The sequence below is a fragment of the Zootoca vivipara genome, chromosome 4, assembly GCF_963506605.1.
Source record: "Zootoca vivipara chromosome 4, rZooViv1.1, whole genome shotgun sequence".
NCBI lineage: Eukaryota > Metazoa > Chordata > Lepidosauria > Squamata > Lacertidae > Zootoca > Zootoca vivipara.
The window spans coordinates 67,870,236-67,995,209 of NC_083279.1; the positions used below are offsets into that span (position 1 = coordinate 67,870,236).

At 41.6% G+C, this 124,974-nt stretch overlaps 1 protein-coding gene across 2 annotated transcripts; it reads left to right on the top strand.

Moving 5' to 3' along the window:
- Positions 1 to 48,276: 48,276 nt before the first annotated feature.
- CBLB (Cbl proto-oncogene B) lies at positions 48,277 to 113,398 on the top strand. 2 transcript variants are annotated; one of them, XM_035114303.2, is made up of 19 exons: positions 48,277 to 49,097; positions 49,710 to 49,884; positions 65,593 to 65,843; positions 77,134 to 77,280; positions 78,977 to 79,133; positions 81,073 to 81,194; positions 81,804 to 81,941; positions 83,379 to 83,466; positions 84,945 to 85,076; positions 87,931 to 88,134; positions 91,291 to 91,476; positions 94,312 to 94,680; positions 95,886 to 95,980; positions 99,987 to 100,127; positions 101,303 to 101,379; positions 101,472 to 101,600; positions 102,629 to 102,769; positions 103,822 to 103,941; positions 108,907 to 113,398. In XM_035114303.2, the coding sequence occupies exons 2-19, from the start codon at positions 49,717 to 49,719 to the stop codon at positions 109,167 to 109,169; spliced, it is 2,928 nt and encodes a 975-aa protein (XP_034970194.1). In that variant the 5' UTR covers positions 48,277 to 49,097; positions 49,710 to 49,716; the 3' UTR covers positions 109,170 to 113,398. The 2 variants fall into 2 exon arrangements, with proteins under 2 accessions (XP_034970194.1, XP_034970195.1); XM_035114304.2 differs by having other exon boundaries at positions 48,277 to 48,965.
- The last annotated feature ends 11,576 nt before the right edge of the window (positions 113,399 to 124,974 follow it).

Sequence of the window (124,974 nt, forward strand, 5' to 3'; positions counted from 1 at the left end):
CACTCTTTTAAAGGTTTGTTTTCCCTTTGCCAGGCTTTGTCCAAAAGTAGCCCTGCTCCAGTGTAAGCAGATTTGGTGTACTTATGCCACCCAAACCTACACTATGCTTGCTTTACACCAGCTTCCTCTGTATGGGTTGCTCTCCAAATTTGTCTTCCAGGCACCACAGTTCACTTTCAGCTTCCTCCTAAATATATTTTTCTCAGAAATAAATCCCATTGATTTACATCTCAAATTGAACTTCAGTGCATGCAAGGGTTCAGGGAAGGGACTCCAATCCAGCAGAAACTCCTTTGGCAGAAGGGGAGGGGCAAAAATTTTACCGATTCCCCATTCCTCCACAGTCCCCTCTCAACCTATTTTAGAAGTTTCCCCCAAACCCCCTGGAGCAGATTTTTATGGGGCACAGGAGAGTGCAAAAGAAAGGAGGAATCTGTTTGTCTTAAAAAGAATATTTTTGCCCACGGTAGCAAAGAAATATATGTGGTGTGCAAACAATGTATTATACCAAGTTTGGAACATTAAATAGGAAGGTGGATGCGGTGATGTGATAAAGAAACGTTGCTTTTCTATTCACATCAATCCCAAGACAATTAAGGCAGGCAGGCAGAAAAAATAAAAATGACTTCGTCTTGTCATCTGAGGATCTTAATTGCCTTGGAAATTAGGCACACAAGCTTTTCAAAGAGGCCTTAAGCACTATTATTCTATTGAGGCTCAGAGAAACAGGATAAACTTTTCTAAGCAATTTAGCATCAGAGCAAAAATTGCTTTATATATTTCTTTAAAAAACATGTATTTGGTAGCATGAAGAGTGGCAGCAGCCTCTGTCACTTGAGCTACTTTTCTATAACATAATACAGTAACTATAGCAATGTTATCAACGGAGACATTGCGTTCTTTAAAAGGAAGAGAAAAGCATCTCTGGTTTTTTTTAGCATGCACTCCTTGGTTCATAAGCCTATTTAGTTATTTAAAACAATAGTCATTCAGTGCATAAAACAAAAGAGTTATCTAGATATATAAGGAATAACAACAGCCAGTGGAGATACGAATGGTCACTGGCCTGATCCAGCAAGCTCTTCTTATGTTTCTGTCAGTTTTGGTTTCTCTCAGTTTCTCACTTTTACAGTCTTAAGTTCAGATCACCACATCAGCTTGTGTTTATAAAAAAGCTCAAGGACATTTGTCAGCATTTTAGTGTGCATTTCTCATAATATGGACATTTTTGCATTCAATTTTGCCTAATATGATTTCTTTTGCAAGCCGTCTCCCCTAAAAAAATCAGAGAGAAGGGTAGATTTATTTCCAACTGTCTCATCAGCCAATGAGTAGGGGGTTAAATCCCGCTGCTGATGTAGAATTGAACCCTGCCCCGATCCATAACATCAGTTGATTGACAGGTGGCATAGTTTTGGTAAAATAGCCTTGCAGGCAAGTTAGAGCTCCTGGCATATCAAGGGTCCCTACCCCTGACATAGTATAAAAAAACCCCAAAGCACTGGAGGGGTACATTACATAGTGAAAAATATATTTATTTACGCACTGCTTTGTGTGTGAATTTGCTTTGCACAGATTATCAGATAAATTCTGATGGCTAAGAAGAAACTTTAAAAAAATGGAAGCACAGGTGTGCTGGCAGGTGTTTTTTTTGGGGGGGGATTAAAACTTACCCCCTAGCTAAACCTTTGTTTTAACTTATATACAGTAAGTTGAGATTCTGGTCTATTAAACATTGACAGTGCATAGACAACAACAAGACCCAGATAGATGATAGATGATGATAGGTGATAGATGATAGATAGATAGTGCACTATATTGTACTCAAAATATATTAAAAAAGGTAAAGGACCCCTGACAGTTAAGTCCAGTCATGAACGACTCTGGGGTTGCGGTGCTCATCTCACTTTACTGGCCGAGGGAGCTGACGTTTGTCCGCTGGCAGTTTTTCTGGTTCATGTGGCCAGCAAAACTGAGCCACTTCTGGCGAAACCAGAGCAGCGCACGGAAACGCGGTTTGATGGGATTTCACCATTGGGAGGTCCACCCGGCAGCTCCCTCTTCGTCTCAGTCCCGGTGATTCCCATGGTGCACGAACACGACTCAGGGTCTCAGCAACCTGAGCACGCAATCAGCAGAGATGCCCACGCAGTTTCAGCAGAGATGATAAGGCAGCAGCAGAGAGGCATTTTAAAGTGGTTTATTTACAGCTATATTACAGCATGAAGAGAGAGCGAACGATGCTTTCTCTCTTCCATCAGATCAAACAGTTCAGAACAGAACTCAGAACAGAACCAGTACAGAACTGAAAGTAGAAGTCCATAAAAGGATATACCTAGACATGTGACATATATCAGCAGCAACATGCCTAAGTCTTAAGGTGGAACTGAATCTCCTGACATCACTCCCCCATTCTGTGAAACCTTAAGCTCAGCAGTTCCAAACTGTAGCTTTTGCATATAACTGTGCAACTGTTCTTTATTTACAACCTTGGACAACATATCAGCCGGAATTTCATTACCTGGCATGTATGATATTTGGACCAGTCCTTTCTTTATGCATTCCCTTGCACGATGTAATTTTATCTGCAAATATTTGGTCCTCTGCTTGCAACTCTCGGATGCTAGCAAAGCTAAACAGGGCTGATTGTCTTGATATACCTGAATAGGACAAGACACATTAACTCCAATATCCTTGAACAGTTGCAACAACCATTCACAATCCATTAAGGAGAGTGAGAGAGCGTTGAGCTCTGCTTCACAGGAACTCTGACAAACGGTTGTCTGTTTCCTGCACATCCAATCAAAAAGACAATGGTTGTATACATAACAAACACCTGAAGTGCTTTTGCTATCTGTGACATCACTACCAAAACTTGCATCTGCGAAGATTTCCAGACCTCCAGTCTTTTGACTTGTGAAACGCAATCTGTAGTGCATGGTTCCTTTTAAGTACCTACAAATGCGTTTCAAAGCACGCCAATCCTGAACAGTAGGATTGTTGGCACGTCTGCTCAGCAAATTACAGCTAACAGCAATGTCAGGTCTTGAAACTCTTGCGATGAAGTTTAACTTACCTAACACACATCTATACAGTGTAGTGTCGGTAAATGGTTCTGCATCATCATCAACTTTATAACCTTGTACCATAGGTGTGTCAACAGGATTTGCGTCAATTAAATTCAATTTGTTCAGCACATCAGTAATCTTTTGAGTTTGGTGTACCAGAAAAGTACCTTCTTTGTTTCTCTCAACCTGTAGAGAAAGATAATTGGAAACCTCACCTAGGTCTTTCATATTGAAGTGTTCCTTCAACTGAGCAAGTGTACTCTGGTACAACTCTTTGTTCTTCCAGAAGAACAGCAAATCATCAACAAAACAAATACAGTACAGTTTTTGCTCCCCCTCTTGTTTGACAAATACACACGGATCAGCGATACCTTGCTTAAATCCTAAGGAAAGCAATGTTTCTGTAAGTTTGGTGTTCCAACACCTGGCACTCTGTTTGAGCCCATACAGTGATTTCTTTAGTTTGCATACCATTCCCTTTGGTACATCCACACCAGCAGGGGGCAGTAAAAATATATCTTCCTGCAAAACCCCGTATAAAAAAGCTGTATCGATATCATGATGGGCGACCTGAAACTTTTGTTCAGACGCAAATTTAAGCATGAGTCTCACCGTCTCGTATTTCACGGTAGGAGCAAAGACTTGGTGAAAGTCCTCCCCCGGTACCTGCGAAAATCCTCTGGCGACCAACCTTGCTTTGTGTCTCATAATCTTTCCATTCTGGTTAGTCTTGGCTTTAAACACCCACTTGCTGTCAACAAGTCTCATTCCCGGGACAACTGGAACTAGCTCCCAGGTTTGATTTCTATCTAAGGAGTCAATTTCAGCCTTCATGGCTTCCAGACATGGCTGAGCCTGCTTTGGGTTCAATTCCTGAACCTCTTGGAAACTAGCAGGTTCAAAGATTTTTTCAGAGGTACCAAGAACAGCAACAGCTGTCTTTGCATATTCATCAGCATATCTCTTGGGCGGTTTCCCCTTTGTGGCCCTCTCGGACCTTCGAACAGTCCGTTCTTCATCTTTACTTAACTCCTCCTTTTTAGGAGAAAAGCGTCCAATGGTGAACAGAGGTTCTTCTAGTTCAGTGTCAGACGCATCTGATGGTCTGATTGAGGCTTTTGCACTTAAATAATCTGCAGTGTCACTATCAGATGCTGATAGTGCACCTGCGCCTCTTACTGAATCAGAATCAGAACCAGAATCCTGCTCATCATCATCCTCAGCTTGTGCTTCTTCTTCTTCTTCATCAACAGGATGAATCTGAAAAATCCCCACATTTTCCCCCCATTTGGGATTGCACTGGACACTCTTGGTGATTCTTACAGTTTGAGTGTTTTTCATTAACACTCTGTACGCTCCATTTTCGTATCCCAAGAATATACCAGGTTCACCTCGTGTCCCCAGCTTACCACTTTGTGGGGTGTTTACCCACATGTCAGATCCAAAGATCCTCATGTGTTTGATGTAAGGCTGTTTGCCAAACATCTTCTCATAAGGGGTACACTCAATCGCTGAATGCCACCTGCGATTAAGAGTGTATACAAAATTAGATAGTGCTTCGGCCCAATACTGCTCAGGTAAATTGGCATCATGCAGCAAGGTTTTAAGTCCCTGCTGTAAGGTTTGTCCTGCCCTTTCACACAGACAATTTTCCCAAGGACTTCTGGGGCATGCCAGATTGTGTTGAATTCCCTTCTCAGACAGAAAAGCTTTAAATTCATGAGAAGTGAACTCCCCTCCATTGTCACTGAATAGGCACTTTATCTTTTGGCCCCTGGCATTTTCAAGCCATGCACAGAAACCCTTGAACTTTAAAAAGGCATCTGATTTCTGTTTTAGCACCAACACGTGAACATATCTGGTGTAGGAGTCTATTAGGATCATAAAATACCTAGATCCACTCACAGATTGTGAAAGTGGACCTACCAGGTCTGCATGGACCACCTGATAAGGCTGGGTTGTCTTCCTCCCAGACACTTTCCCTGTGGGTGCAACTTTCACCTTATGTTGTGCACAGGAAACACACTTCATATGATACTTGCAGGGTTTAAGCTTCAAGCCCTGCACAACCTTGGGCATCTTGGACACTGCTTGCCAGCCTAAGTGTCCAAAAATGCGATGGCATTCGTGAATACAACCTGCATGAAGAGGCCTATTAGTTGTGTTAGCAACATAAGCAACATTTTCATCAGGTTCACCCTCAGACACTTTTACATCATCAAAAGTCATCAAAAACAGTTCATCAACCTTTTCAGCACGTACGTATTCTTCATTGTTCTTAGTGATAATGGCAATGCCATTCCTGAAAGAGATGTGAAAACCCTTTCTGTCCAGCTGTGGAACTGAAAGTAAATTATCCTTTGCTTTTGGCACATAAAGCACATCAGCAATCTCTAGGTTTAGAGATTCTAACACAATTGTCCCAGTTCCTTGAATGTCCAAAGATGATCCACCTGCCTGTAAAATCTTCCCCTTAAAGGCTTGAAATGAAACAAAAAGATGTCGGTCTCGGCAGATGTGGTTCGTGGCACCAGAATCGACAACAAAGAAGTTATTAGCCTTTGAAGTTGCTGTTATCTTAGCCAGCATAGCTCTATGCTGTCCACTTGGCTGCTTTCCACCGCTGCCACCCCCCTTTCCTTGCTTGCCTTTGAAATTTGCAGCAGCTATCGGTCTTTGCTTATCTTGCTTCTTTCTGCAGTTTCGCTTTACGTGACCCTGACCTCCGCAACCATAGCATCTGATCGTGAAGGCTCTAGCGTTATCAGCTTGAGATTGGCACGTAGCAGCTGGCTCCTGTGATTTGCAACTGGCGCCCTCAGCTCTCCTCCGATCCCACTCATTTTGCAATACAGCAATTACTCTAGCTGCTGTTAAATCTCTTGTGGGGAGGGCTGCTAACTGGCTAGCAATGGCATCAAAGCTGTGGTCTAAAGAGTCCAGAATCAACACTGCAAACACAGCTTCTGGCAAAACAAATTCACGATTCACCAGTTCCTCCCTCAGCCGCTGCATTTCAAGAATGTGGGCACGTAAATCACCTCCCGGCTGGAGTTTCATGTTGTGCAGAGTCCGAAAAAACAATAGAACTGACCCTGCCTGTTTGCGTTCATGGGCTTCACGTAGTCCCTCCCACATTTGTCTCGCAGACGCTCTGTTAGCAAGGGTAATTAATTCTGTAGCTGAGACACATCCAATAATCAAACCGCGAGCTTGTGAGTCACATTGAGTCCAAGCATTCGTTACAGGCGCGGGGGGGGGGGGGGGTTCTCTTCAATCACATGCCAGAGCTTTGCAAATCTTAACTTGCCTTCTACATATATTTTCCATGTATGATAATTAGTCCCATCCAGAAGAATTATCTGGTTAGAGCTTCCAAGCATATTCTCCATTTTTCCAGCCACCCGTTACAGGCAATCACTTTGGAAAAATGCCTCCGCTCCAGCTCTATCTCACAGTCAATTAATCACTGGGACAGGTTTACGACTGTCTGTTTCAAAGCTTTCTCCGGCAGCAGCCAGCAGCTTGCTGAATAAACATTTTGCTGCCTATCGCTCTCCACACATACCTCTCAATTGCTCCGATGTTTTCAGCACTGATCAAAGCCGCATTCGGAACACACTGCCTGCTCCTGGATCCATAACTGGCTGGTCCAGAGACCACCAACCATCTCCTCTGGGCTTGACGACCCTTGTACTTCTGGGCCCATAACCCTTTTGATGGGATTTCACCATTGGGAGGTCCACCCGGCAGCTCCCTCTTCGTCTCAGTCCCGGTGATTCCCATGGTGCACGAACACGACTCAGGGTCTCAGCAACCTGAGCACGCAATCAGCAGAGATGCCCACGCAGTTTCAGCAGAGATGATAAGGCAGCAGCAGAGAGGCATTTTAAAGTGGTTTATTTACAGCTATATTACAGCATGAAGAGAGAGCGAACGATGCTTTCTCTCTTCCATCAGATCAAACAGTTCAGAACAGAACTCAGAACAGAACCAGTACAGAACTGAAAGTAGAAGTCCATAAAAGGATATACCTAGACATGTGACATATATCAGCAGCAACATGCCTAAGTCTTAAGGTGGAACTGAATCTCCTGACACGGTTTACCTTACCGCTGGAGCGGTACCTATCCAACCTTCCAATCAGCAAGCCCTAGGCTCAGTGGTTTATACCACAGCGCCACCCACATCAAAATATACACGAGGGTATAATCAATACAAAAAGGAAAACAAGTACAACTTATTGACTTTAAACCATCTTGACTTAAGACAACTGCTTAGAGGGTTTCCTCTGGAGAAACAGAAGGGGCAGACAATAGTTTCTTTCACAGCTGTTCCAGATTAAGCACCAAGCAAAACCTAGTCTAAACCATTACTGCAAATAGAGCAAACAGTATTTTTTTACCTTGGTCTTACATTCACCAACAATGTGCCTTTTCACCACTAGTGACCAGACTATAGCTGTCAAGTTTTCCCTTTTCTCGCGAGGAAGCCTATTCAGCATAAGGGAATTTCCCTTTAAAAAAGGGAGAACTTGACAGCTATGGACCAGACTTCCCATTATATTTATATAAAATGAAACAATCAATGTATTTGTTTTCTGGTGATATGCGCACCCTGAGAACTAGGAAACACATATTCAAATGACGAAGGCACAGGAAAAGTTTGCTGTGCCAGCTAGCCTCTTTTAGCACAGCTTTCCATTTAGGCAGAGAAATGGAGGCTCTGCGAGGTCATGCTGTGTGGACATTATAAAAGTGTTCGCCTCCACTGAGGAAAAATATACTGGATCCCTTTAATATTGATGGTGTCAGTGCATGCAAATGAACCTTCAGAGTCATGTCAGTCCTAGTACATTTCCAACTTACACATAGCCCTACTTCTCACTCTAATAGCATTTGAAGTGGTAAATATGTTTAGTGGCTGTACCACTTCAGACCACAGCTGAGGGCTCACATGGCTCCATGCAAAATCATCAACACATGTGGAAAACGGCAGAGTCTGGAAGACATCTGGACTTCTCCCTGACATGCTTGTGTTTTCTATACAGAATTTCTCTGTGTGGAGCAACATTTAATCATACAAGCCCCACCTGTAGACTGAAATGGCACAGTCCATTTATCAGCTCATCTTCAGCTTGTGGGGGGAAAGCCTTTTGCCTTTTGTACCAGAAGCCCATGAAATAATAATTATTTTAGATTTATTAGTTGCCTGGTAACAAAGTTTCCAAACAACTTACGTTTAAAAACAGGAACATATGCCCCAAAGCATTCTTTCAGAACACTTACATTCTCATACAGACACCTGCCTATGAAAAGGTGGGAAGGATTAAATATGAATAGGTCATATTTGCTGCCTCTGGAAGATAGGCTTTAGGTTTTAACGCTCTTAGGCACTGAGGTTATATGCAGATTCAATATTTCCATTCTGGTACTTGAATAATCTCGTTGCCCAGCTTCGTGTACCTTTAAGGTGGAGAGGCAATTATAATTAGATGATTTGGCAACTGGGCAGTTAGTTGACACTTTTCACCTGTGTTGCTTCCCTAGAACTCTTAGGCTTGCAGGCAAAGTTTGTGACTATAGGTCCAGTAACATTTTCTGAAATGATTCTGTATGCGGAGTGCAAGAAGAATCAAGCTATTCCAGCTTGAGGAAGTCTAGCTGCAGCTGACACAGGAACCCTAGAGGTTGGGTGATGACTCTGGGTGGTAAAGAGACCAAGGGCAGAGCAGGACTGCCCCATTAAGGCATGCTTCTACCCCCCCCCCCCCAGCATCCCAAAAAGGAACACTGCACAATCCTGCTCATGTGCCCATTTTTGCCACATGGAAGGGCCAAAACCCCCCACTGTGTAGCTCTGTCGGAGCACCCTTCTCCCAATCAGAGCTTCTTCTGTCAGAGCTCAGCAGAGGGAAAAGTAAGCAAGTTCAGGGGACAGATTGCATAGAGGTACCCCATTTTCTCATAAAATGGAACCCCCAGCCCCTGTTTTAAAAATCTTTAGGGCAAGTACCCCTTTAAAGAGACTGGTCCAGCACTGTCAAGCTTTGCTTGGCGATTCAATTCCCAGTTTACTCAGCAGTGTTTCTTTAACTTCCCTCTTCGGTTTAATAGCAGATGTTTTCCTCCAATAAATTTGGCACGAAAAGGAGCTGCGAGTGCCTCAGCTTCCGCTGCTAAGGTATTTACAGCCTTCAAAAGTGGTAGCACTTGGGACAGCATGGAGAAGAACAGAATGTTCCTCTCACTGCCTTCGCCCTATATTCTGATGGGAAAGAACCAGCCCATTTGTGCTATGTGGTGGCGACAGCAGGCAGTGTGGGCTAAATCTTCATAGAAACAAAAAAAAGTCTGGTTTTCCTGAAAATACTGGGGAGTTTCTTGTCATGGTCGCCATTAAAACAATCACTTACACTGATTGTAATTAGTGTGCATTCTGATGAAATGAACCCAAAATGTTCCCTTGTGGATGTTCTGCACGTAGCACAGTGAGCTAATGCAAAATAAAAAGGTGCTAGTGGAAATTGGTAGATGTTTTCCCAAGGCTTAAAATAATAATGATGATATAGATTCTATGAGAATGTTTCCTATTTAATCCAATTTGTCCTTCTCTCCAGGACCAACCCAATAAATGCTGCTACCTGACACAAACGAAAAGATGGTGCCTCCTCCCCCACCCAGTCTGTGTACAAAAGCTGACAAGACTGGCTGTTTAATCTTACTGCCCTTACTGAGGGCAGAAGGCTAGCTTAGGAGGCACAGGGAAGGCCAGGAGGCACACACAGCTCTGTCCAGTTCCCACCATTTGCCACTTGAGGTAACTGCCTCACTCTGCCTTATGGTAGCACAGGCCAGAGCCGGCTTTGCCATTAGGCAAACTGAGGTGGCTGCCTCAGGTGGCAGAAGCCGACAAGGCAACAGCCCCACAGGTGTCTTGCTGTTGGCACAGAAGTGATGCCAGTACCAGCACCAATATTGGCACCGAATTCAGGTGAAATTGCTCACACGAGATCTTTACGACACATAAAATCCTGTGTGATTTTGGTGAGATCTCACCTGAAATTGGCACCAATTCCAGCACTGCTTCTCTGCCAGAAGCCAAGACAGCAGGGAAGGTGGAAAAGCAATGCTGGCAGCAACAGGAATGGTGGCGGCAACAGAAGTGACAGGTCAGGTCAAGGGAGCACTTAGGGTTGCCAGACTCAATAGAGGACAGGACTTCTGTGCCTTTAATTGCCCTACTCTCTTTTGAGTCTGGAAACCTTAAAGAGAAACCAGCAGACCCTTTGTTTAATTTCCAAGCAGAGAAACAGGACATGCCACCCCTTGTTACTCCTGTGTTGCGCTTCACCCGTATTAGAGAACATGAAGTCACAAAGCTCTTTCAGACACACTAACCTTTAGCCAAATTCTGACTCTAGCTCTAGCTTACATTCCAGCAGCATGATACATTGTTTTGTTGTGTGCTTTTTTATATATAAAAAAGAAAGAAAAATCTCCAAGGCTGGAAGAGAAGGAAAGAAAATCTGACACCAGAAAATTCTACTCTCCAGAAAAAGATATTTTAGTAAGGAGCCCAGAAGAACACAGGATTAACACATTTGTGGCAAGTCAGGCCTGGTTAGAGGGTCTTTACCAGAGATCACCAGGTCAGTAGCTTTTCTAATACATACAGTGGGACCTTGGGTTAAGAACTTAATTCGTTCCAGAGGTCTGTTCTTAACCTGGAACTGTTCTTAACCTGAGGTACCACTTTAGCTCATGGGGCCTCCCGCTGCCGCCACGTGCAATTTCTGTTCTCATCCTGAAGCAAAATTCTTAACCCGAGGTACTATTTCTGGGTTTGCGGAGTTTGTAACCTGAAGCGTCTGTAACCTGATGCGTCTGTAACCCGAGGTACCACTGTAAACACAATGTGCATTTTGTGGGTGTACAGACCCTTTCAAATCTAACTGTTGCAAGGAGTGTTGTTCCTTGACTGTCTTATGCTACACACGCGTTTAGAAACCGATGTGAAACCCAGGTAGTTTTCTACTCCTGCAAACAGGTATGAGAAGGAGGAACTGCTCATTTTGCAGCACTTACTTAGGAAGCCTTGCTAAGGTTTTCTCCACTGTTAGATTTCCAGGAGGCCTTCCTTACAAGTATCCTGACATTACCTCTCATCTCTTTCAGGCTGCAAGAGACCCTGATCTATGCCACAGGAGGCAGTTAGGATTTAGCAGTCATCCACATCGACAGGCCTCTGCCAACAGGGAGATTTCACCACCACAGAAGCTCCTGTTGCAGAAAGCATGATGAGGGATGGCATTATCAACAGTGAAGGGCCACAAAATGCATAGCTGCCAAGTTTTCCCTTTTCTCGCGAGGAAGCCTATTCAGCATAAGGGAAAATCCCTTTAAAAAAAGGGATAACTTGGCAGCTATGAAAATGGGGTGGGGGCAAAGCTAGGAGGGCCATGGATCTGCTGGATTCTAAGCCAGTCTGAGCCCTTCCACAGCAAGGAAGGGGGGGAAAGGACCCTACCCAGGAGACAGAAAGTTCTGGAAGGAATGGAGCATCTGCTGCCTTCTGGTCCCTAGTTAGGATTCCTCTGTCCTCCTTCTTTCCCAAGTGGGTAAACTTTACATACTGAAGCTTGGATACTTAAAAGAAAAATGTTTGCTTAAGGTACAGTAATTTAGAATTCTGAGGCAGAATCAAGAAGCAGCAAATGCCAGTGGCACGAGGATGAAATCAAACTGCCTAGTCAAGCAAGATACATCAAAATAATTTCTGGATGTTTTTGAAGAGGCGCTCTTTGCCGTCGTATATATGTACTGCCTGAGGCAGTTGACTGGGACCTAAAATTGGAATCAAAAGCCCCTCTCGACTGTCGAAAGTAAACATACACAATCCTCACCACCCAGCCCCATCCTTTGTAAAATATGTGTAGATAAAAATGATAGAATGAGCACACGTTGTAAATTTCTTTTAATATATCCAGTCTTAGTGGGATTTGCTAAAAGCAGCTCGGCTTTGTCTTTAAAATCTATACCATTTCTTTCCTTTTTTTAAAAAATATGCACACACTTGAACTTTTATCTTTTTTAAAATAACATTAGAAGCATAAGGGAGAAAACAGCTGTGCTCAAGGGTGTTGTAAGGATGTGGCACACACGGCTGAGTCCTAATCTTCTGTAGTTGAGCTGGATTCTCTTTGAATCATAGAAACGTAGAGTTGGAAGGGATCATAGGGGTTATCTAGTCCAAGCCCCTGCAATTCGGAAATCTTTTGTCCAATTTGAAGCTATGACCTTGAGATTAAGAGTCTCATGTTCTACCAATTAAACAGTCTCTCCCCCCCCTTAAAAAACTTTGCAAAAACTTTGCTTAAGAGGACAGTTGAGTCACCCAGTATCTTAATTTCACAGAGGCATGTGTGCCCATAAATTAGCATGTGTGCATGCAAATTTGTACCATGGGGCTGCGCCCTGAGTCCTTTAAGTAGCTAGCAACACTTCGGACTACCATTGAAAACAGCAGGTCTATTGATATTGATATGGGTTCCACCAGGGAGAAATGTGAAGTGTCAGGGATTAGACCTCATACCCCAGACCAGGCATAGGCAAACTCCGGCCCTCCAGATGTTTGGGACTACAATTCCCATCATCCCTAGCTAACAGGACCAGTGGTCAGGGATTATGGGAATTTTAGTCTCAAATATTGTAGTCCCAAATATCTGGAGGGCCGGAGTTTGCCTATGCCTGCCCCAGACACTTAGGTGGGAAAGTGAGGAACCTTTAGCAGCCTGACATTTTCAGGCCTGCTCATATTTCTGTTGTGTCATATAATAGGGACAGAAAAAAGTAACCCACATGAGTCTACCACATGCAAGAATCATCTGCATACTTCTTTTCCTATGTGTACATGTGATGTACATTATTGGGAAGCTGGTACCAAGTGAAATATATTTTTGTGCAATCATCATGCATGATCTCATCATCTGGGTTGCATGCACATAAATGTTTTCTTATTTATTCATTTTTAAACAAATGCTTTCTGTAGAACCCATTTCAACTTATTTGAAATGGCTCTCGGTGACTAAGCAGTCACCAAATCAATGAATGAACAAATGCCAGCTATCACTATGATTAGCAAGTTTCAAAAATGCTATCAAATAAGCATATTTTGGTAGCAGTTCTGCCTTCATTTGTCCATGATAAAAATAGGGACTTGTGCAGAAATCCCCAAAACCAAATTATTCCCTTATACCCAGCTCTACTTACATTTTAAATCAGAACTAGTGAAGGTGGTGAATGACCTGTGTGAGTGTCTAGAGGTGGTTGGAGGATGGATGGCAGCTAATTGATTGAAGATGAATCCTGGCAAGACAGAAGTACTGTTTTGGGGGGATGGGGAATGGGCAGGTGTGTGGGTCTCCATGGTCCTTAATGGGGTAACTGTGCCCCTGAAGGACCAGATATGCAGCCTGGGAGTCATTTTGGATATAGCTGTCCATGGAGGTGCAGGTCAATTATGTATCCAGGAGAGCTGTCTATCAGCTCCATCTGGTACGCAGACTGAGACCCTACTGTACCTGCCCGCCGACTGTCTCGCCAGAGTGGTGCATGCTCTAGTTATCTCCCACTTGAACTACTGCAATGTGCTCTACATGGGGCTACCTTTGAAGGTGACCCAGAATGCGGCAGCTAGACTGGTGACTGGGAGTGGCCACTGAGACCATATAACACTGGTCCTGAAAGACCTACATTGGCTCCCAGTATGTTTCCGAGCATTCCAATTCAAAATGTTGGGGCTGACCTTTAAAGCTCTAAACAGCCTTGGCCCAGTGTACCTGAAGGAGTGTCTCCACTCCCATTGTTCAGCTCGGACACAGGTCCAGCTCCGAGGGCCTTCTGGCAGTTCCCTCCCTACGAGAAGTAAGGTTACAGGGAACTAGGCAGGGGGCCTTCTCAGTAGTGGTGGCCGTCCTGTGGAACACCCTCCTATCAGATGTCAAGGAAATAAAGAACTATCCAACTTTTAGAAGACTTTCCCTGTTCAGGGAAATTTTTAATGTTTGATATTTTATCGTGTTTTTAGTATTCTAATGTTTTACCACTTTTATGTGCTGTAAGCTGCCCATTATGTACTGTAAGCTGGCTGGGGAAACACAGCCAGATGGGCAGGGAAAAAATAATAAAATTATTATTAATGCATTATTATTATTATTATTATTATTATTATTATTATTATGTCACTTTCTATAAAAAAATCAGGAGAAAGCCATATGGCAAAAAAAACATCACATCTGGGTGCATTTCTTCCAGGCTGGATACTAAGCATGCTAATCACTACAGCTGTCACCTCATATGCAGCCTAATTTACATGCTTGTAGAACAGGCATGTCAAACCTGCAGCCCTCCAGATGTTTTGGACTACAATTCCCATCTTCCCCAACCACTGGTCCTGCTAGCTAGGGATCATGGGAGTTGTAGGCCAAAACATCTGGAGGGCCGCAGGTTTGACATGCCTGTTGTAGAACATGCAACCCCACAATGCAAGGAACGCGTTTATTTATTTAAATGCATTTCTATCCCACTCTTCTTCCTAAAGCAGATCAGAGTGGCATACAATAAAAACATCATAAAACGTTTTAAAAATTACAGAAAACAATGCAACTCACAGCAGCCCAAATATCTAGGCAGGCATAAAACCCTGATTAAACAAGAAATGCCTCCAAAACAGAAGTGTTGAAGTAGCCATACACATCTCCATGGGGAGTTTCAGGGGGTCACCACAGAAAAGGCCATCTCACAAGGGACAGTAAAAGGGCCCCTGTGGATGATCTCCATTCTTGGGCAGGATTATAGTATATGGAAGAAAGTGATTCTTCAAGTAGCCTGTTCCCAAGTCATTTAAGACTTAATAGGTAGGTAAAAATCAGGAATTTGAATTACACTTGTCAGAGGTTCTTGCGACTACTCTAGAGTAACGACGCTCCGCATGCTTGTCTTTAAACAGTTTTTATTAGTGCAATCTATTTACAGTGAGACAGGTGTGTAAAACATGTCTGCTCAGTCCGATGCAGAATCCGGCATTGACCCGCCCCGTGACTTCCTCCAACATAAGAGTCTCGGGACAGCAAACCTCCTTCCCCTCCTTCTCCTGCGTAATTCTGGAACCAGAGGAAAGAGTCTACGCTCCATGCTTCCTTTCTCCCCCCTTTCCCCCTCTCTCTCTTCCTCTCTCTCTTCCTCCCTCCTGTGTAGCCGGGGGCTCTCCCATGCTGCCAGAGCCCTGGCCCTCTCTCTCCACTTCCTGACTGGTTTCCTCAGAGCTCTCGCTACCGTCACTGCTTGGGGAGGAGCTGCTTCTGATGCAAGGGGGAGGTTCTCTATACTATCTCTCCCTTACAACACTCAAAAATGAATAGGCGGCCAACAACAGGCAGTACATTATATTTTTATTTATTTCATAAAACTTATACGCCATTGTTTAAATAAAGCCTGAAAGCTGTTTACAAAAATAATAAAACAATGCAATTCTCAGTAAATGCAAAACACTGTGCCAGTGATGTGCCGGGACAGTCCCTCGGGCATCAAGGCAGCCATGAAGTCCTGAGCAGTCCCAGGGTTAATGGCTTTGGTACAGGCATCCCCAAACTTGGCCCTCCAGATGTTTTGGGACTACAATTCCCATCATCCCTGACCACTGGTCCTGTTAGCTAGGGGTGATGGGAGTTGTAGTCCCAGAACATCTGGAGGGCTGAGTTTGGGGGTGCCTGCTTTAGTGTGAATGTTCAAATCCCTCAGAACCAGCACTCTGGGTGTCTGGGTATATTAACCCTGTTGACTGGCAACAGGAATCCTGCTTTAGCATGAAACTGGCAATGCAATTCCAGGGTGAAGATTCACACCAGGGTCTTCACAGTCTCCAAGAGTTTCCCACTTGAAGAGTCCATGGGCAAAATCCCCTTTTTCATTATATACCTCAGCTACTCCCCTCCCACCTGGTCTGAACAGCAGCTGAGGATATGGCAGTGCCTTGCCTTTATGCATTTCGGCTGTTGCTTCCTGTATGTGGGCCAAAATAAAGCAAATAGGAGGGAGATCGGGTCCTCCCTTAAAGAGGGCACGTTTTGCGATGAGACCTGGAAACCAAACCCTGTGTTGTGGGTGGGTATGATTGGATAGCCACAACACCCAATTGGTAGGTCCCTTGATGCAGGGTTTAATCAGGCCAATGTGACGCAGGCTAAACAGATCAAGGGACCTATATATACCTATGCACGTGACCAATGAAATTCCTCTTTCAGTGCGTGCATTGGAACACCCACCCACCTCTCCCTACTATTAGGGCTTGTGTGCTTGACCTTGCTATGCCGTCGTCTGACGTTCCCCACTTGGCTGATTGGCTAGTGCCTTTTGGGTTTCACCTGCCACGTAGCAAATCGTCAAAACTTGTAAGCTTGCGGATAGGCTCTGGTTCAGGTGATAGGGATGGGGGAACACTCTCGCCATCCCTATGTGAAGGGTATTCCGTTAAAGGAATCCAGGGACTCAATGGTTTGCTCAACCCTGTAGGGGGTTGTGCCCGTGCCTGAGTCCAGGGGGGGGCATCTGGGTGGTGGACATAGCCTGTTCCATAGCTGCCAAGTTTTCCCTTTTCTCGCGAGGAAGCCTATTCAGCATAAGGGAAAATCCCTGAAAAAAAGGGATAACTTGGCAGCTATGGCCTGTTCCTGGCTTTCCACCTATCCGGGTGTTCACCCTATGCTGGTGCCCTGGGTCAGCGCTCCCTGCAACGGTGCAGGGAGCTAGTCGATCCAGAGCCTATGCAACCACTCACTTGCTGCAATCAATAAAGCTGTGGCCTAATTTCTGCCAAAAACCATACCGAAATTTGAGTCTTGTCTGAATTTATTTAAGGGGGAGGTTTAAAGGTCTAAACACGCAACAGCTGAGCTTCATAAGATAAAAAAAAAAAGAATTTCCACTGCTATTTTCTCATCTGGTGAAAATACACTTGATGTAGACATAGCTGGGACTTTCAAACTTAACTCGTGCATTCTCACAGCAGCCTTTCGAGGTAGGCCACTAATTTTCATATTTTTCAGAATGGGAGCAAAGGCTGAGAAGTAAAAACTTGTCCTGGTGGAGTTCAAGGATTGGAGCCCAAGATGTATTTTCCCAGTTTAAAGTCCATCTGGGGAAGTGTAGAGAAAAGAGAACTACCATATTAAGACTTCAAAGGACAAGCAAAAACACTACACACTGCACTTCACTAGATTTAATATAAAGAGCATGCAGGGCCCTACACAATGTACTATTTGCATAGCTGCCAAGTTTTCGCTTTTCTCGCGAGGAAGCCTATTCAGCATAAGGGAAAATCCCTGTAAAAAAGGGATAACTTGGCAGCTATGTATTTGAGTAAGATAAAGTGGTTGCATAAGAGGTATTTAATTGTGTTTCATTTCCTAAGAAATCTGTTCTCTTCTTACAATCCATGAAATTCACCAGGAGAAAAATACTAACCTAAAATATTCATCCATGCTCCTAACCACCAACTTCTCCAAGCTTGCCAAGATAAAATAAAACAGGAACAAAAAATTTATGTGCTGACCTTCTAAAACAATCCCTTGTTTTATATAAGTTAAAAGTCCCTCTCTTCACATTCGGATGGGTACTTAAGTTTGCCCTTGATTTTTACACAAAGCTCAACCATCTGTATGAAGGTCTAGACACATTTTCCAGGTTTAAAGTCCATCTGGGGACATGAAGAGGAAAGAGAAAGACCACATTAATGCTTTGAAAAAATCTCTTCTGAATAGCTGAGAGCTCCTGGAAAGAGGTAATTTTTAAAATTTAAAGCCTACCTGAGAATTGGCCTAGGGAAAAGAATCACCAGATGAGGGTTTGTTTTTTTTTTAAAAAAAATCCCTTCTGATTAGCTGATGGTTCCTGGAGACAGTTAAATTAACCACTTCCTCTACTGGGGAAGGGTTATAGCAACAATTGCCAGCTGTCAGACAGATAAGTTGGAAAGTCAGTTTGTCAGTCTCAGAAGTGACATGCTGTGCAATCTTTTGCATGTTCACTCAGATGCCCTGTTGTATTCAATAGGATTTCTCCAAGGTAAGTGTGCCTAGGGCTGCAAGCTGAGATTCCCATCACAGTGTCTTTAGTCTTAAGTTCCAGGGGTCCCCAAACTAAGGCCCGGGGGCCGGATTTGGTCCAATCGCCTTCTAAATCCAGCCCGCGGACGGTCTGGGAATAAGCATGTTTTTACATGAGTAGAATGTGTCCTTTTATTTAAAATGCATCTCTGGGTTATTTGTGGGGTATAGGAATTCGCTCATATATTTTTTTTCAAAATATAGTCCGGCCCCCCACAGGGTCTGAGGGACAGTGGACCGGCCCCCTGCTGAAAAAGTTTGCTGACCCCTAGGCCTCAAAACTAATTAGTGAGAACTAATTTTGCCTCTCCATCTTGTGTATTTGTGTATTTGGAAATGCATATATTATTTTAGCCTCATCATTCTTTATATTTATATTTAGAGTTCTTAGAAGGGTTGCTCTCATGTCCTGTTTTGGACAGTTTTGATATGAAAAATAGAAAGATGCTATCCATTAATTATAAAATGTAGTAGTCACTCCCATGCTTTTGGTATTAGTGTTTGCAGTGCTCTTGCCATTTGCAAATAAATTCAGGAATCACAATGTTATACTATAAAGAAGCTATGGCTTAGTGGTCGATCACATGTTTTATATGCAAAACATCCCAGGTTTAATACTTGGCATTTCCAGGTAGGGCTAGGGAAAAAATCTTGTCCGAAAACCTAGAGAGCTGATGCCAATGAGTGTAGGCTAGCCTTTGTCAACCTGATGCCCATAAATGTGTACTCAGAATTAGTACACATAAAGATGTCATTACGTTCTTGTAGCAATCCTGGGTCTGCATGTGGATAAATTGGCTGAGAAGCTGTGCTTACATTTGTAGGAAATATCCACTGTCCATATATGATCCCTATGAAAAGAATACCATTAGTCATGGTATCTGCCTAACCAGATTTTTTTTCGGTGAATCCGGGGACACTTCATTGAAATGAGTTGGGATGATAGGATTTTGTCAGGGGACTGATTTGTAAATCTGGGGACTGTCCCTGGGAAATGGGGATGTCTGGTAACCTTAGCCTATCCTGTACTAAGTATAGTTGAACCCTCTACCATGAAGAAATATCCACATTTACTCATAAGTAGTCCCATTGCGAGCCTTATGTGAGATGTATGAGAGAGTTTATGTTGGCTAATTTGCAGATATCCGACACAGTGGTATCTCCAGTTATGAATATAATTCGTTCCGGAGATCCGTTCTTAACCCGAAGCCGTTCTTAACATGAGGTGCGCTATTGCTAATGGGGCCTCCTGCTGCCGCCGCGCCGCCGCGCCGCCGCCGTGCAACTTCTGCTCACATCCTGGGGCAAAGTTTGCAACCAGGAGCATCTACTTCCGGGTTAGCGAATCTCGTTACCCGAAGCATTCGTAAGGAGGACGGTACGTAATGCAAGGTTCCACTGTATGCAATTGGGAGCTGGAAGTGAAATATTTTAGTCTTACTTGTTGCTAAGCTCTTTACCCAATTTATAAGAACAAGAAGAAGAAAACCCAGCTGGGATGATTTCACCCTTGTGTGTTTAAAACATCTCTCCAGAATTGATGGAGTTTTAGTGGTAATTTCACTGGAATAAACCCTGGTCCACTGACATTCAACAATAGCTTAAGTTAATGGAAATTGAGATAGGGAAAAGAAGTGCAGCTGAGCTGTGCCTTCCATTGCTTGTTTGGCATTTTGCTCACACATCTCCTCCCGAGAAGAGGTCCATACCTTTGGGATACAGAGAAAGCACAAACACTTGTGAATGAACAGATCTTTCAAACCAACACCACAAGACCCAGAACTCTTTTGTTGACAGACTAAAATGACCCCCACCAGCAGGTGAGGTATTTTGAATTAATTACTACAGAAACTCAGAGGCAACAAGGAGGATGAAATGCTACATCTTTGCCAGCAGCAGGCATTGCACACTTGCACAGCAGGCAGGACAGAATGAGCTCAACCCCATGCAGTAACAGGACTGCTAACTGGCCATCAGCACCTTGCATGGGCTGCTGACATAAGCCATCTTCAGCCAACATAAAACTCTTCAGGCTGATGCCACCTCTTGCCACCCTTGACCATCTGTATTCAAGCAAACATACCTGCAAGTCTCTTTGTGATTGGGAATCTTGACTGCAGGAAGGCTTGCCAGCAGGTTCAAGTGAAGACACTCACAAACCCCTATGAGACCTTGCCACTAATTGTGGCAAAGTTGTGGGTGGCGGATAAACGGCCTGCATGTGCTGCCCCCACACATCCAACATGGGTTCAGTATCACAAAGCCTGAAAAGGGCATAATGGCTGTGTGCAGGGCTATGCACCTGTACTGTGTTGACCTTACCACTCTGGGGCTCGATGCTAGTTCTCAAAATCTTTCAGTAAGGCAGAAATGGCTAACTCGTTTTATGGGGAGTCATAGGTTAGCCACTCCTGCAGTCAGGGCACAGATCCCTTTCCATTTCAGTCATGGCAGACTGACAATTGTCATTTACTCACTAAGGACTAATCTGAAATTGACTCCAGAAAAGTATTGATTAACTTTCCCCTCTTCAAACATAGGAAGAGACAGAGAGAATGGAAAAAAGCCCATAATGGTGTAAGCCAACATTCATGTTTATGATAAATGTCTCATCATGTGTATGAAGCACACATCAATAAAAGTGGGTTTATCAGTGCATAAACCTATGATTTGATTACTATTGTTTGTATGAATTGGCCCATAGGCTGCTGAGACTATTATATTGACTACAGAATATGCCAACAACTCAAAGGATGGAAGCAGAATTTGCCTTAAATGTTCACGTATTAAATCCCCTATTTGAAACAAGCGTTCATTCATACTCAGCATGAAAAAAGCAATACACGCATCCCCAAATTGGTCTCTATATTTTCATATCCCAGTGTATTCCTAATGCCTCGGCTTCCTGTTGCTTTGTTTTGAAAGCCTTTTCCTTCTATTGCTTTCTGCTCCTCTAATGAAGGCAAACGAATAAACAAATGACATCTCAACCCCACTTCCTAACCTCCCACTGACAATCCCACTTCATTCTGATGTGGGATATAGCATTTAGCAGAGCTAGCCATCTGTGATGTGGCAGGATATGTGGTGTGCGCTCCAGGGTAGCACAAAGGCTGTCTCACTGGAATATGGGTAAGAGAGACTGAATAAGCAGAATTTAAATAGTTCGAGATCTGGAAAGAAAACCTATGCAAAATCCTTTATTAAAAAGTTGTTTTGTCCAGGAGCAATGGGGAGCATTATCCATTGAGACCTTGGGGTGTAGCAGGGTGGCTAGTTCAATGAAAAGGCTGACCAAGTGTGCAGTAGCTGTGAAAAAGCTAGGTATCATTGGGGAATGGAGTAAAAATTAAACTACCAGGATCATAATGCCTTTATGCTAGTTTAGGGTGCTGTTGTGCACATTTCTGGTCATTGCATCTCAAAAAGGATCCTGTGAAAATGGAAAAGGTGTGGCCAAAGGCAACCAAAACAATCAAGGGGCTGCCAGAATGACTTCCCCATGAGAAAATGTTTCAGTGTTTTGTGCCTTTTTCCATGGGGAGACACAATGTTACATGCATTTTTATGCACACTCTCCCCTAATATATGTACAGACAACTGGATTACAAAATTCAGAGAAGTATGGATTTTGCAGGATAGCTAAGTTTCAGTTTGCAAATTGTTTCGGAGAACTGAGCAGGTTTGTGGGGGGGGGAATGCAAGTCCTCTCCACCCTCAGTTCACATGAAGGACAATTATGCCATGATTCACAGGGAGCCTAGAGAATCAAATGAGATACAGGATGTGTTCATTTGTTTGCATTGATGTGCATCAATTAATGCTTTGTCGCAGTTTATTCCTTGCTTGTGGCCTGAGAAGCCTGCTTCAGTGCAAGGCACTGGAAAAGATAGCCTTAGGACTTCCAGCAATACAAATCTGTGCTTCCATGATTCTGAAAATCCATTTCACCCTCCCAGTTTTCCCTATTTAATGTGAATGTGGTGTTTGCCTTTCTTAAAAGCGTTCCACGGATAGCACAGAGTCCTATTGGGGAGAGTCTACCAATCTTAAATTGCATTGAGAATATTGACTAGGATTCAGTACTGTTGGTTGCCATGGCTGTTGCTTTCCTATTTACTAACATCTCACTGAAAGACAATGGTGGATATTACGGAGGCATGGAATAAACACTGCATTTATGTGTATAATGACAGAATCTCCCTTGAAAATAATTTCTTTGTTTTGCTTTCTCCCTAAAATGGCTGATATTGCCAAGGCTTGAATGGAAGTAAACATTACCATGGTTCCTATTTGCTTCAACATCTTTATAGTTAATAGTTCAACATCTTAATAGTTAATTCCATTTCCTTCAGGCTACATGTCAAATCTGATAGTATTGTGTTTGTAATTGATCAGCAAACTAAATTTCTTACATGTTTTTCCAAAATATTTCACTGTTGTCTGTGAATACCTATCTATCCGTTATTTCCATTCAACCTTTCTTTCAAGGTGGCATGCATGCTCCCCCCCCTTCTCATTTTATCCTCACAACAGGTCTGCAAGGTAGGTTAGGATGAGAGACAGTGACAGGCCCAGGATCACCCAGTGAGCTTCAGGGCCGAGTGCAGATTTGAATTGTGGTCTCCTAGGTCCTAGTGCAACATTCTAACCCAGAGATCACCAAACATGGCACAGTGGGTATCAGTTTGCCCAATAGCACCTAGTGTGGCACCTACAAAAAGTCTTGGTAAATATCCCCTTAAAAATTCACAGTGCATGAGAGATAGCTTGCTCTTCCAGTTCACTTCCTCTTTGAATTGTGTCTGCCTCTTCTGCACTGAACTTAACTCCTTAAACATACATTTCACTGGATTCCAGGATTCGGTTCAGAATAGAGGAGCGGTACAAGGAACTTCAGTTTGTGAAAAAGCATGGAGTGACATGGGAAGCTTTTTTCTTAGCGACAGGGAGTAGATGGAGGCACCATTTTGTGGTATGACCTCTTTTTCAGCTCTTTTACATTTATTTATTTATTTATTTATTTATTTGCTGTATTTTATTGAATTTATATACCACCCTATACCCAGAGGTCTCAGGGCAATTCACAGTAAAGATCACAATATATAAAATCAAAATAAGAACAAGAACCCAATAACACACACACCCCCAAAAGAGCCACATTTTGAAAAGGTATAGGATGTCAATCAGGTCAACCAAAGGCCTGGTTAAAAAAGGAATGCTTTTGCCTGGCACCTAAAGGTGTATAATGAAGACATCAGGTGAACTTCCCTGGGGAGAGCATTCTACAGATAGGGAGCCACTGCAGAGAAGGCCTATTCTCATTCTGCCACCCTCCGGACCTCTTGAGGAGGAGGCACAAGAAGAAGGGCCTCAGAAGATGATCTCAGGGTCCGGGAAGGTTCATATGGAAAAAGGCGGTCCTTGAGGTATAGTGGTCCCTCCTGAGCCGTTTAAGGCTTTATAGGTCAAAACCAGCACTTTGAATTTATATGTGATAGCCATTTTGTGACTGGCACCCACAGACCTTTATCAAAACTCCAAATATGCCCACTGGACTCTGCTGCAACCACTACACCACACTATTCACTCTCTGTCTGAAAATAGGCAGTGGAGATGTTTCTCTGCCTTTGTGACGGTTGGGCATTTGGGTGTCCAGTTGGTCTGCAGGCACAGACATATGCCTCCCACACAGTTCGGGCCTGAAGAGAGATGACCAAGGGAGCTGGAGCACCAACCATCAGGCAGCAAATAGGCAAAGACAGCACCTCCAGGAGTGACTTGAGAAAGTGCTTCTCCTCGCTTAGCTTTTCCAGTGGAGGAGGAAGTGCACGTCATTTGTATTCATACCATCTGTAGTATTAAACAGACAGGGTGGCAGACAGATCAGTTTATTTATGATCTGTGTCACTGTTCCCTTAAAAGTCCTGTCTTGCTTCCATATTAATCTGCATTGGGGGGGGGAATCATTTAAATGCTTGCTTAAAGTGCAATGTTTTTCTCTCTCAAAGTGCTCATTTGTACATGTAAAAAGGTAAAGGGACCCCTGACCATTAGGTCCAGTTGTGACCGACTCTGGGGTTGCAGCGCTCATCTCGCATTATTGGCCGAGGGAGCCGGCGTACAGCTTCCAGGTCATGTGGCCAGCATGACAAAGCCACTTCTGGCGAACCAGAGCAGCACACGGAAATTCCGTTTACCTTCCCGCTGTAGCGGTCCCTATTTATCTACTTGCACTTTGACGTGCTTTCAAACTGCTAGGTTGGCAGGAGCTGGGACCGAGCAACAGGAGCTCACCCCGTCGCAGGGATTCAAACCGCTGACCTTCTGATCGGCAAGCTCTAGACTCTGCAGTTTAACCCACAGTGTTGTCATTTTTTGCAAAATATTGTGTGGTATGCAACTAAACAGTTCCCCTAGCATTAGAAGTCTCAGTTGCACAATGGGACTTCCCTGCCCTCACCACAGCACCCCATAAATCTGCTGTAGGGGGTTGGTGAGACCCCTAGAATTGATGGTTTATTTATTTATCATCTGTCTTCCACACAGCTCATGGGGATATACAATGAAAACAGGTACAGCACTGCTAAGAACAAATCAGAAAATATCACACACCCACAACAATCCAAAATAGACACCCATGGAAGAGACCCATTCATCCTGCTAGGAAGGCTCTTCACAGCAAGGTTGCCTTCAGTTGTTTCCCGTACATGAAGATAGTCGTTACGAGCTGAATCTCAACATGAATGCTACTCCTCAGAATGGGGCAGCCAACTAAAAGCTCTGCTCTGAGTTATGGTATCCTTGGAGCTTGCAGGAGAACCTCTCATGTAGACCGCAGTGACCTATAAGGGATAAGGTGGTCTCCCCAGAACCCTGGTCCTAGCCTTGTAAGTTAGGGCAAATCCCACAAGCAGTGTGTTATCTTCTGGTGGTAGTTTGCCCCCAGTGTTCTGCACCAGCAGCAGGTCACATGGGGACAGGAGAGGGTGAGCAAGTTCCATTGTGCAGCTAAAACACTTATGGTAACTGTTTTAGCTGGATACCCCCACTTATTTTAAAGAGCCTTCTGATGCATTTTTGACTTGAGAACTACATCACAACTGTTAAAAGGAACGCTATCCAGCCATGTCAGACAGGTGTGGTTGTTTTATCTCCTAGAAGTGTGCCCAGGAACGAGGCATCCTTCAATTTAAAACCAAGTTTGCCAGACTTGTTAAGTGATCCATCTTTCCCAGCAGTTGCTGCTCCCTTCCCTTCTCATTTACCGACCAAAATGTGTGGCAGTTTACCACCCACATATGCAGGATCATATGGTCTGGCCGTTAGTCACAGACTTTAACAGAGTTCAGTGAACCAGAACTGTAGAGTCACTGCTCTGCACTATGTGATTAAGTGAAAGACTCCTCTTTGAACTTACAGCACACAAATAATTAAAGGAGGGAGAGAAAGGAAGTGAGAAAATGAGAACCACCCTAAACTTTAAGGCTGCAGCTCTGATGTTGCTGATTCCGAATGTCTGCTTTAGCCGAAAACAAATGCTGTGTTTAAAATTATCCTCAGCCCTATTTTCCAAATATGACATTTCTAGGGCAATCTAGTCTTTTCCCCCTCAAGAAATGAGCAGATATTTTTTTTGCTAAAGGAATGTTGCAAGACAACAGCAGGATAACAAACAAGAAAGAACATTTGCGCCTCAATTTGTGGCATGGTTAATCTCTACGATTTAATCCTATCAGCTTCAGAATAATGGTCCTATCAGCTTCAGAATAATGGGCCGTCCAATTTATTCCAAAGCCTGCTTTAATGAAAATACAAAGTTCTATTGGCTGAAGTCCAAAACAATCACATTCTGGTCCTGTTGAAATCAATAGGATATATTGAGATCTTTTTCTGGGTATCCCCACTGAGTGAAGTGTTGTGGGTGGTGACAGGAAAGAGAGAGCCTTTTCTGTGATGACTCCTCACCTTTGGAATGCCCTACCTGAGAAGGCTCACCTAGAGATCTCATTCCTATCATTAGGTGCCAGGTAAAAACATTAGTTTACCTAGGCTTTTAGGAACTGCTAATGCAAGTAAGCATTTTCCACTTAAATCACTTTGATTTCCCTGTCTACTTGAATGGCCTGTTCCTTTTTTTAAGTTTGTTTTTATTTGCTGTATTACATTGTAATATTATCATCCTTTTTGTTTCTTGCTACTCTGTTAGCTGCCCTTGGAACATGAATTTATGTTGAAGGTGTGGGATCTACATGGTGTAAATAAATAAATAACTGAAAGCACAATAAAGCTGAACCAAGCTTTTGCAAATACTCAAAATCTGACAATTTCCATTTTTCTTTACTTTATTAACAAGCAAAATCTGAATTCACATTTTGAACGTCAGTTTTTAAAACTCTAAAAGGTTTTATACCTGTTGGCATCTCGTGGTTATATCTCAAAGATGACAGGCCTGGCCACTACCATTATGCCTTCCTGGTTATACTATTCTAATAAGCTCTGCCTATGAAGACTGTTATACCGGTTTAGATTGCAGCCAAGAGACTGTCAAGTAGAGGAAAGCAGATAGTGTGGGTTACTTCAGTAATGTGTTTTTTTCATTGGGGTTTTTTTCTGGACCCAATTGGCTTTTATCTTTAAGGTTCTAAATCAGGGATGAGGAACCTGTGGTACTCCAGATGTTGTGGGGCTCCAACTCCCATCATTCACAGCATTGCCGGCGTGGGCAACAATCAGGGATAATGGAAGTGGTGGTCCAACAATATCTAGAGACCCACTTGCTTTTCTATCCTTGCCCTAAGTAGCGTAACAGCACAATCCACACCCAGTATTGACCAGGATGAGAGGGTTTGGAGTTGGTGGATCTTGGGCTTTTGCCAGAGCAAGTCCCTCACCCTGGCACAGCTGGGAATCAACTGGCGTACCTTAAAATGCTGTAATTTATGCTGGCGTAAGTCCCCGCAAAGGAGCATTTGGGTAGCAGAGGCAGGACAGGACAAGATGAGGTTTACAAATATTCTAAACCAGGGGTCCCCAGACTTACCGCGCGGCGGGCCGGTGCCCGCCGTGCCGACCGCGCGGTGGGCCGGAGGGCGGGGGAGTGCGCGCCCGTGCGCATGCGCACACGCACACGCACACGGGCGGGGAAAAAATCGCAGAAAATCGCTTGTGTGCATGCGTATGGGCCTCCCCCGACCCGGAAGTGCACCAGGAAGTGCACCGGGTCGGGAGAGGCCCATACGCATGCGCACAAAGGATTTTCGGCGATTTTTTGCCGATTTCTTAGATCGTCGCTGCGCCGCGCGCCGTGAGAGCGGGCGGCGGCAGCGGGCGGCGGGGGTCGTCGCGGGCCGGATTGGAAGGCCGATTGGGCCGCATCCGGCCCGGGGGCCGTAGTTTGGGGACCCCTGTTCTAAACCTTGTTCGTCTTAGTCATGTCACCTTGGATATTCATGATCTCAGAACAATGTGTCCTTTGGATTTACAGTGATGCTGCAGCCAAAGACTGCCCCAGGTGAGCTGAGTTTGCATTCTACAACAGTCTTCACCAACTTGGTGCCTTCCAGCTGTGCTGGTTGGAACTGATGGGAACTGCAGTCCACAACACCAGGAGGGCTTGCAAAACAGGCCATGCAAATCTCAGAGGCAATGTGGCCGTCACACAGAGCGCCTTGGGTAGCTGGTGTTACAGAAAGGGCTTGTAGGAACTTCAGTTCTGGTGACCTAGCAGCTGGTTCAAGTTTCAGCAGAATTTAGGTCTGTTTGCTTTCTTCTGGATTTTGCTCATTCCCTTCAGATAACCATTCTGGAATAGGCGGAATCATGTCGCTTCTATTCACTTTTTGCAGTTTTCCAGAGCTCAGTGTTAAGTGTAATTTAAACCGATGGGATTGTCTTGGTTAATCTGTTGGACAAAACACGGTCACTAACCCCCGTTGCTTTTTTTAAAAAAGTGTCATCTTTTAAATACGTAATATAGTACTGGTGAATTCCTGTCCTCAAATTACTGTGCTTAGCATAGATTATTTATTAAGCTTAAAGGTTTACCAGGTTCCTGCTTTATCTGAAGTCTGTTTTCAGAGCAGAGGGAGTCTATATAACTTAAGCCTCTAAATTACTCTGAAAAGCTGCTAGTCGTTTGGCTAGAATGTGCCAGTATTTTTACATTAGACAGAAATAACATTCCACATAAGAAAGTTGTTGCTCAACAGAAAGTACTCATGCCCTTATAAGGCTACTGGAAGTATTGTGTGAAGGTAAAGCTCCCCCCCCCCCCCCAAGTTTCAAATTCCCAACCAGTGGAAAGACGATCGTGTTTCCAAGTAAGTGACGTAGTTATATTCGTAGTTGGGAGTCCTGTCTAATGGGGAGGGGAGAGTCAAGGCCCAGATTAGTAACATCAGCAATGCTTCCTTTTCCTGTAAATGTTTGGGAGGGGAAATGTGCACTTATTCACAGAAAGCAATAGAAATATGTACCACATGGGAATGAAACATAAATGGAGCATTCTCAGATACTTGGGAAGTTATTTCCTGATGCAATTCCTTACGTCAGCTAAGTTTTTGTTCACTCAAACTTCTTTTCTTTAGAACCCTTAGAATCACGAAGGACGGGAAAGGAAGATGTTCTTCAAACTTTGGAGAATAATCAGAATAACGATTTCTCACCCATGCCAAATCTATTCATAAATAAAGGACTTCTTGTGAGGGGGAAACAGGAGAGCTGGTTCGTAGGGTTTTAAATGCATTGTGGATTCCTTTCTACAGTGTGCAAACTAACTGATGCTTTATAAGTGTACTTCCACTGATAAGCTAACAATTTCGAGCTGTTACGTTGCGTTGGGATTCCCTGCAGATACCCTAAATATTCTGAAAACATAATCTTGCATAAAGATTTTATCTCCAATGAAGCCCTGTTTTAAATATTTATTTATAAAAGTATTACCATACCACAATATCATAAAATACCAAGGCAGCGCACAACGAATGTTAAGACCATAAGAAGAGCCTTCTGGATCAGGCGAGTGCCTGTGGGAAATCACTAAGCAGGACCTGAGCATAAGCGCACTCTCCCCTCTGGTGGCTTCCAGCAACTGGGATTTTTTTTAAAAAAAAACACACTTTTTTTAAAAAAATATGCAAATAATCATTAAGGTGAATGGCTAACTGAAAACAAAAATCAAACAGCTGCAAAGGCCTGTAAATATAAAAAGTTCTTTAAGAGACACTTAAAAGTCAAAAGCGAGTATGTCTGCCAAATCTCTGCTGGAAGGCTGCTCCATACCATAGGACCAGTGACACTAAAGGTTGACCTTCTACAATGTACTGCGGTGCAGAAACCAAGGAATATTAGTACCAAGCAGTGTCTTACTAAATTGATTATTTGTTTGTGAAACAAATTTCATCATTAGCATTTCTAAGTGGTATACATAAAAGCGAACCCTAAAGAGAATGAAATAATGGAAAGTTATCATAAAACCAAACGCTACTTTAAAATGCCTGATGGAACAAGAAAGTCTCTGTGATACCCCTGAAGTTCAGCAAAGTGGGTGGCTGTCTAATCTCAGTCAAGAAGGAGTTCCACAAGTTTAGGCCCAGGACACTGAATGCATAGTACTGCAAAAGAATGTGAGAAGAATCAGAGAGCATAGCACATGGAGAAGGTAAGTCTGAAATGGCCTTTGGTCTTAGCACATAGTAGGATCCCTAGTCTGAATGGTTAGAGGAGCCTTTCCCAAACTAGTGCCCTCCAGGTGTTGCTAGTGAAGTACATCTCCTATAAATTCTGACTACTGGTCATACTGGCTGGGGCGGATGGGAGTTGGAGTCGAATGACGTTTGGAGGGCACCAGCTTGGGGAAGGCTGAGGTAGAGGTTTGTGCTGGAAAACCTGCCACACAGGTCCAAATATATGATCAAGCTTCATGGTTATATTAATGAAGTGTGGACAATTTTTTTGCTGTAGCTTTTCATCTCGTGATAAGCTTTGGTGCAAAAGCATTTCCCCATCCCACTGATTTGAAGAAGCTTATGCTGTCATTCACTGTTTGTAACCTGTCATTTGGAGAGGACAGTCATTTCCCCCACTGTGACGCTGCCACCAGCACTGAAATGATGATGGACAGTGAAAGCTCTCATTAATGTTTCAATCCCAAACGTTACATTTCTGCCTCTCCCTCCGTGGACCTTGGAAGTGAATGCTTGTCACACACAAAGCGCTGCTTGTAGCTTTTTGCGAAGTTTCAGCACACTGAAACATATTGTGGCAATGCGCTTAATAAAGCATTTACTGCATATTACGTGGAGAATTGGAATGCACTTGAGGAGCAGCTTCAGCTCAGACACAGAACATCTACTTCCCAAGTTCAGTCCCTGGCTCATTAAAACAAGGATGAGGAGGAATTCTGTAGCTGTCCAGAATTTGCAGGCCTCCAACTCCTACAAGTATCTCAAGTGTCCCAAGTTCATCATTCCTAAACTAGAAATTTAGGCCAGGGCTAGGAAGGGCCTCCACACAAGACTTTGGGGAGTTGCTGATACTTAAGTCACATGGTACTAAGATACATTGGATTATTGCAGAGTGCTCTACATGGGACTACCCTTGAAGAAGGTTCAGAAATGTCAACTGGTCCAAAACACAGCTGGCCAAGTTTTCATTTATAATGCACATTGCCCCTGTTTAGAAACAGCTGCACCGGTTGCCAGTGAGGGTCCAGCCCCAATTCAAACTGCTTACATTGGTGTTAAAAGCTCTAAATGACACAGGCTTCAGATACCTGAAGGACTTTCCTACAGAACTTTTTGGGTGCTAAGATCAGCAGGGGGTGGTCCTGTTAGTAGTTTCATGGCCCTTGGAAGCATGGGGGATGGCAGTCCAGGAGAGGGCAGCTCCCAGTGTGTGGAACTCCTTCCCCACCGAGATGCATCAGGCATCCTTATTCAGTTTCTGTTATTTCTCTGACACTTCAGATTTATGGGACCACCTCTGTTGTTTGCTGGCTTGTTTTAAATTCTTTTATTGGATTTTAAGGTTGTATTGTTGTAACCCACCGGGGGATTATATAGTGAAGAATGGGGTAAGAAATACCTCTATATAACGTATTAATACATAAATTTCACCTTTATTCTGTGAAACTAATTATAGCATCTTTGGGATTCCCAGTGGTTTCCCATCCAGCCAAACAGAAGCCCAGTTTAGTTTTAGCCAAGTTGCTGCACCATGAGTCTTCCAGCCCTGTTCTGGAGTGCCACTTGTTTGGCACAGGGTCAGAGACAGTAATTGTGCTCTACAGCACACCAGCAAATGATTTCCCTCCTCCTGCAGGATTGTTGCCTTCAGGAGAAAGGCACCACTTGCTGAACTTTACGATGCCTGAAACAAAAACATGATGTCATCCCCTGAAGTTTTAAAACATTGTAATAAACTAATTGTCAGTGTGCAATTTCATACCCCAGATCTGCCGCCTGACACAGACTGCCTCACCCTGCCTAATGATAGGGCTGGGTTTCGGCTCTATTTTCATAGGGCGTATTACATTCCCTAGCCTCCCTATTAGAGTGGCCATGTGGCCTGCTTTACAGTGGGCAATCCTCAATCTGAAAGACTGTCCCGTCCCAAGTCCAGTAAAAAGTACCATAAGATGGAAGAGCAGGAGCCTTGAAATAATCTGATCACAGTCTTCCCCACTATGATGTAATGTAATGTATTGTATTTATTTTTTAAAATTGCGATAATTATTTTTATACGCTCTCCAGGCCTCTGTATCTAGTCCTTTCTTCCTAGGCCCCACTTTTCTTTGGCCCTGCTTTGCATCGTCCCAGGAGCGCTTTTGCCTAGCTGAAACATGCCCTTGAACTGGAAAGTGTCCTTACTTGCCTGGGTGGAAGAGAAAGAGGGGTTTGTGACGGTATATAGAAACTAGCTTACTGTACAAAACTAAAATTAACATTCATTGCTCTGCTCATTTTTGCCTCTGGCGCTGCCCACCTCGGGCATGTGGCTACCCAGAAATCTACCCAAAAGGGGGGGGAAAGATTCTGATATAAGCAAATTGTATGCGGATCTGTGCCCTCTTTTGCAATGATGTGTTTCCTCTTTTTTTGGCGATGCAGAAGTGGGTAGCCTACTGACCACATTGTGTCAACCAGGGCTCTGTTATTCTGTATAACCATATTCTCAATTTTTTTGCACAGCTCCATATCCTCTTAAGAAAGCCCAAAGTTTGTTCAAATTCATAAGTATCTACACCTATAATTCTCAAATGATGGGATTTCAGTAATCTATGGGAATTTTGTGAGTCCTTTTCTTTTCGGCAATAGGTCTGGGGGCAATATATGATACAAGGAAGAAAAGTGAGCATAATTTTTTGTTGTTGTATGAGCTATAGGTAATCTCAAAGGAAGGTAACAGTTCACATACTGTACATACTGGTAGCAATTTGTCTGTTGGATTTCAGCAGAAAGAACAGCAACCTGTCAGCACTCATCTCTCAGCTATGGACAGGACTAATCACTTGTTCCCAAACAAAAATTAATTCCAGTAAGTGCATGCTCTCAGAGGCATACCCCATAGTTCAAAGTTCTTGTATTAATTCACAAGACCCTTAGCAATTTGGCTCCAGGATGCTTCCAAGAGCTGCCTAATCCCTTATACTCCTGCCCCATCATTGAGGTCTTGGGGAAAGTGACTGTTAGTGGTCCCCCATGACTTGGATGCATGGCTAGGACCCACCAGGAGCTGTGTGTTTAGCCTTTTGGACCCAATTTTATGAAATTCCCTTCCAGTTAAGGTCAAACAGGCCCCCTCCCTACTGAACTTCTGGTGCCTATTAAATACTTTGTTATTCCAGCAGCTATTTTAATTGTAGTTTGATTTTACATTTTTAGCTATTTTTTTTGTTTTTTTACTGAAACTTTGTAAATTGCTTAGAGACTGTTTAGCACAGCAGTATATAAATAGTTTAAATAAATAAACATACAGTTTGTAAAATAAACTGGTACATTTGACCATGTTTAAAAAGTGATTGTGTACGTTTTATTTTATAGTCTCTGTTCCAAAATGTCCAGGGTCCCTGGAATATCTTTCTTTTTCATTCCTGATCCACTTTGAAACTGATCAAGCCATCTTTTCAAGCACAATTTAGCAAGCAAATAATAATAATAATAATAATAATAATAATAATAATAATAATAATAATTTATTTGTACCCGGCCCATCTGGCTGAGTCTCCCCAGCCACTCTGGGCGGCTCCCAATCGAATATTAAAACAATACAGCATTAAATATTAAAAACTTACCCAAACAGGGCTGCCTTCAGATGTCTTTTAAAAATAGGATAGCTGCTTATTTCCTTGACATCTGTTGGAAGGGCGTTACCAATGTCTCCCTCTATGTCTGAAGCAGTCTGGATGAGACTTCCCATCACTACAGTATTTTCTCCTTGCTCGCCTCTGTTACGTTCTTACAAGACAGGATTGCTCACTTTAACAAGAGGCTGCTTATTGATGAACAGGTTAACACTCAACCGGATAGGAAACGAAAAGTAACCACAAAAACAAAAGGTGGCGGTCTTACCTGCAACCCTTAATAACTGAAATTCTATCTTACCTATTTCTACAGCCTCAGTGCTCTAGATGCAACTATCCAGAAAGGACATTAAGCTCAAGGTACAACTTCTTCTATTAAGACAAACATTTGGTCAGGGAATGTGAGCTTTTAGTTTTCAAGATTTTTGCTTCATAAGGAGACAGGATTTTCTTTTTTCTGTGAGGTATTCTGTCAAGTTGAACACTGTATATAAAATTGTAACTATTCGTGCAAGAGATGGACTAGAGAGGAAAATGTAACTATTAAAAAAGGTAGTTGATAGATCTGTTTGAGGGGTCAATGTCAGGGTCTTCTCCTGGCACTCACCCCGCCAATTGCCCTTTGGTCATGAGGTTGTGAGAATGGTTGCCATTTTCTCCTTTGTGTATAGATGTTAAGGTGGACCTGTGCTATAGGTCTCCATGTGACTGTACTATCCCAGAATGCAAATCAGAAAAGTGTATCCACATAAAAGCACCTTTGTACGAGAAGAGTTACAACTCCAACAGAATGCTCGGCTAGAAACTTTTATTCTGGCCTGTAAGCTTTCCTTGTGCAAGCAAATTTGTGGGTGGTGCTGGTAAACCACTTTGTTGAGAAACCAAAGTGATATAGCTGTGTGGAGGACTATACAATGCATCTTTCAACTTGTGAATAAAATGGAAAATTGGTCAATGCTACTAACATTAAAAATAAATAAATAGCTGGCTTCATTAGCATAACTCTCTTCTTATGGAGATCTTTGAGAACCAGTGATGCAACTGGAAAATATTTTGAGTCTTTTGTTTTCCTCTAGTTAATCATTTATGGCTCCGTCATAAGCAGACTTATGACTGGGGACTTTGTTCCGAGTAAACGTGCCTCAATCTCAGTGGTGTAGGAACTAAGAGTGGTATACCTCCAGGAATTAAGAGAAGTTGAATAGCGCATTTAGGTAACCCGTGGTCCTCCAAGATGTTGCAGAACTACATCTCCCACCATCACTATTAGACATACTGGCAGGTGCTTTTGGGTGTTGGGACTTCAGCAGCATTATGGAGGGCCAAACAAGATGCCCATCCTTCACTTACAATGGAGTAAGCCCCAAAGCAATGCCACACTGCTCCTAAAGTGAAAAGATACATTTCCTATGGAGATAATCTCCTCAGTGTCTTTTCAGTTGGCATACACTTAAACACAACGCCGACAAGTCTTGAGAAAAATAAGAGCAAAAATGCCACTGCCTCCCACAGTTGCTTTGAAGGTTTCCCGTTTGACATCTGAGGGTTTGCTGCAGTGGTGCACCTGGCGATCAAGAGGTGTGACTCAGAGCTTGTGTCTAAAAACAAGAAGTGGAAATCCTTACATCTGGTGAAACGGCAGGGCCACAGGCACATTCCTCATGAGCCCCACACAGACAGTGCAACATGTGGTGGAAAGGAGCGACATTCTGTTTGGACTTATAAACAATAGGACCCCATCTGGTGGGTGGGTAGTACTAGGGTTGCCATACGTCCAGAATTTCCCAAACATATCCGGAATACAAGCAGTGCCTGGGCAGAAATCAGCTACCGTAAATGTCTGGGAAAACTGGACGTACGGCAGCCCATGTTGGCTGTGCAGTTTTCTTCAGAAATAGCTCAGAAACATCCGATTTCTTTGCAATTTTGAGGAAAAATGCTGAACAGGTTTGGGCAAAACGAATTAAAGCTCAACAGCTTTGCTGATGAGGTTTTGGGTAGGCATCACGGGTGCAGTCCATGGAGAATAACTGGCATCGAATTCCCACTCAGTTTCATTTGCATGAGGTTCATCTGCAGGCTTCACTGAAACAAACAGAAGTTGTGCAGAAGCAGCCCTTGGTTTGCTTGAAGGCTATAAATAAAGCAGGTAGAATTTTGAGGAACTGGAGAGAACCTAATACTGTACAACAAGGCAAGCTGCTGCGGCAACCTTTGGGTTTTCCTTTCTCTGATCCTCCCACCAACAGAGTAAGATTTATTGCACTGCTGTAAGTTAATTGCTTTGTTTTGAGCATTTGCTAAACCTACTCTGATTAAGACTGATAAATAAAGATGACACTCGTCTCTCCTGAGGATTCGTGGCATATAAAATATGTGTGTGTGCGTGTGCATGTGTGTTAGCAATACTGGAGCAGAAAGGTCTCTGAAAAGATTGCAGGTTTCATATTTGCAGAATTCAGAAACATGAAATTTAACAACTGCGCAGACAGATTGCCTGCGGTTCGAGTTATCACATCCTCTGACATTAGCAAGGCTAATTCAACTGAAAAAGGGGAAGCCCCTGAAGGCAAAAACATCATGGACACTTACTGTTAATCATTTAATTATATCTGTTTACAGTGTAATCCTCCAATTGCTCTACGTAAAACACAGGCACAGCTCCACACAAAAAATGTCTGAAACAACTGAAGCTTCAGAACTTCAATTCAAAATATGTTGGGAGAAAACAACACAGGATTCTACTTATTCTCCCTCCCCTTTTTGAACTGAAGATAAGCTAACGTGGAGGTTTTAAATCTGATGTGCTGTGCTTCAGATACTGTCACATGCACAAGATCCAGCAGTTTCTTAAATGAATAATGATATCTGCATCCCACCAGAAGCATCTCAAAGGCGTGATATTTCAGATGCAAGCAGTGTGTCATTTCTGAGAACTAGTCCTCTTCTTTACATATTTCCTGGCCCTCCCTTGCTTTCCTCAAATGTCATATTTGCTTTTGGGTGCAAACCTGTGGGTAGAGCTCATGTCTACTTCTGTGCACAGATCTGCCAGATGCCCTTGATAAATATTATGCTGAAGAACCAAGGTCACATTCCATGGTCTGAAAAATGTTATTTACTGCATTTGTTTGTTGCTTTAAACAAAAATAAAAATTATAAACAAAATCAATTAAAAACCAACTCAAAATAAAAGAACGATGTAAAGATTCCCCACCCCTAAAAAGTGTTCATCCAGCAACACACTAAATTATTTATTTATACACACACACACACACACACACACACACACACACACACACACACACACAAATAGATACATACCCCGCCCATCTGGTTGGGTTTCCCCAGCCACTCTGGGAGGCTCCCGACAGAATATAAAAAACACGATAAAACATCAAACACTAAAAACTTCCCTAAACAGGGCTGTCTTAAGATGTCTTCTAAAAGTTAGATAGTTGTTTATTTCCTTGACATCTGATGGGAAGGCATTCTGCAGGGCAGGCACCACTACCAAGAAGGCCCTCTGCCTGGTTCCCTGGTTCTCACAGCAGGGAAATGCCAGAAGGTCCTTGGAGCTGGACCTCAGTGATGAACGTTGGGGGTGGAGACACTCCTTCAGAACAAAACCTGCCCCACTTAGAGATGAGCAGCACAGAAAAAACTAAAATAATGCTATGATGAAGAGATGGTGTCAGGCATGTTTTCCTGGGAAGAGCATTCCACAAATAGGGAGACACCACTGAAAAAAAGCATATTCTCATGTTGCCACTCTCCACATCAGTCTGAGATGAGGTACAGGGAGTATTGCCTCTGATGAAGTGACCAAGGGTCCATGCTGGTTCATGCGCAGAGGGGCTGCTCTTGAGGTATTGTGGCCTTGAGCTGCATAAGACATTATGGGTTGAAACTGGAACTTTGAAATGGTGACTTTAGTTGTGTCAATAGATCTGAATAATGACGTTTTTAAAGTAAACAAAAAAGGGAGGAAATTACCGCTTGTACAAGGGTTTTTTAAAATTAAAAGTACAGAACATCAGTAAATCCATGACAGTTCTACTCTAACTATTGTGAAGTAAGTATTCCGCTCTGGTCAGACCTCACCTGGAATACTGTGTCCAGTTCTGGGCACCACAGTTCAAGAAGGATACTGACAAGCTGGAACGTGTCCAGATGAGGGCAACCAAAATGGTCAAAGGCCTGGAAACAATGCCTTATGAGGAACGGCTTAGGGAGCTGGGTATGTTTAGCCTGGAGAAGAGAAGGTTAAGGGGTGATATGAGAGCCATGTTCAAATATATAAAAGGATGTCATATAGAAGAGGGTGAAAGGTTGTTTTCTGCTGCTCCAGAGAAGCGGACACGGAGCAATGGCTTCAAGCTACAAGAAAGAAGATTCCACCTAAACATTAGGAAGAACTTCCTGACAGTAAGAGCTGTTCAACAGTGGAATTTGCTACCAAGGAAGGAGTGTGGTGGAGTCTCCCTCTTTGGAGGTCTTTAAGCAGAGGCTTGAAAGCCATCTGTCAGAAATGCTTTGATGGTGTTTCCTGCTTGGCAGGGGGTTGGACTGGATGGCCCTTGTGGTCTCTTCCAACTCTATGATTCTATGATTCTAAGTAGCAATGACCACCAACCTCCATACACAAATGCATCAATCAATGAGACATAGTCATGAGACATTTTCAGGGTGGAACACCAGCTACTTGGTCAAGATTGTAGTTGTATACCCACTTACCCAAGTCCATGGGACTTTTGTGTTCATACTGTATGTATAGAGTTGCACTGGAGGTCTTTCTGCAAAATCTTTTTTAAAAAAAATTCTGCAAACATTTCTCAGAATGAATTATGTATTAAAATCTATGTTACTGATAAAATATGAATGGTGCTCTACTGTTTTTAATTAGGCTTAATCACATACATAGTGCTGTTAAAAGTAGAGATTGGGAACAGTAAAAATAACTCAAAGAATTGGAGGGATACAAATGAATCGCCAGCAGCCATAGTCGGAACTAATACCCTTCCAGCCTGCTGAAAATTCAAAATATTAGTCATCCAAATCAAACAAGTGTGACCCATTACCAACACCCTTTTCTGTATTATCGAGCTGTCTGCAAAAATCACTTGTCTTTTTACAATGTAAAAGCAATTTTCACTTGGTCTTCAGTTTAAGACTTGTATCTTCAGTCCAGTTCAGTACTAGGGTAATATATGCTGCCTTTTAATTTAAATCATGACACAGCAAAAATAAACAGATAAGAACAAACGATATGTGTTAATCAATGTTTATGAAAGGAGCGGTTGGCTGGTACAACTCAGTGGTCATGTTTTTTTTTATAAAATGAATATAGTGCTTAAAGGGAAGAATATATCCCCAACAGTAGCATGAATATCAGTTTAAACAGACTATGGCTTCAGATCGCGATTTGCTGGCAGTACACAAAGAATAGTTAAGCCACTGGACAAACTTGACATATAACACTACCGTGGTTTAATAAATCATAGTGCTATGTTTAAACCAGGCCTAACAGGTTTTGCAAAGTCCTGCTTCTTCATAACTCTCAACCACAGAAGCTAATGATCAAATTTTCATACTGTATCAAGCTTGTCAGGCAGAAACATTATCACAAATGTTTGGGCTACTGGAGCAATAAAAATGAGTATATTCTGGTAAGCAGGCAATGAACTTCATTTTATTTCCCTCAATTCCCTCGACACCGCAGGTGAGGAACTAGAAAAGAGGAAACACATTTTAATAGAGGAAGTAAAACAGTACTGCCCAGCGTTCTTGTCTGTCCAGTTCCTCTTTAATGAGTCAAATTTTAACCTCTGATTTACTGTTGAAGAACCAGAAGCTGACAGTCTCTCTACAAAATTCCTTTATTGTACCAAAGCACCACAAAAAAAAATCACAATAATCAGAAGGTGCCATGCTGATCAATGTATATACCGAAACGTGGCTTCTTCCCTAGGTGTAATACTAGCAGGACTGACCTTACTGTGTGACATGGTCACTTTGGGGTGCTATTAAAGAATGGCAAATTGTCCATTACTGGCAGGAGACATCAAGCTGCAAGTGGGATAAATGGATTGGGGTAAGCTAATGGTATATGACACAAAATTCAGGGGAGAGTCAAGGTTGATGTAGGACCTTACCTTCAGAGCCTCTTCTTCATGTTACAGAAGATGCTGTAAGGGAGGGCAAGAAAGCTTGGAACGTGGCACTATGGGTCAGTGTGTCTGGCTGTTAACCAGAAAGCTGGCAGTTTGAGCCCACCCAGGGTTCCTGCACTGCAGGGGGTTGGATAAGATGGCCCTTGGGGTTCCTTCCAACTCTATGATTCTATTATGTGACCTCAGATTACCATAGTTTGCAGTCATTAGCAGAGCAAAATTTCCAAGAAATTTATTTCTGACCACCATTCCAGTTCTTTGCAGGGAAAGAAGCCATTTGGATTCTCCACCACAGACGACCAAATCTTTGGAGCGCAGACAGTAGTGTACCACATGCTTGGCCTAGAAGAAAGCTTGGTTGCCTGGACTGATTCTAGTGTAGTAATCTCCCTGCAACAAATGGAGCAACTTCTGCTGGACAGCCACTTTTATTCTCCGATCTAGCTCAACATGAGTTAGCTGAGAGAAGTGGAACTGCATATAAACCAAGGTCGCAGGGAACAATGGATCAGATTGCCTTTTCTCAGCCACCTTAGGAACACTGGAAGCTGAGTCAGACCATTGGTCCATCCTGCTCAATATTGTCTACACTGACTGGTAGAGCCTTTCCAGGATAGTAGACAGGGATTTCTCTCAGCCCTACCAGGAGATGCCGGGGATCCTTCTGCATGCAAAACAGATATACTATCACTGACATACAACCCTTCCCAATTCAGCCTTGTACTTTAATTGAATGGAAATGTAGGCAAAGGTCTTCTAAATAAACCTTAATTACCAAGGTCCATGTCCAGGAGCTTAGTCATGGTGTCAATATGGCTGACATGGTGCAATTTTCTTTTTGCAACTTAGCTTATTGTCACCAAGTACTAAGATTTGTTGTTTTGCTCCATTTCCTTCTAGTGCCCAAGGACGTTGCTGTTCTTTGTATATGGGCCATTGCTGGCACACTCTTTTTTTTCTGCAGTTTGTCCTTTCATTCATCCTGAAAAAGCTATGTCACTGCTGTTCAGGGACATTAGTATACGGATATCAAAAGCAGTTCTTTCCATCATAACAGCTGTGTGAGGGACGGATGGAAGGCACTGAGTCATTTGGCTGGCTAATTAAGGGCTTAACCTTAAAAGAGTTTTCTTAAGGATCTGACTCAGCTTTATATTTAGGACGGCCAAAAATCCACATGATTTTAAAGTTCCAGGGAATTATTTTGGCCAACATTACCAAACTTTTAAGTGGGACTCAATAAATAAACTTCAACAAGTCTTAGCAGATGAAAAAGTTTCTCATTTTTATATGGATGGAGATTCATTCAGTTCCTAGAGCTGAAAATGAACTGTAAAAAATAAAAATAAAGTGTGTCCCCAAATTGTCACGTCATATTACCATGAAAACACTCTGATATTCAGGTTGTAAAATGTGCTATTTGAATTTTTGTGGTGGGTTTGAGTTTTTATCCCCTAGTGGATGGTCAAAATTTGATGAAAACTCTAAGCTGAAAAATATATAGAATGAATTACTCTAACTTCTGAGAAACTGACAGTCCACATCTACTCAGAAATAAGTTCATTGAGCTTGATTGGGCTTGCTCCCATGTATAGGATTGTGCTTGTAAGCAGCAACAGGGAACTATTCTTCCTCTGAAACAAATCAGACTTACTCAAGTGATGCACTTTGCCTAGATTGTGCCCAACTGTCAGACAGCTGCAAGTACTGTATCCCCACAGGATGTGAACAGCTAAGCCAAGCTTGTTCTAAGGAAGTGCCGTACCTGCAGAATGCATTTTTACAGTCTGTACTGACAAACCTCCCAGTGTAATCTGTTAGCTGTGATAACGAAGAACTAATTTCATGGAAGACTTCGTTTCTACACCAGAACTAAAGAAAATGTTGGCCTTTGCTTGGCATGTTACTTGATGCTGTTAAGACACAGTGTAAGTAATAATGTTGACTCTGGACTCTTTGTGACATGATTGGGTGAAGAGAGATTTGGGGGCAAATGCTACAATCAGTGAAATTCTGGCATGTGTAAAAAGCTGAGGAACAAATTTACAACATCGTTCTGTGGCTTATAGAGTTGTAAAATCATTATGCTGGGTGCCAGCTGCATAAATATAAACTGCTTAACCCTAAAAGGGAAGATTAATCCTTATTCAATATTAATATACTGGCTGCAGGCCTCAAATGCACCACACTTTCTGCTAGATGTATCCTTCAAATCCACTCCCAAACACAGGAACTCATTCAGAGAATTTCACATCCCAATAATGTGAAATCCCAACAATATCCCTATTTGCTCCAATCACTCTCCCTGTAACCAGAAACCCTGCATTATCATGGTTATTGACTGTAGGCAGGTTTGTAAGTGTGCTCAACTGAACATGCTTAGAAATACTTTTCTGACTTTCCTGCTCAATGCAGGAAAGTTGGAATTGGAATTGGCTGGTATGTGCAGTGGAACTGGGTCAGGCCAGAATATTCACTTCATACACATTGACTAACAGCAAACTGACTGAATGTAATGGCTTTGGATCACAGTAATGAAATTCTGTATTTATAAATGCTATTCATCCCTTTTCATGTGGTCATTCAATTTGCAAATGTTTTGAATCACTCTTGATTGTGAAAGGTGCTTTGTGATCTACATCTTATTAATCTGCATGGGTTGAATATGAGGCAGTGATTTACCCAAGACCACCCAGCAGTGGTCCTAGTAATTTGGCAGTGCAATAAATTTATCCAAATATCCTAGGGTAAATAATATTCAGTGGCTTTGGTTTTCACACTTTCTACAAATTAAAGCTTCAACGTTGACTTGGCTTCCTGGCAATTCCTGAACCTCAGCCACTGAACCTTTGCAGAAGATTCATGAGTTTGTGTAGGATACTGGCCAATCACAAGTTGCCTCTCTACTGTCCTACATGAACTAAGAATGTGCTCTGGAACATTCCCAATGGCCACATATTTCAAGTGGATAGAAACAGCAGTGGACGAGCTCCTTTTTCAAGGAAGGTTGTCTACTGTTACTGATTTCTAACTCATACACCTAAGAGCTTCATGGAAAACCACTAAAAACCACTAGGGCGGGTAGACCCATGGCTTTAAAACAGCTTTCCAGATATGCAAGATGTTCAGCCATTTGCTTCAAATATAAAATCACTTTACTTAAACAGTGCTATGGAAGCTGGATAGAAGGATGATATTCAGCCCGCTGCATATAAGTATACATTTCCCCTCGCCCCAGACTATTTCCCCCCACAAGACCAGTAGGACTATTACACATTTTTAATAGGTTATGGTACATTAACCTTCAATTTTATGTTTTGGAAACACATCCATTTATTTTATATTCCTTAGAGCGGCACAAATTTCAACAATGTCCTTTACATTGCATGTTACTATCCTCTTAAGCAATGTAATTCTGCTTTCTGCAGAAGCACTAGAAAATGACTAGTTTGCATACAACTTTTTTGGGGGGAGTTCATTCATGTTGTAGATTACGCATTCACTGCCACCGAAAGTCTGAATACAAATGATTCCCATTAAATTATATCTAACAATGTATTTAATATAGGCAGAAATCATTATAATTTCAGATAAAACATAACTGTCATAACCAATGTTGCCAGTAGGCCTTCTTACAAGTAACGGGTTTCATTCCAGTGTATTTTGTTTTTTAAAATGAAACTTTAAAAGCAGAACTGAAATCCTGCATCTGGTAACTTCAAAGAAACTAATTATGTGTAACTGGGCATTAAATTCTGAAAAATAACAAGAGCTGCATCTTAAGTCCACAAAAAAAAAGAGAGTGCAAAGGGCTGAGCGGCATCATAATATTAGTCAGAGTGAAAACTAGAAAGAATTTGAAACTGCCACTCTGCATCACTGAAACTGAAACATTTTGAAATCATTCAATATTTTATTTAAAAATAAATGCAGGGTTGAAATTTCATTTTACCACATTGAAGTATATGTTTATGCACCATTTACAGTTTTCTGAGTAGTGAATGCAGTTACAGGTGATGGAAGCTTCTGTGACATTCCATGGAAGATTTGACAAAATAAAGAGGAGGTGGGAGGTATCAGAATGTATTGCAACATCTTGGTTAGAGCCCTCTGCACCTGCTTCAGCAGATGGAATGGAATTATTAAAAGAAACGACATGACAATGGATACAAAAGTATTCCCTCAGGGGCAAAGATGTTTTGAAATTAAGTTGACACATTTTTATGTTATAAATTAAAAGGGAGGTGCTCTCAAGGAGCCTGTACTTTTATAGCCTCAATGTAAACTTACTGCTCTCCGTGGTGTGTTATTGTAATGCAAGGTAGCACACTTTGGCCTGCAGATACAGATGCACTCTAAGATAAAGCACTATCTAGCCAAAGTTAATTGCCCAAGCTATGCATGTGTGCAAATGTAGGAGAAAGAGGCAAAGGAAAGGCTCTCCTCCCCTTCTTCCATCTCACTCATCACCAACTTTGTATTTGTGCAGTTTTAAGTATATGTGCAGGTGGAAAGGAAGGTCATTTAGGCTCCATCACCTTCACCAGCTGTGTGTGTTTTTATGTGTACATGAGTATTTATGTACAAGTGTGTGAGCAGCACTTGCATATTTGAGCCAAAGGAATGTCAGAATCCACATTCATCAGCCATGTTACTGCAGTGGCAGGTAAGATATCCTATAAGGGGTTTTCTTTTTGGAACAGTGTGTGCATGGAAGCGAAGTCTTCCTGCTCAACCAGACATGGGGCCTACAACTCCCATGATCCCTAGCTAACAGGACCAGTGGTTGAGGAAGATGGGAATTGTAGTCCAAAACATCTGGAGGGCCGAAGTTTGGGGATGCCTGGTCTAATATGAGACCTTTGGGCAAGGTGCCCTCCCTGAACACTAACCTTCTGTCCCCCACCCCAAAAAGAGCTCGCCAAGGGGCAGTATGTACAAATGGGAATGGGTGGGAGGATTGGGTGGGGAGGAGTACACTTTCATCTGCCCAGTATTCTGAATGCTACTGAAAAGAAAGGCCTCTGGACCCCAATGTTGAGGCAGGGATCAGAGACACTGTAAATGTTCTCTTCTCAGGGCCTGGCCGCCTCCTCCTCCTCCTCCTTCGCAATGCCAGCAGATGTGGGGTTTATTCCCTAGTACTGTAACTGTTTTTAGGATTGTAGCCCAGATCATGTTATGCTGCTCTTTTTTGTTGTTTAAAAACTATACATGCTAGTGAAATGTTTTTGTTTTTGGAAACTAAACATGTATTTGGACAACTCATAAAGCTACAATAACCCTCTTTATTTTAGTAAGTGTACTGCTATTCAGGTTGAATTCCTTTCTGTTAGTTACAGGTTGTGGCCTATTTCTACAAAAAGCAGGGGAGAGTTCCAGTGGGTGGAAGTTTTGAGCTCTAACTACCATTAAAGCAGCTACTGTTGTTAGTGAGATACAGTCAGATTACAGTCGTACCTTGGTTTACGACCCGCTCGGGTTGCAAACACTTCGGGTTACAAACTCCGCAAACCCGGAAGTGTTTTCGGCGTGCGCGCCACGCGCATGCGCAGAAGCGGGGGCGCATGCTTTGCGCATGCGCAGAAGCGCGCGCTCGGTTTGCGACCTTTTCGGGTTACAAACCGCAATCCAGAACGGATCGTGTTCGTAACCCGAGGTACTACTGTATATCAACACTTCCAAGCACAGCAGAAGATTTACTATATATGTTCTCTCTTAAAAGACTGAGTTATAAAAATATTTTGTATACTGAAGAACAAATGTAATTCAAAACAGCCAAGAGAGATCAAATTTTTCTTACAGAAACAGCAAGCTGAAGATAGGAAATAATTTCCCCTAGACAAGAAATGAGAGTTTCACCAAAATGCTGAAAGCTATTCTCTCAGGAAATAACACATTTTGAAATAAACATTGAAGGATGCAGTTCTTCCTTTACATCTACACAGCAGATCTAAATGCTTTGCCTCCTATTCCCAGGCTATATGAAGCTTATGCTTAAACCAAGTAAGATTTAGTTTCTCTGAAAGGATGAAGATATTTTTAAAGCCCCCCTTTAGCTGATTTTTATTCACACTTGTCAGAATGAAATTCCATAAACTGTGTTTGGTAATGCATTCAAGAGAAACAGAAGCACAAAAAGGGATGAATGCTGAAGTCCCTAAAAATGTACTGGTAAGTGATTTCCCTCTTCTTCATATGAATTTACCCAATATAATATAAATACTTGATATTACTTGACTAGTTTATGGTGGAGTCAAAATTGTTAGGGTACTTAACGCACACTTTCAAAAATCTGCAACTGGCACATGCAAGAAAGGCCTAAAAATAAGTGATTTGTATGATGCTTCCTTTTTAAAAGATTTTTTATTTATGATTTTCATTTATAACAAATAAACATTTCAACAAAAATAATCCTTACATATCAAGTTTCAACTTCCCTCCCTCTCTTTCTGTAGTTCCTTAAATTTACTCTCCCCTCTCCACCGCATATCCCAATTTGTATGCTGCTTCCTTGCTAAGGTGGAAGCACAAAGTGTATCTCCGAATTGTTAAGCTACCTCTGTACTAGTTAGAAAAATGCAGGTTTATACATATAGGTATCAAACATTCCTATGTGAATTCATTTAAGTGTAAGCACCACAGTTGAATACAGTGGAACTTATTTCTCAGTGAATATGCATAGATTGCACTGAGTCTAGGAGTTGAATACAGTGGAACTTACTTCTCAGTGAATATGCATAGATTGCACTGAGTCTAGGAGTTGAATACAGTGGAACTTACTTCTCAGTGAATATGCATAGATTGCACTGACAGAGTCTAGGAGGGTGGGGAGCAAGGCCCAATTTTTTTTTTCTCTCTCTCTCTCTCTCTCACACCCACACACCCACACACCCACACACACACCCAGTCCTTGCTCTACCTTCCCAAAGCTGGCTAAGCCTGTTTTGGGATGGAGGCACAAGGGTCTGGCAGGGTCTCAACAGACCTCCTACCTCCTTCCCAAAGCTGAGAAATTGCAAACTAGGCTTTGAGAAGGAGCTGTGAGGACTCTAGGACCCTGTCTGGGCCCTTGTGCCTCCTCCCAGTGCTTCACTTACCTGGTTTTTGTCTAGGACACCTTAATACATGGAAATGTGAAAATGGCACTCTTCAACATCTAATGGTCAACATCTGTGGTATCAACTGTATTTCATAGTAAACTGGTTACTTGTTATGGTGAATTCTTAACTCCAAGAAAGCAACATTAATATCACAGATTATGTTTTAAATGGAAACATTTTCCCCTTCCTTACCTTCACCCTTTTGTCATTTTGTTCTAACTCTGGGTTGTTGCGAGTTAAACTCATTGCTCCAAAGTGCCCTTTTTGAAGTCACACATTATTTACTTTGGTGGGCGAGATCAAGTAACAAGAGACATTGGAAAAAACCATGCATGCTGTTCTATGGAGAGCAGTGAAACTTGTGCAGTGCACACTTCTAAATTTGCCCTGCTGAATTTAGTGGGGCTTACTTCTAAGTTGATGTGCATGAGACCTCAGCCACTGATTGACAGGCAGACCTAGGGTGATTTCTGCGGCACACAAGGTTTTGCATGTCTGTTTCCTCAGAAGTAGGCATTGCTGAGAGCTCGCTTGGGTTTTACTCCCCAGGGAATGTCGACAGGATGGCAGCCTGATGTCGCCTGGAACAGATGGGAGGGAAGGAAATGTTTAAAACTGACGTGGGTGCAAGTTTTGCTCGGGAAGCAAGCCCACTTGACTTCGGCGGCACTTGCCTCCGAGTAAATATGCCCGAGGTCGAGTTGCTTTGCTGAGGCTCTCGCGCCCCGCGACCCGAATGCGAAGCGAAGCCCTGCAGGCTGAGTGTGCCTGGGAAGAGCGTTAGGTCCCGCTGGACTTAACTCTGAGCAAATGGATTTAGGATTAAACTGCGCGCGGAACCTGAACCAGGACGATCGCCCGGGGGGCCTGGAAAACGCTACTGAATCCGGGGTGGAGTGGGGGGCTCACTTCGGAGCAAAGAAACACGCAGAGGTCCTTACATAACACTCCGTATCCAGGCTCCCCCCGAAGCGGTGCCTATTCCTATTCCCATGAGCCCTTGTCTCAAAAACCGAATACATTTCCTTGTCTCTATCATACTCGCCCTCCAGCCGGCCTCCTCCGTCCTCTTTCACCTGCTTTCCTCACTCCCACAGACCCCCGTATACTTTCCGGAGACGAAGTTCCCCTTTGACTCTCTCGGCCCGATTCATGAATCACAGTCGGGGGAGGAGGAAAAAAAACACCCCCCTCCAGCGCCGGAAGTCCCTCTCCGCCCTCTTATTGGCCTATATCCTTATCAGTCAGGAACTGGAGGACCAACAAACTGCCCCCTCCTCCCCGCCCCCAGAATTCTTAAAGTTGGGCGGGGTGGGGGGGAGCCTTACCAAGTTGTCAGCTTAGGCTTTTCTTTCCTCCGTCTGACTCCCTTCCCCCCCCCACATCAACAGTCGCGCGCTCACCTTTGATTGGGTAATGTCAAGGGAATTGAACCTTAGCACCGTTAGAGAGAGAGAGAGACAGAGGCGCCCCCCCTTCAATACGCAGGCGCGGTGCCTCCGGCTGCACGAGCTTTTTGCCCACTCGCTCGCCTCTTCCCGAGGAGGGCTCGGCTGCGGGCGGGTCCTAGCGCCGCTCTGCCCGGCCCCTCTAGCGCCGCCCCCGCACGCCCCTCACCGGGGCAGAGCGATGAGCGAGGGCAGCGGGGCTGCTGCTGAGACGGAGGCGGCGACGACGACGACAACGGGCCCGCCGTGGCGGATTAGCCCCCCATGTTTCCCCGCGGAGCCCCAACGACGGCACAGACTGTGGTGGGGAGCGGCGTCCCGTCCTCTTTGTTGGCTGTGCTGCTGCAGTCCTCGCCCCTGAGGCTCCGGGCGGGGGACGAGGCTTCGAGGAAGGGAGAGTGCCGTGTGGCGGCGGCGGCCGCCGCTTCTGCTGCTGCTGCTGCTGCTGCTGCTGCTGAGAGAGACAGAAAGCGCCCGACGAGCAACCGGAACCAGGAAAACTGCTGGGATTTAATACGGCGGGCTGCGCCGAGGGATGGCGTGTGCCTGAAGGAGGACGGGAGGCTCCGGGAAGAGAGGGAACAAAGTGTGGGGGCCAGAGAGACTCGTCAGGGGCTGCTTCTTGGGGGTCCTTTTTCTTAACCTCCGACCCCTCCGACATTCCCCGTGAGGGGGGACTTTGCTGCTGCTTGAAACTGACCTTTGAGTGAGTTGGGATCTACAAAAAACTAGCAACGTTTTCCTTTGGATTTTCCTTTTTTTCACCGCTTTCCCCCCTTAAAAAAAAATCACACTTTTAAGAATACATATCTACAAATATCGTTCCAGTTGCTAACTTGTAGGTATATTGAATGTATCTAGGAATGTAGCTAGCATAAGAAGATTTAAATTTTATTTATTTATTTTAAATTCCCCCACCCCACCCAGGTGTTTGGGAACTTGCCACTTGAAAACAACCACCACCAGTGCCTTGGATAGGTATTGTGTGTTGTGTGGCCCTTGCAAACCATGTGTGGACAATTAACCATTTATGTGTGAGAGCATGTAGGAGGGAGACAAAGCATGAACTTGAAAAATGGAGGAGAGTGTTTATCACTGTTCACCAGTGACTTTAAATTTTGACGGTATTAAGGAAGTTGATGGGTAAAATCAGTGGTGTATTGTTGTTTTTGTAAGATTATTAAGGCGGTATATTTCCATAAGTTGTGCTAAGGTACCGTCAATGAGACTGTATGACGTGAGCTATCAAATATCATTTCCTTCTGACTAAAAGTTACCATGGGTGGATGATGGGAGGGAGGCTTATAATCAAAAGTTAACCTGGTCTTTTACTATACTGTGTGTTTGCCCTTTGGTGATTAGCTGAAGGTGGGGTGTGTGTGTCAGTTTGGGTGAGGAAATTTCATGACATTATACAGTACATTACTCTTCTTTTTCTTACAACATTAAGATCCCAGATGGCCAATTCCCTCAACGGCCGGAACCCAGGTGGCCGAGGAGGAAACCCCCGCAAAGGGCGTATTCTGGGCTTCATTGATGCTATTCAGGATGCAGTTGGCCCCCCTAAGCAAGCAGCTGCTGATCGCAGGACTGTAGAAAAAACTTGGAAATTAATGGATAAAGTGGTGAGTCTGTCAGTTGAGTCCTTGTACCAGAAAATAGTAAAGAGTATTTATATGTGTACATGTATGGTCAGGTTAGTTTGTGTCCTTGTTTGGAAAGAGTGAGTGTTTTCACATTCATGGCAGATCCCCATTTAACCTTGGCTTATGTTTTCTCAATACAGAAGAGGGAAAAATACATTTGTTTTAAATGTACCTTTTGATAAGCACAGTCCTTTAAATAGTAGAGATTTGTAGGTTGTGAATAAGCAGCTTGTTTCCTGTGAACCAAATGTTCTTTGGTTCCCCACTGGAGCATGTTGTTACAATATCTTCTTGAAAATGAAACTTCAGTGAAGGTAATCAAGTTGTGAAGCACTCTTACGTTAATCATATGCATGCAGTTCAATCTGCAGTTTAGGGGAATATAAAAAACCCTGCTTTCTCTCATAGGAATGAACAAAACTTAACTGCCTTGGCTTTCAATTTTAATGGTTCCTTAAAATGTATTATGTGATTTCTTGAATTGTTATTGGAGAGTTATTTACCATGGAGGCATGGTGTATGACTCAAAAAATATCTGTTAACCTGTATCTGAACGGGAATCACTTATTTTGTTAAATATTGCTGTAGAATAGTTAGCACGTATTAGGAATTGTAACTTCTACTAAGGTGTATGCAACATCCCTTTTCTCACTGCAAGAAAATATGGTTCATTACTAAGGCAACAGGACAGATATTTAATTAAGTGTGCAGCATTGGCTATGAGGATGATTGATGGCTTCCTTTTAATCCTTCACAATTGAACAAGCAACATCAGTTGGCATTGCATTCTTAAAACAAAACAAAAAAATACTATTTACTCATAGCTTTATGGCTGGTATTTCACCTACAATGAATATATGAAATTTCTATAAAGGTAAAGAATATTATTGCCTATAACTAGGTGGAATTCTTACAACTTTGAAGTGAATGTTTATTGAGAGCAATAGAACTTTCATTTGTCAAGCAGTAAATGTCTCCATGAAGACACTTAAATAGTCACAACTGATTCTTGGGCCCTTTACAATTATTTTCAAGCCTTAACTTTGAATTCAAGACTAATGTATTGCATATAAGTCACATATTTGATTTGTGGTCTTGAAGTCTAGAAATAACCTTCTTTGGAACTTAAGTTCTGATTGTATGTGTGGCCAGCCTAGAGATTTCAGAACAACTTTAAATATTACTACTACTGCTAAGACTATGGCAGTAATTCAGGCTAAAGTGTGTGCCTGTAATACCTTATCTACCTATCTGATTAGGGTAAGTTACTTTAGTCTCAGTTTAGATATCCTATAGTTTATGCCATGCAAGTTGATCCTCAACCCTCTTTTCGTTCTGGAATTACATTTTTGTGCCTGCTTGATAAGGCACAAAATCCATAACGTGATGTCAGAGGGCCTGGTATGGCTACTCTAGAGTAACGACTCCAGCATGGTCTTTTAAGGTTTTTATTAAGTGCTGATTATTTACAGTGTTCAGAGCAGTAAAAATGCATCCTTAAGGTGAGGTGTCTGAACTCCCGAATGGCGATTGGCGCGTTTTCTTCCAGCACCACAGCTTTGGCAGACCCAACCTCTTCCCCCTACGTTTGCGTCGCAATTCGGGAGTTGGGGGAATTGGCCTCCCCCCTGTGCGTCCTACTTCCTGTCCCACCTGCGGCCTGGGCTCCACAACCTTGCCTGAGCCTCGGACACCACTTCCTGACTCTCCGCTGGAGGCAGAGCTCTCCTTACTCTCTCCCGCGCTTGGGGATGGGCTGGAACTTAAGATGGGAGGGACTTCCCTGTATCCCTCGTCCCTCACATCCATCCCCCTCCCAGGCTCCTCTCCCCCCCTTCCTAGTGGCTCTCCGCTTGCTGGGGACGAGTGAAACCCCAAGAAGTCTGTGGCATCCGAGCCTGTGGGTGTAAAAATTTCCCCCCAATCCTGCGATCTTTCTCCTTCCCCCTGAGAAGACGGGAATCCCAAGAAGTCAGTGGCGTCAGAGCTGGTGGGAGTAAAAATGTTCTGCCAGTCCTCTCCTGCCTCTGACGTCGTTGACCTCGGTGAAACCCACACCTCTTCTTCCGTGTCCTCAAATTCCGCTTCCCATCTCCATGGAGAGCTGCTGCCTGCTATCCCTTCCTCCTGCCCCTCCCCCTCTCCCTCCCTTTCCATGTGCCAGGGCTTGGGCCTGTGGGGGAACAGGGCGTGGAACTCTTCCACTAAAAATTCCTCAGGTACTTCTGTGGCCGGTATCCACTCATTGTGGGACGGCGGAGTGTCCTCCCATGCTATCAGGTACTCCAGTCCTCTCACCCCTCTCCTTGAGTCTAAAATCTCAGTTGCCTCATTGAGCTGTCGGGCGTCTCCCGTCTCCCCCCCTCCCTCTGGAGGCTGATCGCTGTCCCTGAACCTGGTACTTTCCCTGTACGGCGACAGCAGCGATCTATGAAACACTGGGTGCACTCTCATGTCCTCCGGCAGTGCTAGCCTGAAGGCTACCGGGTTGACCTGTTGCGTGACCGTGAAGGGGCCCAGCCTCCTGGGTGCTAACTTCTTGCATCGCCCCCTGGTGGGAAGACCTTCCGAGGATAACCAAACCTTGTCCCCCACCCTGATGACCTCTCCCGGTCGCCTGTGGCGATCTGCCCCCTTCTTGTACGCTTCCTTGGCCCTCTCCAAGTGTTCTCTGAGCTGCTGGTGCACCGTCTCCAGGTCCTCTGCCCAATCCTCTGCCTGTGGGCCCTCTTCCTCCTCCTCCCCCTCCCTCTCCGGGAAAGATCTGAGGTCGCGCCCGTAGTTGGCCTTAAAGGGCGACACCCCTGTGGAGACGTGCACCGCATTGTTGTAGGCAAATTCTGCCAGTGGCAGGCGATCCACCCAGTCCGTTTGCCTCTGGCTGACGTAACATCTCGGGTACTGCTGCAGAATGGCGTTGACCCGCTCCGCCTGTCCATTGGTTTGCGGGTGCCTAGCCGTCGACAAGCTGACCTCCACCTGCAGGAGGTTCATGAGCCGCCTCCAGAACCTGGAAACAAATTGGCGGCCACGATCCGAAATAACCCTTAAAGGCAATCCATGCAGTCTGAATACGTGGTCAACAAACAGTTTGGCCGTCTCTTCTGCCGAGACCGCCCTGGCACACGGTATAAAATGGCACATTTTGGACATGAGGTCCACCACCACCAACACTGCGGTCTTGCCCCTGGACGACGGCAGGTCTGTGATGAAGTCCATGGACACTACTTCCCACGGCCTGTGCGGTGTGGCTAAGGGCTCCAGCAAACCAGCTGGTGGCGCTCTGACCACCTTTGCTCGCTGGCAGGTGTCACATCCCCTTACATAATCCCGAACATCCTCCCGCACCCCTGGCCACCAGAAGTGTCTCATGACTAGGTGAGTGGTTTTGTCCCTTCCAAAATGACCCGCCGTTGGGTTGTCGTGCATCTGCTTGAGGGCCTTACCTCTCAGCTGTTTGGTTGGCAGGTACAGGGCTCCCTTGTAAAAAAGCAAACCCCTCCTTTCCTCAAAGTCTTTGGCCTGCTCCCCCCCCCTCTCAGTTCTCTGAAGATGCGGGTGGCAAATTCATCAGCTGCTGTCAGTGCTGTGAGTTCTGCCTCGCTCACCACTGTTGCTCCGCAGGACCATGCTGATGGGGGGAAAATATGCCTGGGTGCCGGTGGCAACTCCTCCTCCATGTACTCTGGCTTGCGGGAGAGGGCATCCGCCCTGACATTCTGCTCTCCCGGGATGTAGTGGATGGAGAAGTTGAAGTTCGAGAAGAACTCTGCCCACCGTATCTGCCGCTGGTTGAGCACCCTGGCAGTTCTCCAGAACTCCAGGTTCTTGTGGTCTGTGCCCACCTGGATGGGGTGCTTGGCGCCCACCAGGAAGTGTCGCCAGTGCTGGAACGCAGCGTGGATCGCGAGAAGTTCCCTGTCAAACACTGTGTAGTTGCGTTCCGGCTGGGTCAGCTTCCTGGAGAAGAAGGCACAGGGTCTCCACTCTCTGTTGGCGTCCAGTTGCAACAGAATCGCTCCCAGAGCCTTGTCCGAAGCATCTGTCTCCAGGCGTAGGGGCGCATCCTGCACCACGTGGAACAGGTGCTGGTCTGAAGCGAATACCCTCTTGAGGCTTTCGAACGCTGCTTGCGCCTCTGGTGTCCACCGGAACTTCTGCTTGCCTCTCAGGCAGTCGGTGATAGGAGCCGTGACGCGAGAGAAGTTCTTGATGAACTTCCTGTAGAAGTTCGCGAAGCCTAGTAGGCGTTGGGCATCTTTGCGCGTCCTGGGGCTGTGCCAGTCCAGGATGGCCTGCACCTTGTCCTTGTCCATCGCCAGCCCCTTGTCTGACAGCTTGTAGCCTAGGAAGTCCACTTCTTTGGTGTGAAACTTGCACTTCTCCAGCTTCACATACAGGTGGTTGTCCTTCAGGCGCTGCAACACCTCCCTGACATCCTTCACATGCTGCACTGGGTCATTGGAGTAGATAAGGATGTCATCCAGAAAGACCAAGCAGTTCTTGAAGAGGAGGGACCCCAGGACGTGGTGCATGAAGGCCTGGAAGCATGCTGAGCCCCCTTGCAACCCGAAGGGCATCACCAGATATTCAAAAGAGCCCAGAGGCGTGAACATCGTGGTTTTCCATTCATCACCCTCCCGGATCCTAATCAAGTTGTACGCCCCTCTTAGGTCGAGCTTGGTGAAGATCTTGCCCCTGCGTGCCGCTGTCAGGAGATCATCCACTCTGGGCATGGGGAAAGCCATTGGCTCTGTCACCGAATTCAGCCGTCTAAAATCCACCACCAGACGGCGCTGTTGCGTGTCTTTCTTGTCCACCCAGAAGACCGGGCTGCCCCCTGCTGCCTTGCTTTCTCTGATGAACCCCCGCTTGAGGTTCTTGTCGATGAAAGCGCGCAGATCCTCCAGTTCCTGATCTGACATGGCGTACAGCTTGGCTGGGGGTATAGTTGCCCCTGGCACCAGGTTGATCTGGCAGTCAAAAGGCCTGTGTGGGGGTAGGTGGTCGGACTCCGCTTCACTGAAGACCTCCTGCAGGTCCCAGTACGGCTTGGGTATTGCCTCACCCCCCTTGACGTGCATGGTGGCCACCGTGGCTATCGGAGGCCCCTCCCCTGGTTGGTGCTGCATGCAATGTTCCAGACAAAAGTCCGATCCAAAAGTGATGCATCTCTGGTGCCAACTTATGGAGGGGTCGTGGCGCGTCAGCCAGCTCATGCCCAAGACGATGGGGGGGTCTGAGATGGTTGTGACGTTGAAAGCCAGTGTCTCTGAGTGCCTTCCCACCGTCATTCTCATGGGGGGGGGGGTTTGATGCGTGATGGCCCCTCCCAGCAGCTCTCTGCCGTCAATGGTGGCCACGTGCAGGGGAAAATCCAGCTGCAGAAGTTGGATCTGGTGCTCTTCCGCAAAGTTTCTCGAGAAGAAGTTGGCTGAGGCACCACTGTCAATTAAGGCGAGGACTGTCAGGGGATAGCCATTTGGGAGCGTGAGCGTGACTTCTAGAACCACTCCTGCTCTGGGAGGGGTGGGCTGGCTGTGCTCCTCTCTGTGCGGGTGGGCGGGCGGGGGCTGTTGTCTGCTGACTGTGCCTGGCCGCTCCCCCTTGTCTCCTGCAGCCAGGCTGTCTCGTTTCCCTGCTGTGGTGCTGCGTCAGCTGGGGAAGGTACAACCGTTCCCGCCTTTCCTTGCCACTCTCTGCGATGAGGGCAGTCTCTGACGCGATGCCTGGGGGAGTTGCAGAGAAAGCAATTCCCGCCTCTTCCCTCCTTGCGTCTTGGCGCCGCCGGGGTTTGAAAAGCCCGCGCGCGCGCTCCTCCGATCTCCATCGGTTCCGGCTCTGGGCTTGGCCTGGGCGGGTGTGGGGGCGGGCCCTGGGGTGGGGTTTGGTGATGTGGTCTGTCCTGGGAGCGTGGGAACCAAGGTTTTGCTGCGCGCGTCGCTTGTTTGTCATTCCATCTGGATTCCTGTCTCACCCCCACCGCTAGCGCCGCTTTGCTTAACTCATCCATAGTTCGCGGTTTGGGACCTCTTGCCAGCTCATCCTTAACGTCTGCGTGCAAACCCATGTAGAAGGCTGATTTCACTGGCTCACTTTGCAGATCCCACCCCAGTTTGTGCACCAGCATGGTGAATCTCGCCCAGTAGTCCCTAACTGTCGATTTTCCTTGTGTTAAGTTATGAAGCTCCTCTTTAGTGGCCTCCATTTCACTGTCACTAGCGTACATTATTTTTAAAGCTTCTAGAAATAATTTTGCGTTCTTCATGCAAGGATTTTTTTGCGCGATGAGCGGTCTTACCCATTCTCGGGCGGCCCCCGTCAAATGCTCTATGATAAAGGAGACTCTGTGCGCGTCATCTGGGAATTCTGCTGCATGCAATTCCAGCGCATAATTTATTTCTGTCTCGAATCCTAGGTACTCCCTAGGGTCGCCGCTAAACTTGGTGACTAGGCTCTGTCCCCTTCTCACTTGGACTAGCTGCGGCTGGGGCACCCCCCCCACCTCTAGCGGCTTTCTCCTCTTCCAACTTCTTCTGTAGGTCCAAAACCATCACCCTTAGCTGTTTCTCAGTCTCCTCTTTTGTCCTCACCTGGTCCACCAGCTTGTTCAGCTCCTCCTGCGCCCCTCGCGCTTCCTCCTGAGCGGCATGCAATTGCTGCTGTGCGTGCGCTGTGAGGTTCTGCAGCTCCTGCTTCGCTGCTTCGGCCTCCAGCCTCCAATGCTCAGCCTCTTGAGCGCTCATCGCTGCACTCCAAAGTAGCCAAAAAAAAGATTCGGGAGTTGCTGTCAGAGGGCCTGGTATGGCTACTCTAGAGTAACGACTCCAGCATGGTCTTTTAAGGTTTTTATTAAGTGCTGATTATTTACAGTGTTCAGAGCAGTAAAAATGCATCCTTAAGGTGAGGTGTCTGAACTCCCGAATGGCGATTGGCGCGTTTTCTTCCAGCACCACAGCTTTGGCAGACCCAACCTCTTCCCCCTACGTTTGCGTCGCAATTCGGGAGTTGGGGGAATTGGCCTCCCCCCTGTGCGTCCTACTTCCTGTCCCACCTGCGGCCTGGGCTCCACAACCTTGCCTGAGCCTCGGACACCACTTCCTGACTCTCCGCTGGAGGCAGAGCTCTCCTTACTCTCTCCCGCGCTTGGGGATGGGCTGGAACTTAAGATGGGAGGGACTTCCCTGTATCCCTCGTCCCTCACACGTGAGAACTGAGAAAACTGCATTTCTTAAGCTGCAGTGCTCTGGACATTACTTGAGACTAACATCTAATACCAGTTCATGTCTACCTTATAACAGTTCATACTATTTGTCAATTTAGTCAGGTCCTGTCCGCAGTAGCTTCTTAGGCTTTTTTCAGGTGGAGTCTTTCACTTCATTTGCTATAAAATCCTTCTAACTAGAAATGTCAGGGATCATATCTGAAATATTCTACATAACAAACATGTGCTCTACCATTGACCTGTGGCCATGCTTTCCAGTGTACTGTAGCTCCTGTTGGATTCAGTAGAACTTGAGTAAAAAATAGAGTTGGGCTGCTCAATCCATAACACAAAGCAGACATCTCTACAGATGCTGTGGATCTTTGTTTTGTGACATACATTGAGGCCATGATAATAGAGACATTCCTTATTGTGCTGTTTGAGTTCCAGAAATGTCTTTATCCCATGGGTCAGGTTTTTTTTTTTTAATGTATTCAGTTTAATGATAGATATCTTTTTTTGCATTTAACATGTTTCTATTAAATTAAGGTTTTATTTTTAACATTTCCTTTTTTTTACATTCATGTTTCTTCCCCAAAGCCTTCCTGAAGGAAAATGAGGATTGTTTTAGTTGCCCTTTGTGAACCTAGGTTCATTTATCCCTTATGCCAGTGTTTCCCAACCTTGTGCCTCCAGCTGTTTTCGGACTACAATTCCCATCATTCCTGACCACTGGTCTTGCTAGCTAGGGTTGATGGGAGTTGTAGTCCAAAAACAGCTGGAGACACAAGGTTGGGAAACACTGCCTTATGCATTGTATCTATATCTAGCACTGTCACTTCCTCACAGCTTTATCTTGCCAATCTTGCTAACCATATTTATCTGATTTCAATGGGACTGATGTCCAAGTAAGGTTATTTTTAGGTTTATGACTTTAAATAGCAAGCCGCCTTGGCATACTACCTCTATCCTATTTATATAGTAAACTGTTAAAGGTAAAGGGACCCCTGACCATTAGGTCCAGTCACAGACGACTCTGGGGTTGCGGGGCTCATCTCGCTTTATTGGCCAAGGGAGCCGGCGTACAGCTTCCGGGTCAAGTGGCCAGCATGACTAAGCTGCTTCTGGTGAACCAGAGCAGCGCACGGAAATGCCGTTTACCTTCCCGCTGGAGCGGTACCTATTTATCTACTTGCACTTTGACGTGCTTTCGAACTGTTAGGTTGGCAGGAGCAGGGACTGAGCAACGGGAGCTCACCCCGGCGCGGGGATTCAAACCACTGACCTCCTGATCAGCAAGCCCTAGGCTCAGTGGTTTAACCCACAGCGCCACCCGAACAAATGTATGATGGAAAGAATTACAGTTGTCTGGGATATATGTACAGTTAGTGGTGAAGTAGACTGATTAATATACTGAATTGCACTTGCATATTTGGTTATAGTAACATCATACTTAAGGTGTTTTTCTGAAGCAGCAATTGTTGCCCCATCCTAAGCACTGATTTGCTGACATTTCAAAAGTAGTATGAATGACCAGTATTAACATAGTATCAGTTCATTGAATGGCTAAATACTGTAGTTCATTACATGGCCTTATCCATATAGCTGTAAGTGAGCCCAGATTTAGTTACAGCACTTGTGTCTGTGTGCTGTAGCTGTAATCTAGGAGAACAGGAAGTTGCCTTGTGGGTATAGACTTTAGCAGGTGTGTTCTGAATGGCAAAAAGATACTGTTATTCAGGTCTAAAATTAATGTACTCTTAAATTGTCTATGTAATGTTTAATTTGGACATAATTTCTATAATGCCTTATAACTGGCATTCAGTACTATAACACTTGGAATGTAAAAGTATTAGCAGTATTCATCAGATGTAGGGATGTAACCTGAGATTTCTTCTCTAAGTGGTATTAGGTCTAAATCTCAGAAAGCTTTCTAATGTTGTTTTCTTGTTTCAGTTACTATGCAAACTGAAAGATCTCATCGTTTACATCATTATTGCTTGATTTTTAAAAGCCTTGCTACAAAGGCTTGTATCCCTTTAATTTATGGAAGTTCATGAAAGAAAAGTTTCCTCATCCCTCTGTCTTTTCCAGAGGACTCCCCTGCCAACAGTCACAAGGGAATTGTCACAAATTGACTTCTTTAAGTCAATTATTTTAGGGCCCAAGCCAATGTTTTTGCCCACGAGAGTATAGGGTCTGTTTGATAGAAGGCTTTAGGAAGTCTAGATGCTATACCTTCCCCATCCCCCTCTTCCATTGGTTAAGTGTCCTTAGTTGGATCTTAATGTATCCCATTTAAGCTTTTGTCAGTTAATCACATTTTATCTCCAGATTAAATTAAAGTATACCAGACAGGATGATGTCATGATGTTAGAATCCTGTTATTTGTATTTAGAGTTGAGTATTTGGTACTTGTAGTGGAGAGGATGCATTTAAACAAACTCTATTCAGCCATCTTTTGTGTTAGCAGATGGCAAAGGGATGTTTTTTCATAGTTAAAATAAATACTAGATTGTAAAAGCATTTCTGAAATTGATTTTAAATGCAGCTTATGATTTGATCTTGCAATGCAGTTCTTGCAACAGAATTTCAGAGACTGCTCAATATGATGAGGTTGTTTTTGTGATTAGAGTTTAACTGGCCCAAGTGCAATTGTAACACTCAGCCATATAAGAATAAGCCATGGTAACCCTTATTACCCTCCCCCGCAAACAGTTTGAAAGTTCTATTTTTTTTTTTTTAGTAAGATCATTAGCTTGGTTTGCACAATATGGTAAACAGAACTGTGGCTTGCTTTAGGAATTCACAGCTGCTTTGCTCATCTCCAGTACTTTTTGCTGGCATATTGAGCTTAGTAAGTGTTTGGTTTAGTAGGTTGTCCAAACCCAGGCTTGTGTTTAAGCTTTCTCCTAGCTATAGCTTGTGCTTAGTGGGGAGAGAGTTTAAGCATACTAACCTGCATCTTAGTATTCTTCTTCTTCTTCATTAAATTTGTATACTGCCCTTCCCCAGGAGATTCCAATGTAAAAATACAAAATGAAAACATGAAATATATAATAAACCCCCCCCCCCCAAAAAAAACACATTTAAAAGAGCATAGAATGTTCATCAGCCAAAGGCTCAGTGCAGGGAGGAGTAAAGTGGCTGTGGCTACAAGTTTCTCTCTATGAATCCACATGTTTGTGTGGTCCTGGTAATGGTAAGCTATAGTTTCACATAGCATGTGTTGCGAATGAGGCCTTTATGCCAAATTTTGGGGAAATTGGCTTATTCTACCAATGCTTAGTTAAGAAAAAGCAGAATCATGTTTGCTCCAAATATAGTTAGATTAAACTACTTCCCCCACCACCCATACCACCACTACCTTAGGGTAATGGGCACACCAGATTTTATAGAACTGAAAGTGGAAGCTTTTAAACTCCTTCCTATGTGTGTGGCACATGACGCTAAGGCTTGCCATGGTTCATTTTCAGTCGCATAGTGCCAAAGGCTTCTCTGGTTTGGAGCTGTATTTAAAAGTCTGTTATTTATCATCCAGATGATCTGATAGATAAGCACACGTTTGTTGCATATTCTACAAAAAATCAGTAAACAAATTAAAATGATGGTTTATCTTTTAAATATCTAAATAGTCACAATGCAGTTTTTCTGTATATATTTCACTCCAAGTGTTGCATAACAAAAATGACAGATTATTGTCCATAGCTCCATATTAAAAAGTTTCATAATAAGAGATATGTAATAAAAGTCTGTTAAAACAAGCCATTAATAATTCCTTGCAGGAATGGTGTGATATCCTGTGTCCTAAGAGATGGTAACACAACCACTTAAGATGTTAATGCTGTTTTTTGGTGGTGATGGTGCTGGAGATAAATATCCCTAGACAACTCTTGGAACTCTTGGAAGCTACACAAATTATTGTTCATTTCAGCACCTTATTATGTAAGCAGAAGGTAATGGGCATTTTGATTGTGCTTCCTGAATTCGATCGGATTCAGTAAGTTTGTGTCCAGTGCTACGTTCTACATGTCAGACAATATAAATATATATGGATGGCAAATGTAAAACTGTATAATGTGAAATAAACAAATTGCATACACTTCATAGGAGAGGCAAATTACAGTTTGAAAAGCCCCTTGGATGTTTCATTTATTTAAAATATTTATATCTTGCATTTCCGCTTGACATCTGGCCTCCAGGCTGGATGACAGTAAAAGAAAGCTAACACACAGTGTAAGAATAGGGAATGGGTACAGCTCAGTGGTAGAGCGTCTGCTTCACACACAGAGAATTCCTGGTTCTATCCCTGGCCTTTCCAGGTAGGATTCAGAATACCCCCTGCCAGAAAGACTGAAGAGCTATCTAGATAGAACTAGAAACCCAGCATTCAAAACTCCCATTGTTCTAGGTGCGTTTTACGACAGGGAATTTCATAAACGCGAGCAGTTTCTGAGTTCAGGGTGCAGTACTGTAAATAAGATTTCAGATTAAATTTGCCACTGTTGTTGTTTAGTCGTGTCCGACTCTTCGTGACCCCACTGCCACTGTTACTCGGAAGTAAATCCCAACCAAGTTCAATGGGGCTTCCTCCCAAGTAAAACGTGCATGGATTGGGGACCTGAAAACTTTCTTTTCTTTTAAACCCAACATGTTTTGTTTAGGTTTAGGTTTAAGTTGTCTTGTTTAATGTACTTTTAATGTATGGTGTGCTTTTAATTTGAAATACAATACTGTAGCCAGTTATCTACCTCACATTCTCACAAATTTTGGAGTGAGATCATTGGAGGTCCCTTAAGTCTTAGGTTTGCAAACTGAACACTCAAGATGGGTGTCTCTGCCATCAGTTGTGTAGGCCTTTAATATGTGTTAATTCTGGTGCCAAAAAGATACATTTATATGAAGGAAAAGGAGTGTAGGGAGAATCCAGGGCTTGTCTGCAGAGTGGAAGGAAAGGAGACCTTTTTCTGCCTCCCCACTTCCAGCCTCTTAAGAATATTAGGGGGGCAGGCAGGGGAAGCATGACTTTGTTTTTTGAAGTCTTCAGATGAGGACAAGACCATGTGAAAAATGAACATAAGATTTTAGCTGCAGTTCATTCATTTTCAGTTTTGTATTCTTGTTATAAAAAGTGCATCTAGACATTCTGTTGTTGCGTCCATGACTTAGGTTTAAGGTGCCATTTAGCTCCTAGCTTTCATATCTCTGCTTCTAAACTAGATAGACCAATGATTTGACAAGGGTATGATGTAAAATATCCAATGCCACAGTGCTTGGATATTGTTGCTGCTGCGCCTCCTCCAGCAGCTATTCTTCTTTAAATATTCTGTAATGTCCACAATGGAACACAGTCTGTTACTGGAATTAAGTCAAGGTAGGGAGCATCATATATTTATGTCCCAGGGGTTCTGACTGTGAAGCAGCAAAAAGAATAGATGTCTGGGTGAAAATAATGGTGTAAGGTGGTGATGGTTACCCTGTGTTTCACAATCACCAGTATGCAATCTACAGTAGTTGGTTTACTTTGCTATTGTGTTTTAAGTCACCTCAAGTCAGTTTGGATAATGATAACAGTGGCACGATCTCTTTGTATTAAATGATGGCTCATTTTGCCTATTTTAAAAAATCCCCTGCACAGTTCAGATTTTGATTAACTACCCTGGTAATAATACTTAATGGAGGGGCACTTGAGTTCAGGTCAAATTTGTTTGCTGTTGATGCAGGCAAGTCCTTCTTAACCATGTCATACCTCTTAATGAGCAAGGAAAAGCTTCTCTAGTGACTCCTTACTGCTTATTATTCCCTCCCCACTTGCAAGGGTAAGGTGTGTTTGTTTTTTGCCCTCACTGACAGTGTTTGAGTTTCTCTCCCCTCCACCTCATTCCTTTTCTCTGATATTTCTTTGAAATAACTATTTCTAAAATTCACAAAATACCCAGATTTTTAACCAAACTTTGGGCAATTTACATGAGAATGGGCCACCTAATTAAAATAATAGTTCAATTACTTTTAACTTTTATCCTTTATCCTTATATGTTTTTAGTATTTTTTTTGATCTGTGTTTTATTTGTTATAAGCCACCTTGAGTCCCGGTTCCGGGGAAATGGTGTGTGTGTGAGAGAGAGATTCGTTTCTTTAACAATTTTTCCATTATATTTTCAAATGTTTTGTAGCTGCTATTAGAAGTGGTCATTTGCAGATGGTGCAGAAGTTACTCAGCTTATGAAAAGTTACTCAGCTGAGTAGTTTTGATTACTGTCTTAGGTGTACATTAGTTAAAAGTTCTTTCCCAAAGTGAGAAGTTGCTTCTAGGTAATCCAGCATAGCCAGTTAAGGTACTTTTCATGAGGCAAACAACTGCACTTTAAATTTGAAGTTCTGAAGAAGTGTGCATGCACACAAAAGCTCATACCAATAACCAATTGCCATTTCACCCCTCAGATAGTTGTCCAGGAATTCTATTTGAAAATGTAATGGATATTCTGTTCAGATTCTGTAATACTTTATGTAACAGTTATTTATATAAATAAAAAAAACACCACTGTTAATTCTACATCCTATGACAGGCATAGGCAAACTCTGGCCCTCCAGATGTCTGGGACTACAATTCCCATCATCCCTAGCTAACAGGATCAGTAGTCAGGGATAATGGGAATTGTAATCCCAAACACCTGGAGGGCCAGAGTTTGCCTATGCCTGTCCTATGAGGATGGTCCAACACCACAAATATATGCATTAACAATAAGCAAGAAGTCATCAGCTATTGCAATAAAAAAACTGACCAATTCAACTGTAGCTTAGTTACCAATTACAAAACATGCTCCATACTGAGAAAACATTTATTCTGGTAGTAAGTGCTTATTAACTTTTACTGGTTGGATTTTTCTTTTCTAGTAAGTACCTAGTGCTTTAAGTAATATGTACGGTAATTAAACAACAACATGCATGCAACAAGTGATAAATATTTTCCTGCCTACAACAAAATTATGCAGTAAATAAATATTTGGCCAGTTAAAATGTTAGCAAGGGTCAAAGATCTTGATCTGTGAAATTACAATATTGAGCTTTTGAGGGGGGAAGAACCACAATATTTGAAGCTGCAAGCACCTGCCTCAGACATTATGAGGATTGAGAGCACCTGACCAGCTTTCTATGAGATCTTTGTTCCAGGCCAGTGTGGTCTAGTGGTTAGAGTGGGAGACCAAGGTTCAAATCCCCACAGAGCCACAAAGCCCACTGGGTAACTTTGAGCCACTCACAATATCTCTCAGCCTAATCTACCTCACAGTGTTAAATGGAGGGGGAGGGGAGTGCATGTGCCATCTTATACTAATAATAATTTTAAGGTTTTTTAAATCATTTTTTAATCATTCACTTATGTGATGATCAAGCTGCATGTTTTTGGTTTCATCTTACTTTTGACCAACTACCCACTTTTTATCATATATAAACACAGAAAAAACCCACAACTCCATTCCCCCTTTCATCTTAAGTCTTGATTCAAAACTTAAGTCACACTAAGTACTGTATAAAACAATGTGAAAAAAATGTTAAAAGACTGCTAAATATTTAGACTATTCAGTTTTCCCCTAAATTTTAATGTCATCAATGTCATCAGTTATGTATTCTGTTACTCACTTCACTTGATATACAACTCATTGGTCTTGGACACTGCTTCCAATTGTTGCTTGGGATTTCTATTTTCCAGTCTTATTTGAATGTTTAGTCTTATCAGCTCCATTCACTTTGACAACTTGAATCAGTTCAGAGGTAACAGGAAATCGTTTCCCAGTACAGTGGACGCTCGGGTTGCGAACGTGATCCATGCGGGAGGCACATTCGCAACCCGCAGCGCCACGTTTGCGCACGTGCGGGTCGCGACTCAGTGTTTCTGTGCATGTGCGAGCGCCGAAACCCAGAAGTAACCTGTTCGGGTACTTCCGGGTTTGGCATGGTGCGCAACCTGAAGCATCTGTAACCTGAGGTATGACTGTATAAGAATAAGCTGCAGTCGGCATTGGGTTCACATGCACTCTTCTTCTTTTCTTTCATGTCCACCAGGAAATAGAAAGCATTTGTTCTTGATTTTGAACTAGCCATATTTCCATGTGACATCAGAACCAGGATCAAACCATCTTTTCAGTCCGACAAGTTTGGACATTGTGTGGTATTCTTAGTTTGCAAATCAAGATTGGGTTTCCTTGCAGGCATGAAAGAAAAGGTGGGATGAGGGAGTGTGAAAGGTGTGGTTTTCCTTTACATTTGAAATGAGCTTTTTTATGTTCTTCCATGCTACAAATGTCTGCAGCGCATTCCTGACCAAATGGTTCTTGTTTTGTCAGCAAAGCTAGGATTGCTTGGGACAATATACAATGTTATGGCTTAAATATATGTTTCCAGATGCTGTCTTTGATATGCAGTAAAGTTTTGTCCATTTTGATAATTTATCATTCATGTGAAATTTAATTGTTCTTTGGTTCTAGGTGAGACTGTGTCAGAACCCCAAACTTCAGTTGAAAAACAGCCCACCTTATATACTTGACATTTTACCGGATACCTATCAACACTTGCGACTTATATTGAGCAAGTATGATGACAGCCAGAAACTTGCACAGCTCAGTGAAAATGAATATTTTAAAATCTATATTGACAGTCTCATGAAAAAATCAAAACGGGCTATAAGACTTTTTAAAGAGGGGAAAGAGAGGATGTATGAAGAGCAATCACAGGACAGGTAAGAAAACTTTGTTTGGCCAATTGGTCATGGCCAATTATAGCACAACTTTATTTGTATATTTCAGCAGTATTTGGATACTTAGCTATTTGAGGACATAATGTTTATTTTCTGAAAACTGTGACCTGAAGGTCAGCTAGTAACTCATTGCATTATTTTTTATTTCTATAGTATTCATAACTTTCAGTGAACTTCTGATGCAACTGTTTTCTTATGAAGTCTTACTTCTTATGTACAGTTCATACTGTATAGGAACATAGCCTCTTAGAGTGCCAGAGTTGGAGGCTTGCTTTCATGACGCATATAAAGTAACAGCAGGGTTATCAATCTTTTTGGGGCTATGGGCATATATGCAAACTGGAGAAACAGCTGTGGGTTCAAATACACTCTGCAATTAAGCACACACTGCACCCTATTGGTTTCAATAGAATGCATAGTCAAGTCTAATTTCAGTGCGGAGAGGGACCTTGAGGGTACCAGTGAAGGACTCTTGCGTATTTATGTAAAATAGTTTTGGAGATGCTTTGTGGCCAATGTGAGTTTGGTGCTGGATTTGTGAACACTTCCAAAATATTAATGTGACACTTGTTTTCCTGATTTCATGAAGTAAGGTGTTGGTGACGATAATCATACTTAATAATAAGCCAATCATCCTGGCTTATCATGGTTTCTTGTGAACAAGCAGCATGTTGAAATGCACAGCCCCAACATTGTTGTAGAAAACCAGGAAGCCTTAGCTTCCCATTATATCTGAACCAGAAATTATGGTTTGTTGTATAATTGGCAAGCCAGCAACAACCAAGGTTTTGGGATAGCTATCATGGATAGTTAGGGGAAAACATGATTCCTGGTTCTGACTTAATCACTGTTGCAAGCACACACAGTTAAAAGTACTTATTGGAAGTTTTTTATTTATTTCTGATTTTATTTGTTCATCTTTCATGTCCTTTGTGACCAGAGAGATCCTGCCAAAGTTGTGTCATGGAGCTCAACATTTATTTAAAAGCCTAGGAATTAATACTAGGCATTTTAGTCTTGAATCCTGGTGGTAAGAAAAGAAAAGCTACTTGGTATATTGATTTTAGTGAAATTATTTTCCGAGCAAGTTAAGTTTTATATGTGCTTGAAAAAGTAATAAGTAGAAGAATATAATAATTAAGAATGTTGCTTTGTGAAGGAATCATGCAAAAGTGAAGGGACGCTTTTTTTTAGGAAGGCAAGTGGATGTTAAGCATGGGTGGAAGATTCACATGAAAATTAATGTCTCAAAGCTTTTTAAACTGTGGAAAGGATTTGCTTCATTTCTGACTTAAAACAAATGCAGCCATAAAGAGTTAAATGTAATGGAGCATGTGTGAACTTTTGAGTGTGTGTTAAAGAGCATAGTAAAATAGTAGTGCTTATGATGCTCTTTCATTCTCAAAGTGTGGTTCTGTTGTTGACTTTAACAGGCCAAGCTGCAAATAGCAAGTTAGTCATGCTACTTTGCATTTGACAGGGACATTCCTCCTCTTCCCCTTTCTTTATAAAATCCTTACACAGTTTGTAGATCCCATGTAATGTCAGATGCAGGGGGAAATGTCACTTCAAAACACAGGTAAGAGTAGAGAAGTTTTTAATAATAACTGTGGCTAGCACCATGTGGTGTTGCATTTGAATGTATGCATCATTGAGTGATGCCAAGTAAAATTCAAATGGAAATAGATGATGTAGGTTGTTATCTGAAACATACTTAGTAGGGAATAAATCCTATTGAATCCAGACTTGCTTCTCGCTAAACTTGCATTGGATTGTACTTCTTATAAATCCAGCTTTGGGAAACAACAAGAGGCAGGTAATAAGCATTCTCAGTGAACCTGGACATTTACAGAAGTAGAAAAAACAACAACCGTAAGTTCTGCTGCCACTGCAACCCAACCTAATGAAATCTAATGATACTCAGTGTCTTGCTGGAGTGGGGGTGGAAAATCAAGAAAAAGGAGGCAACTCCCCATTTGTTTGGGAGTTGCATTCTGAGGCACCGTGCACATCAGCGGGATGCGCTTAAGCCTGCCCTGTTCTATCCCACTTCCTTTTTGTGCCGAAAACAGTGTGCAAAAGAGTTCATATGCGTACCAAACACGTGCAATTGGGGAGTGGCCTGTATCTTGAAAGAAGAAGTGATTGCCTATTATGAGCACTGAATGGGAACACTGTGTGTGTGTGTGTGTGTGTGTATATACACACACACACATATATATATATATATATTGCAAGTTCCACTTCTGCCTCCATATAAAGGGGGAGGGGAAGACACATTTACTTGAGGCTTGTGCTGGGTTCTTGCATCTGAACTGGACCACAGACATACGTAACTAGAAGGATGTGGTCCTCCATTTATATTCATGTAACAAGCTGTGGTTGGCTTGTTATGTCTGAACTTGTCCAATGATTCTCAGTTTACTGCCTGTTGTCACACAAATCATTTCCCTGTTAAAGCAAACAGAGTGATGTTTTTAAAATAGGTATGGCTAATCTTTGTGAACTTTACAATTCATAGCAAAGGAGAGCTCAAACTGGTGAATAAATATCCCTAAGCTGTGTTTAGTTGTAACTTAATGTTGCTTATTTGAACAGTTTTTCAGAACAGAATGTCTTAATTAGAAATATGAAAGCATGGTAGAATTTTTTTAAAAGAAGGAAGTACTTTGAAGTGGCACATTGCTGTCTTTTTCAGAAATATATTCTGGCAGTCTATGACAAAAACAAATCAAAACCTCCTTAAGTCCGGGCATACTGCTGTGATGAAGTTATTGCCGGAGTGCTTTATGTGCATTCTAATGTTAAAATGTACTTCTTAAAATTGCTAATTTAAGCATACTTAGTTGCTGTTAAAGAGTTTGCTGTTAAAGAGTTTGAGGCCCACCAATTCAGCTGACAATCCCACAAAATCCCTGGTTGATCTGTGGAATGGGAAAAAGATGACCTGGATTGGTTGATGGGATCACTCCCAAGTGCCCCTGCTCATTGTATTGAGCTCTGTTCCTTGGTTATTTAATGAAATACTTAGGAAGAGGACTAAAACAACCATTGCCTGGGTGCAGTGATGGACTGTAGATGGCTAACAAGTGGAAGCTCAATCCAGACAAGAGAGAGGTATTGATGGCCAGTAGGCAAATTGATCTGGATTGTAAGTACATACTATTCTGGATGGAGTGGCACTCCCTGTAGAGGATCAGGTTTGCAGTTTGAGTGTGCTTCTGGATGCCCAGGTGACCGCTGTAGCCAGGCGTGCTTTTGTTCTGCTTTGGCTGTTGTACCCGCTACACCCGTTCTTGGAGAAGACAGATCTGGTCATAATGTTGCATACCTTGGCCATTTCCAGATGTTACTATTGCAGTGTGTTCTGGATGCGCCTTTGAGAAGTGTTTAAAAACTGTGGCTGATACAATGCACAGTGGCTCAGATTCTTCCTGGTGTATATTTCTCAGAACATGTTGGTTTGTTTTTGTTTTTATTATGTATTTTGTGTTATCATTTTGTCAAAATTCCCTGAGTGTGTGTCAGTTTAATCAGGGACATGGGACTTGTGGCCATCCAGTTTTGAGGATCTAGCCAGCATTATCAATCTTCACATCTGGAGGATCACATTTCTCCATCCTTGTTCCAGAGAAGCTGTTTACATTTTGCCTTAACATTAGAGTAGACACAAATTTTAATTGAAATATGAAAAGGAAGCAACATCCTGATGGTATTGATCTTTTACTTTTAACCCTATTAATTAATACTCTGTGAAGAATGAACAGTAATGGCTTTCAGAGCTTCATAATAAAATGCTGATTAGAGACATTTAGTGATATAGTTTGTTGTTGACTCAGTTGGTATCCAGATGAGAGGTGGTTGCCTATAAATGTTTGCATTATCCCTGTTGTTCATGTAGCCCAAACTATATTTTTTTCCTTTTTAAAAGCACCACATTGTTTGCAAGCAGTGATCCTTCTGATGCCAAATAGTGTGTAATCTGGTTACGTTACAACCTGCGTAATCATTGTTCTACAATAAGAGCAATAAATAATAATGTGCTTGTGGAGTTAAATCCTTTCCTGTCCAAGTTAGCTATTAAGATTACCAGTAAACTACTGTTTTTGCAGCGCAGAAGCAATGAGCTGGTGCCGTTTATGAATAAAATCACTAGGTCTAGTTCCTTCTCTCACTGATTAGAATAGTAAGTGCTTTAAGGTCTGCAGTGCAAATAATCACCAACAGTGCCTCCTCTAAAGCCCCTTAAGCCAATCAACATGTATCCAATCTTCAATTAAACTTAATAAATGAGTGTTGCTTTTATGTTTCAGAGCTGTTGATAACATTTGGTTTGGGGAAACCTTAAACATAGGCAGCATAAATTAAATACATTCAGTCTTACTGCTAAGAACTTAATGATTTTCTTTTTCCTGTCCCTGCTCACCCCACCCCACGTTCTGTACTGTATCTGTATGGAATGTATGCATTCCTTTATGTTTAGCATCATAGAATTGTAGAGTTAGAAGAGACCCTAAGAGTCATCTAGTCCAACCCCCTGCATTGCAGGAATCTCAACTCAAGCACACATGACAGATGGCCATCCAATCTCTGCTTAAAGGAGAGTCCATCACCATTCCACTGTCAAGCAGCTCGTGCTTAGATTTTTCTCCCTAATACTATATGCTGATAAGATAAGCATAAGCAAGGCAACCAACCCCAACTCCCCTTAGATATACACCTGCTGTTGCAACTGTATGGTGGATTTTTTACTTTCTCTTCTGTAAGGAAACACAGCAAAATGGTCTGTGCTAGAGCTTTTTGTTTCTATTTTCTGTTGAACACAAAAGACTGGAAATGTGCTGTGTGTGGTGTTCCACATGCATGCACTGTGGGACACGAGTTATATTCATCAAATTGTGAGGAGCTGCAGCTGGAAAGGAAAACTGGCAGTTATCCCATAGGTGCATGCAAGTGCTTCTATACCAGTGTAGGGCTCTTTGGATCCTGGTCCAAGTTGAAACATTATTGAGGAATTTGCCTTATGTGTATATAGAATTGACCTTTCATTGCATGTAGAGATCTGAACATTTTGTTCCCTTTGATAGCTCATAACAGCACAATTAGGTGCATGTCTCAGAAGAAACTCTCATTTAGTGCAATAGGACATACTCCCAGGCAAGTCCCTTGTATTCAGTGGGAATTCAGTGGGTTCTTTAAAGAAAGATATATTTAAAATAACAAAACAAAAAACAAAAAACCTTGCCTAGAACAAATTAGTGGAATATATTATGTCTTAGCAATACAGACCTGCAGTGTGAAGATTTAGTGTATCAAGCCTATACAGGTTTCTGAAATCTTAAGCTGGAAAAGTGACACTGTTGGAAGCAACTCCACTGCAGGTAAATGATAGGCAGGAATGGCTTAGCAAAATGCAAATTCAGCAGTGCCAGAATTTTGAACAAATGAAGGGTGTGAACATTTTGCAGGCCCACAGAATATTTTTTTCATAGACATATAATTTGTGGTTGGACATGGGATTCCTACTGCAGTGGAATTTCTAATTACCTGCATGCATTTCTCTTGTAGCATTTTCTCTAGTCATTATTTCTTCCATCTTAAACATCTGATGTAACTCCTTTATACACTCCATTTGTGGGCTTTTGAATCTGAGGAATGACTCAGTGTTAGGGAATATAATGCACTGCAGCTTTCAGAAGAAAAATGGTTATACTGACTTGAATTATTGGTAGCATATTGCAGCTTACACTTATATTTCACTTGAGTTCTGGTATAGTTTCCCCTTTCAACAGTAGACACTATGCCTTGTGAGGTTGAAGACTAGTATCTGAACCATTTTCATAATAGTCAGGAAATCAAGATGTTGGGAACTGCTTAGTAAGCTGTATTGGCTCTGGCACTGTGAATACATTGATACTCCTGATAAGTGGAATGTATAGATATTCATCCCAAACAAATTTAGTGCTTGGGAAATTTTGTTTTTGACATGTTCGCTTTGGAATGCAATAACAATAACAATAATATGTTTATAATAGAAGATCAGTGAAGTGGAAATAAAGCAAGTGTCGTATTCACAGCTTTTATCATGATTTGCAAAAAGTGGAATATTTGTTGTGTATGAATATTTAAAGTTGGTAGGCAGTCTCAAGTAGCACATCATTTAACAATCAAGCTAAATACTTTTGCAGCATGTAGACCTGTGTCTGATTATTTACTTGTATGACTAATGCCCACAGTTAAACAGCTTGCAGTCTATTGATAATAGATTTCCTGTGGTTATTTGAGAAGAAGGTGAGTGGCTCAGAGGTAGTGGCTTGTACTGGCCAATTACAATTTGACATGCTAAGAGACCAAATGGCCAGCAATGTTACTGTGCTGAATGCTTGCACTGAGTTTGGATTATCTAGTTGTATGACTCATACCAATACCTTAATGAAAATTCCCATAGCCTCATGGGGAGATCAGGCCTTCTCTCCAGTCTTACATTGAGTAATATGGCTTATAAGAAATTAGTGTTGTGAGAAGTTGTGTGGGAGATTCTGTATCTGGAAAAAAGGTTCCATAATGTGAGCAAGATGCTTGAGCAACAAAGTGGGGATTCAGTCTTGCGAAGGAGAGTGTAGGAGGGGTTTCCTTTCAGCTTTATGAAAAGAAACAAAACTACTATTTTCCACTTTAATCAGTGCTACAAGCTCATTACTGAAGAGCAGTATTCAACAATATGCTTATGATGAAAGGAAAACTTGCTCTATTTTTTCCTTTCACTTTTGAAGTCTTCAGAATGATATTAAGAAAAGACAGAGCACTTCATATGTGTGAAGATGGGAAACATACAGGTGAAAATAATAAATAGTGGGATTTTGGTCCTGAAGTAGCTTTGTAAGCCATATGTGCCTTTCATGATATATAAATCAAAATACTGAGTTGTATTAAGAACCCATTATTTCATTTGATATTTAAATGTAATCTGTAGTACTTGTTTATACTCTCTCTCTCTCTCTCTCTCTCTCTCTCTCTCTCTCTCTCTCTCTCAAAATTTAGACAGGCACCATCTCCAATGGTATTTTAGCACCTCCTTAAAATATATTTGTTAAACTAGATTTTTGCAGTTAGATAATTCTGTTTCTGTTCTTTTTGCTTCTGCCTCATTGCAGCTGCATTTTATTTTATTAGTATTAATTTGTATCCTGCCTTTCCACTCAGAGGAGCCCAGAGAAGGAAGCAAACATTGAAATGATAAAACAATGCAATTTAAAATAGAATAAACATATATTTGGAAACACATAGAACATATAAAAACATTTAAATACAATTGCATACCCAGTGGATGATTCAGGATTGCTGACACATGATCCCATAAGGCTGACCCACTTATGAACCAAGCATTCATATTCTGCACTAGCTGCAGCCTCCAGACTTTTAGGCCAGCGCCACAAAACAGCACATTACAGTAATCTAAGCAGGTCACCAGAGCATGGACAACTGAAGTCCATCTATTCCAGTCCAGGAACAGCTGTAGCTCTCTAACCTGCCTAAGCTAGAGGATAGTAATTCTGGGCCACAGAAGCCACTTGATAATCCATTGACAGGTTAGGAGAGGGTGAGAAGAAAAACTGGCCTTTTGTCCCTCCTGGGGTTCCACACTCAACCCTATGAATTCCAGACTGGCTTGTGTATTGAACATATGAACCCTTTTAGTGAAGGTTTGAACACACAGGGACATTTTGCTTCAGACACCTTATTTAAAGTATTTTAAAGATATTTATTCATGTATGTTGGTGCTTTCCTCCTTCCTGCCCACAGTATATTATTTCAGGTTGTGGTTGTAGTAGGGTTAAATAAAAAGATTCAGTTGGTCAGTGCAGAGCTGCTGCGGGTAATAACCTCAGACAAAACCTGGCTGAGGGGAGAAGGGAGGATAGATGTGAGTCCCATCCTGACCAGAGTTGGAGTATGGGAAGAAGGTATTTAAAGAGAACCTGTTATATTTGTCAATTCAACCAAGTTAAAGTCTGATTCAAAAGCTAAGCTGCAAACACCAGGACTAAAGGAAACTGATTGCATGCTGAAAGCTGTTGCCCCTAGATGTGTGTTCTCTGTAGGCTAGTACGGGTTCCTTGAATTGCATCCAGTATACAGTGGTGCCTTGGTTTAAGAACAGTCCTGTTTACGAATGATTCGGTTTACGAACTCCGCAAAACCGGAAGTAGTGTCTTGGTTTGCACACTTGTGCAAACAGTGGAAGGGCACCGGCTGCCAGGAAGCCTTATTAGGGAAAGTGCACCTTGGTTTAAGAACGGTTTTGGTTTAAGAACGGACTTCCGGAATGGATTAAGTTTGTAAACCGAGGTACCACTGTACTTTATTGGCATATTAAGGTTATGTGTTGCTAAAATGCATTACGTAGACAGGGCAGTGAAATTGATTAATATTAAAGATAGGTATCAAGAGCTGTGTTGAAGCTGAATAACTGCCCCCCCTTGATTTCTGGACAAACAGGTTTGGAGGCGAGTAGGGGGGAAGAGTTGTCCTTTCTCCTGCTCTGAAGTCTCTTCCCCACCCTCTCCTGAGTTCCAGCTTGGCTTGTGGTCTTAGCAGAAACACTTGTTCTAGGGCAGGCATAGGCAAACTTGGCCCTCCAGATGTTTTGGGACTACAACTCCCATAATCCCTAACAGGACCCAGTGGTCAGGGATGATGGGAGTTGTAGTCCCAAAACATCTGGAGGGCCAAGTTTGCTTATGCCTGTTCTAGGATTTGTGCATGCAGATACTGTACATTTTCATCTGTGTTTCATTGGAGTTTCTAGTGCTTTGGGGGGCATTACAAGGAAGGAAAAGAGCATCCTTTCAAATTATGACCACATTTGGAATATCACATGGACCTCTGGATATTGTTGTCAAATTGGAAACAATATAGTAGACAAGTTCTAAAAGACTATAAATGTTTCAAAGGCAAATCCTAAGAAGAGCTAAAGAAACTGGGTAAGTTTAGCCTAGAGTAGAATATTAAAGAGAAAACATTAAGAGGTTGTCAGGGGAAAGATAACAGATCATTTATCTTATCTGCTGAGGTTACAAGCAAGATGCAGTGGTTTTCATCTACAAGTAGGAGATGATGGTTACACACTTTGGGGGGGAATTCTAGCTGTTAGAGCGGGTCGGGGCATGCCACGGTTGACATTTAGAAATAGTTGTTTGTGCTTACATAGGCTGAAGATCTAGTCGCTGATACCACTTATTCACCACCTAGTTGTTTCTCACCCCGTTTTCTATCTGAATTTAACTAAGTTGTTTAGTTATGTGTTGATCTACTATATATTTTGGAAAGTAGTTTGTCCTTTATGCACTTGGGTGCCTCTTGATGTATTGTCACACAGACGGTTCCCAGGATAGAGGAGCCATTTTTGTCTACATTTTGAAACCACTGGATACCATTGTGAATCAAAACGGTGGGCCAAACCTTTACAAATGGCACCAATTTCGATACCTCTGAAGATATTATCTCCCATTTTGATACAACAGTTCCCGAGCTAGAGGAGCAAATTTGGGTCTGTGTTTGGAAACCATTGGATACCCTTTTGAATCAAGATGATGGATCAAATCTTTCCAAACTTCATTGATTTGGGCACCTTTGAAGATACTGTTGCTCAGTTTGGTATGACAATTACTGAATTGGAGGGTTGGGTTTTGGTTTACATTTGGATATTGTCAGACACAATTTTGAGCGTTACCAGAATATGTGCATTAAAATTTGCCTTTGGGGCTTAGGCAGCTCCAGAACTTTTCCTGGGTAGTAACATATTTCATTGATACTGAGTTTTTGATACAAGCATTGTTTAGGCCGTGTCTTAGCACTTTTCCTTTTGTTAGTGGACCAAAATGACTTTATTAAAAAATACAAACTTTATTAAAGAATAGAATTTACACAAGAATGAAAACGAAGAACACTACAAAGTTAATAATACATACACTTCAAATATCAATGACATACCACAGACAACTTTGAGTAAGAAAAGTGTAGTTTGGAGAGAAATTTTTGTTCGAACAGCACACAGGAGGCATCATTGGCCATCTGTCAGGGTCTCACTCTGATGCCAGCCTTGGGCCTCCCTGTTCAGGGTCTGGGTCTATGAGCTGTCTGTCACTTTAAATAATCATAATACTCCCAATGTAACATCACTCAAAGTCATTATGGGACATTAAATTGGCAACCTTGCTTTTCCAATTTCTGAATGGTTCCCAGATTTTGACTGTGTGCTCCCTGGGGTCAGAATTTTTCTGTTTCCTTGCTAATGTTACTGCATGTAAAGTACTATGTACATTGAAAAATACAAGTCTGTGAAGCTTCCCTGTGTGTTACAGTAATCACTGAAAACTCCAGGCTGTTGAAAAGCTGAGATCAAGGCCAACCTTGTAATTTGCTACTTGCCAAAGACAATTAGCAATTTTTATCAGAGCAAGTAGCTCTTCGGGCTCACTATCTGACCTGTGACATGCATGTGGACATTACCGGTAGTAGATGGGCTAGTAAAGTCTTTTTGCCTGCATTTCTTTTTGTACACCTGGGACATGTTTCATTTTTATTTGAAAGAAAACTGTGCCTCATCAGGAAGGAATGTGAAATTTAATGTTCTGCGTACTGTACATTAAATTATGTTAGAAAGAACTTTGTGAAAAGCAGTTTTGCCCTTAAAATAACATTATGTGTGGTTTAAAATAAATTCCACTTACTTTTGTAAAAGCAGTTGACGTCCCTGAATATCAATCAATAAGTATCAACAAGTTGTTTTCCTTTGTCTTACTATGTTTTACAAATCTTCTCTTATATGGTGCTGATTGCCTTCAGTGGCTGCTTGAGTCATTGTTTTGTAACAATAGAGCTATCAATTTCTGAGCTGTTTCTTATGATATAACCTCAACAGTTTTATGAAACAACTGCATTGAATACAGCTATATTTCACCTTTTAAAGTGCAGTAACTTTCATTATTGAAGATTTTTGAATCTACATAAACAATTTATCAAATTTAATATATGGCTTTTGTTTTTATTTAAATACATTAAAATGTACCCAAGAAGTGGCATTGTTATTTAGCAAATGTTTTCTAAAGCACTGTTTAATTGTGGTATGAATGTGGTCTTAAAAATAAGAAAACATGGGACACATGTTGCTTTTTGAATTTTTGTAATTCAGGTCTTCGTTTTCCTTTCAAACAAGACAGTTCTTTGGTATACTTTGCTTAGTTTACCCCCTGTTTTATTTCATTGAAAGGCGAAATCTCACAAAGCTGTCCCTCATCTTCAGTCACATGCTTGCAGAAATCAAGGCAATCTTCCCTAATGGTCAGTTCCAGGGTGACAACTTTCGTATCACAAAAGCTGATGCTGCAGAATTCTGGAAGAAGTTTTTCGGTGAGAAGTAAGTATAATCAATTTTGCAAAAGTTTTTTGTGTTGCATATGATTCCCAAGGAGGTCCTGAAGTCTCTCCCACCCCCATTTTTAGTATCCTTTTAACATTTATGTATAAGGACAAGTACATAAGAGACACTTGTCACGTAAGGTTTTGACCAGATGTGGCTAAAGTGCCTTGCAAACTATTCATAACAGACTTAATTGCCTGAAGTAGATGTTAACAGATCCCAGACAATCCAAAGAAGGTGTGCTGGACACAGGCCCGGCTCTAGGTGCAGTCCTGGTGGTGCAGGGCCGGCAGGGGGAGCGCTGCAGGGCGAAGCCGCGCGGAAGCCGTGCTGCGAGGGTGCCGGAGCGATCTCAGCGCCAGGGTGCCCGACCTGCTCGAGACGGCCCTGGCTGGATAGTTACTTGAGGATGCAATGGAGGAAGAGAAGTGAGACCCCCCTCACCACCACACAGTAGGCATGTTAAACTTGTACTCAGTGAAATTCACAGCACATCTTTTGCCACTTGCGTTCTAGCCTTTGTTTCTAGACCAATTTGCTATATAATTGTATATCTTGAAGCAGATTACAGTAAGGAGTCAGAGACTCAAAAAACCCACAATAAAACTCAATATCGATATTTAGGTAATTGATATAAAAGTTCAAAAGGAAAATTAAAAGATATAAAAAGATGTAAAAAGTACAAAAGGAAAATTAGATTACTAAAACTAAAAATATTGAAACTAACAATATGAAGCTGTACATTCTAGTGGTCAGCAGTTGAGGAAGGCTTGGACAGAAAGGTCCATTTTCATTAGCTGTATTCAAATGGTAGTATTGGTTGGAGTGGATTTGTGGCTATTGATACCAGGTTTTATGAGGTAATAAATTTGAATATTCCACAGTTATCATAATAGGTGTTATCTAGGTATTACATTTCCTGATGCACAAAAATACTGTATTAAAATTCTCAGAAAATATAATACCCCTGAAAAAACCCAGACCATATATAAGGTAACATGTTGACACTGCACAAGTAAGAAAATGTGCCTTTATTGTACTAGGAAAAGTTATTATGATCTTATTTAGTGCTGAAGGTTGTGTTGAAATTCAGCATGATCTGGAAGACTGAAGTTAATTTCTGTGTAATCCATATATTAACGAACCTGCTCACCTCTGTGAGTTTGATCCTATCTAAAATTTCATTCTGTGAAGTTCTTACACAGCCACTCCCTGTGAGCTATTTTTGCTTCAAGGTAGGAAATTCCTTTGGCAAGATTGCTTATGTATGGCAGGTCTGTGACTGTAACTATTTGAGTATAGGCTCTTCAAAACCTCACATCCTACAACCTATCTACCTACTTGTCTTTCAGCAAGTTGCATTATTGAAACATCTGGGTATATTGGGAAAGAATACAGATAGTAATAAATCAAAAAGAAAAAAAGTCTACACTTTATATTAGCTGGGAAATTTGCTGAGATGGCACTAAGACCTCAGAAAGTTTATTGCTAAAATTTAGCATTCAGCTACTGCTGTGCCGTTTAGACACCAATTTCTGCCATCATCTCTCTTCTCTCCTCACCCCTGACCATGGTGCTGCCAGAACATGATGTGTAATCATGAACCTACATGGCTCTGATTTTACAGGATGTGATGTTACTTAGAAAATGGTAGCATATTGTGTAACACTTCAATAATGTTTTTGCATTACAGAACCATAGTGCCTTGGAAGGTGTTCCGTCAGTGTCTACATGAAGTGCATCAGATTAGTTCTGGTTTGGAAGCAATGGCTTTGAAATCTACTATTGATTTAACCTGCAATGACTACATTTCAGTCTTTGAATTTGATATCTTCACCAGATTATTCCAGGTAAATTATTCAGCCTAGTATTGAACATCCTCATGTTGTCTACAACCAAGAATGTTTCTTTAAACCCTACAAAGCATTCACTAATGGTTGAAGTCAATATGCCATTTTGTTCAGTTAAAAACAAAAATCTTTGCCAAATGTCAAGAAAAAAAAGACTGATTAAAACTGAATAAAAGCCGAGGCTTGGTTTATCTCAGAAACTTTATTTGTGTGAATTATCTTTGGCTTATCTTTTAAAATAAAAAACCAGTTTGCTTATTATGCTTAGAGCTCCTCTATTACGTTTTTCTCACCTTCACAATAAATATAGTGGTGTAAGGAGAGAGTACATATGAGAAAAGAAAAAATTCTTCCGTTTATGAGGGCAGCTTAAAGACTCAGACAAACTAAGTATCTGGGTATCGGAATATGAGATAGGATCTGTTTATATTCTTGAACTCTATATATTGTAATAGCTGGCAGGTTTAGTATATTACCATGCATCACTGCTGTGATAAATTGCATACTTAACACTAGGTAAGAGTACAGTGGTACCTCGGGTTACGAACGCGATCCGTTCCGGGTCGCAGTTCGTAACCTGAAAAGTTCGTAACCCGAAAAGGGCCCGAACCGCCGTTTTGCGCATGCGCAAAGCGCTATTTTAGCTATTTTCGCGCTTTGCGCTTGTGCAAAGGCGCGCGGCGAAAATACTTCCGGGTTTGCGAAGTTCGTAACCCGGGTTGTTCGTAACCCGAGGTGTTCGCAGCCCGAGGTACGACTGTATAGAAATTGCTGCTGTATTCTTGGGCCCCTGATGGTTGGGTACTATAGCTTTCTATTCTGTTTTATTGCATTGTTTTATTGTATTGTGAATCATGTTAAAATTATTTTTATTAAAGGCAGTATATAAAGAGAGAGAAAAAATAGTTTTGATTGAAGATCAAAGTTTTGATAGCTGCTTCATGAGGTGCAACAGTTTATATTTAGCTGACAGTAGGCTTTTCTTCACCTGCTGTGAACTTAGGCATGTTTCCCCCAGTTAAATTGTATCAAAGCTAATCATGTACAGTGAATGAATAACAACAACAACAACAACAACAAACTTTTATTTGTATCCCACCCTCCCCGGCTGAGGCCAGGCTCAGGGTGGCTAACATCAAATATAAGGTATCTGAATAAGTGTGCAAGCACACGAAAGCTCATACCAATGACAAACTTAGTTGGTCTCTAAGGTGCTACTGGAAGGAATTTTTTTTTATTTTTTTTTGACTATAGCAGACCAACATGGCTACTTACCTGTAATCAAATATAAACAATGATATAAAATCAGACAATAATTAAATCACCTCTTAAAAACTAGTCAGGATATGTTAATAACTCTACAGACTTCAGAAGTATATCTTGCATACATTGTGAGACACTTTGATATGGTGACTGACTGGAATGTTGAATTCGGACTGAGGATAGCTGAACAAAAATTCACATGTAGCCATGAAGTTTACTGAGTGGCCTTGGCCCAGTCACTATGTGCTGGTTCAGACATAAAGATCCTGGCTTAATAAACCATGATTTATTAAAATGGGTATAGTTCTCATGCTCCCCGTCCCCTCAGGTTTCAGTGTTTTTTTTAAATCATGCTTACTTTAAAGCACTTTCTCTTTATTTCCAAAATGATAAACTGTGATTTAAAGTAATCATGGCAGAAACCAGTAACACAGAGAGAGATGCAGGGAGCCCACAGACATGAAGCTCATTGCCTGCTTTACCAAATCATGGAACAAAAACTTGACTTACAAAACCATGTTTTAGTAAGCTTGTTCCATTCAAGCTGGCCCTGTTTCTCAGCCTAATCTACCCCACTTGGTTGCAAGTATAGTGGGGAAATAGCAGTGTATGCCACCACAATGTTTGGAGACAAAGATGGGACAAAAATACATTGTTATTTTCACTTTGTGTTTAGCCTTGGGGTTCAATATTAAGAAACTGGAACTTCTTAGCTGTAACGCATCCTGGATATATGGCATTTCTGACTTACGATGAAGTTAAAGCACGGTTACAAAAATACAGCACCAAACCAGGAAGGTAATGCATTTTTGCTCATACTTCTAAGAAGCGTGTCATTTGACCTTTGTGCCCAGTAAAACCTTTTGCTCTTTGTGCTATTTTAACCAGTCTTCACTTAGTATATTTTCTAAGATTCCTAGCCACACTGGAAAAACCTGCAAACCTGGTGTTACTCACCTGACTGAATTTGCATTTTAAAATTATAAAATGCACTTATGTGGACATAGTAAAGTCTAATAAACATAGATCCCTTGTTTTAAGTGTTGAGCCTTTTAAATGTGCTGCTTCCAGATTTTTTACCTTTCAGAACTGTGGGGATTATTACCCCTCTTTCTAATTTTAAATGAAAGTTTTCCTAACTTTTAAGAGGACCCATGTTTTTCATGTAGAGGTGGGCTTATAGGCAGCACATACTGCAGCTTTAGTGGAGAGATGGTTAACCTCTGACCCTCCAGATGTTGCTGGACCACATCTCTCATCATCTCTGACTATTAGCCATGTTTTTGAGCTAATGGAAATTAAGGGTGAAACAACATATTGAGGGCAATGGGTTAGATGGGCCTTTGGCCTGATCCAGGAGGTCTTTTCATATGTTGTTAACTGTGTTTTTGTAACATTGGCTTATAGCTACATTTTCAGATTAAGCTGCACTCGACTAGGACAGTGGGCAATTGGATATGTCACTGGCGATGGAAATATTTTACAGACAATACCTCATAATAAGCCTTTATTTCAAGCTCTGATTGATGGCAGCCGGGAGGGATTGTGAGTATAAATGTTTTATACTTTAAATACAGAACCTTGGTACTCTTGACAGATGGGATGCACCTAACAGTGGTATGTATTTCAGTTTGACCAATGTTTAGTTATCCAATATAAAATTAGATCTTTATTACAATAAGTGCTAATAATAATAATAATAATAATAATATATTATTTATACCCTGCCCATGTGGCTGGGTTTCCCCAGCCACTCTGGGCGGCTTCCAACAGAAAAATAAAATAAAATTGATTAAACATTAAAAGCCTCCCTAAACAGGGCTGCCTTCAGATGTCCTCTAAAAGTCTGGTAGTTATTTTTCTTTTTGACATCTGGTGGGAGGGCGTTCCACAGGGCGGGTGCCACTACCGAGAAGACCCTGTGCCTGGTTCCCTATAACTTGGCATAATTTTCATGCAGGGAAAGGGAAACAACCACTCTTCTTTAGTGTCCCAAATGTAGGCAAACTAGAGTCTATGTTGTTGACTTAACAGTAAAATAAGGAGACTAGAAGAGGTGAGGGTGAACTTATATGCAACAATGAAATGAAAAGTGGACTACAATTATCAGCAGATAGTGCATATACAAAAACAACATAAACATGGTGTCAGGGGACCACCAGGGGTCAGCGGAGAGTCCAGGAAGTCGGGACAAGGGCTGTCCGATGGAGACGGAGCACAGGACACTAGTGTCTCGCAGCATCTTTCGGAGGGTGGTGTTGGGGCTCAGACAGCGGTGCAGATCTTGGGGATGCAGAGAGTGCCAGGTTTCCAGGGGAAAGGCTGGAGGGGTCAGACCACAGTGCTCAAAGAGGGGGAGGCTCCAGAGGAGACAGCACCGGCCCCTCAGCTAAGCAGCTCTGGTGGAGAGGGCGCTCCACCAGCCCCATCTCCCCAACAGTGAGGGGGGGAGCAGAAGAGGAGATTCAAGGTGTCAAGGGTGTTCTGTTGGAGGAAGTCCCGACGGGGGGTGCTTCCGGATTCTGAATCGGACTAGGACAGTCATGGATTTTGATGCTCTGTCTTGTACATATGTATATAATAAAACTCTGTAAAAACCAAGCACAGAGTTTGGAGCGTCTTACTCATGAGAAAGCAACCAGCATCATTACACATGGATATTGTAATGAATGGCAAGAGGAAGTGGAAAAAGTTGTTGGAAGCAAATGCTTAGAGTGGGGTGAGAAAGTCTTCGGAACCCTCATCTAAATTTACCCTTCATGAATAGCTTGGTGGTAGAATGCTTTCAGGTGCAAGTATTGCGATTTGTGTTGTCTAGTGACTTGGTGAACTAGTCCCAGTTTTATCAAATTCATTTGGAAAGCCATATGTTTGGGTTTTCTTAACTTGTAGCTATATACATGTTAGTGCACATTGTGCAATTAAATGTTAACAAATTTATAAGCAATGTAAAATTGTAAACTTTATTTCTTTGTAATCCAGCTATCTGTACCCAGATGGAAGAAGTTACAATCCTGATCTGACAGGACTGTGTGAACCCACCCCACATGATCACATAAAAGTTACACAGGTATGTTGCATATTATCACTTCATTTATAGCAAAAGCATTAATAAAAAACAATGCAATAGATTTAAATGCCGGATTTTAGTAAGATGTTCATTTACACCCATTAATGGGCACTCACTATTGAGGTGTGGCCTGGGAATGGGGGGACTTTTGGTGGGAAATATATGAGATGGGTTTGCATAGGGGCTCTCTGAAAAAGTTTGTATTTACTTTATAATGAAGCTAAATATAATATTATCATTCAGTAGTCTCAAAATAACATCCAGATAAAATCATCCTTAACCTCAAAAATATAATTAATTGCTTTACAATCTCTATTCACAGTTACCTTCATGAAAGGCAATTAGTGTGTTTGTTGTGAACTCTAGTGGGGAGGGTGTTTAAAACTGTAATGATCTTGGTAGCCTGTGAATTTATTTTTATCAAGCGGCTTGACCCCTCTGGGTGCCTCTCTGGTGATAATTACATCTTAGGGCTTGAGTGACCTTTGGTCGTATATAGTGAAAGGATAAAAAAATGAGGAAGTGTTGGCCAGAAATCCATATCTCTTCTTCTCTGCACCATCCATTGGTAGTTTTGTCATATTGATGAGGGTGGTCTGTTCATTCTATGTAGCTGTTGTGGATTGGCTAATACTCTGGCTGCATTTTGAATGTTTCTGATGCATGTGTCATGTTGTTAGACTCGATGTTTTGATAGGCATTACAAAGTATTTTTTAATAGTAAAGATAAATCACTATCACTTAAAAAAAATAACAAACAAACCCTCAAATACCCCCCAAGTTGCCTGTACATGCTATGTGCAGTATGCTAACAATGCTGTAATTACTGCTTGCATTGTGACATTATTTTTTTCTGACATTTAAGGAAGAATTGGCACCTAGAGTACAAATGTTATGAGCACCTAGGAGATAATTATCCTTCTAGCAGTGATGACATGCTGAAGATTATATTAGAAGATTATAATTTCCTTACACATCTTTGATTGGTATTTCAACTACTATAAAAATGAAAAGACAGGAAAACTAAGGAAGAAGAGCAGAAATTTGGCAAAGACAAGATTTTGTTAGAAAAGACTAAAATATAAGCTAGAGATACTTCATGTTGTAGTGCAGTTCTAGTTCCCGACAGAGGGAAATGGATACAACTTTCTAGTTGGAACATGAACTTGCCATGGCAAATTAGGAGGAATTAACAAAAAGATAATCCGTTGCTGCTTTCAGGTATCATTTCCAGGTCTTCTGGGTGTCTCACCAACCCCATTTGTTTTCAAGTTACGCCAGTTTTGAAATAGTTTTCTATCATAATGTTAACCAGTAACTGTAGCCAGTAACTATGAGTTATTTTCTGTCACATGAATGTCTTCAAAAATAGGTGATCTCAAACACTGTTTTGCTTAAAAACCTCAAACTGTGTTAGAAGCAAGCTTGTAAACTTACCATCCCACAGAGCCACTTAACTGCAATAGTCTTGTTTTCAGGAACAATATGAATTGTACTGTGAAATGGGTTCCACATTCCAGCTTTGTAAAATCTGTGCAGAAAATGACAAAGATGTGAAGATTGAGCCTTGTGGGCATCTGATGTGCACATCTTGCCTTACAGCATGGCAGGTAGGTTGTCTTTCTTGTATTCATTCACCATATGTATATAATTAGGTAGGTTTATTTTCCAACTTGTTGTGGTCCTCTTTTCACTGATCATTTTGCTGGTTTTTCAGGAATATGCTTTTTCAGGAATATGCTTTGAAATATTGCTACCTTGCTTCCACTTTGTCAGGCCAGTCCTATAATAGACAAAGTGAAAGGGTCACCTCAAGTGACAGATGCTGAGGTACAGAGTGGCAGCCATTTCCCTTTGTTGAAGGGACAGACCTGTGTATGCTACCTCTGGCCTCCAGGCCAGTCATGGTCCACAATGGGTTCCAATTTTGGCCTGCAAGGCTATTTTTCCCAAATCATGCCCAAACTATCCCATCAGTTGACATCACTGATGGACAGGATTTAATTCTGCCGTGGCTTTTTGCTGTATACCCAGCAGAGAACATGATCATGGGTACAAGGCAACAGGATGTAACCTCTGCTCGTCAGCTGATGGACAGAGATTAAATCCTGCTCAAAATGGCTATTTGAAGCAACTCACTTCAAAATAACTTTTTCGGCTTCTCAAAATGAGAAAACTTAACTAGGAGTGAATGTTTATGTCTAGTACTGAAAACAAAATTTGCTACGCTCAGTCGTGCTCAGAGGCTACATGTTAACATATTGTGCCTGGCTCTTGTTGGTAGATCTTGGGGTTCTTGGAAAAAGCAAAATAAATCTGACAAGCCTGAACTCTGCCTACTTGTACCTAAATTGTATCTAAGCATTTAAAATAGAAACCATTCAAAGAAAGTTAAACACACTTCTGATGGAAGCTACCAGCGAGTCCAGTCCTTCTGTTATTTCTAGCTTTCAGGAAGTAAACTTTCTCAGATTGCACTTTCAGGAAGTAAACTCTCTCAGATTGCACCCAGTGTGATCTCTGTGTGTATAAATCTTAGGCTCTGTTTTTACATGCTTTTGTTTGTCTGGTGGAATCTAAAGAACTATCAAGGATGCTAAGAAGGCTGTAGAAATGGTGACAATTGAATTAAAAATATCCCTATTCCTCCTTTCACCAATGAGGATTGCACTCTCTGTTGGGTCTTTAGGTGTAGCAGCTGTAAAAACAAGTGCAGAGGCAAATTGCAGGTGTTAACTTTCCGTTGGAGTGCTGTTCCTCCTTCTATGCCTCAGTGGGGATGAAAAATCTGGCCCAAACCAAACACACAAATCGTGTATTTCCAGCTAAATTGTAACCCTTAATAAGTGAACTCTAATGAAAAAAGAGCATTGGGCTTTTCTTGCATTAGCAGCCACATTTCCTATTTAATCAAACTTCATTGCAAATTTAACTTCTGTATAATTAATGAGTTGATGAAAGGAACATACTGTAGCAATGTCAGTTGATACTTGCTGGTGGTTAGTGTTTAATTGCTGTCATAATGGCTCATTAGACATGCCTAAGGAGAAATTGCCAGTCCCCTTTTCCCATAGTGAAACATCTGTGTTATTAAATAAAATAAGCAACTCCATGTCTTCAGTTATTCTGGGTATTCTGTACTGAATGTCAGCCTTCTCAGTACTTTTTAATGGAGAGAAAACTAGGATAGATAAATGTTGAAATAAAAATTAAAATGTATAAGATAAGAAAAAGGAACTTACCCTGTTTTTTTAAGTAGTTTCTTTCTCATACTCATGCACTGCCCTAATATTCCTGTATGCTTATAACATTGAATTAAATTTATATGTGTGTGTAGCTAATCACTCATTTGTATAGAGTCATTGCTTATTTTAAAGCCCAAAGTGGGTATCTACAAATGCACTGTCAAGTTTACTAGTAACAGTCATCTCTTTTAATGTGAATACCTCCTGCTTCAGAAGCATTCCCTATGCCTCTAAAGCTCTGAGCAATGTCAGACACAAGAAAGCACTCCTATTCTGATTTTGAGGATAAGGCAGAGTCAGAATTTGGTAAGTTATCAAGGCCTGACAAAATGTGGAGACTCCTTTCCAGTAGGCAGTGTGAAAGGTCACTTGATTATTGTCTTATTTAAGCAAGTCTGACTGAATAGATATAATTTACATTCATAATGGTGTGAGGATGCATGTGATATAGAAATAAATAAACAAGAGAGAAAGAGAGAAGTTTCAAAAGCACTTGATAAAGCATAGTAGCCTGCGGTTAAAAAGCAAAAAAACTTTCTTCTTTTCCCCTCAAATACTACCTTTATACTGTAACTATACTGTACTGTATACTGTAAAGTGATATTCTCTGCCTGCCTGCTTTTCTTTTGCTCCGTTCTTTAAAACACATATTTTTTTCTCCGGTTGTTTATGTTTGTGTTACATTTACTTATAAATGTAAAAAACAACCACGCGCAATTAAAAACTTACTTCTTTAGGGAGAAAAACAGATTGGGTAATTTATGTTTATTCCTCTTAACAATTTTGGTAACATAATACCAATGATGTTCATGTGCAAGGTAAACAAATATGACCTTTTTGAAAGCTATTAGATAATATGTCCCTAATTGCTTAGAAATGTTTGTGGAAATTCATTGGTATGAAAGCTTTTGACCTAATTTTTGGAATTCTACCAAATGAGAGAGGTTCCATTAGTGTAGTTATTCACAATACTGCAACATGTTAGTGAGAACTGCAAGTCCAGATGTATATCTGAACTTTCATGAAGAGGCAAGCCTGGAAGACAAAATAAAACAGAACTATATTTGAATAACAGACATTCAGTTGGGTTTTCTTTTGCAGTAATTTTAATTAAGAATTAAAATTCTTTTCACTGTTTTCCCTTTTCTTGAGGAATGTTCTATACATACAAATAAAAATAGTGCTCAGTAATTAAGGACTTTGCTTTTCACCCATATAGGAGTCTGATGGTCAGGGGTGTCCTTTCTGCCGCTGTGAAATCAAAGGAACTGAACCTATAATTGTGGACCCCTTTGATCCCCGAGATGAGAACACAAGGTGCTGCAGCATTATGGATAGTTTTGGTATACCCATGCTCGACTTGGATGACGACGACGACAGAGAAGAATCTTTAATGATGAATCGATTAGCTTCTGTGCGGAAGGTATATATATATATGTATATATTTCCAGATAACATGTGCTTTAAAATATAGCTCTGGAGGCTGACATGGGAGTGCCAAGGTTGTTTTTAAGCCCTTTGCAAAAGTGCTGCTTAAAACAGCCAACTGTTATCCCTTAAGTGAATGGACAGGCAGCAGCCAGGTGTATGAAAAGAGGAGTCTCTGCTGCCATTACTGCTCACTGATGAGCAGGGATTAAATTCTGCTGCCTTGGCTATTTGATCCTGTTCCCTTCAGATAGAATACACAGCCAATGTAGAATTAAACCCAGTGAGGTCAGTAGATGGGCAGATGTGAACAGTTTGGGGGAAATGGCCTAGCAGGCCAAACTGGAACCCTTAACAGGCCAAGATTGGCCCATGGGATGGAGTTTCCCCACCCCTCTCCTAATTTAATAAAATGAATCCTGTTTACCTTCTAAAGCACAGTTTGCACAATTGCAGGCAGAAATACTCAATTTCATGCTCAGAACATTTAACAGAAATCATGATCTCCCTACCCACTTGCTGCAGTCTCAGAGCAATCTGGGAATTCCATGGTGCTGTGCATCATGCCGAGTCAGTATCCAGATTGCTTTGCATTGTGAAACATTTATACCATCTGGTTTGCTACTCTTTTGCCAGAACCAGAGCAATTGCCTTGAGCCTATTTAGTAGCTGCTTTGTAATGTCTGAAGAGAAAGTAATGAGGTTCAGATACGTTTTTCTGTTTCATGCAAAAAATGCAAATTTGTAATGTCTGAGGAATAAATCACAAAGCCGAAGTGACAATCTTTCTCACAGGAAAGCTCTAATGGGAATAGCTGTTACATTAAACTTGTATCAACCCAACCAAGATACCATGTGCAAATGCTCTCAATGCACGAGTTGTCATACAATATTAAAGTCTAGCTACTGTAATTGGTCTAGATTCAGAATGCTAAAGCTGATGATTATTCAGTTATGCCTTTTTCTGTGTCTCCATTCCATGTAGTCTAATTTGGGCTCAAGCCTGCAAATTCTTAAAAGTCTATTCACTCTGTACAAACACTAAAGAACAAAGTGTGGACATGTTATTTCAATGGTAAAAGCTTTCAGACTGAAACTGGAGTATTTCATGCTTCACACACTTTATTTACTTATAAGAAAATGGTAGGGATGGGCAAACACCCAGCTGCTCAGCTGAACTTGGAGTTTGACTGCTTGTTTTCAAGTTGAAATTTTGAAAAACCATGATGGGCTTTATAAGGGCTCGACATGTAAGCAACCTGATTTCCTATGCTCTGCCCCACCCTCCCAACTGTCCTATGGAAATAATGCTTAGCTTAACAGAACGGAAAGAGGCTTTTGCTCAGCAGCAAAGCTCCCCATGCCACTATATCATGAGACATTGCTCATCTCATGACAAATGATGTATAAAGCAAGCTGGCCACCAAGAGGAGGCCCTCTTGGGTTTCACCTGACCTATCATCCTTCCCTTCTCCTCCTGGCACCTCTTTCCCCAAGGTAAGATCCCCCCCCCCCCAGGACAATAGTTCAAACTCAAAGAGTAGTCAATCAGTTTCAGCAGAGGGGCTATGTGGAATACTTACCTCATCTCTAGAAGTAGGTTTTAAAGCTGATAAGCTACACCTATTGATGTGATAGTAAAGGTAAAGGACCCCTGGGTGGTTAAGTCCAATCAAAGGCGACTATGAGGTACAGCGCTCATCTCACTTTCAGGCCGAGGAAGCCGGCATTTGTCCACAGATAGCTTTCTGGGTCATGTAGCCTGCATGACTAAACCACGTTTGGTGCAATGGAACACCGTGGTGGAAGCCAAAGTGCACAGAAATGCCATTTACCTTCCCGCCGCAGTGGTACCTATTTATCTACTTGCCCTGGTATGCTTTCAATCTGCTAGGTTGGCAGAAGCTGGGACAGAACAATGGGAGCTCACCCCTTCGCGTGGATTTGGATTGCCGACCTTCTGATCAGCAAGCCCAAGAGGCTCAGTAGTTTAGACCACAGTGGCACCCGTGATAATGGAAGCAGTTTAAATGCATTAATACTAGTTAGGCAATAATGAGTCAGGAACACAATTGGAGAGCTAAAAAGCTCAGCAAAATTACAAATAATCACTTATTGTGAAGGATAGCGTGCACACTGGAATATCTCCAGCAATAAATATTTTCCAAAAACAACAACACAGGTTAAAAAGAAGTATTCAAAACTGACATCCGTGTCAGATAATGTGTGTGAATTAAATGTTTAGGCTTCCATACGAAAATGTGTATTGCAATGAATGCACATTGTTTATATGTGAAATACCAAGGATTTAATCTTCAAGCAACTTTGCAGGTGTTCCAGACATAGTAACATTTCTTGGGAATAGCCCTACTTGCAGAAACCAAGTACTGCTCTAATAAGTTTCATTTCTAATTAACTTAAAACTTCAATGAGATTATGTAGCTAAGAATTCCAAGATAGTGTATTCTGTTCCAGCTAAAGTGTCTTTCTTGTAGGCTTTATTAGTACATCAGCATTTAAAAGATGTAATATAGAAGAGCAAAGGAATTTGTGTTAAATTATTGTCGTACATTAAATTAACTATTTGCAGATTTTGAAAATATTGCTGGAGTTTGGAATAGAACTCGACTCAGCACCAGATGTTGTCACTTGAAGCAATATGCTACCCTAAAATTCCCCAACTGAGCAGTCTTAAATAATCTTAAAACTAAAATCCTCAGCACTAGAAAGTTTTGTTCCCCTGAACTCAGTGGGATGTCTAGTGTGAGAGTTGCCACCTCCAGCAAGTGTATTTGTTAAGCCCTGGTGTAGGGTATATTTATGCTCTCATATGGAATATAATTTGTAATTATATTCATTTGTCTTTATTTCTCTTTCTTTGAGCAAATATCTTTAGCTTCCTCATAATACGAATCTCTGCTCCCTTTGTCCAAATTCTAGCACTGCTGCATTTCTTTGCAATTGCCATTTAGCTGTGAAAATAGCTATTTAATACTTACTCTTCAAAATAAATTGTGAGCATCATAGCAATATAGCCAGTGTAATTGTTGATTAATGCATAAGCCATAAGAATTTGAAAGTGTATATGAAAGTATCCTAATGAACAAAAACAAAACCATGTTTTACAACCCTTATGAATACTCTGTTGCAGTGTACTGAAAGACAGAATTCCCCAGTGACATCTCCAGGATCTTCTCCACTTGCACAAAGAAGAAAGCCACTTCCTGAACCCCTCCAAGGACCTCATCTTAGCCTCCCACCAGTGCCTCCTCGACTAGATCTAATTCAAAAGGGAGTTGCTCGATCCCCTTGTGCCAGCCCTACTAGCTCACCAAAGGTAGTCTTATTTACTCATACTGTTTATGGTTTTGACACCCTCACCCAAAATATTAGATGAGATCTGTAAGTGCTTACATATGTGATGCCTGCTGGTACATGGGAAGGCTTCTCAAGTTGCCCTTGCTACTTTAACCATTCTTGCAGACTACTGCTTTAGGAGCAGACAGCCGTGCACCACAAGAGATTCAAGCCAGTGATAAAAACTTGTGTCAACACACATCCTTTCTCTGTCTTGATCACTGTCTGTCTAGCTATCTCTAGAGAGAGAACATCTATTGGCTTTTTCACAACGGACTACATCAACTAAATGATAAACATAACAATTCTGATCAAATACAAATAACTCATATACCCATAAAGAGCAATGTTACTCTTGTTAAATCAGTAATAATTGCTTCTACAGCTTCCCAGTCATTTGGTGCTGGCTGCTGCTGTTGAATGACAATGGTATCTCTGGATGAAGACTGGTCTACCTCCGCCTCTTTTTCTTTCACACTTAGATTTTCATCCCCACTGCTTTCCCTTTGCTTTCTCCACTGCTCCTCCTCTTCATCTTTGATCTTCACTGCTTTTCTTCCATCACTCAACTGACTTTTCTTCTGTCACTCCATACCTCTTCCTCCCCCATCCGATATTCATTTGCCTTTGCAGGAGCAGGCAGTACATTGTGAGTTCCTATCCTCTGTGCATGCACTTGGTAAGGATGTAAGAAAAAGGGGATTATTATTTTTTAAACCCAGTTGTAGTTTAAAACAGTTTATTCTGGACTGTTCAAACCCCCTCCCCACAAAAAAACACACCTTGTTCTCCCACTTTGTAGACCCACATAACCCTGCATCCAGAGTTGGGTTAAAAGTAATTTTTATGGTCAACCTGGGACCCATTACAGAGCTGTAGTAAAGATCCCCAGTGATTTAGAGTTAGTAAAAATACCACAAAGCATACATTATTTTAGGCATTAGAATCTAAGCTATATGTTTAACATAGGCATCCCTGTGACATTTTAAAAAACCACCATGTTTCTATTGTACTATCCCCCATCCCATGCCATACCAATTTAATGCAGTAGAAATGCTGGTGTCAAATTTTACTTGTATCTCACCTTTCTATGAATACTTAAGTATGCCAATAGAGCACACTATTTATTATTCCAGTTTGCAAAGCTAAATAGCAAGTGAAAAACAGTGGCCGTGTTCACACATAACATGAAGTCATAAAGCTTGGCTTAATCCTTTGTGTGCAAGCTACATACTGGTGCACACAGTGCAAGTGTTCTCACTTTTCACCTCTTTCCAAAGCCATGGAGAAGCCAACTTAGTGTTACATCTGAATTTGACCTCATGGTTTGCTTTGCCCTAACAAGCCACAACCTTGGATGCAACACGAAGCTAGCCTGCTTCATGATTTCCTTACCTCCGTGAATGAAGGGAGAATCGTGTACCATGCACAGTTTGGCTTAATAAAAGATGGTTATTGGCTTTGCATTACATGCAAATGCAGCCTTTGAAAAATTCATTATCTGACTTACATTTAAATTGTGCAATGTTTTCAAATTTATCTTCATTTCCATATGCATAAAGTGGTATCAAATGAAAATGTTTCATTAGCAGAAGCATTTCCATTTGTACAACAGATTTTCACCTCCCTCTCCTCTTCCTGCACATATCCTGCACCTTCTCCAAATCTGTTCCAGATAGTTGGAGGGTTCACCAGAACAGATTTAGAGGATTTGGTGGGAGCGGAGGAGAAGATGGAAGTTCCATTGTGCAGCTACAAGCTTTTGCTGTACTTGGATGAATACCACCCATAATTTGTACTTGTCATATGTTGTTGAAATTAAGGTGGGAAATTAGCGATCCATGGTTTACAATTACATAAAAGGAATAGCTGTACTCTCAGCAAATTGTAAATGCTCTTTAAGAGGGAAAGCATTCAGAAAAAAATAGGCTTTCTTTAAGGCAGAAAGAATAGTCAACAAAATAGTACAGTCTTGCACAAGCATTCTTCCTAAAGCAAGATCACTTGGGTTGTAATTGGTACACCAAATATAATTAGATTTTTAATTGAATGTTGAAGGCATGCTTTGAAAACGTATTAGTGAGTCTGTGTGCCTACCTGTATGTGTGTGGATGACCAGTGATAACTGACAATTTACTTTTTATCAGCATTTTGCCTTCAACTTGGCAGTTCTATTTGCAAATTAAATTTCATTCTAGTTGCATAATGCTTAGACAACTGAAGTACGTAAAATATTTATTCATTGCTATCATAATTTTAATTAACTGTCATTTAAACTGGCAGTGAAGGGTCAGTGCAGCTGGTCTTTAGCCTTGAGTAAGACATTAGTTTAAGATGATGAACATGATGGTGTATCCTGGGAATTGAGTATACTGCTGATTTTCTTATTTGTAATGAATACTTTATATCTCACATTACCTATTTTATAGTGTTTTTATTTTTAAAGTTTTCAGCTGGTCTCTGGTCATTATTACTTAGCAAATGTTTGGTGCTGTGTGAACATGCAAATAATATTTTATTTGCTTGCCAATAAATGCCATAGATGCAGAATATCGCTTCCCACTTATATGGGACCCATAAAGAAAATAGATCTTTTAAATTTCAACTTCCTGTCAAGAATTATTATTACAATCTCACTTGTAATAATTGGGATTGGGCTATGTGGGAAATGAATAACATTGCAGGTAGAGAATAGCTTTCCCGGTGCTTTAAATCCTTGCTTAGTTTTTTTTCTGAAGATAATTCTGTGAATAAAGCAAACCTGTTTTTAATGCATGCAGTTATAGATATATTACTTTCTGTTGTGTCTCACTAGTCTTCTCCATGCATGATGAGGAAGCAAGACAAGCCTCTTCCTGCACCACCGCCACCTGTACGAGATCCTCCCCCACCTCCACCAGAAAGACCCCCACCCATTCCACCAGATAATAGGTTAAGCAGACACTTGCATCATCCTGAAAGTGTGCCTTCCAGAGACCAGCCTATGCCACTCGAAGCCTGGTGCCCCAGAGAGGTGTGTGGAACTAATAATATTGCAGGATGTCGAATAGTAGGAGGCGATGGTTCTCCCAAACCTGGACTCACAGCAAGCTCAAATATTAATGGACGGCACTGTCGAATGGGTTCTGATCCAGTTTTTCTGCGAAAACACAGACGCCATGATTTGCCTTCAGAAAGTGCCAAGGTGAGAGATCCATGGTGCATGAAGCTTAATTTTATTTCACACCCTGGCACTGTTGCCCACAAGTTCAAGTGCCGTTTTATTGTTCTTTACTTATCATTTGATAGCTCTATAATTGAAATCCTGTAAGCAATCAAATAATAATTACATCTGCTCATTTAAAGTAATGCTACAGCTTGTATACTTTAATTTGTAGGTTACTTGGTTACAAAAAAGGCCAGAAAGAGGGAGCTATTAAAAACTTAAATCAAATTATTATGATAGTGACTTTCTATTGCTAATAGCTTCATTTTTTCCTGTTTTGTGGTTTTCTGGAGATTTCTTTGAGTTTTTATAAATACATTTATTTAAGTAAGAGAGAAGAGTAAGACAGGAAGGAAAATAGAATGAATATACAGGCCTGGATTGCACATCAGATTAAGTCAAACCATGGGTTGGTGCAACCTCCTGGGGATGAGATTCTGTCTACTTTGCTTCTTCCCAGTTGTTTTGCTGCTGTGCCATAGTGAGCTCATCAATAGATTAGTGTGTCTTTCAAACTCTGGCTCATAGTTTAGCTCTCTCCAGACTAACCCTATGCTGTAAACAAAGAACAAACCTTGGTTATGATTCATGGTTACTTTGGAGAGAGCTAAACCATGAGCCCTGGTTCAGATTACATATGAAGCCTTATGGCTTAGCTCAGTGTGACACACAGCAGCAGAACAACCAGAGCGGAACAAAGCAGCCACAATATTCTCCTCAGAAGCTTGTTTGTACACAGTAAGCCGTGGTTTGTCTTCACACAGACTAGGCCAGTCTGTGTTAAATGCCTGGAGTTCCGAAGAAGACCACTATTTGTATAGAAAGCACATCAAAGTGCTAGTAGGTAAATAGGTACCGCTCCGGCGGGAAGGTAAACTGTGTTTCTGTGTGCTGCTCTGGTTCGCCAGAAGCAGCTTAGTCATGCTGGCCACATAACCTGGAAGCTGTACGCCGGCTCCCTCAGCCAATAGAGCGAGATGAGCAGCGCAACCCCAGAGTCGGTCACGACTGGACCTAATGGTCAGGGGTCCCTTTACCTTTACCTTTTATATTGGTATTGGACTACAAAGAGCAGATTGAGATACATTAAATTTGAGGGGAAGGACTTAAATAATGCATCCAGTTATTGATTTTACCTACACATTGTGGAAGAGTTATAATACTGAGAAATCCATCTTGTGCAGATATTTTCAAACGGCCATCTAGGAAATGAAGAGTATGATGTTCCACCTCGGCTCTCACCACCTCCTCCAGTTGCCTCAGTTTTGCCGAATATGAAGTAAGTTTTATTTTAAAGTTAAAAATACTGCTTGCAACAGGCATCCCCAAACTGCGGCCCTCCAGATGTTTTGGCCTACAACTCCCATGATCCCTAGCTAACAGAACCAGTGGTCGGGGAAGATGGGAATTGTAGTCCAAAACATCTGGAGGGCCGAAGTTTGGGGATGCCTGGCTTACAAAGTATGAGGGAAAGGAAAGTTGGCTTGATTAAGTCAACAAATTAAATTTCTTTTAATACTAAAATATACCTTGTCTGTGAGTGATTTTAAAACACCCGAAAAAGATGCATATCTACAAGAAACAGGTGAATTTCCTGCTGGAAGAATATGAAATGAAAAACCAGCATGCTCTAGTTCAGGCATCCCCAAACTGCGGCCCTCCAGATGTTTTGGACTACAACTCCCATGATCCCTAGCTAACAGGACCAGTGGTCGGGGGAGATGGGAATTGTAGTCCAAAACATCTGGAGGGCTGAAGTTTGGGGATGCCTGCTCTAGTTCCTCCAGATCCGATTGTGGGACAATGCGTCAATTATACAGCAGATGAACGTCATTCTTTGGTCAAGTTCTGGCACATCAAAGTGCAAGTACATAAATACCTCCAGCGGGAAGGTAAACAGTGTTTCCGTGCACTGCTCTGGTTTGCCAGAAGTGGCTTAGTCATGCTTGCCACATGACCCGGAAGCTGTACGCCGGCACCCTTGGCCAGTAAAGTGAGATGAGCACCACAACCCCAGAGTCGTCCGCGACTGGACCTAATGGTCAGGGGTCCCTTTACCTTTTTTTTTTACTAAAGGGTTGTTGTAAAAACCAGAATTAGCATGTGGTGGAAATGGGAATTTTGCCTCTCAAGGAGACACTCTAAAATATGAAGAGCTACTCTGCTTCTTCCCCTACTCCCAGTTCATCATGACAGAGGGAATAAGCATGTTAGCAGTTCATTTTGTATATCTTGTTGAAACAGCTCCCCAGGAGGGAAAAAACCATCAAATGTATTCTAGGCCCCATTTGATTAGATCCTATGGTTTGCTTCTCAGAACTGAACAAGAAATATACTCTTCCCCACCCCCATCCTTTATTTCATAGAAAAGATGCAGCCCAGCCTCAGATACTAGCCAAAGGCAAATAGGAACTTAGGGTAAATGCATACTAATGAGCCCAAGAAACCACTTCTTTCAATTGACTAATAATGAAGTGTTTTCTTGGGTTCATTAGTATGCTTTCCCTGCCTTCTAATGGTCACAGTTTTTATCTTGGTTTCCTACTGGTCATAATGTGGCGTGTACATTCTTTTATTGTGCACATTTGTATTGAATTAATACAAAGTAAATGCATCATATGTGGAATGTGTTCTGTGTTTAGGTTATTGTTCTTGGTAACCTCTAACCATCCTAATATTATGCTGTGTTTCCAGATGTTCTTTGTTTTAACTTCTTGCTTTACTGACCCAGTAGCAGGCTCTCAGAACATGATACTTCCTCATAAATAGCCAAAGTGTATTGTAGTGGTAGCATACATAGGTTAATAGTTGCAAGAAACGGCTTTTTGCTATATGTCTGTTGCTTTGTAAGCTGGATGTGCCATGCTGTTTAAGCACAGCAGATCTTGTTAATGGCAAACAAACACTTTCCATGAGCTTTTTTTACTCATTGTAAAGCTTCGGAAGATGGAATGTTCCTTTTCTGCTGATTGGAAAACAATTAACATTTTCAGGGCAAACTATATGATGTGACTCTCTTGTGGAACTGTGGAACTTTAATATGCTTAGAAGTCATTGTATTGTTGAGTGCAATCAATCAATCAATCAATGCTGATTTGTTTATTGATAAAACAAAAATAAAAAAATCCTTCCAGTAGCACCTTAGAGACCAACTAAGTTTGTCATTGGTATGAGCTTATTGATGAGTATGAGTTTATTGATAAGTTGCCCTTAATAGGTTTTTGAAGAGTAGGATATAAATGCTTAAAATAAATAGGAGAACATTTTAAAGCATACAGCATTTTTGACATGTTTATTAATAGCATTGTAAAATTAGCCAGATCCACCAATAATATTTTATGCCTATTGTAACTTAAATGGGAATCCAAAAGACTGTCGCAAATATATTACAGTAGTAGGGAGATTTTAAAGCAGAATGAGGTTTCCAAAGCTATTTGCAGAACATAGGAGTTACCTTTAAATAAACCATTCTTACATGGTTAAGGTCACAATCCTAGACCTACTTACCTAGGAGTAAGTCTCACTGAATTCCATAAAGCTTCCTTCAGGGTAGTTGTGGGTAGGATTTCAGCCTAACATATCAATATATGCCAGGAAACTCAATGAGATCCCATCAGATAAATAAGAGACTTTAGTAAGCCTCTTTGAGTTCATTAACAATAAGATCATTTGATGGGTTCAAAGTTAAGTTAATTTGGATGTACCAAATTGGATTGAGTGAACTAAGGTGGGTAATTCCCCTGAAGTAAAAACAAACTAGATTTTAAGACAAAAATTAATCTATTCAGATGCAATAGTCAACCACATTTAAGTAAGGCAAATGAGGATTCAACATGGTTTAAACTAAGTCTAGAGAAAATGGAAGGGCTTTAGGAACACATGAAGCTTTATCCTATGCTCCTGGTTTTGTGGGTTAGCAACATTAAATTTAAAATTGTGCTAACACTTTTAGCTTCAAATATTTAGTTGGGGTATAGACAAGAGGCAGAAACCTCTTTGTTTGAATATATGATGTGCTTTGGCTCCCTCTACAGAAGGTGGTTAAATATTGCACTGCAGGAATATTTAAATTTCAGTTTCTCATCTTCTACTGAAAATCCATTTTCTGTTACTGTCAGTTAAATTTCTGCTTCACATTTTTAAAAATGTCTTGAGTTCTTTTAACTGACTTTCTTCTTTTCTTCTTCAAACTTTGGAGTATGTTTAAGAAAGCGGACGCTCGGGTTGCGAATGTGATCCATGCACGAGGCACATTCACAACCCACAGCGCCGCATCTGCGCATGCGCGGGTCATGATTCGGCACTTCTGCGCATGTGCAAAGCGCCAAAACCCGGAAGTAACCCATTCCGGGACTTCCGGGTTCGGCGCGGTGTGCAACCCGAAAGCACGCAACCTGAAGCAGCCATAACCCGAGTATGACTGTATATGTAGAACTCTCACTCTATCACTTGGCTTTCACACTCTTAACTTGCCCATAATGGCCAGGTTGAACATGTGGAATCACCTTACTCAATTTATGTAGTACATTGAATGAAGTGTAATAGTTAAAACAGATATCTGGAACCCACCCTGCACAGTGGATGGGAAGAAATTTGAGTGGAAAAGCCATTGATAGGAAACAACTAAGTATTTTCTATTTTACCCGTCCCTAGTTCTTCTCCACCCACAATGGTTGTTGCTTGTCTTTTTCTTCAATCAGGCTTTCTTAAACTTGCATTTAGTTTGTTCCTAAACTAATGAAAATGGAAGTGTGCAGATCTTGCTAAACATGGCATCTCTCTGTCATTTAATATTGGGCATCTGCATTATATAGTATTTCAGGATCATTTGATGAATGATTAGAAAAAAATTAAGTTCCCGTTATCTCTCTCTCTCCTTTGGGACATCAGCTGAAGATAACATTACTATGTTAAGGGTCAAGTGTCCACTGCTTCTAATATCTAACTGAGGGGGCACCAGAAATCTCATAATTTCCCTTAGCTCTAACAGAAAACTTAGCTACCTTATCAATAAGCATCATATTCCGTTCATATTTATGCTGAATTTATTGCATATTTTTGTTACATACAGTGTGAAAAATCACCAAATGAGTGACACAATGAATTTTGCATTTGGATCCAGGAAAGTTGTTGGTTCAAATCCCTCCTCAGTTGGGAAGCCTATTAGGTGACCTTCTGCTAATCAAGACCTGGAAAAACCTCAATTTAAGTCACCAATAAATGCCATCAATATATGCTACTATAACAACGAAACTTATATGGGTTTGATATACTTTTCTCTTGAGGTCTCCTGTTCCTGTTAAAAATTCCCTTCCTGAGAAACCAAGAGAATGTTTAGAAGAAGATGAATACAAGATTCCTTCATCCCATCCTGTTTCTTTGACTTCACAGTCACCTCATTGTCATAATATAAAGTCTCACATTCGGTAAGGCATGGTTTGAAGGCAATGGTGGAATCATTCTTTGGCATGATAGTGTATCTTGTTTAAGTTTAATTTCATGTTTTAATTTATTGATGCAAATGTTCAAATTAGGGTGATACCAACTACTATCATTTTCATACAAAATATGATGTGGTCGATATAACTTTTTTAAAGGTGATGCTCCAGATGCTTGTTTGTTTGCTTAAATAATGTCTACATTGCTTTATATTTAAAACATCATAATAATCTCAAAACTGCTTACAGACTGAATCAAGGCATCAAACAAAACATTACAAAATAAAACAAAACATTACAAAGTTAAATTATTTAAAAATTCACATTTAAAATAACCTAATTAACAGGAAAACAAAACGTAAACATAAAATATTAGATAAAAATCAACTGACTGCAAAAAACTGCATAAAACAGTATAATTAGTAACTAAGCAAAATAACTGAAGTAGAAGCTGCAGTTTCATTATACCCACACATCCCTACACCTGTAACCACTCCCAAATACATCCTTAACCATCTTCCACAGCCAAACCTCACTCACATTCATTTATTCCAGCCATATAGATAACTCAACTAATCCCCAGTCAACCAGTTGTTACAGAGCATTAAAACTATATAGCAGCATTAAGCATAATTTAAAACCAGCTCATTCACCCAGCTCCATCTGGGGCAATGTAATGCTATGCAAACAGCCACATGGCATCTGTAGGGTCACCCCTATATTGGTTAGGTCTCTCACACTGAGTGGTATAGCAACTCTGAAAAGCACAAAAAAGGGTAATCCATTAACTCTGGGCATCAAAAATTCCATTTTCCAACCAAGTACAAAAGAAAAGGGTGTGGCACCCTCGCATTGCTCTTGAATTCTTTCCCAGAGATAATATTTATTTTTAACTAATTTTTTGTACCACTTACCATTATAAATGCACCTTGAAGTGGTTTACAAAGATAGGAATAAAAGTTACATTAAGACTATTTCAATTTTAAAAAATTGTTATTCATTAGTAATGTTTTTAGTTTTCTGACCCCTGTCCCCATTTTAGAAAGCTAAACCAGTAGGCTTTTTTTTTTTAGAAACACAATGGCTTAATGAATTAATGATTATCTATGGTGAATTGCCTTTTTCATATAACTAACATGCCAGTGTTTGATCTCTGCTTTCAGTGTATGTGAGAATGGAATAATTAGCGAAACACACAATTCCGCCTCTGAAATGAAAAGATTGAAACATCCAGAGATGGGTATGACGTCTAAACTTTGTTTTTCCATCCTTAGAAGAAAACCAGATTATTTTTTAAGGTGCAGTTTTAAGAAATCTACTTTTGCTATTTAGGTGATACCTTTGAGCCTACTGTTCCAGTACCTTTACCACCTGCACGACCTCCTTTGAGGGAAAACTTGAAACATGGCTCAGTAGTCAACAGGACTCCCTCCGATTATGATCTGCTTGTGCACCCTCCAGGTAATACATTATTTTACATCCATTTTTGTAGCATAAATTATGCAGAGGAGAGCTGGTGGAATAATGAATTTGTCGTCTTTTTTGAATTCATAGTTGGGCTACTTTAACATATTAGACCAAACAATGCCACAAATTGTAGGTATATTGTATATGTTTAAACTTGACATAAATGAACACACATGCATATATAACTAGATATATTTTAAATGATAAAATGTAGCACAGCAAAAATATCTTGTAGTCAATCAGTTGAATACAAATGACTCTAACGTGATACTAGGTGCTGCTTTTTAGAAGGGAAGAACAACTCTCCTGCACATGGACTTCTTTGTATCCCAGGCTATAACTTAAGTAATACATTTATAGGTGAGACGATTATTGCATAAAGCAAAGTTTTAAAAGCACAATGGAATTCAAAAGCTCTAAGAAATGACATCACAAGCCTTATTCTACTTTGTTATACTATGGTGGTCGTTTTAAAGTCATTAAGATTTCTAGTTCTATCCTCATCTTTGCTGCCATTGTATTTTCCCACTCAGTGAATTGAGCTGATAGGTCCATGGATCCTGCCATGGATTCTTGCTATTTAGACCCTTGCCTTGTCAATAAGCATTTCCTGGTAGTGATGCTATGTGCCAAAATTACAGCTCATGTGAGCATACAATATATGTACTTGTTTGTGGGTTCAATTATGATCTGTCATAATCACCTAAAAGAAAGTTCATCCTGCATTCATCATTGAATCCACAATGCACGAAAGCTCAAATGCAGTTGTACAGATAATTTTACAACCCAGAGAAAACTTCTAAAAACGATACAGCGAAAGGTCATTCACAGCATGCATTAAGTATTGTTTGGAAGCCTCACTTTTATGATGCACAATTTCATTACTGGAGTCACTGAACTCCTTGATAAACCTCTGGAGGAAGCACCTCTCTTCCTGGCCGGAGAAAATCAATTTTAGGTTTCACTTTTGATCATCGCATTAATGAAGATTCGCTTATTTAATGAGTTTTCTCTCAATGCAGGCGAAGATGCATCTGACAACCCGCCACCCTCACTTCCCCCTCCACCACCCCCTGCACGCCACAGCCTCATTGAGCAATCAAAGCCACTCATTGCAGGAAGCAGACCTTTGTCGGGACACGAACTCTACCTTCCTCCTGCAGGTAAGAGTTTAAAAGGGAATACATTTTTCATCTTCTAGTAGAGACATAGACAGGGCGGGAACTGTCATCAAGTGCTAGCTAGCTTTGGTCATATTTCTAACTATAAACTTACTATTTGGACATCGTAAGAAAGTTAGGTGATTTATGTGCAGTATAGTGAATGATAAATTGCAAGGAACTTTGACAAATAACAAATGTATGCACCACTTCTGGATAGGGCACTTGAAGTTCAAAGAGGCATATTGGAGAAATCATGCAGCAGGTGTCTGTGTGCACGCAACTCAGTCTCAAACTGAAACTCTTTTTCTAATGATGAAGACGAAGAAGCATATGTTACAGGACTATTGCAAAATTAATAGTTTTTTCTGAAATAGTGAAGTAACAGTGTACAGCGCCTACCGCACAACATTGTCCAAATCTCTTGAAGTAGCCTTATATTGCCCTAATCCTTAAAAAATACCACCATTTGGATCTACTTCTGTTCTCACTGTTTACTATTGATACAGACCACTCTGTTGCTATACTACAGCAAAGAGCATTCCATCTTGTTTTGGAGAGTCTTGTATCCTCAAGAATGATTTTTCAGGGGAACTTGGGAGCTGTAGTGGGGAGGAGGAGGTAGTACAGAAGCCCTGTTGTCTGAATGTAATTCCACTCTTGCTGCTCAGAGTTGTTTTTGTTTTTTAAAAAAATGTGCTGTTGCTTAGCGGGTGGAGTGGGGAGCAATGGCTGCAGTATTGAAAAACAGCATGACAAGGTTTGATGTAGGGTAGGCACCAGAGGCTTATTTGTATTTTTCACCTTGAGATTGGAGGCAAATTTCGCCTGATTGTGATTTTCCTGGTTGACATAGCATGGGAGGAAAGGGGAAATCTGCATGTTGGTATGGAGGAGTGCACAATTCCATAGCACATTTTGTGACATTTGAATTAAGCCTATATTTATTAGTCCATCAGTGATCTCATTTGTATTCATTTCTGATCTTCATATTCTTTGATTACTATAATTGTCCTATGAATATAAAAATTCCTTTTGTTTTTAAAATTGTATAGATCTTTTCTTTGATCCTGTAAATGGCTTAGTTCCTTTACCTCCAGTTCGAAGATTAACTGGTGAAAATATGAAAACACATAGAACATCCCAGGATTATGACCAGCTTCCATCATGTTCAGGTAAGCAAAGAACAGTATACAGATCAATTTCTTTGTCGCCTTCTCCCCCAAAGAACAAATTGATAACTTTGTCCTTTTTGTGATTGTTGTTTAGTCGTTTAGTCGTGTCCGACTCTTCGTGACCCCATGGACCACAATGAATTACTATAAGGAAAGAAAACTTCTATTGTAATTACTTTATTAGAGAGATAGCTATGTTTCTCAGGCCCACACTACATACTAGTTTCCCTCCCTACCTACACAAAGGTAATATTACATATAGACAAACAGAAACCATACTATATGAAATAAGGTCTAGGAAAACATTGCAGGAACAGCACAAGGTGTGTGCCACAACTACGAATAGCCCCTTCTAGTCCCTACCTGTCACATCTAGATGGCAGGGCAACCACAAGAATGCCGCAGGAGAAGATGGTCCAGCTGATGTATTATTACTAACATTTATATATCTTTCAGCACCCATGAAGGGTTTCAACAATTTAAGCTACAATGTTAAAAGCAGTTTTAAACAAGTTACAATCGCAATATAGGGTGAGTCATGCAAATATACATCTCAGGTGTCAAAAGGCCAGGATAAAGAATTGTATCTTCAGTGTGTAACAGAAACTGCATGATGAAGATGCAAGACGCATTTAACATTTCCACTACCTCACCTGAATTGGGTGTGTTTGTTCAAGAGCCTTGCTCGTATCCTGATGCCACTGTAAGTGAAATTCATCCAGTAACACAGGATCAAATGGGGCACTTTATCACTAGCTATAACTTTCACAACCTTGGCATCAAATTACAGCATGCATGCGTGAGCTTGTCCTCAAAGTGGTATACACGTCATCATCAAACGTGACATCAGCAGCTGGGCCAAGTCAAAGTAGGCCATGAATCACTCAGAAAAGCTCTTATAAGAAGCACTGCAAGGACACAGTAGCCGTGGAGAAGTATTCCCTCTTCACTGTCATCACCACCATAGAATAGGCTTGATAATGAGCTCTGAATTTTGTTAGGTCAGAGCCAGTGAGTTTTGCTGCTTATATTCTGGCACTCTCCCTGCCTGCTTTTAGCTCTCAGTTACATGAGGTAGCTGAACAGGCTCTACCTAGCAAGAGAAGGCACTTGGGAGCCATCCTGTCAACCACTTAAGTGATATCTGCATTCCACAGAGTAACCTAGGATATTAAGAAGAGTGCCCGTTATGCCAACCAGAATTCTCCCAAGATCCCTTAGGAATGTGCTAAGTATGTGATTTGTACTCCATGAGTTCATTTGGACAGTTATTGAATGCAACAGCAGCTGCCCAAGCAGCATATGCACATTGTGAAAACTTGACCCTACATTCCCATAATGTTAGATGGAAATGTAGCTCTGCAAGCCGAAGCCTAGTGTTAATATGTATATTTTTAAAAATTGGACCTGGTTGTATGAGGCATTTAAATACACTTGCCCATTTATCCTTTACACACCTTAGAATACAACACTTGAAAATAGAAAAGCCACCAACATAGATATATATTGCATTCCACCAAATAAGATTACACAACACAGTGTATAGAATGTACATTTGTATACCTAGACTAATGAAGTATAGTTTCAGGTAGTTGGAAACAGACATTACAGACCAAACATACCTAACTGAATATTGTTCCTCTTTAGAGAAACATAGCTGGTGTTGGGACATGAACTCCTTATTCCTAAACATTTCAATGATAAATTTTAACTGATTTTAGAAGTTTTCCCATCAGAAGTCTATGGCTGCAGCTGGGATTCTTTGGTTCTATTCCAAGGGTGGATACAATTATTATTTTTACTCCAAGAGGCCAAATTTGAGAGGTGGGTGGGCTTGCCTAACTGTCAGTCACGTAGTGTCATTTTTGCATGACAAGATGAACAGGTTGGTTGTCCCACCGACCTGCCAAAGGTCCTTGCACTGTATTCCCAGGTGCCTCACAGCCAGCTTGCTGTCAGGCTTTTAGAAACAGCAGCACAAATGGTGTTGTGAGCCCTATGCTCAGCACTTCACAAAACATAGGGGTAGCAAAGCCATTCTTTCTGCTCTCCCCATTGGGGGATGGGGAGAAAGAAGCCAGCATTTAACAGGCATCTCATAGCCAATCTGTCACTCACCTGCATCCAGCGTGGCACGATTTAACCCATGAATTGGTGCCTGTTCCCTGCTGGAATTCAGCATTACTACCTGCAGGAAATGCTGAATTCCCTGCCTTCCCACCATCCACTGATGTCACAAGTGATGCCAACTGATGCAGTGCCAAATTGGACTCCCTGGTGGGCCAAGATTGGCCCATGGGCCAGAGGCTCCCCACCCCCTGCTCCAGTCCACAATGAACACAAAACAGTTCTCTTTATAAAATGCCACCATTAAAGCTTGCATAGTTAACTTTATCCATGCTTTAACTTACTTGGGGTATGATTCTTTAACTAATTGTTTTCCATTAGTGGTGGTCCTCCTGATCTCAGCCAAATTTCTTTTTTAAATGTCAACCAAATTGCTGCATGACATACTTAAAGTCGTCTTGATATTTGTGTGGGCTACATTATTTGGAAGATTTCTACCACAATCTTCTAAAATATCCATGAGTTTCAACCAGCACTACAAATAATGATGCAGTGTGAATTGTATCAATACTTTCAATTATAGCTGAATTAAAGGAAAATCTGTGTACTAAATCATGTCATAGTATAAACTAGAAAGTTTTTTATTGGATTTATAGTCTGTGTAATTAATAATATTCATGAGGAGCTGTTCCACCTTTAACCTGAATTGAATAAAACACTTGTAGATAGCATTTGTATTCTGCAACAATTCAGCACATAATGCATATTTTATATTCATTCCAGCTCATTTTATGGGCGATCAGAATCTGTTTAATTATTTGGCAGAATAAGAACCTTAAAATATGACAAATGAATCACTAATTTATCATGTGTAAAAATGATGGGAGTGGTTACACTCCAGATGTTCTGAGACTCTATGTTCCCCATCCATGATATATAATAAGACAGCCCTTGCCCTTGGGTTTATAATCTGAAGGACACAACCCAATAGGAAAAAGGATTTTTTTGGGGGGGGAAGGGGGGGACAAACTCAAACACTAGTTAATAGCTATAGAGCCCTTGTAGTGACCAGCTGAAAGGCAGCAGTTCAAAGAGACACCAACCATTGCTGTTTTCTCAGCTATGTCAATGGAGCTGTCCCCCAGCCTTCTCTCTCTTTCTTTCTCTCTATAAATTTATTTTTTACAATTTCCACAAATTATTACAAATTAAAGCAAATTACTTTAATTTAATACAATTTCTTAAAATCAGGTTTTCTGCTCTTGTTGCAAACACGTCAATCATTTCCTCCCATAGCAGCATCATTTCTTATTTAGTGTCCAGTTGTCATCCTTCACTTGGTCCAGGAGCACCTCTTGATTAAAGCCAGTTGTTCAGATTAAGGAGGAACCATCCACAAATCATGCCAGTAGCAGAGGATCATCCATGGCAGGGACACACTCCAGGTCGCTCCCACTCTGCCTTTCAAGTTGGCAGACACGGGATTGCACAGCACTGTGAAATACTGTAAACTCCCCAGACTCCACTGGGGAGCATTGCAAGGATTTATGCCTCATAAATACTCTCTTTCCCCTACCTGAACTTCCTCACAGCCCCCAGAGGGCTACAAAGAACATCTGCCATTGATCATGGGTGTGGTCAGAAACCCCAGTCTTCTCTCTCTAGTCTAATGGAATGGCTGGTGCGATGTGAGAGTTGAGGAAGGACCCTGATAGGGCTGGTTTTTCAGGAGAGCTGATAGATAAGGTCCTGCAGTGCCATCTCTTCCTCTTCATTTACTAGAGAATATGTTGACCATGCTAGTTCCTGCTTCTTTCTTAAATATCAGCCATCTATCACCATAGAAATTGCTTTAATGGTTTTTTATGTTCTTTGTAAAATTGCAAATTGTGTGGTGAAGACATAAAGCTGAACACTCCATAGTTGATATCCATGGAAGATATTTAAACCCTAGCTTAGTTCTTGCACTGAAACCAGTGGGATTTAAGCAGCTTAATTTTGACTGATTGTGTCCTTTCTTTTTCTGCTGTTGGCTACAGGCAAGTATGACTAGTTCTGCCACCAAATAAAATGGAAAATCATTTTGATCTTACCTATACAGAATTTAAATGGAACTGTGGATTGTTTTGGTACATGGCCTTGTACCAGATTTCCAATTCTGTTCAGGTTTCATTGTGAGCTTTGATAACTATAAAAAAATTCCTTCAGTAGCACCTTAAAGACCAACTAAGTTTTTATTTTGGTATGAGCTTTCGTGTGCATGCACACTTCTTCAGATAACTATGTAAGATTGGTCCTTAGATTTAAGAAGGCAAGAAGCCAAATGTAGTCACAATCTTGATTATCAGTGATCTACTGTCTCATATTACCTTATTCTTCATTAAGTGTAATCATATGGTGCATTTAGGAAACAGTATGTGTAAAAATAAAAATGGCATATGATGATTCAGGTAGGAACACAACTGAACAACAGAGAACCTGCACAAGCAACGCTGACACAAACCCCCACATATATTAAGTGAAATAGAAACACCGCCACCCGAACCCACCCCCACTCATCTCCCCCCCCTCCACCCCTTTCCCCCTTTTCTTCCTAATGTCTCAACAAATGAAACCGATTTGTTACATTGGGGGGGGGGGAATATAAGAGACAGACATTTCACATACCTTTGAAAATCAAGAAAATCTTTAATTAAAATACATTTTTTTTAAAAAAAAAAAGAAAACATATGATGATTCAGGTTTGCTGCAAACACTTCCCCAGCACCCTAACAAATTCAGCTAATTAATAAAAAATTCCACACAGAAACATTGACTGTGAATAACTAAGAATGTTGGTTCTCGTTATATTTATTGAATATCAAATTGTGTTTTTCTTTTGATTTTCTTCTTGTGCAGATGGTTCACAAGCACCAGCCAGACCTCCTAAACCACTTCCCCGCAGGACTGCTCCAGAAATACACCATAGGAAGGCACATAACTCTGACACATCTATAGAAAATGTTGATGCAAAAATTGCAAAACTTATGGGAGAAGGCTATTCCTTTGAAGAAGTGAAGCGGGCGCTTGAAATAGCCCAAAATAACCTTGATGTAGCACGGAGCATTCTAAGAGAATTCGCCTGCTTTCCTCCGACCATTTCCCCACGTCTCAATCTATAGCAGTGTGGAAAACCTTGCAGCAAGCCTGTCCTTCAGAAGTTTGTGAGTGTGAAAATGAGAGCTAACATGCAAGTGCAACACTGCGTGCAAGAGAGAGATTATTCTCTAGACATTTTCAAAGAGTAGAGTTCCAGCAGTTTTTAAGGGGAAAAAACTGCTTCTTTCAAGACATAAGTGGATTTGATCTTCTGTATTTTTGCTAGCCATACTTTTTTGAATCAGGGTTGAACTGACAAATAATTTAAAGAAGTTTACTTCCCATAAACTTTTAATCTGTGAAATGCTTTTTCATGTTTACAAGGTGGTGAGTGACCATTTTCAAGCTGATAGTCCTCCTGTGTTCTTGTTCATATTTTCTACTTTTGTGTAGCATTTCCAACTGTTTTTGTACTGACTTGCCCCATCAACCATAAGTCACTTATTTCTTCTCTCCATTTTTTCTTTTAAAGAAGCTTTAATCTCTTTTTCCCTTTTTCTTTTCTTTTGCATTTTAGCATCAAGTGAATGCAAGGGAAAATGTGGCCTTCACTACTGATTTTTCCCTACTGTTGTATCTTTGCGATTTAGAGAGAGAAAATTGAATGTGTAATACATTGTTTTGTCTTTGGTCTGCCTCTTGGAGGGCATTTTAACTGCAACAGTGGGCAGCTTTTCTTTGACATATGGCCGATAACTTTCAAGGTCTAGATGACTTCAATTTTAAAATAAATTAAACGTTCACAATATTAAATTGCATGATATGATAGTTTCCCTGAAATGTAAATTGTACCTGGAACATATACTAAAAATCCATTTGTATGCATTTCAGATTAGCCCTTCATTCCATGATGAGCTTGATGAAAGGTGCCCATGTTCATGCCTTGAATATTATCAGGCGTGCCAAATAGATCCATTGTGTCGAGTTATATTAGCAGTGGCCAGGTAGATTGCACCCCTGGAAGGTGGGATCAGTTAATTTCCTGTGTGAAGAATTATTTGCTGATTCATCACAGCTTTGGGGACAAATTCATATTAACACAGGTACTTTGAATCTTTGCACTGTTGAATCCAAATGCAATTATTGTGGCACTATTTCTTCAAAGCTCACATTATTACCTTAAAAGCACATTCAGTGCACAGATCAACCAATTGCGCAGTATCTTCCTTTTTGGAGATACCTTAAATATATTTGCCTTGAATTCCTAGTGGTGCCCCACACTGTGACGTTCCAAAGCACAGGCTAAATCAAGACCTTCGACTTCTTAAATGAAGTGTTATTGGTAAGCTCCAGCAAAAAATCCATATGTGCTCTCATTCTTCCTTCTCTTGTCAACATTGAAGTCTCCCCCTTTCCTTTCACATACCCTCCCTGACATTGATTAGCTGGAATGACTGGTGGTCCAAGTGAATACAGGCTGTGAGATGGGGAAAATGCATATCGTCTATTGCTCGTGCAGCTGTTGTGAAGAATACAGTCTGAATACACTGACTGCTCTGTTGTGTTCAGAGCAGGAAGGTGTGGCTCCACAACTCCTTTCCTCCGTAATCATTGGCCAAGTTGGCTGCGCCTTATGGAAGCTGGAGTTCAACAACAACTACAGCAAGGGGTGGGGATCATTTTTCAACCCAAGGCCTACATTCTCTTGTGAGGAACCTTCTGGGATCCGCATATTTCTGAGGAGTGGGGCAGCAGCAAAAGTGGTGAAGCAATGGATATGACTCGTACCTTTGAATAATAGCCTACATTTCAGCCATGCAGACAGAAATTTATGTACACATCTGCATCCTTGATCAAGGCAAGCATGACATGGTCACTGTTGAAGGCTACATTCCAGATGAGCACAAGCACTCAAGGAAAGCATGGAGCCGGTCCAGTGAGGGGTGTAGTCTGAGGAAAGAAGGGTCCAGGGAGAGTCCCAAGGCCAGATAGAGAGGCCTGAGGGTTCCTCACTCCTTTTCTAGATGTTCATAGGTTCCTTGCCCCCTGGTTTAGAGCCAATGTAAGGCACCCATCTCTTTAGCCCTACCACCATATGTGACATGCCCAACATCACCTGGCCTAGGGGGTCAACATCCAATGAAGCTGTTGTGACCTTATAAAAACAGATGCAATCACTCAGAGGAACTCCTGTTCGTGATTGAATATAGACTAGTGAAACAAAAGTACTGCAAGGAGGGAATCGGGAGCCAGGTCTCCAAAATTAAGGCTGTGATCCATTTTCCAGAAATCAGATTAGGCAAGATCAGGGACATCTCAGTTTGTGGTGCACATCCTCAGCCCTTTCCCTTGGGCCAGTTTTGGGAAGGTTTTTAACCTAGCAACTCACAACACTACTTGATTTGATTTTGGCACTCTAGCTCATTTATGGTGACAAATTTTAAATATAATGTATGGTATATTGGAATCCCAGTTTTTCCATATCCTGTATTCTTTCATAAAGATCTGAACGTATGACATACCCACTTCTAAACTATTCAAAATGTAATTCTGTGCAATCATACTTGGCTATCTCTTTGGTCCTCATGAAGAGGCTTATTGATAAGTCCCGAAAAGGATCATTAAGACTGGTTTTGAGCCTTCTAATTCATAAGAACCTTGTTGATGTGCTGCTAAGTTTAAAAGCTGCAATTTTCCTACAGAAAACACAAGTTATATTCTGCCATTTTAAAAGATTAATGTATTATAAAGAGGGAAAGGACTATTTGTCATAGCACAAGACCTTCAATTGCATTAGAGACCATTGTTTTTAGTATAGGTCAGTGGTTCCCAAACTGTTTGGGGGCACCACCCTCTGGGTTCCATGAACTCAGCCCCAGTGCCCTTCTACCCTACCCTATAAAATGCATTATTCAAAATAGTGGCATGCACAACCAACAAAGGAAGAGAATATTACAATAAAATTCAAAACAGTAACAATTGCAAACTTATTCACAATCCAATTTAATTATTTAAAGTATGCATTTGATCCAGTGATGCCTGCTTTTCAAAGTCTGACAGTCATTTACACCCTTAATGCCCATGCTAGGTAATTCCACCAGTCCTTCGCGGGCAGCACTGCCCACTTTGGGAACCACTGTTATGGGTATTTAGGAAAAGGACTAGTTCTACTCTCCTAAAGTGCACAGTGTTGTGTTTTGTGTTACTGGAATGACTTGGACTAATTCCAGTAGATGAAGGCTTGTGAAAGAATGTGTCAACATACTCTATAAACTGTCCCAAGTCTGGATATAATGAATCTAGGATTCATAAAGTCTTTGAAGAGGTTACGAGGCCATCATATCCCAGTGAAGAATGTTCACACTAATGTATCCTCCATCTAAGTCATCCCATGGATGACAGAATGGTCCTGAAAAGCATTCTTAATAATATAGCCATGCAAAATTAGCTCTCCGATGGTTTGGTTATTGCTCATGAATTAGCAGAATAATATGGCGAGAGTTCTGTTCTGAACAAGGTCTCTACAACATTACCACAGAAAAAGGGCTTGTTCATACAAATATTCACACATTTAAGCACACAGTGTTGTGTTTGGTACCAAATAATTCTCAGTGAATCAACAATTTCAGGGGTATTTAAGCTACTCAGAATGGTGGTCCTGTTCCTACATCCCAGACTCACTCAAGAGCTTTAATTAATCATTGCAACATAATGTCAGCTTTCTGCTAAAGAATTCTAAAATTGCTGACTCAGATGATGGGGCACATCAACAATGCAGACAATATGTAATGCAAGCAAACTCAACGTCTGTTAAATGAGCTGCCAATTTAGTGCTTGATCAGTATCCTCAAATAGCCAAGTAGTCTTGTGCCAGGTTTGCTTAAATCCCACGTGTGTGCTAGAGGATTTTTCATAATGTGAATTTATTTGTACCAGAATCATATTTCCAGCTTGAAGCTTTACTTTGCACTGACCTGGTAAATATTTTAATTTGTGTCTTAAAAGCTTGACAAACTTGGAAGCAGATAAGTGTGTTTTTAATCAGGTACTGCCTGTTGACCTGGAACGTAGTGTTTCTAGGACTGGTTTCTTGAAAGGACTGCAATAGTTTTCATTTTTGAAGGTTTATCTTCTAAATAACTATTTTATCTGAAAAAAAGCCTTTTTATAAACTTGTCTAACGTGGCAAACATAGTGATGTGATCGATTTCTATTTTATTCAACATTCTTTTTTCAATTCTGAATATTATGTAACCTCAAATTACTTTATCTGTTCTTGTAAGGTATTTTATAAAAATTAATGTTAACAGAATCATACATTTTCTTGGAGTGTGTTTATTCACTTGTTTTACCCAAGCATCGTGTCATTTCCACAGTTAACCTGCAATAGATGGATTTGATATTATTTATATGGACTTGTGAAGATGAACAATTTTTTAATAATATGTTGATATCCAGGAAACCTCTGTACCACTGGACTTAATAATCATGTTCTCAAGTTCATGTGTGTGTGTGTGTGTGTGTTTGCATAACAATCGTTAGTTTCCATTGGTCTTGCATAGGAATTGTTGTCCCTGTTCTAGTTAAAGTTGCAGTTATAGTCCTTGTATGTTGGGTAAATACACCAATTGCATAATAGGCTCCTTAAAAAAAAAAGGTCAGACTCCAAAGAGCTATGATAGACATACTTGAGGACTTTTATGTCATGGTATTTCCCCCTTTAAACAACAGACCACCAGGCCATAACACAGACTACTTTTAAAAGGTGTATCAGTTTCAGAAATGTCTTTCTTTGTGGCATGGGGGCCTATTTGAGAAACTTAAGTTTGACGAGCAAAATAGGATTCATTTTGTTTTATATGGCTGGGGATATGTAACAATAGTATGTTATATTGTGTCTGGAACTACCTCATATATTGTCTAGTGACAACTGTATATAGAATAACTGGCTTCTTTCTCTGAGAATGGGATCATTGATGAGATACAATTGTTTTATTCTCTTCTATTATCTGGTTCCTCCAGCATCGTAGCACTTCACTTTCTCTGTCCGAATCCTTGTAGGGATGTGATCTCTGTGTGTGGACTTCTTGCCAGCCTAAATCACTTTGTATCCTTTTAGTCCCTGTTTGGTGGCTGGCATTTCAGTTTCCTTAAGGAAAAGCTAGCACTCATTCTGGTCTCATCTTCAGAAGAGGTGTCCACTAGATAGCACTCTTAACACATACTACTTTTGGCTTAGAAGAGAGTTGGGCATTTCACCTTCTGTTAGCAATTAAAAGTTGAGTTGTAATAATACTATGAAGCTTTGCAAACAAGTATTTCAAACAACTCAGTTCATGGTTTTCAAGAACCCAATATAATACATACCAGTAAATCAGATCCATTATCTTAAGTTAGAATAAGCTACTAAGTCTTAATGCAAGATAAAGGGTTCTGCTGAAGCAAGAACACTTAAGCGATGGGGAACGATAAGTGATCATTTTAAAAAGGAATTGCATAGTGCTCCTTTTGACAACACTTGTGAGAATGCTATGGAGCCTATGGAAGGCTATCAGTTGATATGGATGATGAATAATGTACCAGGTGGAAAGTTGGCAACTTATTCTTTAAACAAGTTACAGTACTGTAACTCAGTTGTTACTGAAACATGGAGCTTTCATGAGCCCACAGTAAAAATAACATTGATAGCCCCAAACTCCTGTTGTCTTTGTCCATGAGTGCTCCCTGGAAGGACAGATCGTGAAGCTGAGGCTCCAATACTTTGGCCACCTCATGAGAAGAGAAGAATCCTTGGAAAAGACCCTGATGTTGGGAAAGATTGAGGGCACTAGGAGAAGGGGACGACAGAGGACAAGATGGTTGGACAGTGTCCTCGAAGCTACGAACATGAGTTTGACCAAACTACGGGAGGCAGTGCAAGACAGGAGTGCCTGGCGTGCTATGGTCCATGGGGTCACGAAGAGTCGGACACGACTAAACGACTAAACAACAACAACAAAGCCCCAAACTCCATTCTTGAAGCAACTGTATACATTCAGACTCAGTCAGGTTGTAACGTATTAACAAAGATTCCAGTTTATTGTGAACGCAAACAAGTTTTAAATACTTTGAAACACTGTAATCCGATTCACTCTCTCTGTCTCTAACTCACTCTGACTCCTATGCCTCCCACCCACAAGAAACCAACCAAACTAACTGCCAAAACCCCTGTGTTGAGCCTTAAACACAGTTAGGCTCCACCCCTGGGCTTTCTTATTGGTCAGCCTATTAACCCTTTCTCTCTCTCCCACAGTACGACATCTCCATAATGAGTGGGCAAACACCACACCCTTTCTCTCAATCCTTACTTCAGAGTTAACATGGTCTCTGCCAGGGTGTCTTCCAGCCCCTCCCCAAATAGCTTGTCTCCTTCGAAGGGGTCACTGTCCAGAATGGCGTTGACATCTGCCTGCCATTGTTTAAGCCAGAGCTGTCTGCACTTCCATGGCCCTTGCTGAGAATGGGTAGTGGCAACCCACCCAGGACCCCCTTCTTCCCTATGGAGAAGGTACTTTTCACAGTAAGTGCCAACATGCACTTTCCTCTGATGAGGCACTAAGTCTCAGTGAATCCAAAATTTACAACTTAGCCTTGATGTAGATGCTGAACATGACAAAACTTCATTCAAGTTGGTTTTAGTATATGATAGTTCCTACCTTTGATTGTTCAGGCCAGTGCTACTCAAAGGGGTGGTCCACATACCAGTTGTAAGAAAATTTTGCAGAAGGAAAGTTCACAGAAGGGAAATTTCCCTGGCTCCTACTTCCCTCTGTAGCTACCTGCATGCTCAAAAAGTCCTATCTGAGTGTTTATTTAGATAGCTTGAGAAGTACTAGTCTAGACCATTTCATCTGATAAAGTTGGACCACAATCTACAAAAGTGAAGACTGCAATAAAATGCTAAGGTGCAACAGGTTCTCCATTGTTTTTGTTGCAATAGACTAACCAGGCCACTCTTCTAAAAACTTGTGTTGCATATGAATTGTGTACTGAAATTTAAAGTAAATCTCTACGCCTGTCTGCACACTCAAAACTCATGCTTGGCTCTGTGCTTTTGTGAAAGATGCCTGGGTAAAAGACATATTGGCATCTGGACAGAGTAAGCTGTCTGTTTCATTTCTAGTTATTTCAAATGCTTGCCTTCAGCAGCGGTAGTCAATACCTAATATATATGAGGTAACACAATGGGAAAGAAGAAAGGCTGGACAGAACAAAAGCCCTGGCTCACCTATGCTATTGATTTCAGTCCGCATCCTCTCATTAGTTTCAGTTAAACATCTTGTCCCATGACTCATATCATGAATTAAATCAACTGACTGAGAAAGAAAGCTGCAGCTCTGTCAACTGTCCCATTATGATGGGCAATGAAGAGTTCAACTGATAGGTGAAGGCCGTGACATCCCTCTCATTGTCTCAAGAGCACAGGCATTACTATGTATTGCAAGAGCTTGGCTCTTTTTCAAACAGGCCTCATCTCTTTCCCTTCCTTTGTGCTAAGGAGCTGGCCTTCCTTTTCAATAACTTTTTTTTTTAATTGAAGTTTCAAACTCTTTTCGACTGCTGCACTATTGCCTGAAAACTGGTCCACAAGCATTGTGGGGGCTGCAAAGTTCAAGAGGGTTAGATACTTTAAAATATTTAAATGCATGTGCCTTTTTTAAAAAATTGCAAGTCTGTTGTGACAATATTGCTTCAAGCACCTAGATCAGTGGTTCCCAGGGGCGTAGGAAGGTAGGGGCGGGCCGCCTTGAGCGGCGGGCTCCAAGGGGTGCCATCACGGGCGCCCACCCCCAAAACACGTGCCCCACCCCTGGAATGTGCACCCTGCCCCTCTGGGAGGTACACCCCCAGAACAGGCGCCAGCCCCGCCCCTGGTGCCAGAGCATGAAGCTCCGCCACTGGTGGTTCCCAACCTTTTTTGGGCCATGCCCCACCTAAGCATCTCTAAAATCCTGATTCTCCCCCATGACATATAATTCTTATTCAACAAGTGAACTCCTATTCACATAAAGGAAGCCTAAAAGGCCATTCACTGTTAATAACTCATTCTCAAATTCCCCCCCTTAAAAATCAAATTGCCCCCCTGTGGGGCGTGTGCCCCACGTTGGGAACCTTAGATGGAAAATGTGATGTTGATGTAATTCTGTGTTCATAACCTCTACGGTCCTGTAAAGCACTCTGAATTGAATGAATCGCTCCTCACCAGCTTGCATCCTCAAACTGGCCAATATAACAAAAAACACATGGGAAGAAGAAAGTACACATGGATGTGTCTTATTTCCAGCATGATAAACAGATTTGTCTGGAGGATGAGGCAGTAACCAGCTTGCAGGTGAGTGCATCTGGCTAATCCTCAAATCAGATGATGGAGGGAGTGATGGTGATGGAGGGTTTCAGACTAAGCCTAAGGGATGGTTCCCATATGAATGGTCAACACTTCGTGACTGAAGCATCTATGGTGACTTCTGTTGTGTGTGAAAATTTTAATTTCTCACATTCCTTAAACAAGACTTCACCAGCCTGTTGCCTGCCAGATGATGGCCTTTATAGTCCCAACAACATCTGGAGGGCACCAGAGGACAGGATCACACTTCAAAATGACCTTAACAGATTAGACAACTGGGCCAAAGCAAACAAGATGAATTTTAACAGGGAGAAATGTAAAGTGCTACACTTGGGCAAAAAAAATAAATAAAAAAATGAAAGGCACAAATACAGGATGGGAGACACCTGGCTTGAGAGCAGCACATGTGAAAAGGATCTAGGAGTCTTGGTAGACCACAAACTTGACATGAGTCAACAGTGTGATGCAGAAGCTAAAAAAGCCAATGCAATTCTGGGCTGCATCAATAGGAGTATAGCATCTAGATCAGGCATCCCCAAACTGCGGCCCTCCAGATGTTTTGGCCTACAACTCCCATGATCCCTAGCTAACAGGACCAGTGGTCGGGGAAGATGGGAATTGTAGTCCAAAACATCTGGAGGGCCGAAGTTTGGGGATGCCTGATCTAGATCAAGGGAAGTAATAGTACCACTGTATTCCACTCTGGTCAGACCTCACCTGGAATACTGTGTCCAGTTCTGGGCACCACAGTTCAAGAAGGATACTGACAAGCTGGAACGTGTCCAGAAGAAGGCAACCAAAATGGTCAAAGGCCTGGAAATGATGCCTTATGAGGAATGGCTTAGGGAGCTGGGTATGTTTAGCCTGGAGAAGAGAAGGTTAAGGGGTGATATGATAGCCATGTTCAAATATATAAAAGGATGTCATACAGAAGAGGGTGAAAGGTTGTTTTCTGCTGCTCCATAGAAGTGGACACGGAGCAATGGATTCAAGCTACAAGAAAGAAGATTCCACCTAAACGTTAGGAAGAACTTCCTGACAGTAAGGGCTGTTCGGCAGTGGAATTTGCTGCCAAGGAGTGTGATGGAGACTCCTTTGTTGGAGGTTTTTAAGCAGAGGCTTGACAGCCATTTGTCAGGAATGCTTTGATGGTGTTTTCTGCTTGGCAGGGGGTTGGACTGGATGGCCCTTGTGGTCTCTTCCAACTCTGATTCTATGATTCAGTTTGGTGAAAGCTTTTGTAAGCAGACCAAAGTTCTATTGAGGTGTTAAAATCACAGCATTACAAGGAAGAGAACCAGACACTGCCTTCTGGCCCTGTCATTGCTGCTTTGACTCCTGCCAGCTGCAGGACTCCAGATCCCAAGAGAAAGCCTACACATCTCAGGTGGGTTTCCTTGTTGGAAGTATTCCCCCAATGTGCCTATGGTGCAGGATCATGGCAGGCCAATAAGGACCATCCCACAATATGCAGCGGGGATTTTAAATGCTTGAACAGGGCAAAAGTGGCTCCCTAATGGAGCTGGTTGCAATGAATTTCTTGTCAAGTGATCAGAAATCAAGTGATTTACACATGCATATGAACCAGCCATACAGTAGATTTCCTGCTTTGTCTAGCTAACTCTCATCTCAGAGTGAAAATCAATCCTAATGACATGATGCAGAGATCCTATCCAGTTTTGCATCTCAAACTGCATAGGACTTTAGCATAATGTCATTAGGATTGTATTATTAATTAATGTTGAAGCTTGTACTGATTACTCAGTGATTAGTGTGACATAATTGGAAATCTGTGTTTTGCAACAAATATCTTGCCCTGCGGCTACCTATTATATCTATATTTTATGAAGCGTATCTGAACAGCAGCAAAAGCAACAGGCAATAAAGGAGCACAAAATACGACCCCAAAAGACTTGCATGTTGTTTTAAAATACTTTTAAAATAAATAAAAATGTTTTGGCCTGCACTGGACTTCATTAGGAAAAGTGTTCTGGTGATCTTCACTAGCAGGTGCAAATGCTGTGGTGTTTGTAGACTATAGATCTATGCTATGCCTCACCTATACTTTTGTGAACAATAAATAGTTCTGCTCATCTCCAAGAAAAGGGTTAATATACTTAAATAAATGTGTTGTCTTGCCTTTCCACTAAAAAAATGGGGGGGGGGAGAGCCCTGAAGCTAACTTTGCACAATAAAGTAATATAAGGGTTATCAAAGAATAAAAATCACCCACAATAAAACGAGATGTTTCAATTTAGATGGAAAACAAACAGAAGGATGCCACAAAAAACCCGAATAAAAGAACCAATAAAAGTTTTAGTGGTATCTTCAGAGATATTAATGCAGTTTAGAAATATTAAGCAACTGCTAAGTTGAAATGTACTGTAACTTCAATGGATTTGCTATCTATGCAATCATACAAACCCACTAAAATAAACTGTTTGTGTATAATTTCAGAACTGGTGCCCAGCTTCTAGATTCAGCTTTGCAGTTTGATGCACAATATTCGCTTGTTGATGTTGCCTTTTTACAGTTTGGAACTCATTTACTTCAGATACCCCCAGACTCTCTACTTCCCTGCTCTTTAAAGGAGCATCTCAAAAGCACCCCATAGGTTTTATGTCCAAAGTTAACTCAAGGACGTTCACAGTAAGAAAATAAACTGGCTCTTTCTCCCTTCTGCAGCAGCTTGAAAAGCCTTCCTGGAGGCCAGGGGAACCCGAATGAACCGACTGCCCTGTGGACCTGTGATTGGGTCCTGTTTGCCGGTATCCCACAGGAATCTGGATGGCCACCATGAGAACTGGATGCTGAACTAAGATGGGCCTTTGGCCTGATCCTGCAGGCTGTGCTTATGTTATTACATTAGGGCTGATGCTGTAATGTTTGCTCTGGCTTAGTGCCTATCCTCTAAACCTATCCTGATGAATCTAAAGCCATGCAAACCCTGTGGATGTGTGGAATGATTCCTCAATTGCCTTTAATGTTTGTGTTAAAAGCAAAACAAAGAGTTGGTCTATTTTGTAAGCAACCGGCCAGGTCCATCGGAACTGGACAAGAAGTGACTCGAGCTTTGAGGTGGAACGGGGAAATCTGTGAGGTTCTGGTTTTTGCAATTCTGGCCAGTAATGGAGATATAAAACCCTCCCGAATTTGTGCTGCCTCTGCGTGCATCTCTTTGTGACAGACCACACATTAGCGTCTCTAGGCCACTTTATGTGCCATAAGACCTTTGAGCCCCCGTAACCAATAACTGCTAAAAGATTAAGTTTTTCCATACTTCTGCATCCTTGGGAGTTCTTTTCTATTCTGCCTATTTTAAATGTAATCTCATGCTCTTTGGCTTGTGATTATTTTTGCTATTGATCCACTGTGGGAACAAAGCCCTGGCAGCCCAATTTCCTTTCAATATTCTCCCGTGAACGTGATTAATTTTGGTTGCACGGCTCTCCTGTCTCTGTGCCACTTTCAGGCTGTCTTTCCTGCCAATGTGTGTTCACCCCCTCCATCTTTCCTTTCTCTCCCCCTCCCTCCTCCTTGTGCCATCTCGTAACTGGGAGCTTTTATCCACCTGGTGTGCCCTCACTTTGAGTCTAAATGCCTGTGCCAATCACTTTTTTCTTTCTTTCATTCTTTCTTTTGGATAGGAGACTCCCAGATTGTCTAATTAACAGTGTTTGACCATTAAACTGAAAAAAGCAAAACAAATTAGTGAGCAACTTAGAAGAAGACAAATGAGTGGAGGGAGGTGTAGGGAAGGATGGGGAGAATTTACACCACGAGGGAAGATAAATGATTTTTTTTAAAAAAAATCCCAAATATGAGTCCAAGGGAAAAAGATTTATAGGCTTCTCAAGATCCGAGAGAGGGAAGTTAATGACTGGCGAGTGAGCTGCTTAGATTTTCTTTTCATCCTGCGAAAGGAAGCAAGTCCTTGAGACATAAATTTCTATACAGGTCGATCAAACTGAAAGTTGCCAAAATTTAGATCGGCTCTTCCCTGGTTGTGTTTAACAATATAAAAGCAAGATAAAAAATTAAATGGGATGCAGGATAGCTCAGCTAGTAAAACATGAGACTCTTAATAATCTCAGGGTTGTGGGTTTAAGCCCCACTTGGGGGAAAATATGATCCTTGTGGTCCCTTCAAATTCTCGAATTCTATGATTGGGGCTTTATAAAATAATAGGCCTGTTTTTTGCACAAGTGTTTCACTGGGTGAAATGAGTCCTTTAGTCCTGTGTACTGAACAGGCACATCCTTCAAGGAATGGCCACTGGGATGTCTTAAGAGCATCCCTCCTCTTGTACCAAGCATCCCTTCTTCATCCAATTGCACACACATAAAAACATGAGAAAAGATCACGGTTGAATTCTGTACCACCTTGGGAAAGCCAGCCCTGAATGTAAATGGGGCAAAATGCTTTTGTTGATGTGCTTCCATTCCTTCCCATCTCCCAACAAATAGCTTTGCATTAGTCATCACAATAATGATAAGTAAAGTTGCTGTTTAAAATCTGAGATATGTCAAAGTGTTAAACTTGGGGTTTTAAGCTGTCGTGCTTGACAGATTAATTACACGGGTTGAGGATGGCAACTCGGGAAAGAGATGCCGTACCCTTTCTTTCTATCTATCATTTTAGGAAAGCTCCCTTGTAATGCGAGATGCATCATGCCATAACGTAACTTTTCTAATCAGAATGTGTGTTAATTTGGAGAGATGAATCCTAAATCCCTTTAAACCTTCTGAGATTTGCTGTAAATAGAATGGGTGTATAATACTTTGTTTACCAAGCTAGCTATCATGCCACATTTGAAGAAGGGGTTTGTTTACAGGAAAGCTTAATTTCAAAATGAAAAGCACATCCCTCTGGTTGTTTGGGGAAGAGGAAAAAAAAAAGTGTCGCAATTGCAACCCTGCTTTCAAATAGTGTTCATAATGACAGTAGAATGCGGAAGGGAACCTACACACACTCCCTTTATGAATCACACAGACTCCCCGTTCTTTTAATCTAGAAATTCATAGCATGATTTGATGCTCAATTGGAGCAAATTTGCAAAATCGTTTAGGATCTAATTGTTGACTGTTAGCTTCATGCTAATTTGCAGTAGTTGAGGTTGTGGCTCATAAGCTCTGAGAGAGTGCTGTTCTCCTGCTCTCTTAGAAATGTTTAATGAGTTATTGCTACAATTTGATTTTGTCATTTAAATGTTCAAATGAGTTGAACGAAGATCTCGTGCTCCTGGATCATTGCAACTGTTCATAATCCAGTGTGTGGTATTTGGCACGCTAAAACACTCTGTGCCTAGGCAATTATGTACCTACACTTGAAAAAGAGAGAAATCAATATGTATGAAAGCTGGCTACCTTGTCAAAGCCTTGCTGAAAATTTTCATGGTCAACTTTGTGATGAGTTCCATAAAAATGTAGCTTTTTGTCTGAAAGTAAACTGATAACACTTGCACACATGTGACTATAGGATAGTTAATCATGGTTACATTTTGTAGAAAGGATAAATGATTAATTCCTTTCGCCAAGCAAGGGAGAAATGTTAAGCATATATGGAACCTGATATCTTCAAGGTTCCACAAAAGGATAGACCTTTTGAGGGTTAACGATTGTTTTACGGGGAAGGACATCCAGGGAAGTAGCCAAACAAGAATTGAGCAGGCTCAGTGAGCATTCCATGGGCGAAGGAGGAAGAATGGAACAGTGTGTCCTGGAAGGGGGGTGCCCATATATACATATGGCAACATTTTGTAGCAGGACTAACTTGCTGATTTTCATTTGAAACACAGATGAAGCAGCTTGCCTTGATCCCCTTTCCCCCAAGTTGCTAAGCAACAGATTGAGTCAGCAGTCATCCACAAGCAACTGGGCTGGTGAGAACGGGGACTCAGAAGGAAGAGGGGGCTTCTGATTGTGCCAGGCACAGAGCATAATTCCAAAAGTGGATAAGAGAAGTCTGGGAGAAAGAATTGCTCTGAGAGAGGTGCTGCAGGGGAGAGAATCTGAAAGAGAAGTGCTAGCAGCCTATGACAGAGAGAGTCGCCAGGAGCACCCACAGGTATCTAATCCCAGTGGTGAAGTGCAATCTGCTGGGTTTCGGATGTTATTGATGTAACTGGCCTTTATTGGCATAAGTTTAAACAATAAAATTATACAAAGTCATCTAAATACATTAATAATCCAAACACATGCAATACAGAAAAGACTAGATAGCCACCACTGAATAAATCAGGCAGTTTTAGCTTTAGCTTTAGAGATCTCTGCTAGATACCCCGAAACAATCTTGTTTATTCTGGGAGTATCATCCTTCAACAAATTTTGGATCACAGGCTCGTTGTAAATCATTTTTTTTAATAGCTGTAAGGGAGTCACTAGGAGATCTTTGTGAAGGGTGTCGAGAAGAGGGCAATCCAAAAACAAGTGATGTATTGTACCTGGTGTTTTCTTATTACAGGAGCAGACTATGTTCTGGAAGGGGTTTTTTTGAGGGTGGGGGGACTTTAACAAATCAGATGAGGGGAATGCATTTAGATGAGCTAGCATAAAAGCTATGTGATGGAGTATCTAAATTATAAAAGTAATTAGGCATTATTCCATGGTGGGGCGGCAATCCTAAGCAAGCAGATGAATATACAAAAGGGTGGGAGAGGTAGACTTTTTGGATCTCATGGTCCAGCAGTCTCTGCTTGATGAGGGAGAAAATTTGTGACCATTCCGATAGAAGAAGGGAATCTATTGCAATCCCTATTTTCCTGAGTTTGAGGGCAAGATGAGAAAACCATGTAAAATTATGTGTATTTCTCAATAAAGAGGTTAGTAAACTTTCCAGGTCTGTATTAAAGTGAATTTTTAAGATGTATTTGAAAGTCATAATCCAGCCCCTAGATTCTAAGAGATGCTGGCCTAACTCTGTACATATAGCCAGATAAAAGGAACATTTTGGAACTCCTAGAATTTGTCGGAAGAAGGATGCCTGTACACCCTCGACTTTGTTGTTAAAGTCAGTTATCCATAAGGGAATCCCATAAAGGAGTTGCAAAACAGTTTTTTTGCACTATACGTCCTAACCACTGCAGGCACATTCTGGTTACCATCAAAAAATTAGAATCATTTAATTCATGCTGCAGAGCATTTAGCCAAGTTGGTTATCCTGTTACGATGCGTCACCCATTTTAGATTGTAATAAAAGTATTTAAAGCTTTTAACTTGTTCGATTTCTTGATCACAATACACCATTTAGATGGATGCCAACTCTTTAAAAATACCAAGATCTTGAATTTTGAGTAATTAGTTGCTCGGTGATTTCCTTGGCAGCAATGAAAGAATGCTTTTAGATACCTTTGGAACCCAACTCTGGTGCAGCAGAGGAGAGTGTCATCCGCATATAAAAGTTTGGAAACTGCCTTAGGCACTAACTTAGGAGGGTGGCCATTCACGACGAGTGGATGTTGTTTCATATCTTTCAAAAATAGATTAAATAGATGTGGGGTCAAGAAT

Bases quoted from the DNA above. Each gene is read 5' to 3' on its own strand.
- CBLB (XM_035114303.2), top strand. From the start codon at position 49,717: ATGGCCAATTCCCTCAACGGCCGGAACCCAGGTGGCCGAGGAGGAAAC. The intron at 77,281-78,976 runs GTAAGTATAATC...TTTGCATTACAG, and splicing joins AAGAAGTTTTTCGGTGAGAA to AACCATAGTGCCTTGGAAGG. The intron at 91,477-94,311 runs GTAGTCTTATTT...GTGTCTCACTAG, and splicing joins GCCCTACTAGCTCACCAAAG to TCTTCTCCATGCATGATGAG.